At 49.3% G+C, this 144,179-nt stretch overlaps 2 protein-coding genes across 4 annotated transcripts in view; both read left to right on the top strand.

Annotated features, from left to right (window-relative positions):
- Ndg (Nidogen) overlaps positions 1-8,856 on the top strand; it is a 21,429-nt gene extending 12,573 nt beyond the window's left edge. Inside the window, exons 5-21 of one of the 3 annotated variants that reach the window (XM_076318139.1) lie at positions 1-15; positions 611-844; positions 1,199-1,724; positions 2,020-2,186; positions 2,325-2,453; positions 2,525-2,617; positions 3,462-3,644; positions 4,471-4,608; positions 5,083-5,208; positions 5,356-5,478; positions 5,644-5,987; positions 6,538-6,874; positions 7,153-7,381; positions 7,459-7,634; positions 7,776-7,884; positions 8,223-8,341; positions 8,469-8,856. The exon at positions 1-15 is cut by the window's left edge and continues 132 nt beyond it. In XM_076318139.1, the coding sequence (XP_076174254.1) occupies positions 1-15; positions 611-844; positions 1,199-1,724; positions 2,020-2,186; positions 2,325-2,453; positions 2,525-2,617; positions 3,462-3,644; positions 4,471-4,608; positions 5,083-5,208; positions 5,356-5,478; positions 5,644-5,987; positions 6,538-6,874; positions 7,153-7,381; positions 7,459-7,634; positions 7,776-7,884; positions 8,223-8,341; positions 8,469-8,596 (3,176 nt within the window). In that variant the 3' untranslated portion in view covers positions 8,597-8,856. The remainder of the gene's footprint in view (positions 16-610; positions 845-1,198; positions 1,725-2,019; positions 2,187-2,324; positions 2,454-2,524; positions 2,618-3,461; positions 3,645-4,470; positions 4,609-5,082; positions 5,209-5,355; positions 5,479-5,643; positions 5,988-6,537; positions 6,875-7,152; positions 7,382-7,458; positions 7,635-7,775; positions 7,885-8,222; positions 8,342-8,468) is intronic. The other 2 variants (XM_076318140.1, XM_076318142.1) reach the window with 2 other exon arrangements.
- A 15,895-nt stretch (positions 8,857-24,751) lies between these two features.
- Positions 24,752-141,296, top strand: Neto (Neuropilin and tolloid-like). The gene is made up of 9 exons (XM_076318414.1): positions 24,752-25,010; positions 97,402-97,865; positions 98,749-98,986; positions 120,300-120,560; positions 123,370-123,527; positions 124,675-124,924; positions 127,695-127,810; positions 138,328-138,465; positions 139,952-141,296. Exons 1-9 carry the CDS (start codon positions 24,866-24,868, stop codon positions 140,966-140,968), a joined length of 2,787 nt encoding a protein of 928 aa, XP_076174529.1. The 5' UTR covers positions 24,752-24,865; the 3' UTR covers positions 140,969-141,296.
- Positions 141,297-144,179: the final 2,883 nt, after the last annotated feature.

Below are 144,179 nucleotides of genomic sequence, written 5' to 3'. Positions count from 1 at the left end.
CCTGTCAACCGAACGGTAAGAAACGAGACACCCGAAAGACGTAACTTTTTTTAATTACCCGAGGATTTATTCGTGTTCGTCCATGATCGGACACAGAAATCCTTGCAAGGGATCTCTCGGTGCTCGGAGCGACTGTAACCCCCGTTCGAGACTCGCGTCGCGAAATAGACGCGCGTTCTCCGATCTATTCATAGACGACGAGAAGTAGCCGTCTGCTCCTTCGATGACCTCGTAAAAGACCAAAGGCACGAGTCTCCCTCGCACGGACGACGTGGATCCGTATAAATGTTACGAGCTCCTCGTAAACAGGGTAATCTCTGGACGAAAGCAGTCCGTTTCGATACTTCGGAATTTAGATCGTTTGTACGTCTCACGAATATCCGAATATCGTAGCGTCTTTTAGTTAAAAATACCAGTTGGGATCATTTTTGACCCAAAGGTCGTTTCGTGTATCCGAACAGTAGGCCATAGTGAACCTTTCTTTAGCCATATTTGCTCGAGGATGTTCACTCGACGTATATATTTACAACGTTCTTGTCCCTCGATTGGAAACGTCTTCTGTGGGTAACTTTCAATTGAAAAGTTTCGACGGATTGTAAAATATGCGCAGACGTGCCTCTTCGAGTGATTGGACGCATTTCGGGAAAGATCAACGAGGTCGAGTTCCCGTCGCGGGACCTTCAGTGTTACGTGCAAACGAAAGACGGAAGGACTTATACGGCTCTGTCCAGGGTGCTCGATGAAATCGGTGCCAGTTTCCAGCTGTTGGGTAATCTGGGAGGCGTGATCGGCTGGATGTTCGCGAAACCTATCGGCGAAACGAAGAACGGATACGAGCTGACAGGTACTAGTTATTCGTTTGTAATTAATAAATCCTCTTCTCCGGCGTACGAGCTCGCAATTCGAAACTCTATAACAAAGCCAGGGAGGACAGAGTTGAATCTTCTAGATCGTTTACCAGCTGAACAATTTTCTTCCAAGATCCAAAATCCTACACAATGGTTCAGATCTTGTTACTCAATGTTACTCCAAGATTCAAAGTCCCTATAGAACACTTTGGATCTTGGGAAGAAATTGTTTTTAAGCCTTGACGTTGTCCTTTGCCAATAGCTCGATAGGAGTACTCGAATAATCACCCGTTCAAAGACAACTCGCGTAACACGGTCAGTTGCAATAATTTCATCAACGATTCGTCCAGGGGGTCTGTTCAACCACACGGCGGAGCTGACGTTCCCCGCGAGGGAAGAAAAAGTGATCATACGAAGCCAGTACCTCGGTTTGGACATCTTCGGGCAGCTGAAGATGGAGGCGGAGATAGAGGGTACACTACCCGTGTTGGCGAGGGACACCAGGGTCGATTACGGGGACTTCGATGAACTTTACACCAGAGCCCAACCCGGCGTGATACGAGCTCGGAGCGAGAGGACCTGCAAGCTGAACGAGGCTTCCGGTGAACGGCTTCTGAACTTCGTCCTGGACCAGACGTTCACCTATCAGGAGTGTCCATATCTGACGGTCGATCCGGAGGACGACACAACGCGGCTCAAGTACTTCAGAGGCGTAACGACTTACGAGGCCACCGAAGGGATCATACGTTTCGCAGTCAACACGAAAGTTGCGCCTCTGGAGGAGGAGGATCCTTGCATTCAGGGGAGAGAGACATGCACCGATCACAGCAGTTGCGTCGTAGACGGCGACGACTTCAAATGCGTTTGCAATCCTGGGTAAGGTTCTCGAGTATTGAAAAACTTTAATACTTTTCATCTATCGGGCAACTGGAAGGATAGGTGTATCCTAATGGATAGTTTCGAACGGAGCAACTCTTTGTTCAGTATCGTATTGAGTATCATCATTAATTTCGATAGTGATCTATCAAAGTTACTTTTGTAACGATGTCGATGTAAATAATTGTACAATATCTATACCTCGCGCGGTACAGTTTCTCATAGAGTTCAATCGTTCAGAGACTGGAGCTTCGTTCGATCGTCACACTCTAATCGCTCTACAACTGTCGCGCAGATATCAATATTTATACGAAGAAGACGGCAGCGCGATCTGCGTGGACGTGAACGAGTGCACCGCTGGCAACCATATGTGCTCACCTGACGCGCAGTGCATCAACCAGGAGGGCAGTCACACCTGTCAGTGCAGATCGGGTTTCTCCGGTGACGGTCGCGTCTGCGATAGTAAGTTCGTCGAAGAAGCTCGACAAACACCATCGACGAAGTTACCATACCTTGGTAACCAACGTCGACTCGGTCGATAACGATCGACAATCGCTCTGTTTTGCCGATAAATGTGTTCATTCTCTGTTGGCAATGTAGGACTGCCCTCGTGCGAGGATACGCGTTGCAGCGATTACCAACAGTGCGCGATGATCGAGGGCGAGCCAAGATGTATCTGTATGCCAGGTTTCGAGGAGACGGAGAGGGGTTGCTACCCCGTGCAACGGGGTGAGGAAATTGACGAATTTTATCGGTAATCGTTTCTCGAACGAAAATTACCCAAGGAGTATTTTTCGCAGGTTCCTGCGATACCGAGGATAATTGCTCGCCCAATGGCGTCTGCAGTGTCGTCGAGGACAAGCACGTCTGCGTCTGCGCGCAAGGTTTCGTCGGTAAGGTTGCTCGATGATTATCACCTCGCGTGTAATTGCGTTTATTTTTTTAAATCCCTACTTTGGTAACTCGCAAAAGGGAATTATCGTTAACGAACCACTTCACGATAGAAAAATATGTATCAACCATCGTGACACACTTTGGGTCTTGTAAAAATATAGGGGGACCAACTTTTTTCCATATTCTTCGATATAAATAATGCACCTCTCGTTCAAAAGAAATCCATCCCCCGTTCTCACGTCTATCACCCGTACAAAATTTATTACATCCACAATGGTTACTCCGTACGTATCGGTCGCCCTGAACGATGAAAATCTACGATCCCGTGGTAAGAAATAATTGCACTCGACATCGAGATCCCCGCGAAATAATAGTCTGGCAAGGAATTGACCCGCGATCGACCCACGTACCCAAACCACCGTGGTACGTTAGAAAGCAATCTCTGAACACCTTGTTGACTGAAAACCGGTCGTTTCGATCGACGGTTTAACCAGCCAGAAACAATTAAACTCTTCCTAGGAGCCTAGCAGTTAATATCGCCCGGGGTCGCGAACTTTATAAGTAACAAGTTTCACGGTGCCGCGTCGGGTCTTCGTTCGATAGCGGGAAGTTGGAAAGGTACTCCGTGGAAGCAATTCGCGTACACGCCCCGCGTTCGAATTGAATTACAATGGCGGTGGTGGTGGCTATGGTGGTCGTCGGGAGGGGGATTCACCGAGAATCTCGCAGGAAAACCAACGTTTCGAGGTTTCGCGGATCCGCCGACTCCCTACCCTCCCACCGATCCGTTTCACGTGTGTTTTCGTAATCAGCTTCCGTTCCAATGATCGCGATCGTTTCCAGGCGATGGTTACACGTGCACCCGGGAACCGGACGTGACCGTGACCACAACGGACGAACCACCGCCGCAACCGCAGTGCTTGGAGGCGATGTGCTGGTGCCCGGACGGTTGGGAATATCAGAACGACGAATGCGTGCGCCAGAAAGAGGAGGAGAAACACAAAATCGACGACTACGCTCGGGACTGTAAGTATCGAGAAGGTAACCCCGAGAATCACTCGTACCACGAACGACCAATTTAATCGTGCCGAGGTTTCGTTTCGAATTCGTTTCGAATTGGTTCACGTTTTGCCAGAAACCGTCCCTCACCACCCCCTCTAGTTCGTTACTCTTGCCATTCACTTGGGAAAACAGTAAAGAGCCATCGACCTGCACGAGAATTTTTGATCACGAAACTGGAAGTTTTGCAGAAGCTAGCCAATTATTTCCCCCCCTTCTGTCCCGTTTAATCGAATCTTCGATCCTTTGAGAACGCCGAACTTCCCGTATTTTTGAGACAACCGGCCGTGGACTCGATCCATTCGAACTATCCCGAAGTTTGCAATTTCGTTCGTCAAAGCGTAGCCGACTCGGTCGTGCTCCGATGCCCCTGGTATTTTGTAAAATTATTAATTACTTCGCGGGGGAAGGGAAGGATTAAAACTTTCGGAACGACGTTAGTGTACTTTCGAAAGTAATTTTCCTTCTTTGAGAATAATCGTTCCACGGCCCTCGAGTGCGTTGCGAAATCGTAAGCTGTATTTTCGTTGGTATCTCGATTTCGATTTGTTTCTCTCTCCTCGGAAATAAGTTTTCTCGATTCCTTTACGAAACTTTGGAGAAAGCACTCGGTGGTTGGTAATCCTTCGTTGGTTTTCAAAGGATCGACGCGTCCGCATGACGACTAATCGCACGTAGAATACGATTCGAGTATCTCGTGATGAGCATGGAGTCGCGATAGGCGAACCGAGCATCGTTACGGACGTTCTCGCTAACCGCTTGCGACCGAAACGGTTTGCATCGTGCGTTCTAGTATCGGCACGACCGCTCCCGGAATGCCTCGAAGACGACTGCGTGTGTCCCTGGGGATACGATTACGACCGCACGGAGGAGATTTGCGTGCCTCGGCCTGGATACAACCACGAAACCATGGGTCCATCAGGAGTTGACTGTACGACACACCGCCGCTTTCGCTTCCCGCTAATTCGCCCAATTAACAAATTTAATCGCGGCACGAGCGTCACGGCTTCGCGCACACTTTAATTAAGTTTCGCAACACTCGTATTCGATTTCTCCCCCGCCGCGCGCGATTCAATTCGCTCGCCCGACGCATCGACTGTCCCGAAGTCATCGTGCTCGCCGCGTTCCCGATCCGATTCTCAAAGATCGAGATTCTCGCGAACCGATGTGGACGGTTCCCGCGTTCGAATAACGGGGACAGTCGACGCGTTTCGTGAACGCAACTTACGTCTATCCAACGGAAGACGCGCTCCTCTCCCAATGATCGGTCGCAAATTGACGCGAGACGCGAGAAAAAAAAGAAAAAGAAAAAAAACAAAGAAAAAGAAAAGAATTTGTTGAAACGCGACGCGGCCCGGCCCGGCGTCCAAGCGGTGTTATCATAATTGCGCACGCTTGTGTCCAGTATCGTGCAACGTGATGAACAGGTGTCATCCCTACGCCCAGTGTATCTACGTGACGAATACCGCCGACTACGAGTGCATCTGCAACTCCGGTTACGAGGGTGACGGTATAGAGTGCACGAGAACAGGTACGTAGGTACCGCGATACACGCTTATATCCCACCGTTCCGCGAGCGTTTTCGCTTACCGTGCTCGCTCGCCTGGATATTACTATCCACGAAGGTACGTTCGATTGAACATTAACAATGAAACACGGTTCCGTTGTTCTGGCACAGAGGTGTCCTGTTTGGACGTGGACATCTGCGACCCGAACGCGTCCTGCCAGTACGAGGAGCCTGTGGCCAAGTGCGTCTGCAATCCAGGATTCAAGGGACACGGAACCACTTGCAAGCCTATCGGTCATGTCACGCTATGCATTTTTTTTTTCTATTTCTTTTCTCCTTTTCTCTCAATTTTATACCTCGTTCGTCGAAACTTTCTCGAATGTTCCATCGTAGTGATCGATATTAGCGTCAGAGTATCGACGACGATCGTTTCGTAACGTACGATTTCTGGACCCGTAGACGAGTGCAGCAGTAACAACGATTGCCTGGAGAACGAGAGGTGCGCGTACAATCCGACCAGTTCCCGTTACGAGTGCGTCTGCAATCCCGAATACAGCATGGTGGACGGTCGCTGCGTGGTGTCCGATTGCTCGACGAATCCGTCGCAGTGTCACGTGAACGCACGGTGCGTCTCCTCCGGGGGTTGGGGTTACAACTGCGTCTGCATCGAGGGCTACAACGGAGACGGGGTCCATCAGTGCGTCGAGGACCACATCGGGTGCAACGTGCTGAACAACTGCGGATGGAACGCGGTCTGCGGGTACAACCAAACGACCGCGAACTTTGGATGCATCTGTCAACCGGTACGTTCGTCGAATTTAGAGGAGGTTGATTTAGTCGATTGCCACGAAAAGAAAAGAAACTTGTCAATGTCCCGTACCCCTGTCGAACCCCCTGAGCAAACGTTCGAAGTTGAAGATAAAACTAAGAACAGATTTCTGAATATTAAGGCGTACCTTGTACGTATCTCGAAAAATACCAATGGTAGAATAGAGAGAGTCGTAAAGTCTTTCAAGAACACATGCTAGGGAATTTGAGGTAAATTTCATTACGAAAACAGTTGGAACCAGTCAGTTTGGCTGGTTGGTGAATCGAGTGTTAAAGAGGAGTAGAATAGTAGAATAATTGTCTCGGTGTTTATTTCGATGCTTTGTTCAGAGACGTGATTATTGAACAATATGCAATCGCGAAGTAGAAAGTGGAAAAGGACGTTCCCTGTACAGCCACAGCCTAGCTTCGCGACAGTGGAAACGGACAGTGGTCAGACATTGTCTCTCGGTTTACGGCTAAGTTCTCGATTGTCGTTGACAAGAAGAAGGTCTCCGTACGAGCGTGACACCGTGGAATTTTCAGGGTTTTTACGGTGACGGGTTCACGTGTTTGCCCCAATCGTCGTGCAAACACGACTCGACCCTGTGCTCACCGGATGCAACCTGCGTGACGGCCGGGGAGAACCAGTTCGCTTGCGTATGCAACGAGGGTTACATCGGGGACGGGGCCGATTGCAAACCACAGCCGAGACACGAGTCGAACTTCCTCCTGGTGAACCAAGGAATGGCCACGCTCAGGATACCGTTCGCGCCGACGCAAGAGGCACCGGGTAGCCCGATCTACATCGCGTACAAACAAATGGCGATCGCGATCGACATCGATTGTCTGAACGGGAAGGCCTACTCGAGCGACATCACCGGTAGGTAATTCCATCGAGTTTTAAAAACTTGGACAAACGTTGTGGGTGAAAAGATGAATTTTCATCCCCCTCTGGTAGCATCATCGAAAGTAGCTGTGGATAAATCGGTGGCGGTAGTTTAGAGGAAATTGTTGTTTTTCTCTCTTCGAATCACTTGAGAAGAGATCTTTGAGCGATTCATCCTCGTACGAACCCCAAATAACTATTGTACTCGTGCGTGGTCTATGGATATGTATATTTATTATAAATTACAGTGATTACAAAATTTACTTGCGCAGGTAATCAGATAACCGTGTTAAGTTACAACGGATCGATGGCGGAGACGTTCCTGACGAAAGTGAGCAGCCCCGAGGGACTAACCATCGACTGGGTATCCAGAAATATTTTCTGGACCGATTCCGGGAAGATGACGGTGGAGGTGGCCAACCTCGAGACGAAGAAACGCAAGGTCCTCGTTTCGGACGGTCTGGTAAATCCTAGAGGGATAGCGGTTCACCCGTACAGGGGGTAAGTTTTCGAGGAACGTTCCATTGGGAAATTAAAAATGGACGAAATTCGAAACGGGGGTACGGTAATTTTTTCAGGAAGATATTCTGGTCGGATTGGAACCGCGCCTCCCCGAAATTGGAGTGGGCCAACGAGGACGGGACAGGTCGCGCAACCTTCCTTCAAGGGGATTACGTGAAGCTACCGAATTCATTAAGTATCGATTGGGCGACGAATGAGCTGTGCTGGGCGGACGCCGGGACGTTCACGATAAGTAAATACGAACCTCCCATGAAATTTCTCGGCTAATAGACGCCTCCACCCCTCGCCCGCGTAATTCGATAATCCTCCGCCCGTACGTCTATATATATATATACATATTTTCTTTTTTTTTGACTCTTCCTAATCGTTGCAGATTGCATGGAGATCGATAGCAGGGAAATTAACGTGGTCACCAACGCCCTCACTTATCCGTTCGGCTTGGCGATCTCGCAGCAGAATTACTATTGGACCGATTGGAAAACGTGAGTGGTCGATTGATCGATAAAAATCGCGTTGATTCGTTTCGCGAGTGATGGACGAATGGACGTTTCTCTTTATCGTGGACGATTGCTAACGATCTTCGAGAAGAATTTTTTCAAGATCGTAATTTTTATTCGTCCACCACTTGCGAACAGAATCGCATTGGTCGAGTTAAACGGTGGTCCACCCTGTGTACGTTCGTTCTCGTTGGCCACGTTCGTTGCCCGATGTTTGCAAACCTCGATGGAACGCACGGTACAATTAACGGGGTGGTCACCGGGATCGAACGAAACGCGGAAACGGGGTAGATATTTTCAACTCGTTATTCATCGGCCCGCAGACACAAAATCGAGGTCGCGATGAAGAGCACCGGAGACAGGAAGCCGGCCATATCGATACCACCGGGCGGAAGCGGTAAATTATACGGAATAGTCGTCGTTCCTGAGTCATGTCCAAGAGGTAAATCAAATTTTACGTGTTCGTTCCCCTTCCGTAAAATTACGTGCTCGTGACCCCTTCGAAGTGTCGAAAATGGCGGTTGGAGACCGCGTGACCGATGATTCGATCGTCGATTGTTCGTTCACAGTGACCAATGTCTGTCAATACGAGAACGGAAGGTGCAACAAGGACCAATTGTGTCTGCCGGACGGTCAAGGTGGCAGGACTTGCGTGTGCGCGGACGACGCGTCGGGACCTTGCACCGATTCTCATTAAACGACGCTTTTCGTCGTCGAGATCGAGGAGCGAGGACCACGCGAGGATCCGCTTCGAGCAGCGGAGAGGAATACGATCCGGCGGTCATCCGTTGGATCGCGTGTAAATTATAATATTATTCATGGTACGATTAGTTCTTCGTCGTCGATGTTTTCGAGTAACACACTTTTTGTATCTAATGTAACCGACCGCAGCGCGAAGCTGGCTGTACGGTGGCTGCGGCCGAATGGCGCGTTATTTAATAAAAATCTAAGAAACGACCCGAACAATCTTCACCCTCGTTGTCTGCTTCCGGCGTGTGCAACCTCTGCGTTTAGAAGACACGGTAATGTTCTCTGTGAGTTCAGATTCGATCCCTCGAGAAATCGTTTACGATACATATGTTTCTCGCGCCCCATAGAATGATTATTCGACGAACGTACGAAATGTTTCATTTAACGAGGGAAAGGACGACAATCGCCCCAGCGACATCTGTTCCTTTTATCGAGAACGCGAACTAGTTTACACTTTCCAACGTGTACCGATCGAGCACGATGGTTCTCGAGCGCGCGAGGTGGTGTCATCTACGCTCCACGTGGGAACTACGTACCCGAGCGAGCAGAGAACAGCGGAAGCGCGATGAAGAAGAAGAAGAAGAAGAGGAAGAGACGCGGAGCGTAATGTCACGAGCGATTTAGCAACGTTTAAGCAACGTTTGATCGGTGACACGGCAGCGGAAAATTGTCGCGAATAGGTGGCGATAACGAACGAGGTTGGAGGCGGGAGAGGCATCGGGTTCGGCTTTCGAGCAACGGGAGTTCTTTGTTCCCGCGAATAAATAAACTTCCGACGTAATAATGCGAAACTCGGGCTGGAAAGGGTGGCCAATTACCGCGTTCATTATCGCCGCAACAACCGCCCCCGTTTCATTTTCCCTCCTAGATGGTATTACGTTAATAAGCAACTACTCGGAAGCCTAATAAGAAGAGCGCGCGCGGTATAAAAATACAATTTCCCCTCGCCTACGATCAATTATCTTTTTCACGATGGCGGTCGAAGGAAGGAAGAACCGGAAGCGGATAGAAAGATGGGGGGTGAATTCGGAAGAAGGTGAAGGGCGGTGGGGTGATACAAGGGGTTGGAAAATGCCATCCGCATCGTAGTCGCGAGGAGTTCATCGGTGAGGACAATCCCAGCGAAGACAATTGAATCTCCCCTTCCGCGCGATCCCTTTGAACGTTTAATTGGCTGACCGCAAAATCAGACCGGTCGCCGCAGCTCGACGATGCAGTCGAAGGACACGGAAGGGAAGCGAGATAAGACGACCAGTCGAGAAACCGACCAAGGACGTCGAACCTGAGGTTCGGGAACAAGGAGCTCTTTCGGCCAATGTGTCTCCGAGGACTCTTCGAAGGTCCGGTTAAGATTCGGGGAACAGGGAGGGGATAATCAAATTTCTTCCCCTTTTGTCGTACGACTGATAAATTTTCGTCCTTTCGGAAAATTAGATCGGAAGGATTTATTTGAAATTAAAGCTTCGATTCTTTATCGAGGATCCGTTGTTATTGTCAGTACAGTGCTGGTCGTGGAAATTGCATCGCGTCTTAAGAAGCGTTCGTCGAATGTATGGGTATATTGGAACTTTCTGTTTTCTTTAATCATTTATACGATTGCGTATTAATTAGAGACCTTAACCTCAGAAATCTACCTCACGCGTTGTTATTGTACGTTTTGTCTTTCTAATTATTCGCCTTGTCCTCTTGCTTCGTTAGTTTTTAACATCGACGTTCAACCCTGCTTCCGAGTATGTAAATATTGTAAGATAACGAACGTTGCTCCGTTCGCAGTGCTACGACGGAAGTTTACTTCCTGGAAGTTGTACGAGTTTTTAACTCGAATCGATTGACTCGAGCCGATACGAGATAAAACGGGCCCCGCTTTAATATCACTGGCCTGCCTTATAAAACTCTATGACTATACGACGAAGAAGCACACAAGACGACCGAAGAAGTTATTTGGAAGACAAACACGCCATGGAAGCCAATATCGGCAAACGACGGATATTGTTCCGATGAATTTCGACGCAAACTTAGCGATACTTCTCTCTTTGGCCAGGCTGTTATTTAAACTGGATTTTTCGACATGCGTCCGTCGCTTTTAATCGAGGGTTTGAACGACCATTTCTTGAAATCTGAACGTCTGCCACGTAGGGTAAACGTATCGAGTAATTGACCTTGACACGGTGACCGATACTTTCCATATTTTGTGACGAGTAATAAGTTTTAGAGATAGTTTTACGACAGACGAACACATAGTCATAATAGATTTATAGGAATTTCTATGTACTGTCATTAGACACACAATTGACCAAGCAACTTGTTATTAACAAAAGCGAAATGTGTATACGAATATCAATAAAAAGTAAATAAGAGTAGCAATGGAAATATACTTTAGCAAACATTTGTCGTCAATTTCGAGACTTTGGTATCAGGAGTACATGGTACTCGAGAAGGTATGCTTATTCTGTGGATTTTTTGAAATGACGTCATTCAATTATTGGTGAAGTGGTTACACGTATCGATTATCGACTCACAAATGTTATTCACGATGACTTTTCTATCTAGAAAAGTAATTCATTGAATTTCGACTGTTTCAAGTAAAAAGAACAACTTCTACGCGTATTGTGTACATTACGAGAATTAAATAATATATCTAATAGACAATTAATACTTTCCATGCTTTAAAACTTTAAGAAACATGATTTTACTTCGAATCTCGATCAAAATTAATTTCTGAAGGCTAATTAATTATTTATAATGCATAAATGAGATACATATTCTAACATAAATGTTCGAAACATGCGTAAATGTTAATAACAATCGCGTGGATAAACAAAAATTCACCGAAACCGTTCCTCTACGTAAATTTCGCCATATCTTCATATCAAATTAATTTCTGAAGGCTAATTAATTATTTATAATACATAAATGAGATGCATATTGTAACATAAATGTTTAGAATATGCGTAAAAGTTAATCACAATCGCGTGGATGAACAAAAATTCACCGAAACCGTTCCTCTTCGTAAATTTCGCAATATCTTGATGTTTATTTATCGTACTTATTGACAACCGTCATAGGACCATAGTTTAAACAATTGTTAACAATGTCCTACTATAAATAATGGCTTAAAATATCATTTCGTTGAAGTATTCTTTGTTCGCGATGAAAGTTTTCATTTAGGTTCAACCGAAATTGTCAAGGCTACACATATCGATTATCGACTCACAAGTATTCATCGCCATGATTTTTCTATCTAGAAACACGATTAATTGAATTTCGGCGCTTTTAAGTAAGAATACAACTTCTACGCGTATTGTGTAAATTATAAGAATTAAACAAATGTTAAATTAATGTACCAAATAGATAATTATTACTTTTCATGCTGTAAAACTTTACGAAACACGTTTTTACTTCGAATCATGATCAAAATCAATTTCTATAAGTTAAATAATCATTTCTAATGCACAAATAAGATGCACATTGTTCGATTAATATTGCGAACATGCGTAAATGTTAATAACAATCGCGTGGATGAACAAAAATTCACCGAAACCGTTCGCCTTCGCAGATTTTTCAATATCTGGATATTTATTTATCGTACTTATTAACAACCGTTGTAGGACTATAGTTTATACAATTATTAACAATGTCCTGGTATAAATAATGACTTAAAAGCCATGAATTTGTTGAAATATTCGGTTAGATCGAACAAAGACAATCGAAGTAATGGTAAGTGACCTTGTGGTGGGTATATAAGGAGCCCCCGGTTAACGGAATTTTCATTCTCCCGGGAGCCTCCGAGGCGGACGGACGACTTCATTTAGGGTACCTGGAAGGGGGAGGGCCCCCTCTTGGTAACCGGTACTGACCGTCGGTAGGCGGTGGTCAGTACTGGCGACCACTCTTTCAATCCTTCCTTTTTTTTTTAATTTTTTCTTTGTTTGATTTATTTTCTTCATTCTCTGATTTTAATTTGTACTTGTTTTCTCATGTTTATTTTTTTGTCACTGCTTCGTTTATTTTCTTTGTTACTGCACGACTGTATGTAATCACTGACCAACTTCATTTCTATTTTTTCCTTTATTCTATTCAGCTCCTTTAGATAGATGTATCGAAAAACGAAGAACGAAGAGGACTGATGTATTGCATCCTCCGCGGGACTGTTAATTCCAAGTATAGACTAAGTTAGTTTTAAGGCCACCATGTACGAATATCTGTGATCTGCCGAGCAATTATCCAATCTTTAGCTTATTTTTGCTCGCTTGCTCGTTTCTCAGTCCGGCCACCTCTGCTTGTTGCATAAGCAAGTGACCGGCCGTGGAGGTGGTCCGAACGGTCGATCGCCGTCTCTTCTGGTGCGTCCGCTTTGAGAGAGAACATGCTGCGAACACAGGGGCAGGTGTTCACACCGGTCCCTGCGGAAGCCCTTGTTCCATAAGACCCTCTCTTCGTCATCCTCCGTGAGTCAGGTCCACGCTCTGCGTGGCTCCTGGCTGCGGAGTTGGGAGAAACGGGGCACTCCTCGGAGTGGACGGCGTCGCGCATTTCCTTGAGAATCGGGCCCACTGAGGGGAAACGGGACCGAGCTAGTAGGAGCAACTCCACGGTTCGCGTCGCGTATCCCCCAATTTTGCCTCATTTTACCATAATGTAATTGCTCGGCAGAACTAAACCAGAAGATCGAAGGAACTTTGATTCCTTCCATCTCCATGGTTTAGTAATTTCGTTTGTGCTGCGTGTCGAGGGAGATCGATGGAACTTTGATTCCATCTATCTCTCTCCGGGTCTCCACTCGCAGCAACCTCCACGTGGTGAGACCTGGTAATCGGTATTACTCGCGATGAACAATAATTATTCGTCGCGGGTAGTACCGAGCTAATTGGCTGCGAATTTAGAATAGATAGTATGTAAGAAACAATTGAATACCTTTTATACAAAACATTGTTGTAACGCCTACAAAGAACTTAATACTTTAGTCATATTTAAGAATATGAATGTCAGTGGAATGCATTTCAATAAATACATTAAATATAATATGAGTTGTTCTTCTTCCCATACATTGCTTCCATTCCCTCCACCTGATCCTGAATACGAACTCAAAAGAGGAGATATGCAAGTTTCAACTTGCGAAATTTTTGGAAAATGACGTCATTTCCTAACACTTGTCTCCTGACACCAAAGTCTGAAATTCGGGGAAAAATTTTTAAAAATGTTCGGTTTTGGAACTCTTGGTACCAGGAGAACATGATGTGCAAGTAGGTGGCACGATTCCGTCGATCCTTAGAAATGACGCCATTTCCAAGTATTTCTGCGAGCCGGGAATTGTAAACAAGTTTCTGGACTTTTGCTAAAATTTTCGCCGATTTTCGAACTTTGGTATCAGGAAAACATGATGTGTAAGGAGGTGGCACGATTCTGTCGATTCTCAGAAATGACGTCATTTCCAAGAATTTCCTATGACGCAGGAATTTTAAACGAGCTTCTGGAGTTTCGCTAAAATTTTTGCTGATTTTCGAACTTTGGTATCAGGAGAACATGATGTACGAGGAGGTAGCACGACTCGGTCGATTCTTAGAAATGACGTCATTTCCAAGAATTTCTCTTGACGCAGGAATTTTAAACGAGTTTCTGGAGTTTCCCTAAAATTTTTGCTGATTTTCGAACTTTGGTATCAGGAGAACATGATGTGCGAGGAGGTGGCACGATTCCGTCGATTCTTAGAAATGACGTCATTTCCAAGAATTTCTCTTGAGGCGGGAATTTTAAACGAGTTTCTGGAGTTTCGCTAAAATTTTTGCTGATTTTCGAACTTTGGTATCAGGAGAACATGATGTGCGAGGAGGTGGCACGACTCGGTCGATTCTTAGAAATGACGTCATTTCCAAGAATTTCTCTTGACGCAGGAATTTTGAACGAGTTTCTGGAGTTTCCTTAAAATTTTTGCTGATTTTCGAACTTTGGTATCAGGAGAACATGATGTACGAGGAGGTGGCACGATTCGGTCGATTCTTAGAAATGACGTCAATTCCAAGAATTTCTCCTGAAGCGGGAATTTTGAACGAGTTTCTGGAGTTTCGCTAAAATTTTCGCCGATTTTCGAACTTTGGTATCAGGAAAACATGATGTATGAGGAGGTATTCGTACTCCGCGGATTCTTGTTAATTTCGTCATTTCCAGGAACGTCCACAAATTGAAATTTTGCAGCAACTTTTAACGAACTACCCAAGACTTTCGCAAATTAAAATTAAAACTAATTTTATATTTTGACAGGAAAGAGGTAAGGGAAAGTGTTCGCTAAATAATTGAGACTGATTTTGTTCAATTTTAACTAACTTTATTTCTATTCAATCATGATGGTTCATACATTCTTATACCCTACGAATATTAAATAAGTTACAGTGTTCAATCAAATCTTATATATTAAGTATCTAATTATGGTTTACATCTGATAAGCCGGTATTAGCCGCAACAAATAACAATGATACTTTGCGAGTAATACCGATTACCAGGTTTCACCATAGAGAGGTGCTACGGGTAATGACCCATAGGGAGATTGATGGAATTAAATTTCCATCGATCTCCCTTTAGATGCATTATTATCGAGATAACTAAACCGAGGAATTCAAAGGAACGTTGATTCCTTCATCGAGATGGGGGAATCAAAGTTTCTTCCTTCTCCGACTCTAGTTCTGCCAAGTAATTACCATATCGAACGAAACTGGGAAAAATTGGGAAATGCGAGACGTGGACGGTGAAGTTGTTCCTACTAGATCGATTCTGTTTCCTTGCAATGAGCCCGATTTAGCAGTGCAATGATTTTTGACGAAGTTGCAGTCGTTCCACGAATTCTTTACAATTTCTGGTCATCCGACTATCCGAGATACAATCGAGATTGACACGCTATCGTTCAAAGTGCCGTAACTTCGTTAATACTTAACGGAAGCTTTCGAAACCTGCAACAAATTGAAGGGAAAACCTTGTACTTTTTCACAGTTTAGCTCGATATTACCATGACTAGCGACAAACGAACGAAATCCTTTATTGAATAGGGGCCTGTCGAATTACAAAAGATGTCGATGTTCGACACGGCGGCGTGTCTCGAAATCATGAGTCTATCGATGTATTGTTAACACCGTCGGAAACTACGTTTATTTACCTTTAAAATGAGCTAACTCTTGTCGCGGATCGATGATTTTTGACGAAGACAGAATCATTTTACGAAACCTCTACATTTGCAGAGTACAATTCTATTTGGTAATTGTCCGATTGTATTTCTTTCGCGTTACGAGTGTTTCTTTTATTCCTTGGCCACTCTACTTTGTCTCGGTTGGAACGCGACGCACACATCGGTCGGCAGCGTGTTACGTGCGAAGAGAAAAAGTTCGAGTCGCAATTTGAACGCAGAAGGAATCCGCGGGACGTCCGTCGCCGTCTGGAACAAGCTGCAGCTGCACGTCGTCGACAAGAACCGCTGGACGCCGTCTGGTAATCCCGTAACGAAGCACAGATAATCCAACGTCGAAGAGGAATTTACACTCATCCCGGGATTCCCCTCGTCGAGTCTTCTCGCTTCAACGTTGCGGAAATCTTTGCGCGCGATAAGCCGTGAGCGTCACGGCCGACCAAAGACGCATCGTTTCGCGAGCAAACCTGTCTCCTTGATTGTGACAGAGAAACGGACGTCCCGTGATCCGGGACGTAATTTTCCAGTCCCTGATACACAGACGTAATTTCGTTCCCGATGTTCATCCGTCCCGTCGATTCGCTCGGGAAGAATTGAATCGATGTTTCGTTCGCGGAAGAACTGTTCGCGAAGCGAGGGAAATTAGTCCGCGGTAATTGAACCGCTCACGATTCTTGATTAACCCCGGATAGATCGCGACTCGTGTACACTTAACGCGTTCTCTCTATGAATAAATTTCCGGTTCCTCCAACTTGTACAGATTAAGAGCGATAAGAGTCTCGCGCGCTGATTTCGCTCGTTGGTCCGACGAAACCACGAGAACTTTCCAGCGAATCTCTCGTAGCTCGGATCCTCGGTTTACGACCGCTGCGGTATAATAAATTAATCGACCTCCAATTTCACGGAAACATAATTTCCTACTCCGGGATACCTGTCGTGTTTCTCCGATCGTAAATGGAGGGTTACATTGATATTTCTTGGCCGTGGAACAGCCTTTGATTAACTCGGCGCAAACGTGGCTCGCCTCTACTTAAAATGTCCGCTCGACGAGTAAATTTTCGTTCCCGGAAACTCGTGGAGTACGCGAATGAATCTCGTGCTCTTCGCGCGTTGATTTCGAGCGCCTCGGGACCAGAATGGCCGGCCTGACCATGAGAACTTTCCACCGAAACTTCAAGAGCGTCCCGGTTTACGGTGCCACGGTGTATTAATCGACTTCTAAGCCCTAGAAAACCTAATTAAACGCAAATTAATTCAGGTACGAATACAAGCGCCTCGAGCGCATTATTGCGTTCACGAACGAAGACTAACATCGACCTGTCTCGTTCGAAGAGTCCTTGATTAACTCCGCCCAAACTCGATTTACCTTTACTTGAAAAATTCGACTTAATTTTCGTTCCTCCCGGAACCAAATATATATATATACATAAAAGATTGCACGAATCGTATACGGCGCCAGGACAAATTAATCAACTTCCAATTCCCGGGAAACATAAATTCCAAGTCCGGGGAAGATAATTCGCTACTCGAGGATATATAATAGAAACGGATAGTTACATCGACGTATCTGCTTCGAAGAGGCGTTGATTGGCCCCGTCGCGTGTAGCCCGCTCGTAGAATTCGAGCCGAGTGACTTTTCGTTCGCTCGACTTTCGATTCCACGGTAGAGTAACGAAAGAAATCTTGGCCTCGCGTTGATTTGGAACGCCTCGGGAGGGAAACGTTACCGGTCCGACCGCGAGAACTTTCCATCGTAACTCCAAGAGCCGGTGGATCTCTCGGTTTACCGATTGCTACGGTAAATTAATCAACTTCCAATTCCTCAGGGGTGTTCGCGAATTCGTACGATTAACTCGCGCCGCGCGCTACGAATCTCGATTCGCTCGACGTTGTTCCTTCGTATTGGTGGACGGAGTTTCGAGGAGGGAGTTCGGAAGAGGGAGGGGATGGAAGCCAGGTCCGAGAGCAACCGGCGAACCGGTTCGACGGTTATCTCGCTCGCGAGAAACTTCGAGCGGAACGAGCTGCGCGCGAGGCTTTCGCCGGTTTGCAAAGCGGGACGCGCGCTGGCTCGGCGTACACGCGGAAGATCAAAGTACGCTTGTAATGGAAGTCTCGAGAAAATTGAAGGAAAAGTATCCCGCGCGGCGTGAATGTTGCGCGAACGAACCCGTGGGGCCGAGGAGGGCCAGAGGCGCGACTGGTGCTCGGACGATGCGTTTTTCCGAGCGTGCGAGAGGCGGCCCGCGCTCCGCAATTTGCAATTTGCAAAAGAGCCGGCGCTTTTGTCGATCGGAGCTCGGTGAATGGCCCCACGAATTGGAAAATGTCGGTTAGACGTCTGCCAGTGACGGGTGCTCGATCAGACGGCTGCACCCTGCTCTTTTCAACGAGAGAATACCGACTTTCCCGCCCGCTATCAGCTACGGAACGAATTAACTTCCGTTGGCCCCGTTTCAGGAGCATCTTGAGGATCGACGACGTTCCCGAAACACGATCGAAATCGAGAGTCAACGATCCGACCACGCTGCAACGAAACTTTCGACGTTGACCCAACGACGCCCACGAGGAACTCGAATAGTTCCATTCGACGTAGCCGCAACTATCGGTAGATTCCGATACGTTCAAGTATACCGGTGTAGGTTTCCAGCGGGATGTCGCGGAATGGGTGAGAAAATAGAAAAAAGAAGGGGATGGTTTCAATCTGGGCCTGCTAAGGGCCTCGTGGATAAGGGAACCTAACAGGCCCTACCTCGTACGCTAGAACACTGAGAGAAAATCTCTCTGGTGGCGAGTGTGTTAGATACCGCACGCTTCGCATGAACCTCGATGGACGAAGAAAAACAGTAATTCGTAAAATTGATCGTATGTATAGAACAGGAGATATTTTCACGTTCTTGGAAAATATTCCATGGAAATTGAAGTAAATTTATTTGTAAAAACAATTGAAAGCAGTTCCTTCCGGCCGGTGAATCTAACGTTAAGTGGAAAGTACCGAGCATGGGCAGACGTTGGTTCGAATTTGTAAGTGTAATTCTCCCAAATTACGTTTTCCAGGACGAATTCTACCCGAGGATGTAACGCGAACGATTCAATCGTGACGTTAAATTCTAATTGGCGTAACGTTTACCCTTTCTTTCCGAGTGGTTCGCATTCGAAGATCGTAAACAATGTTTCTCTAAAGCCTCGGTGGAGCACGATCGTCGCAAAGACGTTATAATTATTATTATCGGTATTCCTGTTTCCTTACTTTCGGTAACGGTAGCGTTATTGTCGAGAGTCTCTCGCGTAGTTTCTCGTACCGAGTCTCGTTACGTAACACGTATTCGATGTAGCATCCCCTCGTACTTGTTCAGTTAATGATTACTATTATCATAACGAAGCGTCGCCCGTATACCGCCGGTAGCCTATTTAGCCGACTCCAAAATCCACACACCGAGGGTGTTGAGCTCGACACTGTAGCGTTGTAGCTGCGCCGACGCGGGCGCCGATACGCTATCTCTATCGCGAATTAACGCGATAGAGCCTCGTTGAAAATCGAGGTGCGCTCGTGGGGAGAACTCGTCACACCGGTGACGTCATTTATCGACAAAACCGTAACGATCGAATATTCGATGGTTCACGCGCGACAATTCGAAATCGAGACTTCGCAAGGTGACTTCGAGCCACGTGAAGATCGTCGTCGATGTTGGAAAATTCTCGAGAAGCTGAAGAATGCCAGAAATCGAGCTCGTTCGACGTCTCGGGAGTCGCTGCGAAAGACACTCGACTCTGCGCGGAGATCCATGACTCGTTCCTCGCGTTTAACGATGTTTCGAGAAATTTGAAGCACCGCGCGTGGTTTCGTTCGATTCGAATTTCACGACGTTGGAAAGCAACGAGCCGTCGCAGACGTTTGCACGCAAGTCACGACGATGGTTGCTCGTGTACATTAGACGAGTGCCGGGACGTTCCAAGTTTAATTACCTCGCGAAAGACTCGAGACCGTGGCGCGCCTTTGATCGTTCAATCGCGAACGTACGATCGCATCTGGCGAACGAATGCGCCGGGTAAGAAAGACAGAGAGTCACCATTCGTTCCGATGCGTCTTCGAAGAGAAGCAACGATGCTCCGTCGAAGAATAGTTACGCGTCGTCTCGTTTACGTTTACGGTGTCTCGAGTTCACGAGGTTACGCGAAATCTCGATTCTGCGCCGCTGTTTGCTCGCTCGAGGGGTAACCATTGTCGTCGGGACGACAGAGGGTTCGCGAACACCTTGCAACGTTTTCGATCGTCCCCGTTGACGGACCACGGTCTCCCGCCCCCATCGAACGCACCACCGAGTCGTAAATCGGTTTCGAGTTCCACGATGCGGTATTATTTGGGCATCGATCACCGGAGTTCGCTGGATTATCGGAATCCCTAGACAGAGGGGTTAATCCTCTGCATATTTGAGGATCGAACGAACTTGCCGGGGAGGACCGAAACCCGACCGGGTTATCGCGCTCTTTAAGATCGCGCGATTTAAATGCGGGTTGCGGTTGTTGTTTTCGAGTCGAAGCGAATCGAGTTTCCAGCCGAGGGCTGCGAATATCTCCACCGTGTCGATTTAAATATTCCAAGTGTTGTAACTGGTCGATGGTACGAGAGAGAGAAAAAATTCAATTTTTAATCCAACGATACTCGAGCTACGAATATTTCCATGGGGTCTCGTGTTCCTTTGCGTGAACGAAAATTTCGATATTCCAGGTATCGTTCCGACCAGTCGTCGGTGTAAGAAAGAAAATTTTTAATCCAACCGATGCTACCGAACCATTCAGAGAAGGTCGCAAAGTTCAAAGAAACCACCCTGGTAAGACAGAGCCGTTTCAAGATTTCGGGACACTTTGTCCTCGTATCGTGGCGCGCGATTTTTACGCAAACAAAAGAAAAGTATTCGCGGTGGGTATCGGTGGAGAACCATCCACCTCGTGGTACGAATGTAAACGAGATTACGAACCGTCGTACCGAAAGGAAATAAGAAGCGAGTCGGTCCGACCGCCGACGCGCTGACAATTACGCGATAATGATCGGGCAACGCAATTACGTGCGCGTAGGTCATCAAGAATTTTCCGCGAAACACGCGTGACTCGCGTAACGAGAAGAGCCAAGTTTCGAAACGAATTAGTCGGCGTGTCGCGTGGCAAATCGCGTTAAGCTTCGAGACACCGTAGACGAAAAGTTCGGGCGCGTATTTAGGCGGAAAGAACGCCGGAATCGAGTTCGCTTGCGTAGAACAGTACGAAGAGGGAAGAAAGATTGCACAGCAAGTTTCTCGACACGGAGGAACGTCTCGTTGTCGAGAATACAAGATAAAATTATTTACACGATACTTCCAAGAACATATTCTTCATAGATATTCATCCCGTGTAAAATAGACACCTTGTACACGTTCGCTATTTCCGTTCGAGGAATTTTCCATTTCCAATTTCTCGACGACCCCGAAACAACTTCCCCTGATCCGTACACCGAGCCTAAAACGGTTAAGGTTACTTCCTATCGATGGTTACGTTCGAAGCATCTTCTTCTGTACAGAGTGAAGCTTCCAACTGGAACGACGCAATTTTGTCGAAATAAAATTTCTTTAACCGTGACTTCGAGAGACGATCGATCATTCGCAAAAGTTTTCCTCGTAGATCGACAGGGGTGTTTGGATACTCGTTGACGGGAAAAAATACAGAGCTGCGCGCAAAGAAGTCGAACATCTTTGGTTCTTGGGAATCGTGTCCTTCGAAACGTTCGATCCTTCCACTGCACATAAAAAAAAAATGTTCTCCGTAGTGCACGTACTCCAGTTTGGCTCGATTCGCGCTCCGTTCCGGGTTAATTGCCGCGAGAGGGTACGCGTCCGTCGCGCGATTGTCTCGCGACTGTGGGTCGCGTTGAAACGACGCACACGATTCCGTATTATTATTGGTAAGAAAGTGGTCCGAGTCGGTCCCGAAGACCCGGTTAAGAGGAGCGGACGCGACCGAGCGAGCCGCGTCTCCTCCGCGTGCTCGCGCGCCGAGTTAACGCGCGGGAGGGGCGAGCGAAGAAGAGTCGCGCTAGTCAGTCGGCGGTGAGACTCCGCGTGCGACGCGTCGTTGCCGTGGCTCGTTCCTCCCCCATTTCTACCCGGAGCGAGACGCGCGATTTTTCGAGTCCTCTCGCGCCACGTGTGACCGCGACCGTACGAGAGAGAAAGTAAAAGAAAAGGAGGAAACCGAAAAAGAAATTGGAGAAGCAAAGAAAAATTAGGGGAAAAGTGATCGTGAAATTCTCTCGCCTGTGCCCGACCGTGTCCCGAAATCGCGTACCAAGGGGGACGGTGCGATAACCACGGTTCTTCGTTAGGCAGCCCCGTCGATCGGTTCGCGAGTCGCGGGAACGTTTCGAGCCGCGATAACACGGTAGATTGATTTCGTTGTACCGTGGACGTTAGGCCTCCGCGTTACATTTTAGTCGATCGGTTCGGTCGGAGCAGAGACCGATGCACGGCCGCGACAGAAATATCCGTGAAAAATCTCGGCAGCCGGCCAAGCGGCCTCGAGAGATCGCTATAGTCCGGGGGACGGATTTGATAAGATAATTCCACGAGGGGAGCACGGGTGAACCGTTTCGGGGTCGTCGGGGCAACCGAGTTTCAACGATCGAATTATTTTCGATTCTCTTCTCTTTTTTCACCGTTTTCCGGTCATCGGGAACCCCCTCCCTTATCCCGGATCTTCTTTTCGCGGAGGAATTCCTACCGTTTCAATTCGCCCGCGTTATCGTGTTAGCACCCGTGGAAGCTTTTAGCTCCATTGTCGCGTTTTATGAAAAGCGTGCAATAAGAGAGAGAGAGAGAGAGAGCGAAGAAGGGGGAAGAGAGCTTAATCTTCGAATAGTGCAAAACGCCGAGAGAAAGGGTGGAAGTTCGCTGGGAAATTACTTCGAATTAATTAAAACCTCTCTAATCGAGCGTGGAGTTAAATTCGAAAGCACCTTCTATTTAATCTCGAAAGTTTGCGCGGTTCGCCTTGTTAATTCGTGTGCATTAAGCGTCGTTTCGCGCGTAGCGCGAGGCCATCGCGAACGGATTCCTTTTGTGGTTCCTCGACGCGACGGGACGAAATCGTGGTCGGACGAACGGTCCACGGGGGTTGAAATCGACCTATGGAATCGAGGGGAAAAATATCGCGCCGCTGGCTGGCCAGAGTCGCGGGCAACGAGTTCTGCGAAGTGGTTCTTGGCGTGGTCATGCATATTCAGTTTGTCGGGGGTTGAAACAACCGAATGAAAGTTTGTACGCGCGGAAAAGCGGTGCTGCGATTTTCACCGCGATGCCGTGCTCTGTCGACGCCCGAAAGTTAAACGACGGTCTTTCCTTTCGGCCGAATTAACGATTTTTAACGGGGAACTCGCCGTTTCGAAAATTTCCACGAGATACGCGTCGATTATTTTCCTCGTTCGTTGTTACGAGCCGAGTTACCCTCGATCGCGTTCCGGTATCGTCGCTCGACGAAAACTGTCATCGAAAGAGTTCTCGAAAAAAAGAAAAGAAAAGAAAAAGAAAAACGAAACACACGGAACATGGAATCCTCGACCAAATCGATTAACGAAGTTAATTGCACCGAAGGAACGGGGATTCGCCTTTCAGAGTCTCGCGGAGTGACGGCGACGAAGAGATAACCCGTGAAAAGGACAGGCTTATCGGTTTTCAATTTGGTCGGAGCTCTAACACTTTTCTTCCCATCCGGCGCGAGGAATATCCGATCGCCGAACGATATACACTGCTGCACAAAAGTCTTAGCTTCGGAAATTTTTCGCCAAGAGGGAAAATTATGCGTTGGCCGAAAACTACGAGGAAACCTTTCGCGATACCAGAAGTGTGTACGCGGTGAAACAATTACGAACGCGCGATATATATATATTTTGTCGGTGCAATGTTCGTGAAATACACCGTCGTGCCTTTTGTTTTCGTATATCTTCGTTGACTGTGGAAAATATCGTTCTCGGGGCTGTTTCCACGGTGAATTTAATTCGATCTCTCGATGGCCTCGTGTACCGCAATTATACTAATTTGGTACGCGGGAATTGTGTACTTTCCCGAAAAGGACCCATCGTGTCGACGAACATACATTTCCATCGAGTTTTCGTCGTCGGAGTGCACGTGTGCGTATATTCCCCGTAGACCGACGAGGGTGCAATTATTCGAAGATGTTTTCTCGACGCGATGCGATCGTACAAAAATGGAACGCTTCGTTCCACCGAATTGGTTCTCGTTTCGAACCGTGATCGACGATCGTGCAATCTTTACGCGCGAGTTTGCCGCGAAATCGACGGGTTTGATATCGCGAAACAATCGTGGTCGAATTCGATCTTAAAGTTTCGCAAAGCTTGTAAAATATCGGGGCTTGTACCGAAAAAAAGACCAGCGCTCCGAGACTTTTGAACAGCAGTGTACCTCGACCCCTTCGACCGATCGAATTTCAGCCCCCGTTCGTCCCCGTGCCCAACTTTGTTTATTCATTCTCATCGAATTCGGACTCCGACGCGGTAAATCACTCCCTCTCGTTCTTCTCCCTCTCCCTCTCCCCCTCTTTCTCTCTCTCTCTCTCATTCTCTCTGCACACGACCCGTGATCGCTGGCTCCACGAAAATATTCGAATCGCGACAATACCCGATCCGATCGAATCGTCAACAGAGGGATTGGCGGAGGCGTAACGTCCCCGGCGAGCAAATCCTCGGACGATCGAGCGCCTCTGTGCGCGCACGCGGCCCTGGCTGCCCCCGATTATTTCCACGAATACCCCCGCAATGATATTTCAGCGCGGCGGATGAAATCCCGAAGCGGACGCCCCGACGACGCTGGAAGAGAGTGCCCGGAGAGTGTACGCGCGAGTGGGAGCGAGGACCGGTAGCGTTCGAGTGCGGTACCGATTTTGTGCGCGCGCGCGCCTGCGTGCGGGATTGTGCGTAACCCTTGGTGTGTGACCGCGTGTGAGAGTCCAGGAGCAACGACGAGAAACCGATACGTGGAAGCTGGGAGGAACGTTAAATGAATGTTGTTGCAAGGGGCGGCTGTGATCGTGAGAGTAGAATCGGTGCACGGCGGGATCGGCCGATTTCAATTCATAAATGTGCGAGAGAAGGAGCCCACAATGGTGGCTCGGCTCCCGCAACAAGTTCTGCTGCTGCTCGTACTCGGTGAGTGGAACACACGGGAGAATCTCTATACAGGCTGGTGCAACGGTACGTCGACGGTTGCGCGGATGTCGCCTTTTTATCCGGAGACGGTGGCGATTGAGAGTACGTCGTGTCGGAAACGTGTTTCGAACTTAACGAGAACCTTTCACCGTTTCTGGGAATCTTTGAACGATCTCCGGAAAGAAAGTCGTTCCCTTCTCCTCGAAGGGACAAAGTATTTGTTAATATTGGATATTCGATATCGGTTCTCCGAGAAAGTTACTTGTACACGAACGGTAGGAATAATTGTCTTTTAAACAGAGATCGATTTCGTCTTCGAAGAGAATTCGAAACGTTGGTGGAATAACCCGCAATTGGTCCCTAGAGCGCAATTCCATTGGTATTTTCCTCTCCTCGACGAGGAAATATATTCGTTGATATTAATAGGTCGCCGATTCTCCGGAAAAAGTGAGCTCCACGCGAGCGGTGAGTTTGTTTTGAAGCGTTCTGTATATTTTATATTTAGGCGGCGACCGTGCCGGTCTAGTGCGGCTTCCCCGCGCATTTCTGCAAAATATAACACCAACCCCTCCGACTGTTACGCCCGATCGTTCTTTCGTCGGGGTCCTCGCTCTCTCTGCGCGGTTCGCGGCGAACCGGTGCCACTGCTACCTGTTACGCGTCAGAGATACCGGAAGTCGACGAGCAAAACGTAGCGGTGAGACTTGGACGGTTTTGCTTACGAATTTTCCGACCGAGTTAATTGGGCGGAGCTTCGAGTCGCGTTCGAGACGGTCCCGAGACTCGAACACGCGCAAAGATCTCCAAAGTATACTTTTATCGTCTCGGATCTTTCGCGTCTCTCAACTTGGGAAATTTTCACTCTTCGCGTTCGACTTGAAGTTTCCCTCCGACGAAAAAGAAAGGTTTACCTACCCCCGTGAAAAATCGATTCACGTCGTTTTCGAGGGTGTTACGATGGAACGCTCCTCCAGGGGAGGTAATTTTTATACCTCGAGAATTATCAATTTTACAAGCTTTTCACCGCTCGATGGTTTTACATCGCGGGTTCAAAAAAATGGAACAAAAGTCCGAATTTAATCGTCGGTTCTCGCCGATCGCGTAGAATTGTTCGCGATTTTGATCGATCGATATATCGATCGTCGATTTCGACAATCGGAGTTTCCAACGGGAAGTTTGTCCGATCCGGTTAATTGTCAAGCCTGTCGATCGAAGTTCCGTCAATGGAGTCTCTGTTGTCGCTTCTGATTTCTGTCAATTCCGATCATTATCGATCGGGCGTTCGCGCGTCAACAAAAAAATCCCATGCCAATCAATTTCTCCGTCAATAGGGCGGCGTGTCAAGCGGCGCGCATAATCGAGACGTTTCGGGCGATCAATTACATTGTCCCGCGTCGGGAGGTTCGATTGCGCTTTCAGGGCCTGGGCTGAGATTCGAACAATTTGCATTGTTCCCGGTGAAGCAAAGTGTAAACTACCGGGACGCTTTTAATGACGCGGATTCCAGTCCCCCCTGAAGGAGGGGAGGGACGCTGACGGGGAATTCGTCTCGCTTTTAAAGCGAAACGACAGAAATTGGTCGAAGTCCACCGGACGGAAACTTTGACCATCGCAGCGTGTGCGTTTCAATGCCTACGACCGTGATTTCGAAACCAAAGTTTAAACAAAGGCGGAAAAAAAAATAGAAAAAAAAAAATGGTTTAATCCTATAGCGGGCTACTCTCGTCCACGCGAAGAGTAGCGCATTTTATTTCGCTCGAATCGGCTGCTCGAGGGCACCGTCGTCGGTTCTTTTAAGTTAATCCGCCCCCAAAATGGGGCACCGGAGCGCGAAGTGAAGTTTAATTAAGCAGGATTATTCAAATAGAAGCGAATAAAGTTCCGTTAAAGAACATCGCGAGAGGCTACCGTAGCCGTGGACGTTGTTAAATATAAACACGCGATCAGAACTTTTGTTCACTTCCCGAGAATGCTCGAATACGATAATAGAGACTGATAGAGACGGGGTACGGAACTCGGAGAGTGTAACGAATTATTATAATCCCGATCTAGGAATGTGCGCGACCAGCCGCAAAATATTCGAGTCGGAGAAGGAAAAAAATTTGAATCCCGGTAACGATGTCTGTCCTTCGGTGACCCCGTTTTTTTCTCTTCGATGCAACGGGGGTGCAAAAATGCGCGCGAAGCTTTTTCCCCCGAAAATGACGCGTCAAGTTTCTTTCTCGATGAAAATCGGCGCTGATTCGGTGTTCGATATTCGCGTCCACTTCGCGGGAATGAAATTCCCGTTAACCTTCCGCGATTTAAACTATCGTTAAGCTTCATCGAAAGAATTGTACGAGCAAGTTACGAATAAATACGAATCGCGAGGTACGAGTCGAGAACGAAGCTCGAGACGACTCGACGATGAATTTCTTCGATGTTCGAAGATCCTCGTCGATGGAACGTTGTAACGCTGAAATAACGAAAGGAAACGCGAGTTCGACGAAGCTCTTGTTTCCGGAGAAGCTTGTTCCGAGCCGAGGAACGAGACCGCGAGTACAAATTGAATTCGACGATCGGTGGTCGCGCGACGAGAAATTTCGGGGGAGCCTCGACTCGTCTGGGAAGCGGATGAGGGGTTGGTTCCCCGACTTACAGCGTATTTCATCCCCCGAGTTCCGTCTAAGCTGCATCAAAGCGTCGCGGGACGCTCGATCTGCCAGGCGAAACAATTTTTACTCCCTAGAGGGAACGAGGCTCTTCCTGCCGTGCCCCATCTCCGAAATCGATTACTTTTTATCATCGGAGCGACTCCGTCCCCCGATTCTTCTTTACGCCGATAACTTCCCCATAATTTAACACCACTTTGCATTGGAATTCGGGTTAGCGAAACAACGAGAGTCAAGCTTCGAGGAAGGGGGCTCGAGGGGGTTTGCTGGTTCGCGTCGACATTTTTACGGAGTTCCCTCTCACTTGTGAAATTTTACGACACTTTGCATCGGAATTCGGATTAGCGAAACAACGAGCGTTAATGTTGCAGAGGGGCTGCCGAGGGGGTCGTTTTCTTTCCGTCTAGTTTGGAGCAACTCGACATTTTTGCTACGGAGGCCCTATCCCTCGTGAGATTGGACACTACTTTGCATTGGAAATCTAGTTAACGAAATAACGTGCGTCAACGTTGAACAGAGGGGGTCGTTCTTGCCTCGTTTCCGGGCACGTGGACTTTATCGTGACCCCCTCCCTCGTGAGATCGGACACTACTTTGCATTGGAAATCTAGTTAACGAAATAACGTGTGTTAACGTTGAACAGGGGGGGTCGTTCTTGCCTAGTTTCGGGGCACGTGGACTTTGTCGCGACGGAGACCCCCTCCCTCGTGATATCGGACACTAATTTGCATTGGAAATCTAGTTAACGAAATAACATGCGTCAACGTTGAACAGAGGGGGTCGTTCTTGCCTCGTTTCGGGGCACGTGGACTTTATCGCGACGGAGACCCCCTTCCTCGTAAGATCGTACACTACTTTGCATCGGAATTCGAGTTGGCGAAATAACAACCGCCAACGAAGACGAATCGGGGACCCGAGAGGACGTTTCGTTCGCCGAGGATTCGGGGCACGTTGCCTTTTCTTCCCAGTGCAGCCCCCCAACGCACCCTCCATCGTTGAGTTTCGTCGTCCAAGCAGTTTTCCCAATGTCCACGGAACAATGGCGAACGGACGGCGAGCGGAAACGCCGTGAGGAACGCGGAAAACTGCATTCCTGGCGAACTTGTTCGCTATCGCGATAAAACGTGGCCGACTTGTTTGCATACCGCCTAATTTGCCGAACGAGCCGAGCTCCGTTTCGCCCCCGGGGGGTTTCAGCTTCCGGAGAATTCCTTGCGTCGCGACTACGGAATCTGTCGCCTCGGTTCACGGCCCCCGGGACTTCGTTTCTCGGCCTCGGGGCCAATTTCACGATCCTGGACGTTTATCGGTGGCCGTCTCGGCTCGCCGCGTGCACGCCGATACGCCTCGATATCGGGGCTCTAAGCAAACCGCTAATTACACCGCTGATTCGCAAAGGAACGCCGCACGCAGACCCACGGTAATCGGATTTCATCCGTCTGCGAGACCCCCCATCCCGCGCGTGTTCCTCGAGACGGTCTCGATCGAATTGATCCCCACGGGTCGACGAACGCCAATGTTTTTCCAATCTATGGTGCCCTTTCCCGATTCACGATTAATTGTTTCAACGACGAAGAAAAACTCGTGACGAAACGCGGATCGATCGAGAAACCGAGTGGAAATATTATATTTCGTATCGATATTGCACCCGTAACGAGAATGGGGAAAAAAGAGGAAATATTAAGTAAGAGGAATTACACGTTAATACTTCCAGACGCGACGAACTAGTTTTCGTTTAATTTATTCTCCGCTGGAGACCACGGAGAAGTTTCCTCGATCGTTTGCATATTCCTTGAAAATTTAGAACACTTTCCAAAATGTTTGCGAACGACGATTACACAGAAAGGGGAAAAAAATACTAGAATCGCCCTTAACCATGGACCGATTTCACAGGGGGACACGGGTTCGCGAGAAGGTGCGCGATGTATTAAAGAAAATCGACGCCGTGGAAGGTGTTCTTACAAAATCTTGATCGACGTTCGCATGGACGAAGAGGGCCGTAGGAAATCGGGGTCGCGCAATTATGCGAGCGATCTAAAATGTCCATTCCTCGGCCGCAGTCGCGTTTGATCGATTACCGCGCTCTTCGGCTCGATGGCTGTGACCGGATCGGAAATTTCGCGGGGATTGGAAGCCGCAATTTCAATGTCGGGACCTTTCGCGGAGCGAAAATTACCGTCAGAAGCCACCAGGGATCTCGTCGAGTGTCGCATCGATCGCTGGATAGCGAGAACAGAGGACCCGATCCCGGTTTCGTCCAAGCGTGGATACACAGGCGATTACCTCGTAGGGCTATTGTCCTTTGTGGCGCGAGCTTTGAACTCGCGATGAGACTCGTCGCGGACAGAAGTCAATCCTCTTGAAATCGCCTCGATGATTTTCGGACGAGATTCGTGCCCCGACGGCCCGAATTCGAGCATCGAATTTCTCGATTTTCATCGCCGCCGCGGGGACCTCGTCCCGTCATCCGTCTCTTCGCGTCTCTGTCGAGATTTTCGCGCACAAACACGTTTAAAACCCTCTTTCAGCCGGCCCCCGGTAAGCACATTATCGGCTTACTGCTTCGTTACGGCTCGACATTTCCATCCAACGAACAGAGCGCGGTCCTCTTTGTTTCCGTGGCGCTCAGGAAGCCAGGGAAACGTTCGATCCCCAACCCACCCCCCGACACCCTCTACTCGTGTTCGACACCGCGGAAACCACATACGCGACGTTTCGAAAATTCTTGTCGAACTTTCATCCTCGAGCACCTTGCCTCTTGCCGGCAGAGTTCCCGCGAATGCTTCGTCGAAGAGAAAAGATTAACCGACTTGGCAAAAAAAATTGAATTTCGACTCGAGACGTTTCGGTTTACGGAGCGTAACTCGTGTTACAGAGTCGATCGACTTTTCCTCCGGCTTGGTTTTCCCATCTCTCGACGACGATGAAACGTTCGCGAGACGAACGAATAGCGTTTAATAAAATACGTCCCGCGTCTTCTCGTTCGATGTATCGTTTAATACCTGGCGACTCGTTCTACTTGCGAATGCTTCGTTCGGGTAGAAAAATTCCAGGACTTTCTGAAAAATTGAATCTCGAGCCACTTTGGTTCGCGGAGCGAAACTCGTGTTCCAGAGTCGAGCTGGGTAGAGAGTCACATGGTGAAAATGGAACGATCGATCGTACTTGGAACAATGTTGAGGAATACTTTGTACAGCGACACCATTGGATGACTCGACAGGGGACACTGGTAAGACCCGGTAACGCAATCATCGATGTGGCCACGATCTTGCGCCGTAACGGGGGAAAGAGCCGATCTCGGTCGATAGCGATGACGTCCTCTTTGAAGTACTTCCCTGTGGAAGCCACAATCTTCTTCCAGTGATCCTCCTACTTCCGAAAGTACTCTTTAAAGTCGGCTAGCCAACAGCTGTCTCGTCGCGTTCCGTTTTGCGGCCTCCGCGTCCTCGAATCTTTCTCCTTTTAAAGAGTCTTTCAATTTGGGGAACAGCCAGAAGTCGCAAAGAGTCGCAGAGTTGTTTCTGATCGATTCCAAGTTATCCCGGCCGACATCGTTTTGATCTTTCGTCGGCGGTAGCGAAAGAAACTTTGCTGCCGCGCGACTCGTCGTCGAATCTCGGGGCGAAATTTCGGTAACAATGGTACGATGAGTTGCTTCTAGAAGGGTTACGGTAACTTTCAGAATCTTAAATAGTAAGAACACCTTATTCGAATAAATTGAGTTCTTTTTGGAAAGAAATTTGTTCTCTTGTATTTCATATTTTCGCGATTCGATAAAGTTCTAACGGACTTGTACATTTTTCTTTCACCAATGTCCATATAGTATACCGTAAAACTTGGACCGTTAAAGTCTGGAATAAACTGTAGAGGGAAACTTATATCACAGAGTCGATTGACTTTCCCTCCGGCTTGATTTTCGCATCCCTCGCGGATGACACGATGAAAGCGTCCTGGAAACGGGCGAACCACGCTTAATAAAATACGTTCCGCGCTCGTTTGATCTATAATTTAATATCTCGCAACTATTTTGCGTTTCGAAAATTCTTGTCGAACTTCGTCCGGGAACTTCCTCAAGTATTTAATATTTCGTTCGCAGTTCAGCTTTCGTGCGAATGCTTCGTTATTCGCCGGATAAAAAGAGATTCTGGTCGATACCGAGATGGTAAAGTTCATAGAGCGAGACTTCCCACGACGAAACAAACGGCGAGTGTTATCGAAGCTGTGGACGACCATGGGGATAAGGTTAATTCCGTGCAAAACGGAATCAAAGTGTTCCTCGACGCCTTGGCTCTCCTTCGCGCGGTACTTTCCCCGACTGGGCAAGGAAGGGTCTTATCCCTGCTGGAATTGTGTTCAACTCCGCTAACAAATATTACCCGAAAGTAAACTTCCTCGCAACTGCGGTAGACTGCAGTCCAGGGCTCTCCGTACTCGTCATCGATTATTAAAAAATGGTACGTCTACTAATACCGAGTCAACTTCCTCCGGTGTTAATGGCTACCAACCTGGAAACTTTCACAGTTAACGATCTTCCAAAGAATAAGATTACGAGGATAAAAATCCTAGAATACCCCAAAGTAGGCAAGAAAAGAAATTTTCGGTCAGAGTGAACCGCTATTCGCACGTTACAAAATTCGTTCGCGAATATCTCGTATTTTTTATTCGGTACCGAATGGATCCTTGTTCGCCAACACCAAGACTATCTTTGTTCTTCTACCTGTACCAACCTCCTCGTGTTTTATCTCATCGTCGACTCTCCGGAGAAATCTACGTTTCCCATTAAATATTTTCCGGCGTGAAAATCGTATATTCGCTAGTTCACGATTGTCTGTCCAACTTCGGCACGTTGGGAGCAACTTGGCGCGAAAAGGCCGTGCAAGAAACTTGCTAAAATTTCGGATTACAGACTGGTTGCTTATCGTTGCGTCTAGCACGGGCTCGAAGTGTCCTGTTCGCTCGGTGCGCGTTGATCCCCGGGCTTAACATACGAGACGACGTCGCGAAGTCGGGGACAACTTCTGAAGTTGGAAATGTAAAATTGCAACCCCTCCGAAGAAGGAGGTAGGTAGGTAGGTAGGTAGAGAACTGGCGCAGGTTTATAGATACCTCCAATGGCGACAGGATTTCCCTCGACTCAGGCAGTGTCTGAAAATCGCGAGAACCGTGACGGATAGACGAATTCGAAGCTTCATCGTGGGTGTTCGTTCACGGGTGACGTTGCTATCGACGTCGATTCACGTCCGCGACGTGACGCCCATTTTCTCGCGGAGGGGGGACGCGACGACAGCGTCGCATTTTTCCCATGACACCCGGGGCCTTGCCTCGTCGTCGTCGTCGCCGTCGTCGTCGAGCTCAGCCCTCCCAGCGACGCCAAGCATTTCAATATAGCGCGAAAGTGAATCTCGCCGCACAAAGGAGCGGTTCAACACGGTCTACGGCGGTAGTAACGCATTTATGACGGACTTTGTAGCGCGATGAAATAAGGGGGCAACGAGGCCGGTATACGAAAAACAACGCAATATCGCCGCGGACGGGATATCCGCGTTACGTAATCGTTCCTCAGGGTCAGTTCCCGACCTCGCTGCGCGCGATGCGGGGCATCGAAATGATTTAATTAACGTCCACTTCCAAGGGTGTTCCAACCTTGGTTGTAGCGTTAACGCGTTAACTGCTGCACCGAATGCTTTCGTTCCCGCAGCCACCGGTTTATCGACAACGTTCGGGCTACGGAATTTTAAAGCTCGACCATTTTTTAGCCGCGCATTCCTGGGGATAATAAACGCGATCGAAGCACGGTTTATTAATACCCTACCGATCAATTTTAACGACCACGGTCGTGTGTCTCCATAGAATTTTCGAGCGATCGCAACTATCGCGAGCTTCGAAGTTTCGTTGCTTTCCTCTTTTCGGAAACCGAGTCGACTCGATTACGTAAGTGTACAGTTTTCACGGAACGATTACGACTTTCACGAGGCAACCGATGAGAAATTGCTCGACTTTTCCAAAACCGTCGAAGCTAACTACCCCCGTAATACGTTCACGGTCCACCGTCAACCGCCACGATTAAACCGAAGGCATCTCGAAAGCTGCGAAACGTGGATATATCGCGAGGGACAATAATGCGCCTCGTCCGGGAAAAGAATGTAGAATATTTATTCCTACGAACATCGATAAAATTTTCCGCACGTTCGAGCGGTATTCGCGCTTATAAGCGCGGACCGTGACCTCGTCGAGCCACGGCATTCAAATACGTACAAAGCTATGCAAAAATCTAATGGGTGTTTGAAAGTGTGGCCTCCGTGGAAACTTGCGGTTAAATTGGTCAGAATAAAGGTACCGGGCTAAAAGTGTGAATTACGGGGAAACTTAGAGCGGTAACCGGGGAAACTTTTGCGTAATCGGCTTGGCGGCCGACATATTAAACACGATACCGTTCGATTCTTCTTGGCTGAACCCTTTTAAGCCGATACCGAGACAGCGATGAACCTTATCCCTGCTGGAGTTGCGTTCAACTTCGGTAGCGAAAATTGTGCAAAAGTAAAAAAGCATATCTTGGGTACAGTGGGATTAAAATTCAATCACCCTCCGTCGTGTCCAGGTGCGAAACATACGCAACCCTTTCGTAAAGTTTCGGTGCGTTGTAAGAAATGTCCACGGTCCGTCCAGGCGATATCGTCTCGAAGATAGATTCGAATTATCGCGAAGACCAGACACGGGAATTCGATGGAATTACGAGGCGAGCGGGTAATCAGCGAGTTCGCAAATTTAATATCGCGGGGAAAAGCTTGATAAAGTTGGTTATCAGCGTTAGCCGAAGGTGAAACTCACTCCCACACCGGGGAGGCGCAAAAGTTCCTCGAGGTTTATTAAAGGCAGCATTATCGTGCGGACAATGTGCAGTCCTAATTGGCAATAAATATCCGCGTCGGGTGCACGAGATGATTTACGTACTATCTAGCTCCCATTGCGTGGGATTCCACTGCGATAAAATCAGCTGGTCTCTAATTGGCGAAAAATTCGTTGCGTCGAACGTTGGCCCTCGACGATATTCAAAGGATCGAATTTTACGGGGCGGTTCCGCGGCGCGTGGACTATTTTCGAAAATTTCACTCCAAAACGGTGTTCCTTGATACCGATACAGCGCGAAAATGCATTCCTCGCAATGTAAACTCTTCCGCGAGGCAGTAATCCGTTCAAATAAACAATTACGCGCAACACGGTGCATTCTATGAAACATTGTTTACCTTGGGATAGCGAGAGTAATATAAAACCAAACAATACGGCCCGGGTATCGAAACGGAAAATGTTAAAAATTCATCGCAAACATATTCGAACACCGCGGGAAATACAATCGCGCCTCCATTTAATAATAAACTGTTGTTGCTCGTATCGGTTGCCCGAGTACACAATAGAAGCACGCGTTTACATAGATCTCGAGTAGATATCAAGATGGTCGTTGATTTGGGGGGAATTGCGAACTATTTTTAAATAAAATCGTTCCATCCTCGAGGAGGATAGTCACTCGCAGGAATGAAGGTTGAGAGTTTCCACGAAATTTAGCACGTCTCACGCGTAACGGATACGTGTTTGCAAAACCGTCGCGGAAATTTCAAGATGGCTGTCGTTCGTTTCGAGAGAGTATTCTTTCTAAATAAAATCGTTGACACCATAGCGTCTTTCGATTCGTGAAAAATAATTACTTACAGGTCGTTCAAGATCCTTTTCCCAATCGACATCGTACGTTTCTGCCGTTTCAGGTTGTTCGACGGAACGCAGTGTTCAATGTACGACCATCGCACGTTTGTACGTTCCTAGCGGAAATTCCAAGATGGCAGTCATTCGTCTCCAGGGAGGCGTGTATTTTTCCAAGTGAAATCGTTGAGAACGACTCGCAGCAGCGAGAGTCCTTCGAGGATTCGGTGTTCCAGAAACGGAGTACGCGTATCGGGGGAGAAAGGTTTCCGAAAGCGGGGAATATTAGCGGGATAGGGGATAGGAACAATTTTCGTCGGGATATATCATCGAGCCGCCCATATTTCCGTACAGGGATCCGGGCACAGTGGTTCTGCGGCGTCGGCAAGTAGATAAAGTCCCGACGATTAATAGGCAGCCATCGCTTTCTCGGGGTTTTTTTTTTTTTTTTTATCCGGGAATCGAGTTATCTCTCCGCGCTCGAAAATTCTGCTCCAACGTGCTCGCCGAGCGATCGTCGCGTGCCAAAGCCTCGCGAATAAATAGTAAACAGAAGCGTTCTCTGTCTCGGTTAATTCGTTGTGGAATCTCGGGGCAAGAATTTCCCCCGAAACCACGGGAGGAAAATCGACACCGCGCGGAAAGAATCGCGCGGATTTATGGTCGGAAATCGTGCTCTAAGAGGATTCCAAAGACGTAGAGGTGGGGATAGACTTTGGTTCGCGAGTATCCCTCGCCACGGACGAGCGTCGAAAACACCTCGATCGATGAATTCGGAAATAAGTGGCGAGCGGATCCAATAACGATGCAGATTTCCGCTCGGCGTTGTACGGTGGGCTCCGGGATAAATCGTAGCTTCGAAGCGAAGAAACGAGACATCCAAGAGGGGCCTCCCTCGTTCGATAAGCGACGGACGAAACTCACCGAAAGAAATTCCGTCGGCGCGAAACGCGGCTACGCTGGAAATTCGGTTAACCGAATTTACAGCCGCGCCGGCATCAATGAAGACAGACTTCGATTAATTGCACCGAGAGGCGTTCATCGGTGAAATTGGATTCCGCGTCCGGGGCCGTAGGAACGCGTCGTTTCCACTCGCCTGTACCCTAGCCACGCGATAAGTATGCCAACGATAGAATCCCTCGACGGCCGTCCTCGCTACTTCGCGCGTTTCTCGCAATTACGTATTTACAACGCGCGAAACCCGCTGCCTCGACGTGTGTACTGGCTTCCATTCCTGACGGGACGATGTCAAATTCCTGCTGCAAAAATGATCCAAGAGTGAACGTCCTTCGACCGTTAGAAACTGAAGTCTAGAATCTCCTGTACCGGTTGTAGATGATTCGAAAGTGAGAGTTGTTTCTAGTCGAAACGGTATCGATGGCTACTAGAGGGTGTCTTTAGTTGGTGACGATCGGTTCAATTGAGGTTGAAAACATATCTAGGTAGCCACGAGTACAGGGTGAACGCTTCCTTCGATATTTAGCTCCTATTCCAGTGACAAAAATGACCCAAGAGGAAAGATCCTTGCATCTACCGGAGACTGGAGTCCAGGATCCTCTTCAGTCGTACTGGACGATTCGGACACGACTCTGGTTGTTCCGAGTTAGAGCTCAGAGGTGACCAGTGAGAACGATTCTCTGTTCGAGACCGTCGTATCGACAAGGTCGAAGACACACTGGCAGCCGTGTATACCTACGGTGGAACGCGGGACTCTCCGTTCAATGGCGCCGAACGCTCGGCCCCGAACTCTCCCGAGTTTCCAGGGGAAGGAAAATCGGTATTTGTCGCCGTTTAAGAGTAGCAAGCTTTGCAAACGATGTAAACCGCGAACTGGAACGTGCACGCACGCGGGTGGACGAAGTCCAGGTTTTTTCTCCGCCTCGTATTTTCCAACCGACTCGTTCCGTTCGTTGTGAAATCTTTCGAGCCGTTGTCGAAAAAACGAACGAATTTGGACAAGCCGTGGCCGACGGGGGATGGTTACGCGAACCTCTCTTTAATTCGAAATCGTAAAAATTTTACGAGAGCGAACGACCGGCGTGGATTATACCGGGGGGTTGGTTGGCCGTGAAGCTTCGCAGGCACGTCGTGCTCGTTCGAGGAAATTAGAAACGGGCGGTAGGGGTCTGTAAATAATTCCATCCCGAGTCGCGTAAACGTTTATGAATTGGGTCAGCGTGGACGTAGATAATCTCTAAACTTCGCCCGAGGTTCCTTCGTCGGACCGCGGGAACAAAGGAACTTTTATTATTAACTGTAATTAGCGCGGTACACCGTGTCCGCGTGTACGCGCTTCCAGGCCGTTCTTCGGGTTACTTCGCGTTGTTCGAGCTGCGAAATATTTCACGACTACCGAATGGAAGATTTCGGACCCCCCGCGGTTCGTTAGAATCTTTTCGTTCGTCGTGGATCTTCGTACCACGCCGAAGCCTCGCGGCTGTTTCGCAAGGTAATATAAATCACGGCTGGAACGCGCCAACTTTCCCGGACAGTGGTATCGCGACTTTGAATAGACGGAGATACAGAGGGCGAGAAATGGGGCGGCTTGGGGGTGAAACGTCGCCCGTGGGAAAGTGACGAAGACGTCGCGAGGAAGAAACGGGGCGACTCGCGAGCGGGGAAAGTGGGAAACCGTGTGCACCGGCTCGGGAGTGCTCGGGACGCGTTTGAAGCGCGTAAACGGGCCTCGAGGAGAGGATTTAAACTCGCCGCGGGGTAATTCGAAAGAAATACGGCGCCTGGACCGCGCCTGGATCTTTGCGGGTCCTCGAGCAGTCGCGGGCGTACAAGAGAGGCAGGAAGTGGATTTCCCGTGGCGGCGGACGCGTTGAAAAATGGGGCACTTGTAAACATCCTTGGGGTGGCGCCAGGGCCGACCGTCACCGTGAAATATTATTCGCGTAATCGATGAAACATTTTCGCGCTGCATCGTGCGCCACGGTGGTGTCCCATTTAACGCGGCCATCTCGAGCGCTTTCTCGACGATACGGAGAAACAACGGGGGTGGAAAATCTTCGAACCGATTGAAACATTCTCGCGGTCGTCTTTCTCGTGGTTTCAAGGTCGTGGCCGATCCTTGGAAGAAGAACGCGTTTTTAGAGACGATACACCGTAAGTTTCGAGTACGGGGTAGATCCAACTCGAGTGTCTCGAGCATCTCTCGACGATACGGAGAAACACGAGGGGATGGTTTCTCCGGAGCGATGGTAACATTTATCTCGAGCTTACCTTTTTCGAGAATTTAAGATCGTCGATGATTCCTCGAGCGAGACTACGTATTTTTATATATATACGCGTAACACGACCTATGGATACAGGGTGTCCCACTTAACCCGAGAGAACGTCAAGTAGCTCTCGACGATACGTAGAAATACCAGGGGAGGGAAACGTCGGGATCGATGGAGATTTCTCTCGAACTCGCCCTCGTTGAGATTTTATGGTCGACGATGTTAAGCGACGTTACATATTTTTATACGTACCGCAGCGTGACCTTCCAAGGACCTGAAATTATATTCGAGATCGGGTAAAAACGTTCGCCACTCCGCTCACTCGTATCGTGGCGTCCCCCTTGACCCACCGATCGTTCTTTTTCTCGCAATACTTGCTCCTACGATTCTATACGCGCTGGCAACCACCCTCCGTTCGACGAGGGGGTGCCCCCTCCCACCCCTGATCGTTGCTCGGCGCGTTGTGCGCAAATTTCGTCGAAGCTCGCGCGAAACGGAATTAACAGGGACGATAAAATTTATTAAGACACACGGGGGTGTATCGACGCGCACGGTGGAAAATATCGGAGGGTGCGCGGACGTTTCCGGCGACGCAGCAGTCCGCTTCCGTTCGGCAGCTTCCGGTCGGAGCGACGAATCCGTAAACGCTCGAACGGGAACTTCTGTTCGCGCTTTATTGTTGTCGCGCATGGTCGAACTCGCAACGAAGCGCGCTATCGAATTTCGCGAGCCACGAAATTCCACTTGGTCGCCTTCTGGTGAATATCACCGCCGGAAACATCGTTCGGGAACTCGAAGACGAGTCGAGTCGAGTCGCGCGATTCGACTTTTCGTCCCTGGTCCGCCGTAACGCGCGTCACGATTAAAGTTCCCCGGTGAAACGTGCGCGTATCGAGCTTAATAAAATACGTCTGGACTATAATTTAATATCTCGCATCCAGTGCAGGTTTCCACGCGAACAACGGTAATACCGTAACGCACAATTCGAACGGAGGAAGCCGGATAACGTAAAATAAATTTCAACGATCGTCCGCGTTATTTAGTAGTTTACCGATCCCGATAAAATTATTCGGAATTGGAATCCGCGGACGGAGTTTCCTCTTCGTTTATTTTTCGCTTTCTCTATTTTCCTTTTTTTCTTTTTTTGGAGCTAGCCGGTGCGCGCTCTGATTGCTCGCGATAACGCGATATCTTCGGGAAACGCATGGCGCGATTCGATCGCAAATTAACAGCTTCCCGAATCGACGGTGGCTCGACGTTCTCGGAGCGGATACAGAGCGGGAAAAAATGGTTCCATCGTTTTTTCGAAGACATAAAACAAGTTCCCCTTCCGTGTTCCCGTTGTCCACTATCGGAACGAAGTAACTCGCAGCTTGCGTGCACCGGCTGTGGATCGTTGGCTCTTTTCCTTTTTTTTTTTTTCTTTTTTTTTCTACCGCTCGCGATCGTCTTGTCCCCTTCTCTCGAACTCGATGGCGAATCGAGCGATTTCGGTGGTCCCTCCCTTCGCCCCTTCGCTAACGGGGCAGGCGTTTTCGCGAAATTGATATTGCTCCTCGGAATTGGCTCTCGTAGGAGAACACCCACGCCGGAGACTCGCGCGGAGAAATTCATAGGGATTGTTCGTTGGTCGATTCGGTCGACGTTATCGAATTATTTCGTGTCCCCGATCGTTGCGGTCCGACTGGTTGTTTGCGCGCGCGACAACCATCTGGAGTCTCGGTGGATCCTTTTGTCGTCTTCGTTTTCGATATTGCGCAGGAATTTTGCGGTCGTTCCGGCAACTACGAGCGATAACTCTTTTCCATCCCGGTGCGTTTCTCGAGTCCCTTCCAACCTCGAGATATACAGCGTTTCTCTAATAAAATCCATTACAATTGATACGTCTCGGAACACTTGTGCATTTCGAATTAAAATTAACAATCCTCTTCCAACCTCGATACACGTATCACGATGGATAACTCTTTTCGATCCTGGTGTGTTTCTCGAGTTCTTTCCGAGCTTGAATTATACAGTTTCTCTGTGATAAAATTTATAAGTGGAGACAAGTCTCGGAACCACCATGTATTGAATGAAAATTGACAGTTCTTTTTTAAATTTTGATACACATTCGACGGTGAAGAGTAAATCGAAATGGGGGTTAAAATTGGACGTTAGTCGAGATAGCAAAAATTTCTATCGGTATGACAAATTACCCGTGCAAGTGGCGAGAGACACCGGTGCAACTTTATTCAACTGTAATTACTCACCTGTACAGGACACCGCCGTAAAACGTAATAATATTATCTCGTGCGTCGCGACTGGAAGGTTTCACGGCGACAAGGATAGTTTCGCGTTACGGAAACTTTCCTCGCAAAGCCCTTGGACCGTTGGTATTGTATCGCGTTAGGTATATACGCGGTAAAAGCGTCTACCTAAATTCCACGAGGGAACAACGGCCCAAGTACCGTGCACAATTGCGTATTAATCGAGATTTAATTTTTATCGTACTTACCGGGTCCCCGAAAGCTCGAAGGAAAGTTTCGTCCAATAGAACCGCTATTGGTGGAACGAAATGATTTTCCGATTCGCGGCAAGATGGAACGGTTATTTCTCATTCGTCCGTGAGCGGCCAGCTACTCGAAACGTAAGAATTTAATCGATTACAGGGAATAACTGCATTATTGCATTCCTGCGGATTTCGCAGCACGATCGCCCGCAACAGCGGAACACAATCATTTCGGTGCAACGCTATTGTCTGAATTGTTTCTATCGATTCCGTCAGTCAGCACCGGACGAACAACGGCCTCGACGAAACCATCTGTAAACCGTGAAACGGTTCTCCACGCGCCACGGTAAAAATTTGTAATTTTCGAGCCCGAAAAGCGCGTATATACATATATATTTCACTAAACGCATCGAGATTTAATCGAGTGAATAATAGCAATCAAAGCCTTGGAGAAAATAAAGTTCAATTTTCCTAGGCCCCTTGTACGATTACTTATCATTCGTTGGTTCTCTCTTCTGTTTTCTTATTTTCTGTCCCCTCTGTACCCGTTATGCAGAGCCGAAAGAGGGGGCTTCGACGGTCGTCCGTTTATTGTTTCAACCGTCATCGATAGGACGAAAGCGAGTAGAAACGGAATGCGAACTTCCGTGGCTCCCGGAGAGAAAGTTCCTCGTCTCTGATTCGGATATTTGCTAATTTTGTTTTTCCTCGCGTCGACGAACCACTGCCCCCTTCTGGAAGACAAAGTAGCCGAGTATTCGAGAACCGAGAGAAAAGTTGGATATCGGGGACCGTAACGATCGAAATAAAATTTCCTCGAACGAAGAACAGAGAAACGTACAAACCGAGTGCTCAACTGTACTTCCACGCATCGACTTCTTGTATCCGAATTTCTTCTACCCGTTTTCTCTTTACCCGATCCTGCGTTATCATTTTCCTCCTCGGTGGACACAATCTTGGCACAATAAAGACGTATCATCGTAACGCGTAACGATTACTCAACCTCGCCAGAGATGGCTGTACGACCGTGTACCTTCGACGCGAATAATTCTCGCGTATTATTTGCATTCCGCCGCGGCAGAAGGCAAGCTCGATCTCTCGGTTTTTTTCACGTCGGGAGACGCTGGTTACGACGCGCGTAATTCACCGAGCAGCTCCGCGAAACGGTCGCTCGCGTAACCGCGTCGTCGCGCATTGTTTTTCTCGATTTCTCGGTCGATTTCCGTGTTCGGTGAGTCGCATCCTCGTTGGAATCGGCTTAAAATACTCGGGCGGCGGTCCGGTCTCGAAGCAACGGAGCGAAGGGCTCGACGATTCGGTCCGCGAGCGGAGCGTACGGGTACACGCGCCGAAACCGCTCGTACGCGACTTAATGATATTAATACATCAACCTACATTCACCGGCGCGCGGCCGTCGCCGGTCGGCACGGGCGTAGAAGGGAAAGAGACGAAGGTTACGGTGTGCGTTTTGTTAATAAACCGCTCGACGCCGCGTGCCTCTCGAATTGACCCAATTCCGTGACTTCTGGCAGCCGATTCCGCGGCGTTCGCGCGGGGGAAGATGTACGGGGCTCACCGCTCCGGCCCCCGCCATTCTAACGACAAAACATCCAGGCGACGTCCTGGCGGTCCCGTCGCTTTTAAGGGAACGTCTGTTTCCGGCCGTGTCCTTTTTTCCGCCCCGCTGCCAACTTCAGAGCCAAGAATCGGCCGCCCGGTGCATCGAGACGCATTCCCATGCAAATACACCTGACTCCTACGGAGAACACCACCGCGGTGTACTTTACGATCGTATCTGACCGCGTACGGTCTCTACCCGTCACGGTGAAGGAGACTTTTTTTTTTCTTTTTTTTTTTTTTTTATCCGGAAGAAAAATCGATCCCGACGAGACACGCGTTTCCGTACGAAAGAGCCCACATTGTCGGTTATTTTTAAAAATTATCGAGTCGGGAGTAAATTAAATTTCGCGCGTGCACGCGGGGTCGGGCGTAACTGCGCGATTCGGGTTTCCACGGCGGTCCGATATGAAAACGGATGGAATTTTATTCAATTTTATCGCGTCGACCGCGACCTGTCCGGGGGCGACTTTTAATTTTGAAAAATCGACGAAACGATGTCGTTTTAATAGGAACGCGACATATTTCGCAAAAATTTCCGCCCGTGTCCGCTCCAAATTATCGCTCGAATTATCCGGCCGATTTTCGTTAAAATTGCGAGCTTTTTTCGGGAATTTTTCGATCCAAGTGTCCCGCCGTGTATTGTTCGCGTCGCGCGAAATTAAATCGCGCGTTTCGAGAAACTGTGCGCGGTTGTTGCTCGGTTAGCCGGCTCGAGTCGAAAATTCGAATTTGTTTACTCGTTGTTGGGGTGACGAGTTCCACGAGGAAATTTTCGTCCGTTCCAGAGTTTCTTTCCCGACGGATCACCGGCGGGGAGGATTCTCGAGAAATTTTCGAAACACCGTGAAACGAGTCGTCGGGAACGAAGCGAACCGAGACGGTCTCTCTCGGACGTAACTCATCCGGGAAGAAAGGGCGAAGGTTCCAGCCACACGGAGTAACTGGAGTTGCGGGTTTGAAAATAATAAGAGAGATGACCGAGAGAAATGGCGGGCGAGAGGGGAGCAGGACCAGGTAACGCGACGCGGGAGAAAACTGGAGAAAATATTCGTCGGCTCTCGGGTTGCTGAACGCGGAGGTGAACAGAGGAACGGAAGAGGATAAAGTGGCAGTTACTTTACGAGGAGACGGTTAATACGTACCATACGCGAGCGACCGATGCTATTAAACAGCGTTCCACAGGAAATTAATAACCTTCGAGTTGACGTACCGTTGGAAAAAATATTACGGACTTTGAGGGCGCGTCGTGCACTTACCGAATCGAATGAAAGATAATTGATCAACGTGGATCGAAGCATGAATCTCGTCGGAGATAATAATTTCTGCTGTTCGTAATGCCCGCGACCGGACGTTGATCGCTCGATTCGCGAGCAATTAACTCAGTACCGTAATACTCAAAACTGTTCGCATCGACAAATAATGTATATCCATCGAGAGGTCTCCGGACGACAATTTTTATACTTTCGTATTTCTACACTTTGTACGAAAATTGGGTAAACGGGACGTAACAACTATTATCTCGACGTGGAATCTGTTATACCGGAAGAAGGTACTTTCGATTGTTATTTTATTGCGACGCGATTCCTCTTTAGGACAAAACGGTATCGGAATGCAGACAGCGTTGTAAACGAGGTGTTGGATAGTTTAACGTGTTGCGTTTCGGATGTTCGGTCCGTATCGACACCGGCACATATGCCAGTTACTCTACACTTAGTTTCCACCGCAATCAGTGGGACGAATTCGGAACAGTTCTGTCTCTCGTGTTTTCGAATCATCGGGTACGGGAGCGCGGACGGACCCCGGGGAATCGAGTAAGCTTGCCCCTGGGTTGTTTTTACCGGAATTTAACTAAATTTCACCGGGTGTACGACTTTTAGCACCGACGTATACGGTCTGTTCCCTGGTGCACGGTACGCGCTCGCAATCGATACGACCAAGTGCGGAAAATCGTCGCGCTAAACGCATGAAAAATGCCGCCCGTTAAGGTGATTGAATTTCGACAGAATCCAGCCGATCGTCCGACGCCGGGGCGTTGATCCATCTTGTCAAAAGTGAAATCCATCTTTCGGACACGAGCGACCGAAACGGGGTAAGCAGAGCCCCCATTACCATCGGGAAACGTTTTTGCGCGCCTAGCTCGGTGCTCGTTCAACGTGGCTCGTTTGTCAGGGAGCAAGTTTTGACAGTTCCAGTCATTTCGATGTACACGATGACGCGGGTAAATTCCTCGAAGGCGGAAACCGAGAAGTTCCCGTGGCAACTAGACGGGGCGAAGAAGAAGTCGAGTGTTGCCTCGCGAACCTTCGTCGTTCGAACGTGTTTCGTACTTAAATATTTGGTCTTAAATAATCTTAATAGTACTTAAATAATCGGTCGGTTAACGTACTTGGGAAAATCGGTACTGCGCCGGTACAAGGACACTGCAGATTCGAGAGGCATCGCGCCGATCGATGATCGTAAATTAGGGGGCGTAGACCCGGAAACCTTCTCCGTTTTCCTTTTCGATATTTTCCGGCCTTTTCCCGACCGTAACACCGTTCTCGTGACTCCCCTATCGTAAAGTCCGCGTTTACTAAACATCCAATTCTCTGTACTCTCCCAATTTCGGTTCTTACCGGGTCCTCCGGCAATTAGGAGTGACGAGAGCTTAGCTCGTAAGCGAAGAGACAAACTCCGCTCGGATCCTCGACAACCATCCGCCTTCGTGTTTGTCTCTCCGCAAGTTTTCGCTTAAATTGTATTTTGTCGAGTTGGAAACCCTTGTGGTTGTACCTTGCTTACAATTTCACGCTTGCTCGCAGCGTTCGAAAAACTCGATCGATAGGTACGCAAGATCGGTGGATCCCTTGTAGACGTTGTCGCGTTCTTTGAGCGATATTTTTCGTACGCGAGGAAAAGTACTTTCCGTACGACGGTCGCGCAAGATTAATCGCGTTCGACGCGAGACATCGAGGAAACGAAGGAAACGTTTAAAGAACGAAACGGGAAGAAACGAAGTCGACCGAGGGGGGGCCTCCATCCGAGTCGATGGATCGTAACGAGTCGAGGTGCGACCAAGTTGCAACTTCGAGAGGACCGTATTTCACGGGGAGACACGTTCGTTGGCCCCGAACGAATAAAAATACTTGATCGATGCAACGGAGTGCGCTTTCGACACCGCGAGAGACCTTAAGACTGGCTGGAATTGAGCATTAATCGACTGCCCGGGTCTCAAAGGCAAACCCGGGGTCTCGTTTTCGTTTGCCGATTAAACACGGCCACGAGCCACGAGAGCCCTATCGTTATTTTTCCACGTATCGGTAAAATTGTCGGAAATATCGAGTCGACGAATTTTAATGGATTTTCGTCGAGTGAACAACTATCCATCGATCGACGGGTAGGTCACTCTGATCGCTCTTCGTCGATGCAGTATTTTAAGGCTACCACGGCTCGAAGATTTTCAAGTTTTCAAGATGAAAGGACTCCAAGAGTCACAGTGCTCTCCGCCGTTGAGAAATTAAAGGAACTTTGAGATTCGATCGGTTCTCGGGAAAGTTAAAATTCTCGACGTGTCGCTCTTACGTGGGAAGGATGGATCGACTTTCGTTATAATGTACTCTTGTGGAAGAGTGGCGAACGATATTGAGGGCGATTTTTCAAATAAAAAAATACCTTACGCGGCACACCTTTGGTGCACGCTGCTTACTCGTAGCAGCCTGCGACCTCGTGGGATCGTTGCTCGAGATCAACGCGGAATATTTCACTATCGTTCCTTGAAATGTGCATTACGTTCGAAATCGAGCAAGTACCGGAATCAACGTCGAGGATTGCCAGGGCAGCTTTCTCAATTTTGTTCGGTTATAACGTAAATATGTTCGGAACACTCGACTCTGTCCACGGTGTGGCAGAAATTTACCATTCGGTTCGCGTAGCGGCACGTGAACGATTCTTACGATTACCCGGCCAAAGGTGATCAGAGATATTGCGCAGTGAACCCGTCGATTGGAGTTTCGGTGGTGATCGAAACAATAAACGAAGTCTCCGCGCTGAATTGGACGCTGTTCGAAAAGCTCGGACGTCGAGTTTGTCTTCGGCATCGAATATTCGTGGGAACGATCGAGCATCGTTCGCGGCCGGTCGTTGAATTTTTAACGATATTTTAACGTATAATCGCGCCGAGAGCCGCGAGGAACAATAGCAATTAACATAACAATCCATTATCGAATATCGGGCAAATTCGCGGCGCGTATCGATCCGTCGACACTTTCTCCGCGCTTTCGGCTCGAATCTGCTCTCCGCCCGATTGCGCGAATTTACGATCCGGCGATAAAAGGACCGTTGAAAAACTCGCGTGCCCGCGTTTACGCAACGCGCAACGAATCGTTATTGCGCGGGAACATAATTAAATTCCCATAGTTCGCATCCAGCGGGCCGTGAAGCCAGTTCCAGGTCGTTCGTTTGGCGCCATGCCTTTCTCGTTCGTCCGTAGTTTCTTACGATTTAACGGTGATTTATGCCCAATTTCCTCGCTCGAGCGCGACACGGTAACGTTGGTTTGTATTTCACGAGGAACGATAAAATAAATAAAAAGAGCAAAGACAATACGGTAACAAGTTCATCGAGTGTAGCGCAGCAGCTCGCGTTAAATCGAATAAAGGGGTATCGGACGTGCTTTCAGCCTCGGCGCGGTGTGGCCGAAATTAAACGCTCGTGCGCAACAAAGACTTTAACAACCGGCAAATTGCTTTATTTCCGACAACCTCGTGAATCGAGGACTTTTTGTCGAACCGTCGGTCATCGCGACTCCAAAAATTTCGAAACAATCGCTACCCACTCCACCCACCCACTCGGGGGGATACAGAACCGAATTTTCGTCGAGATTTCGCCTCTCTGTCTATCGCTCGAGTCCGATCGTATCGATCTCGAGAGATTCGCGCGAATCGCGCTTCGCGTGTTACGTTACACGGATCGGTGTATTCGGTTAAACGGAAATTGTCAAGATTCCACCAGCACGTTACCGTTAACGGTTATTTCCGCGGAGAAGCCACGAAGCGTTCTCGCGCGGGTAACTTCGGGTACCGAGATAATGGGAGAGACGAACGAGCGAGCCGTCCATCTAATTTCGTTATAATTTAGCGTGACAATATTTTCTTGGGTAGACCGTGAGATCCCATTCGTTCGGCCACGAGCAGGAAATCCTGGCGCGGGAGAGTGCTCCTCGCGGGGCGCGTAAAGTGTACACGACGCGCGTATAATAGCCCCGGTGGACTCGCGATTCCGCTGCTCGTGTAAAATATCAAGGAATTCCGTCGCCAGATTCCGTACGGATTACTTACGGCCCGCTGGCTCCGAAACGCGTGCCAGTCGCGCCTCGACGGGGACCATTGTTCGCGCGGCTTTCGAAAGACAATGCTCGGGGGTCGTATCGTTCTCGGACTAAATAACTGTTATCGCGCGGTTTCGAGCGCGAAAGGCGCCGACACGTTTCACAAAAACGCGCACGTTGAACGAAACACGCGACGACACGCCGCGATCGCGCGCTTCGAATACCCGCGTGGACGAAATCGAATCGATGGTAACGCGCGGCTATTCGATTCGCTCGGCTCGATTCATTTACACAGCGGACTCGTTGCAGTCGACTGCTGCCGGTTTCATGCGCGAAAACCTCCCCGCGAACGCGCCTCTGGACACACATCTCTTGGAAAAATCCAATAACCACGCCTACGAAACCGCGCGTCCCTTTTCATAGTCATCGACTGCTACCGCGCGACAAAATATCGCGAATTCTCGCGCGCGCTTAGAAATCCAAAGATTCGGTTTCTTTTCTTTTCGTGGCTTGGTTATCGTGTTCAGAAGAGTCACGGAGCTACCATTGTACGTCTCGCGTGGATCTTGGTACCCTGTAACCGGTTCGAGGCGGTTGGAACGGACCGACGATGTTTAGACACTCCCACGCGAGTGGAAGCAGCGAGTAATGAACAGACGCGCCGGCCAAATTAGATTTATTTTCCGCGAAACCAATTTTGAACAAACCTTCCCTAAGTGAGAATCGCGAGTGTGCGACCTGGACCGTACACCTGAGACATTTACCGTAACGTTAAATTTCCCGTAAGGCTTATCGCACCTGTAGTCCTTTCGCACCAAACTCTCCCCACGTTCCAACGAAACCCGTGACATTGTATACAAGAGCACCACACATCGAACAAAGTCAGTCATTGTACCAATCACGCTCTGCACCGAACATCTGCGACTCCGTTTTTCGTTGTACGTACAACTCATCGACTATGTATATATATTCCGAACGCACCGCGGCCTCCGTTTCTAAGAATACTATAAAACATCGATATTCTAGTCTGAATATCTATGACGCGTTACACCGAGCGACAGTATATATCTAATCCTAAGAAACTACGATTTTCTCGTAAACTGTTTACTTCGATTCGTCTGTCGGCGATTATAAGTATACACACTGTACAATCTCCTTATTTTTTTACAATTTGAAGAAGTTTCCTCGCGACGAGCGATTCTTCAGATTCGTGACCGCGGTGTCTGACCAAGGACGGGTCGACTCTACCGATACGTATTCGAACGATCCTTTCACGGTTTGTAGCGTCCGAACGTCGACAAATGGCGGTTCAAGGTCACCGTCCCGCAATCTTTTCACCGCCTCGATACCCCGTGCTCCGTATTCTCTCTCCAGGTGCGCGTCGTTCCTCGAAAAGATTCGCGGGAATCTTGAGAACGGTGTCGATCGTATCCAGACTTTCCACTTTGTGGCTAGAGTTTCCCTCGATTTTCAGCTGCACGGTCGCACGCTCGTCCGCTTCCTAGACGATGCTCCTTTTTGGCGTAGCGCCCTGTAACGTCTCACTCGCGATCAAACATTTACCAGCTCGCGGTCAGACGCTTTACTGCCACCTTCGCGCTCAACCACTTCTCCGTTACGCGTCCGCTATTTTTATAGTCGGACACTCGATGAACGCGAGAACCTCGATCGACTGTTTTATCGTTTCCGTCGCGCGTCGGACGCTTTACCGGCACTTTCCATCGTCAGACGTCTCGTCGAGCTGCCCGTTGACGGACACTCGAGCCCCGAAACCGCTCTCTTATCGCTCTGTCCGTGCCACTCGCTCGAAGGTCGAGCGTTTATTTTGTATTCGCGCGTCCCTGGGTCGATTAAAGGCGAACGGCGCGCAAAGATGCTGCGAAAAAAGTGTAAAGGTACTCGTGACGGCACAAAGGGTGCCACGAGCGTGGACGTATAATCGGATCACGCTCGTAATCAGGAATCGGGCGCCGATCGATCTCCGCTCGGATAGGGCTCGCGAGGAACGCCGTTTCCGCTCGACGGGACGAAGCTGCTCGGGATCGAGGGAGACGGCCACTCGTGGGCCCTCGAAATCCTCTCAGTGGTGCCCAAAACTGATCGTTGATTCGACCGCGAAATTAAATCCATGTACGAAAACTACAGTGTCACGATTCGCGAAAGAGTGCTACTGAATCCTCCTTGCGAACGCATCGGAGAAATTTCACTGGTCTCTCGTATTTACAAGATACTTTCTCGAGGCACGAGTTCCAAGGAGAATGCACAATACTTTTTCGTCGGAATCTCGCGCGAGACTCGCCGATTCGGGTCGACAGGTTTTATCGCTCAGCTGTGCAAAACGAGGAGTATTTGCATCCGAATCGTCCGTGTGCAAAGGCACCGAGGTAATTTCTGCGACGTATTATTTTCCTCCGCGTGCTAAGAGAGCTAGAAATTTGCGAGGAATGTTACTTTCTTGGCCAAGTTGCGCGCCACTGTTCCTCGAGGGACCGGGCGTACGTGAGCGGGATAAGGGATCGGTCCGGTTTAGGGTACACCGCGCGAGCCGCGGCCAATCGGCCCGTGAGATCTCATTAGCCGAAAAACGCAACGCGGAATCGGCAAGGAATGCGAGACGAGAGAGCGACCGACGCCATCGTGGCCGCGTCGAGGTGAATCTCGAAGCTCGCGACACGGTGGCGGGTCCACGCCTTTGTTCGCACCTTGGAGGACACCTGGCCCTTCTTGTCCGAAGTTGGGGATCGGACGACTCGAGAACAATTACACCGGACGATCCCCGACGTGGCTTTCGAGGTTCACCGAGGAACTTGGCGAGCTCTTCGCGAACTTCCAAGATGCCACCGGAGGCTGCGGTCTCGGAAAACTGCTAGATGCCGAGCCATACTTCCACTTCTAGGTCCGCCGACTTGTTTCGCGAGCGCTACCCCTTCCGTTGGCCGTGCTGGTCGAGAACTCGTTTATTCCCACCGGGGTCACGTATTTTCGATGCAGTCGATGCCAGCCACGCGATAAACTAGACGGTTAGGTTCCCACCGATCGTGGCTCGGAGGGGCGAAACACGTTCCTGCATCCCCCCAGGAATTTTCTTTCCCTCCTTCCTACCTTATTTCCATCCGTGGTCTTCTACCTTCGTCCCCCTCGATGCGTAAACGAAACTCGCGCGTCACATTGTTCGGAAGATTAACGACGAGAGACTCGACGAGCGCTCTTGTTTTCAAATTTCGCGCTCGAAATCCCCCGGTTACGAGGATCATCGAAGTTCGAGTGCTCCGAGCCGAGCGTCGAGTACGGTCGCGGAAGTAGGGTCTCGATCGAACCGAAGTCGCGTCGCGGGAAAAAAATCCAACGCAGTTTCGCCGCTTTGAGTCCCTTGAAATTGCGAAACCAATCCCGAGATTCTGTCACGATTGTATACCCTACTTCCAAGGTCCCTGGGGCTTTTTACCCCGGCAGCAACCTGGACTTTTATCGCCCTGTGGATACACTCGCAAAATACTCGGAAACTGGTGGAACTTTCCTTCCAGGGTTTCGTTCCGCGTGCATTCAGTTTGCACCGTTACGGCCATTATTAAAATTGCATCTCCCGGTCATCGATGGGCGGGGATGAACGGAGCGATGCATCGACGACGCGTCGAAACGTAAACAATCGATTCCCGTCCACAATTTTTACGCGATACGGTCCGTGTTTCCCGCAACGGGAGTAACGCACCGCGGTAATTTTTCGTCGCGCGGGGGGTTTCATTTTTCAAGCGGGCCGCGCCATCCGGGGAGCACGGGTCAATTAAAATTGAAATTGGCGCAGTGACGCGCCATTAAAAGAAAAACCACGCGGAATATTATGGCCGCGGCACGGCGATAACTCGTCGATGCTGGTGCATCGGGCGAACCGGTTATCCGCGTTCTCGGCAACGCGGTTTTATCGAGCGACGGAACGCACGGCTCGCGCGTACGTTAAACGCGACCGACCAAGCGATACGCCCGGATAGATGCATAGATGCTGCCGCAGACGTTCGTGTTGATCCACCGAGTCGCGAATAAACATCGGCTGTCGCGATATCGCTCCCTGGGTATATCGTTGCCCGGATATCGTCCCAGAGCAGCTCGGAAGTCGCGCGCGATCCGGATTACGGACAGAATGGACGTTGACGGGGCGTCGAAGCAGTTTCCGCTATCTCGTTGCACGCGCGGAACGCTTGTCATTAGTCACGGATTTGCGCGACGCGTACAAATTCACCGATGGACGTTCGTAGCTACGAAGAGGAACGAAAGTTCTTTTTTTTTCCTTTCTTGTTTTCTTTCGACGATTGCAAGAGACGAGTGTTTTTCCGCGACGACGATCCCCGCGGTAACTTCGAGTTTACAAGCGGATACAGGACGGAGGAGATCCGACTTGGAGCAGCTCGTACGAGAAGCTTCCGCAGACCACGATCGATGACTCGATTCGCCGAGAAGTCGATCTCTGAAAGGAGTTACGGATCGTACCTGGTCGGACGTTTCGGTCGTCGGTGACCGAATCTGTCCACGTTCCCCTCGCGCACTCGAATCGTCTCCCATTGGTTATCTCGAACGAAGCCCCCTGTACAAAAACTGTGAGCTAAAAAATATTGACGATCTTGAAGAAACTGGGAAAAAGAGGGGAATTGGAAAAAAATGTTCCCTTCGTAACCGTTCGAACTGTGTCCATCGTTTTTGGCCTCGTTACGGGGGCTGGCTTCTGCCGGGATATTCTCCACGGAAAATGATAAATGTGTCCCAAGGGACGATGCCACTTTCGGTGTAGTTTCCCCGTGTGTATCGCAGATCCGTTCTAAATAAAAAAAGAACCGCGAAATTGCCACTATTTTGTCATTAATGCCCGAGTAAAGTCTCGGATTACCAGAGTCCCCTCGTTACCGACAACCGGGAGTAACTTTGTCAATGAAGCTTTAATACAACGAAATCGCGTCGGCTTTCCGGTGCACAGCTGCTTTTTGGAAATTACTCGCCACTCGGCGGTCAAAGTTACCGAATTCCAACCGAAGTTGAAACTCGTCTACGAGCGGTAACAGCGCCCCCGACAATTTCCGCGAGCAAATATCACGTTGTCTCGCGCGACGTTTTCCCCGAGGCGCGCTGCGAATTAAGAGCAAACGGTGGCGGGAAAGAAGGCAAACAAATTCGATGGAGCATCTCGCTGGAAAGCTGCCCGAAACAACTGCCGCGGAACACGCCGCGGTCTTTATTTACACGCGCGAGCCCCGAGCGCGCTCCCGAACTCGAAGAAAGCCGCGAGAGAACCTTCGCCGCTCGAGACGAAGCTATTGTAAGAGTTTCCACGGGGTTTCGGGTGGGGAACGGTCGAGCGCAACAACTTTAATTTGCTTATACGCCAGCCTCGACCGCGACTCCGCTCCTCCATTATCCGGGGACTGATAACAGAGAAGTTTCGAGAGAGTAGCCACCGGTTTAAGCCAACTGGTTGCGAGATTTTTCCGTGTCGCGATCAAGTTCGAACGAGAACGAGCCATCGAGGAAAATTTCAGTTCGCGAGAAAAACGTCCTCGTGAATTTTCCAGGGAAACACCACCGTGGAATTTTCTACGGAAGTGGATTATCAAAAAAGTGGACGCAGTCGCAGGTCCTCGCGCGATCGAACGACAAAGATTCGTTTCCCCGTGACCCGTTGTATCTCGTTGGCATTGTTTTAATTCGAGAAAGCTGGTGGTACGGGAGGCTGGGCATTTCGCGTCGAGCGTTATCCGCAAACGTCCTCTCTGGCCCCGATCTTAAATCCTTTCCGCTCGGCTACGTTTGCCCAAGTAGGTTAGTCAGATAAGACGAGAGACGTCTACACAGGGACGTGGACGCCGGGGCCAAAGTCATCTTGCCCACGGTAGTCCGGGATATAACCTTTCAACGGTGAACAGCGTTCTAATCTGCCTGTAAACACGGCTGAGGTCCTCTTAAGCGCGGTACGCGCGACGTCGCCGTCCCGGCGCGGAAGTAGGGCCGAAAATTTGCAAAATGGCCGCCGTCCCCGGATTAGTAGGAGCCACGCGATCCCGTGAACCTTGGCTCTCGAGTGCTCCGCAGGCCCGCGACCGCCTCGCTTACATCCGCACGCGCGGATAAAACGTGTCGCAGGGGACACGAGACGACGCTACCGCTCCGATAAGGGTGTCTCGAATGCACTCGCGCGAAACTCGCCGAGCCGCGCGAAATAATTCCCCCGTGGAAGGGATTAAACGTCTGTGGACGACCGGAGATATTTTTCCAAAGCGTGTTTCCGTTCTCTCGCGCGCAGAATGCGAAAATTCCCATCGAATAGCTCTTTCGATTTTCGAAATCGAATTTTTCCCGCGCGAACCGGTGCAACGGAGAACGCTGCAATTCGAGCTCGAAGTGTTTAGTCTACGAGTACACTCGCGAGGAGGAAAACCTTTCGATCGAGAGAGACGCGAAAATAATCGACCAATGGACACGCAACGCGTTGGACGATGTTCAATTTTGTACCGGAACAATCTACGCACATTACGCCCGATAAACACCGCAATGCAACACCTAGACCGCTCTAGCCGCGCGATTCGGTTACGACTACGTGTGTTGCGTTTGCGATCGGGGTTACAATAACTGCGGCTACGTAATCCGGTGTCAATGTGACAATTGCCACGTTATTCGGCCGCGAAACAGTCTTTGGGAATTGGCGGACAGTGAGAACCGTTTACGGGGGGCTCTGTGTTTTTCACGCGAAACAGCAATTTCGTAATGGGAACTGATTGAACCGTGCGCTCGAGAATGTACACCTACAGTGTGCGCACAATGACGGATATCGAGTTTTAGTATAAATACATCGTAACGGTTCGAAGACTGTTCGTTAGGATATCTGCCATAGGCTTCGAAAAGTGAAGAAAATTTGCAATTTAGGATCGCGCTGATGGAAGATGTATCTGAAAAATTTTCTACAATAAATATCGAAAAATAAATATAATTTCGAAAAATTACCTCCAAGAAGAAAAAATCGAATCCATAGACACGTAGGGTGATTTGCACCGACAAGGGCAAAATACTTGGAATACCGTTGTGGAAAATCATCCTACTTTTGTACAGATGACCGTTTCGAAATTTACAACGCGCAGCATCGTTTTCGAGTTAAACTATTTACGTCAGACCGCACGGGCTAGTTTTCGCAACGGTTGAACGTGAAGTTCTACATCTGGAAAGCGACGAGGATTAATTTCACTCGATCGGTGGACGAGGAATTTTCAGTCGGGCGTCGGTGCGAAATCTTTTTTCCTTTTAGCTGGGGGGACGGGAAGAGGAAACGGTGCAAGGAGAAATTTGAATTCCACATCGGGCTCGAGAAGACGTACAATTTAATTCAAAGCCCGTGTACGAAGTTGTAAATGTAATATTACGCACAAATCCCGACCGCTCCCGTGCACGGCGGGTACGTTGCAAATTTCTCGTTCATCTTCCCACTTTTCCGTCGCGTTATGCAGATATATTTCGAAACACTCGAACAATCGTCGACGCGCCCGAAGAACCCGAGTCCTTCCGCGAGGTGCACTCGAAGCTTCGCTCCGATCTAAAAATTATCGCGCATAAATCGAACGAGACCCACAAGTGTCTATCGTCTATCGGCCCGTTTCCATGAATATTTCAGGAAGTCCCGTCGACGAGGCTGACACCGTGCAAATTTCCTCGTGGACTCGCGCATGGTAACCCTCTCGTATATCTCGCGAACGAAATCGTCTCCGAGCTCGTCGCGACCGACGTTCGATCGAGCGTGGCGAGTTTCTCGGGTCCCTTTCGACCCATCGCTTCCTCGAATATATTCCTCTCCGCGCGAAAAGTTATCACGCTCGAACGATCCTGTATCTCTACCGCCATTTAACGTCGTATCGCCAAGTGAAAATCACGAATTCCAATCGGGACATTTTTCAACGAAACTTTCGAGCGTGTAAATTCAACGGAAGATATTACAATACACCCGGACTGTATTTCTATATTCTTCTCGTTTTATTACAAAGTTGAATAATACGAGCTCCAACCGGGAAGCTCGAGTGTACGGTGAAACGAAAGCTATTGTAATAGACGCGATGCTCCTGTATTTCTACGGTGCTCCGATTGTGTTACAAAAAGAGACCGGAATCTAGCTATTGTAACACATTCGACGGCTCCTGTATTTCTTCAATTCTGTTGATCTATCGCGCACTTAAAGGCGCTAGTTTCAACACAATCGGGATACTTTTTACCCAAAGGCTGTCGTTAATTCGATCTTTCAGAGACACGATTCACGAGATACTCCGATCTGAATATTTCGCATCGTAGTCACGTTACTCGTCCTTATCTAGCTACTGTCCAACCATTAATTATTTAAAATATAGTAAACGATTCCGCGTGCAACCAGAAATTTCCACTGTACATCCCAAAGGTCTCGACTGGTTTAGGATAGGAAAGTTTCGAGTTGAAAATCGAGGCTGATCGTCGCACGCGAGACGAGACGAGACGAGACGAGACGAGGTATCGTTCGTCGCGCGAGTAAAAAGAAAAAAAGTGTGAAATCCTCGGCATCCATCGTTCCCACGGTTGACCGTCGAATTATTCGGGGTTCGTCTGGTTGTCTGGGTGAGCGTTTCGTCGAATCGAGAGCGCGCGCCGCCGCGGCGCATTCTGCTCGTCCTCCGGTTGGAATTCAATGGGGGTTGACGGGGGATGGGGACCGGCGTCTGTCGCGTTTTCTTGTTCGATTTTCATCGGGGCCACGTTGTTCGCCGTCCGAACGTAGGAATTGTAGCCGAGCAGCTGCGGAAACGAAGCCGGTTCGCGGCTCCAAATTGCTAATTATCAAAACGCGGCGGCCATTATTAACGAACTGTTCGCACGGCACTCGTTCCGCTTCGGTATCGATCGCGCGCGCGCGAATTTTATACAGAAACGCGATCAAAGCCGAGCGTAGAAATTGGGCGCGGGTATTCGGCGCCCGTACGCCCCGCGAGTGAATAGCAGAAACAGAGAACACCCTGCACACCGAGCAACCGGGCCCGCTATCCGGTTAATCATAATTTCTGTACAGTCGCCGCGGAATTAACGAGAAACGCGACGCCCGGGTTGTGCGCACGAACGGGCGCACTTTGTTACCAGACGAAACCACCGCTACAATTTCGGCACGCGTTTTAATTGACGATTCATCGAGTCGCCAAGAATCACGCGTTGCAACGGAGATCGTGGCGAGCGGGTTCGAAGAAACTTGCGTACCTCGGATGCGGATCTCTCGAAGGGAAGCAAATGTTGCCTCGATAAAAGGAAACTCGAACCGATGTCGTTGAAGCGTAGGTATGGACCTTTGCTCGTAAAGCGATGAAAGATTCGATCGAGTCCTTGGAAATCCGCTGTTCGTTAAAAATGACATTTCTAGGAGAAATTGTCTTCTTCGCCGATAGGTTTCTTCTTTCCGCGTTGAGTCGATTGACGTAAACCGTGTCGCAAGTAACGCGAATAGTTGTAGCTTCGCGCAAAGACTTGGCGAAACGCATACTTTGCCTTCTTAACTCGAACAAAGTTCAATTGCTTGTAAATATTTTGCGTATGGAAGAGTTTCCACCTTCTGGTGAATAAAAACAATAGAAGAAGATATCGACGACCTTGAGAACGAAACAAACGACGTCGGTTGAAAATTCCTTTTTCCACGGAATTCTTCGCGCGGAACCGGTTCAAATGGTGACACATTTTTTCGCGTCGGCCGAGAACAAAGATTCGGACGGCCTCTTTCCGTGGAGACGCTTTACGTAAAAATAGCTTAGAAGCAGCGGTACGGTGTTCGGTCAGCGTGCCGCGACACAGATCCTGAGCGTCGAAGACGCAAAGAGATTTCTATCGTGCTTCGAACCTAGTCGAGGTTTTGCTATTGTTTCGACCGGCGAGGTCCTTCGATTCTTGTTTAGTCGGCGCTCGAGCGCGATATCGATTCGACGATAGGTGGAATTAACAAAGAGTACGACGCTCTTGAAACTAAAAGCAATCGTGTCCGAAAGCGTGTGTTAAGCGACGAGTTGTACATTGGTCCAACACGGTGACGCGTCGTGCAAATACGAGGAGATCGAACAGTGGGGCAACATCGGAAAGTGTACCGATAGGGAAAACACGATGGAGGTGGCGTGCAGCGAGCCAACTTTCCAGATACGATACGCGCGATTCAGGTGACGTCGATACGGTGGATGTTGTGCACTCCGGTGCATCGGCACGTACGTATCGTCAGATTTGCGTACCCGAGGCGTTACTCGATCCCCCTTGCGTCGAGCAACGAACTTTCGAAGCAACGTAATCGAACACCCTGACGAAAATCTTAACCATCCGGCGGGGAAACCTTCCCTGGTGAGGAAGTTCGAGCGCAACCTCGAAGCTGCTCGAGCAAAATAAAATCAAAGGGAACGGGTAATTCCCTTCTCTCCTCTTTACGCCAAGTTTCGTCTCGGCAATTTCTGGCCCGCCGGTGAAATATCGCGAGATTCGCGCCCGTAATTAACTTCTCGATTACGCCTTTTGAATTAACGAAGGTCATCTGTATTCGAGCAAGGAGAAAAATTCGCGGAAAGCATCGAACCGCGTCCCTCGGTCTTCCGAGAGAAACTTTCTTCCGCGAACTTGCCACGGGGCTCGCGATCCCTTAAGCTTCGTTCCCTCCGGCGGGCACGACGGACGGAAAATATTACGAAACATTGTTTTAGACGCGTGCGCTGCGCGCACACCGTGGAAGCGACGCTCGCTCCGGATGCGTCTTGAATTCTGGTTAGTTGGAATTAACCATAAATCAGGGCGTCTTGTCGAGCTCGCGGTCCCATTTCGCGTAAGGGAGTCGCGCGTGCCCCGAAAAGCTTCAGCCGCGTTACGGTGGGTGCTCCAGGGACGGAAGATATTACGAAACGTCGTTTCGGACGCGTGCGTGCCTCCCGGAGGGAGATACTCGCGTCTTGAATTTTGAACGGGTGCGTATCACGAGAAATCAACTACGAATCGACTATAAATCAACGTCCCGTCGAGCCACCGAGCTCGTTTCGCGTAACCAGTGTCCGCGAACGAAACGCGATAATTAATTTTCAACGCTAGGCGCGAGAACGATGCGACGAGCACGCGGAGCGGACGCGAAGACCGACGCGACGCGGAGCGTAAAATGACAGTAACGAGCGGGAACGACAAAGGGAACACTGGGTTTCCCGCGGAAGTTCGTCGGGACTATCGCGGACCGGCTTGTGCGTTTTGAAAAAAAAAAAAAAAAGAAAAAAGGAAAAAAAAATAGCGAAGGCGTCCCATAGTCCATTAATCGCGCTTAAAAACTCTTCTCCGCGGGTGGTAACAAAGGAGCTTTATCGCATCAGCTTGAAACATTCCTGTCGCTATTACCGCGCGGAAACTTTTGACGCGAAACAGTGGTCGGATGGATAACGCGTCGTTAAAAACAACAAGCCCCCTTTTAATTCCTAGCCGGCTACATCCACTTTAATACGGCGAACCGAGTTCGCCGCAATTTCTATGTTCGCGGCAGCCCGAGCGAAGTGTCCGACTCGGTGCGACGAAATTCCTTTTAAAACCTACCTCTCTTCCTCCCGGCGGCAGGACACAGGGATCTGTCTAGTTTGAAAGGAAAAGGGGTCGACTTTGGATCGATCCCGGCAAAAATGTACTGGGGACGATTCTCTGCACAGACACCGAATTTTCAAGCTCACGAACATCGTCGCGACACTCCGCGCAACGGTGCTCCGCCAAAATCGATTATTTCTACTCGAAAAAATTCTCACAGCTCGGTGAAATACGACCAAATATACCCACCGAGTTTGGAACTAATACTCCCGGTGGTTCTCCCTCGGAAAAATCTCAAATACCGCCCGATTCTTAAAGCTCCGCGCTCGATTCGAGCGATCATCGCGACACTGTACGCAACGGTGCTCCGCCAAAATCGATTATTTCTACTCGAAAAAATTCACACATCTCCGAGAAACACGACCGAATGTACCCACCGAGTTTCGAGCTGATATACACGGCGGTTCTCTCCGAGAAAAATCTCAAATACCGCACCGATTCTCGGAGTTTCACGTTGGTGCGGTTCGTCGCGCGTCTGACCATCGCGCACCGTTTCCACTCCCATCGGTCGTACGCTCGACCACGTTATTATCCGTTGTAACCGGTTCCAGGGTAGATAGCGAGATCGACGGAAAACAGTGGGCAGGAAATTTTGAATTCCATCACGGACGGTAACGTCGCGCATCGATCATCCGTCGTCCAGCGCCATCGCCTGTTCGCGACGCGCGCGATAACGCAACGACGCGAAAGATTGAAACGCATTCTCGGGGCGGTGCGGGGCCAGGGGCCGGAGATGACGCGGCTCGCACGTTTCAACGTAACTGCAGAAACTGTTGGAACGCGGCTCGGCGTGCAGCTTGTTCGTTAATTAACGGGGCACGGGAGCACGCGTTGCACCGCCGAAACTCCGAACGAAACTTCGCGTATTCTCCCAAGACACGTTACGCGTCTCGTTGGTATTGTTCCCCCGATAAGGCGGCCCCGGTTTTAACGTCGCGAAGCCATGAGGAACAGCTGCCGCGGCAACTGCGGGAATTTACGATATCGCGTAAAAAAAAAAAAAGGAAAATAAAAAAAAAAGGAAAAAAAAATATATTGTCACCGACGCGCGTCGAGCCGAATGCAAAGCGACCGACGGTGGGAGGGCACGGGATCCCGCCTCATCGAAAACGTTTATTGCCTCACGTACGCAACAAATTCTATTTTAATAGGGACTGTCGGCCCGTTGACAGCTTCCCGCGTTTTCCCTTATTCCCTCCGACCCGTCGTTAACCCGATTTACACCCGTAAAGCGGTAAACTGGGTACAAAGAGGTGGCTGCAACGCGTATCTGGGAATCTCTGAAAATCGTTTTTCCGTTTCGGCAATTTTTTTCTCGTATTGAATTAACCGGAGATTCGAAAGAAGGAGACGCTCGACGCCTAGAAAGGAAAACAAATTCCATTCCGTCGTCGCAACGGTGGAAGGTCCTACCTTAACGCTCGTCCCTTGGTAGATTCGATGTAACAACTCCGAGCACGGTGGATCGGCTTGTTCGGTATTCAAACAGTGGCTGGAAGGTTCAAGAATCGCGGAACACGAGGCTCGGCGCGTTTCGAGAGCGATCCCGAGTTCTCGGAAGGCGCAATCCGGGAGAAAGTGGTCGGGGCGGGTGTTCGTCGGCTTCATCGCGCATTCAGCTCCGAGGGGTAGTATATTTCGTCGACATCGGTCGTAACTCGCTCCATTCGTTCTTCACTTTTCGCTAGGACAGCCGTCCTCGTCCCGTCGCGTTCCGAAGCGAGCTACGTTGGTACATAATGCATGTCTCGTTAGATGGGCCGGCTGCGCGCGACGAATAAGAGCACGGTACGCGAGCTTAAACACGGTTAGGCGAAACGGTGCGTCCAAGTATCGCGCGACGCGAGTCCTTGGATACCATTGCACCTGGTGAACCGACACCCGCGGAATATTCCGAGGAGATTCGGTTTCTGCAATTTCCAAATTCCAGCTTCAACGCCCGATAATTTCTTACCCGACGTTTCCCTATTCCGTGGAGGAAATTACACTTTCGCTGTATCGCACCGAGTTACGGTACGCTTCGAAGTTACGAAAACTTCGTATTTGCGAGAAGTGTGATCGATAGGGGTGATTGTTAAAAATAATTAACAGGAAAGTGTACGATAACTGTACGACCACGCAAGGGTGGTGAAAAGTAACGCGTGTTCTCTCGACGCGTCGACGATCCTCGAAATGCAACTCGGCGTAAAATCAAACGAGAAGAAGGTTTCTCGGGTCGGAGACCTTTGAGTAATCCGAAGCTTATCTCGTCCTCGTACGTTTCTTGCGGTATTTCCTTGTTCATCGATCACGCGAGATTAATTTGACGCGCGACACGTGTCGATTATTACCTCCGACGAGACATCCGAGCCGTACCGGGCAAGATTTGGTCCGATCGATCCGAAATTGACACGAAACGCACCTTCTCCCTCGTATTCTCCAACGAGGGTCGCTCGAGTCAATTTCTAAGGAGCACCGAATAAAGGATACCTAGAGACCCGACGACAGAGTTTAGGGATTATTCGGAGTGGATTTCACCGCGTTGAAGCTACGCCTACATGGTAATCAGTAGCGAACGGAACGATAATAGGCCCGCGAGAATGCCACCTGATTGATGGATGGGAACACGCACGTGTTACCTGCCGGTGGTGCCATTGCGATGCGTCGAGGGGTTGGGGGGGAGGCTTAATGCACGTGCAGTCAAGGTGCGCGAGTAATTAATCGCCGGAAGCGGTACTTTCGCTGCCACGGAGTGAGTGGATCGTTCGTCGTCGCGATTGGAAAGAATAGATTGCAGCGGGTGCCATTTTTTGCCGCGACCTCGTTCGGTGCATCGAGAGGATACAACCTTGGAGAAGAAAACGAACGTCTGATGTAAATGGTCCGTGCACACCCTTCGAAGGTATTGTAGTGTCACAATTTTAGGACAGTTTCGAGAGAATGTATGGTTTTAAGGCCTGTGCCTGGAAGAGGGTGGTGAAAGATTTGCCACGAACGAGGGTGCAAGAGACACGCGAAAGATTGCACAGAGTTGTATCATAGTCGCGTTATTTACCGTTTTCCAGCTGTCGTCCAAGTATCGATTGTTCGTAATTAATAAATGATTCTCCACAGTGTCGAGAAATCAGAAAGTTACCACGATCTTTTGGAACGATTACACAGATCGAGTGCGTTCGATTTCTTTGGGTTTGACGGTTGTGATTGACCGAAATTGGAATTTTTGAGAAGTGGAGCGTCGATATCGTTGCACCGTCGATTCGTCTAAGAACGACAAGCTCTTTAAGAAAGTTTCCCCAAGTTTCGTTGAAAAGAAAGCCGAAAGTTTAAGGTACCGAGACGTTTCACTGCGGAATAACGTCCGTAGCTCTAGGACCTCCTTAAGAGAAACTAATAATCCGCCGCGTACAGATTAAAGGGGAACGTAATACGACTGCGGAGCTGGAGGTTTCGACTGTGATAAATAACCGTGTATGGAACAACCGTTGGAAACGAACAAGAGGGACGATTCGCGAGAGAAGTTCAACGAACCCGGGTTGACGTTTCGAAAGGACGAGATGGTAAGGATCGGGGAATTAAAGTCGAAGAGCGCGGGAGAGTAAAAAGTGTACTGTTCTTTTCACCGGTAGTGTCTCTCCTTGCGTAACGTCTACCAGCGTGTATCGGGGAAGCATATTATTCAAATGCGTTACAATTCCCGCGGTAAGTTTCAATTTCGTCCAAGTTTTATGTCCTCGGTGATTTCGTTACGGTCGGGCGAATTCATTTTCCCGGCGGTTACCCGTGCCCCTTTAATTTTAAAAGATTTTTCCTTGTACCGGCGAAGACCAAGGAGAGCGCGCGACTGGGAAAGCCCGGTGGCTCGTAAAACCGAGCGACAGAAAGGAGGCGGTGTAATGCGTGTGGTTTATTTAATAACCACGACCCCAACATCCAGCGGTCGGGCGTTCTATCATTCGTCCACGGTTTACTTCTGACTTTTCGCTAAATGTACGGGGAAACGTAGCGAGAGTGTCTCGTCTCTTTGCGCGCGATATTTTTCATTGAATAAAGCGCAGCGATTCCGTTTCGCTGTAGGCGATTCGCGCGAAACTTTAGACGGTCGGAGAAATTGATAAACGTACGTGTAATTCGTTTCCCCGCGATACCGACGGTTGCTAGTGTTTCGTTTGAACGTTCTTGAAAAACGGTAAGCTCGTGGAAAATAACGATCGTTTCCTCGCGAACGAGATACACGGTGATTCTTCGCCGTTGGTTATCGAATTTAATATCTCGGGCGATCGCGAAACGACGCCTCCACGATCCTCGGATCGGAAACGGAAAATCGAATCGCGTTTCGCGACGTCGCGACCATCCTCTCCAGAATCTTTAATTTCCTTCGATCCACGGCTACCGACGATTTCTCACCAGACGGGACCAAATGGACGACTTCGCGTACGGTGAAACGTAAAACCGACTTCTCGTTCGTTTCGCTATCCGTTGCCGGCTATTACGTATTCAACCGTCCATTACAGATTTCTCATTGTTCTGGCAAACGAGACGCCCGTAAATACATCGCCGTGCAACGCCTCTACCGCTAATAATTTCGTATTTGCGTTTCCCGGATGTGCAACAGCCCGACACACGCCATGGATACATCGCGGGCAATTACGTGTGGCGAATGTACGCTCGGAAATTATTCCGCGACACGCGCGCGCCGAAACGCGCTGCGTTGTGTTTGCGCGCGGACCACCGATCGCTTTGTTAAAAAAAAAACTTTTTCAATCGTTCGGTTCCACCAACGGCGAAAGTCCCCGGACCGATCGAAACCACCAAGCTGGAGGAACTCTACTTCGAATCGACATATCACTGTTACGACCAACTTTCTCTTATTTCGAAGACGAACATTTCTCGGACAAATTCGATTACTTCTAATCGAAAAGGCGAATCGTTTACTCGGTACGCTTCCTTCGTACGCTCCAAAACTTGGGGCTATATTTGCGTTTCTATTCTCGTAATCTGTATCAAATACGTAATCGCGTATTTTAATTCGCGCAGAGTTAACATTTCGCACTACTATTTTCCATTACTCGAGGCAGTAGCTCCCTCTATGTAATAATTACGTTAACATTGCTCGTGATTTTCAAGGAAAAAACCATCCCGAAATCCAATCGCTGTTTGTCAAATAACGGGTTCCGGTAGCTGTTGACGACATCCTCTCGAGGAGCGTCAACCAAGACGTCGTTACGAGACCGGTGTCCACTATTTTCCGCGCTTTGGTTACACCGTAATTCCTTCCGGTTACCTCTTCCGGTGGCCGGCGCGAACCGGTTCAATATTTGTCCCATTATTACATTGCCGTTTACGCGCCGCGGTTTCTGCCGCAATCAGCCTGATGGATATCCGGGTATCGTTAACCCGGTACAGGATTACGAAGGGGGTCCCTTAATCAGAGCTGAAACACAGGCAAACACCGAGAGTTTTTTCGCGGCTGCATGGCTCGTCTTTATGCAAACGAGCGAACCACCACCGGTCGCCATGGGAACAGCAAAGAGATATCGGCACGCTTCTTTTCCGCTTCGTCTCGCGCGAGCCATCGACGTAAATGCGAATCGAACGAACCGGCAGCTGGTCGATACCGTACCTTGCCACCGAAACGTCAACATCCCGAAACCGCTCGAAATCTCCTACCTGGAACGCTATTGCCCTCGTCCGTGATTTTGGACGGACACGTGGAGTATGACATCCATCGCGACATCCGTAAAATCGACCAGTAAGTGAGTACTCGCCTCGAATTGCGAAATTATCGACGCACGATAGGACGAATTCGCGCAGAACAAAAGTATACGCACTCGAAGGTTGAAAGGCTCGTTAACGAGAATCAACGTCTTCTATATTTGTCACTGTATACCCGCGAGAGTGTAATTAATAAATCGACGAGGTTCTCCCGAGAAAAATGAGTCCAAACACGACTATCTTCGGAGTACTTTTTTTTTACAAAAATAAAAGTGCTGCTTGGACTTATTTTCATCGGGAAGAGTCTCTCCGAGCCGTCGATAATACTCCGGTGAAGATGCAACGAGAAAGAAAATGTTCCAAAAAGTGTGAAAGTTTCGGTACGTTAATCGAGGTGGGGACGCGACGTTTTAACGAGGAGTTACTGCGTCGAGCGACTGTATCGTTAGCTCATTGTACACCGAACGCACACGTGTCACAATCGTTGACCTACCGAGCTGATCTTATTTCGTCGAGCCGAACAATAGGAACCAATCGACTGGAATAATACACACCGATCGAAACATCCTTGCGTAGAGGGATGGACGATCTCGCGATAATCGTAAAAAATGCCCATTTACACGCACTGTCCGCCATGTCGAGCGACTATATCGTTAAATTATCACAGCGTTGAACCCGCGTAGCAATTAACCCACGCGACCTGCTCTTATTTCGAAATAATGCAAACGCATAGAAACATCTCCGAGTGGAGGTATCGACGATCTCGCGCTAAAGGTAAAAAATGCCAATTTAGACGCACTGTCCACCATGTCGAGCGACTATATTATTAGATCATCACAGCGTTGACCGTGCGTAGCAATTATTAACCCACGCGACTTATTTCTTATTTCGAAATAATGCAAACGCATAGAAACATCTCCGAGTGGACGTATCGACGATCTCGCGCTAAAGGTAAAAAATGACGGTTCAGATATATTGTCCGGTTCACGTCGGTTCATCGCTTAGAAACGTTGCGGACAAGCTTGTCGCGTTAGAATCACAGCGATGGTGATCGTGCGCACGATGACCGTGATAACGTCACCGGGACGGACGCGCATTAGTCGGGACTTGCATCCGATTAACGCGAGCCGGTGTCGGACGCTAACTGGCTGCCGCATCAATGCGACACGCAATTCCCTCCGGAGGCAATGGAGGCTCCTTCGCGCACAGATTGCATCTCAATTTGAGGGACCGAGACGAGACGAGACTCGTAATCGAGTCCGTCCTTACACGGCCCTTAACGATCACTTTGTACGATTATCGGTGTTAATTACATCTCCTGGCCGGAGTCTCTTCTTTCGGGCATGGTAAAATACTCGCGCAAGGTGTATCGGTCAATGCATTCGCGAAGAACCGTCCCGTTTCGAGCGAAACCAATTCGACGAGAGCGGATTGAAAAGCTCGCGATACAAAGGAGCTGCCACTTACGCGAGTAATTTCGTTACGCGAGATTAGCCCGACTCGGATATCTTCCCAAAGTCTTTCGTTCGTGCACCGAACCGATATCCGTTCTTTGAATTTCATCGAGCGGGGTGCAACGACTGTTTAAAGAAAAATAGAGGAAAGATCTCGCAGCGATCGAATACCTGTATCGAGACGAAGCAAATTCGCGAGGACACGACAAACACTTCGGGAACATCTTGTCCTTCGTACACAATGGTCGAAAAGTGGGCAGCTAGATTGAAACGTTGAGAGACGGAATCAAAGATGACCCTCGCATTCGGAGAGACGGAATCGAAGATGACCCTTGCAGAGGAAGACCCGCAACGACGGCCACCATCGAAGGAACTATTGATTTTCTCCGGGACTTGGACACTGTCGATCCAACTACGCCGAACAGTGGAGACTTTGGGCATCTCCCTTGAAAGGGTTCGAAATATTTTTCAAGAATATCGAGAATAAATTCTTGCCGCGCTCGTTTCGTCCGCGTCCCCTCGCGTATCACAAATTTATGCCGAGCACTCGCGTCGCGGCGCGCGATCGATGAATCGAACCGAGACGACCGTCCTATCGATTATGCGCGAACTAACAGGTGAACCGATCGGAATCGAGACCGAACCATCGAGTACCGCGCGAGAAGAGCCCAATCGACCCCGAGTTTCACCCTTCCGAGACACTCTCTCGATTTCGGAACGACTACAGACGAAACAATAGCACGTGTAACGCACGAGAAGAAAATTTAAATTTCTCGAAGAATGGAAGGTCCGCCGACCGCGTTACGTTTTACCAAATTTATTATACACCGGTACAGCGTAACCGCAATATTTCCAGCAGAGTATCACCGTTTCTCGTCCGCGCGCGTATTTCCTTAAGCGCGATCCGCATCCAGCCATTGTGTTCCATTTCACGGTGTACGAATACGTTTTTTGAACAAGGGCTCCGTTACTTTATCAGGCCCTCGAAGGGTCTCGCGACGCGGGGAAGATGAAGAACCATCGTTTCGGAACGAGGATTCTCGTTACCGGTTCATAAACTGTAACGCATGTATCGTCGAGCTCTCGGGCGATGCGCACGGCGAAGGCCAATCTCGTTCGATCGGTTCGTACGCGAGTCATTAAACTGTTCATATTGAGTCCGAATACACGAGGAACGTGCTCTTCGTTCAACGATGTTTGCCATTATTAACGGCAATCAGCGGACCGAGTTTACGAAGGCGATCGTTCCGGCGTGAAATGCGCATTTCGCGGGACAAACTTCATTTTGCGCACGCGGGGAGCTGGCCGCCCGGCCGAATTCGGGAATAATGAAATAGTGGAGTGGAAATTGGTCTCGCGAATTCATCAAAAAGTTCATTATAAACCACGGTCAATTTCTGCACGTTTGATAACATTTTTCCATTTCGTCTCTTCGTCGCGGGGAAAATTAACCGCTCGTTCGAACGCGCTCGGAGGAAAATTCCAAGCTCGGGGATTCGGTCGCGATTTCGGCTGCTCGGAAATTCCCAACCGCGTCGAATCTCACCGTGAGATCGAAAAGGGACCACGCGTCTCTGTACGAGCATCGCGACGTTTACCGCCGGTATTTTTCGCGGCAGCTTGCCCGGCCGCTTACCATTGTCGTTCGAATCGGTTTGGCGAACGACCTGCCGAGTTTTCCGCGTGCAAGAATTTCCACCGATTCGAACCAATTACGAAACCGTCCGCGAACGTTTCGAGTAACGGGGAAGAAATTGACGAGAACGTCGTCGACGCATCCTCCGCGTGGAAAAATGTCCATCGAGCGAAAGAACGAGCACTATCGCGAAACGCAGTACACCGTTTCGTTCGATAGTTGTTTTCTCCGTTGCTTCGATACGTCGCGAAAATACGAAGAGCGCGAGAGGACGGGGAGAGAGCGCGCGAGAAGAATAGGGACACCGAGGGAGCGTGAGTCGAACAAAAGAGGGTTCGGAACAGGTGTCGAGCGAGTACCACGAGTAGTAAAAATCTTGCAAAAGAGAGCATACCTCGATCCAAGTCAGCGATCGTCGGAAGTATGAATAAATCGTCGTCGTTAATGGAGGCTTTAGCGTCTGTCGCGACGAAACCCACTTCGTCTCGAAACACGATCCCCCGGCGACGTGTTCTTCGCGCAACGTTTTCCGGTCTACGCGCGGATGCTGTTGGGAAAGTTCTGCCGCACTTCGGTTGTCTCGTTCTACTTTTCGCGCGGCTTGCGCCGGTAAATTTCGATGCACGGAGCCAGTGACTCTTTGCGTAGGCCCGAGTGGTAATTACGATCGTCGAAAGGTTAAATTCTCGCTTCGAATCCTGGAATTCGTATACCGATCTTTCCTTTACCACTTCGAGAGTATTCGTCTTCTTGTATTTGTCATTTCAGCTTGCAAGTGAACGCGTGGTAAATTTTTCAAAATTTACTGTTCGCGGGGGAGAAATATCTTGGACGAGAAGCGTGATCTTTCAGTTAGTTCGAAAAGACGAGGAAAATATCGTCGATGGACGTCATCCATGGGGTTTCTCCCAGATCGATCATCCCTGTGTCGCGGTACAGGTGGCGACGAGACCGTTCGAAGGGTCTCGTCAATTTTTGCGCGTTTCTTTCCACTCGTTGCAATATTCGTAACAATCGAGTTAACTCGCGTAAGATTGCCGCGAAGAACAAGGACAATGGGCCCGGAATGGGGGACGAACCGGGGCCAAATCGACGGACATTAACGCGGCAAACCGTCGGCTATTTTAACCTAATGCCGCCCGATAAAAGTGGCAGACTCCTTTTGTTCCGCCTCTCTTCTTCTCACCATTGTACCGACCGCCGACAATTTACACGGATCCAGCGAAGTCGCGGAATAATAACCAGGATGAATGTTAGTTTTAAGGTCGATAAGGGAGAACGCGAGGACAGGAGAGTAGACGTCGAGGTTTCGCGGCTGGGTAATTCGTAGCAATTTCCAACGATTTAGCATCGGCGCGCTTTCGCACGGGCGAGGATTAATCGGACGGATCTGCCTGAAAAACGCGGCGATGAAACGAAGGAGACGATCCTCCTGTCCCTCGGCGCCGTAAAAACCCGGAAGATTCTTTTTTGGTACTCCCCCGTGAAAAATTTCCCGACTTATCTCCTCGAAGAAACGCCGCACCGGGACTGGAAGAAGCCGGGGACGATTTACCGCGCGACGAATTTAAGAAAAGTATGTTCATCGCGGGAAATTGCCGGTAACCATTTTTTCAATTTTTTGCACGATACTGGGAGAGTCCGGTAGAACGTGTACGAGCGTAGGACGAATTATCGGTGACCGGGTAAAACGAGGGAAGGTTCTTTTGGAAAATTAAAAGAGTCGCGAGAAACGAAACTCGTCGGTCGCATCGGTCCGGTGAAACTCCCTTTGATTGTCCACCGGAGGTAACGAGTACCACTTTAACCATCGAAATCTTCTTAAACGATAATCGTGCCCTTTCGACTGACCGTTGTCCGGTCGAAGGGCGCCGCGCTGTTTTTTTGTTTTTTTCGTTGGCTCCGTTCCATTTCGTTGGAGAAAAATATACCCACTGAAAATTTCGTCGGGCGGAAATACGAATCAATTAACCGAAACTGGATGGAAACGTGTAACTCGTCGATTACACGGTTAATTCGGTGACAATTTGGATCAGCGCGCTGTGATCGATTTTCACGGGCCATTACGGGACCCCGGGAAATAACGAAAAACATTTATTCCGCGCAAAGATCCCATTCAGCCACGCGCTGCTCGCTGGAAATTTGATAAATCCGGCAGAATTTTGAATTTCGTGCGCGGTCCGCAGCGTTTCAGCGCGACACGCCGAACCGGGCGGATCGAAGCGAGCGAAACGTTCGTAGATAGAGAGAGAGAGAGAGAAAGAAAAAGGAAAAAAAAAGACTTCGTATTATATTCGTATTTTCATAACGGGTCCGCGCGGGAATTTCGTTCCGGCCAATTGATAAAATTTCTCGACGAGCAAAAACTTTCTACGCCCTCTCCCTCTCTCTCTTTCCGTCTCTCTCTCTCCCTCTCACCGAACGAAAGCTTTCGGTGTGGTATAATTCGTTTGGGCGCACAATGCCGCGTTGTTCGTTACGAGATGAAAGCGACCAGGTCCAGCCTCGATTAGCCGCGGCGCTCGCATACTTGTTACGTAGTTGCATAATTCGTTTCAATTGTTCCGCTCCCGCTGCTCGATGGTACGTAGTCCTCGTCGCGTCACGAGAATATCTCCGGAGATAATCGACGAGTCGTCCGAGACTACCCCTCGCTTCGAATTAATACAGCGAAGGTCGCGTTTTATCGTTACGATTCATCAAAATTATACGGCTTTCGTACGGGACAGAGCGACGGATACTCGTTACGTTTAACGACACGCTTAAATAAAATACCGGCGCAATAACTAAGTCGCGATGTCGAGTTCAACAGTGTCGTTACGCGCGCGATGCATAATTGAAATTCGAGCTGTTCGGGGTCCAATTGCGATGGATGGTTCGTCGTGTATAAATTCGATCTGTTCGGAGTATAATTGTGTTCTAGGTAAACTGCGGCGTCTAGTATTGCAGTATTGTGGCCGTCGATGATCGAGTTTCGACGTTAACGTGTGCGTCGAGAGCTCGGTAAGATACTCGTAAGAGGCGAAAGAGGCTAACTCGCTTTCCCTTGCAATTTCGTGATTCGAACCGAGCGCCACGATCGCGACCGGCACGTACGCGATCTTCTATTCTCCAGGAAGCACAAGTGTTCCTATTATTCGAACAATGTTCGAACTGTTGGAAACGAGCGCCCGAGGTGCTCGTCGAGGCACGGCCCGGCCCGGCGGCTCGAGGGACGTACGTTCGATCGTAAATTATCGATCGCGCGTACATCGGATAAATTGGTGCATTCGCGCGTGCGATACTACGATCGAGCGCGAATGCTTCCACAACGGGCGCTTTCCTACGCGCGCGAACTTTGAGCCGCGCGGTGTCGGCGTACCGCAAAGCCGAAAATTTACACGCGCGAAACTCACCGGTCGTTGGCCAGACCCAGAACAGGAAATCGTAAACCCGGGATTTCCTGTCGAGACCGCCCGATCACCGCCCCGACCGAGTCCAACGACGAAATTTCCACGATGATTCCAACAGGACGATTCACGACTTTTCGAAAATAACTCTGCATACAAATCGAACGAACACGATCGAAAAGCACGCGATTCGTTTCGTGAAATATCGGACGATAGATCAAAGATTCGGTCACGATTCGAACGTGTTTTCGAAACTTGGAAAATAATTACACGTAGAAAGCGAATAAACCGAATCGAAAGGTCCGCTATTCCTTTCGAGAAGATATTGGACCGTCGATCACCGAGACCGATTCGATAATCGCGTTCGACTTTCCGCGGGCGATCGTTCGAGGGAACGTTCGATAAGAAAAACGCTCCGTGACCAGGACGCGGAAGCTTCGATCGAGCGTAAAGGGCAAGAGACGAGCCCCCGTCCAAGATGGAACGGCTTTAGGGCCCTCGACCGGAAGTCCACACCGAGCGTCCCGGTCATAAAAATAGAGTTGTCGCTGCTGGCGTCGTAATATTTCATGTCTGCGAAGGAAAGGAGGGGAAAAGAGAGAAAAAAAAAGAAGAGAACGTCGAAAAGAGGAAATCTCGCGCGATCTAGAACAGTAGGGAGCAGGATGTACGAGCGGCGCGGGTCGAGCATCGGTCCCCGGTACCGTCGACCTTTCGATTTCCTACATTCGATTCGGGCTCCCACCTTCTTTTGTGTTCCGTATTTCAAGGAGTGCCACGCCACCGGTAATCCACCTTTCTATTTCACCTAGCGATCCACTTCGCCGTGATGCGGTGTCATAATCAATCGACGTAGAAAATGGAATCGGTCGTGGCGGTCGACGATCAATTTTCCCCGTGAAAATTTTCAATTTCGATAACTTCGTCCCGCGCCTCGATTCCAACTCGGCCGGTGTATTTCCCGCGCGAACACCCCCCTCGCCTTTTACGTATCGCGTTTACCAGCGTCTGACGCGTAACGATCCCCATCTACTTACACAGCAGGCTAAATCCAATATTGAAACAGGCTCGATTCGCTTAACGCGGATTGTCGCGTATTCGTAACGTTTCGAGACGCGTACGTCCTACTCCTATTCCTCCTCCTCGCCACGAGTGTGTTTACACTCGTCGTATATTTATTTCTTTTCTCAAACACGCGACAACGTTTCTCCCGTGGATCGGGATCGACCTGTGAAACGCAAGAGGCGGACACGAGTTCTTCAATTTCCGCGCGATTCTGAACGAACGATCGGTAAATTCTCCGAGGTAACGAGCCGTTCGTAGTCACGACGCGTTGTTTTCGCGGGCATAAATTCATTTCAGTCCGCTCGACGCGACACCGGCAGTTTCTGAATAATTCGGGATCGCAGCGCGAGTGTTTTCAATGGCCAATCAGGGACACGAGCGCGATGGAATTATTTTAAACGTTCGAATTACTTCGCCCGGCGATTTTCAACTTTTTCATTAATTTCGAGCGCCCTGGTCCGCTACCGTGTTCGATTCGCACGGGAAAATTTCAGACACCACGAGAAGAGGGTGTAACGAAACCACCGCGGAGAGAGGGATTTAGTTTCTCCCGAGACCTGTACGAAATTACGGGAAACTCGATGTTACCAATAATTTTCTAACAAGACACCGTGCGAGCCTTTAAGTGCCGCGCATCGTTCACGGTTGTTGAATGCGTTTGAACCGAAGCTTCGAGTAGGCTCCTGGAATCGATGATACTGGGTTTTCCCGTCACGAGTGCATCCCCCGAGCTTTCCCAGACTCGAACGAACGATGAATCGTTACCGTTCTGTAACCACGGACCTCTCGAGACCCAGCGAGACGTTGGACACCAGGAATCCCTTTATATCGAAAACGCGTATCGCGCTCCCAGGAAACGCGTAATTTCTCCTTGAGAAATTAATTTTCCGGCCTGAGAGCCCACTAGAAGACTCGTTCGCGTAATCGACGCGAAGTCGAGACCACAACCGAGGATACGACTCTCGATAATTTAAGATCGACCGTTCCTTTCTCGAGCTTCGAAGCTAACCGAACGAACACTTCCGAGCGTACGATTTTCAACGGTTCGAGCATTGTTCGAATAATAGCGATACTCGAGATTCACGAACGATCGTGTGCTCGCAATCACGGTTCGACGGATCGATACACCGGTCAGCGTTTTCACTCTGGAGAATTTTTTACCGAACGCTCGAAAAACTAGAGAAATTACCTCGGGAAGAAGCACGCTGGAACTTGGGCACGATTGCGAGAAACTTGTAACTCGGTTGTTTCAGTTACAATAATTTACTCCAGCGGGTTTCTCGGGTATTTCTCGGCCCGTTCTCGCTGCTGTACTGTTTCTCTCGCAACAGGTACATCGGGTGTTTTTGTATTTCTTCTCTTTTCGTAGAAGATCAAAAGTTCTACGGAACATCTTTTGACATCCGTCTACATCTTTTAGCTTCGCGCGAAGACCGCGAAACGCTTCACCTTTTCGACTCGAAGTTCAATTATTTCTAAACGTTCATCGAAGGACTCTGAACCGTTCGACGAGCGAACAAATATTGTTGGAATACACGACATTGAACCGTGCAGTACTCGAGAAGTCAAGGAATGGTGGACGAGCTCGATACCGGCTTTCCTATTTTTTCCGTTGCACAACCATACTCCGCTGCACGACTGTATTATATTTATCTAAAAATAAACGTCCTATTTACATTTTCTCTTGTGCTGAACAATTCCATAATCCCACAAATATAAATCGAGACATTTGCCGCGCGAAACCACCGGTAAGAGAAGACACGCTCATCGATTGTCCCCTTAATCAACGACTCGGTCTTCGCAGCCAAATTCGACACTCGTCTCGGTGCTCGTCAACATCTCTCCAAAACCACGGGGAATTCCTCGTTCGTGGAAACGAAGGGAATTCCCGATCGCGTACTAACGAGCTTCTTCTCGCCCCGAATAACCTCCTCGCGCTTAAAAATCGTACGAGGCGTCTATTCGAGATAAAACCGTGTCTATTCGAAACTACGCGCGACTCGTTCGCGTTACCAATTAGAAGGGGCGGTGAATTTTTGGCTCGCTTAGGAAAACGAACCGTGATATTGCCAGAGACCCGTTTAATCGAATAACTCCGTGTCCCCCTCTCCTCTTACGTTCGGGTGTGTTCGCTTCGCGAGAATTAACAAGTTTCCATCTGCGGTGGCTCCCCACCTGTAGTTTCGAGCTGCCGCTGTCAATTTCTATTCCCGCGAGCGAAGGAGTAAAACTCCATCGCGATAACCCAGCGCGACGAGAATCGATTATGGCGAAGAACGAGGGAGCAATAACCAACTCGGCCGATTCTTCCCGCTGGAAGGAGCGGGGAACCAATTTCCATGAATTTAGCAAACATATTCAAGCAGGAAGTCCTGCAGGTGCGAGCAAACTTGCTCATCCATCTCTGAGAGGATTATCCGGCTTACCGACCGGCGTACGTCTTTTTTCGTCGTTTTACGGGTCGAAACTTTATCGAGACGTACGTATACCTCGATAATGCCCGATTCCATTATACCTCGGCCACGGAGCGTTTTCGCGATTCAACCGCAACACCCTTCCCTTTTCGTAGTCATCGTCCCCTACCTACCCCCTCTCGTGCGTTCCTTGCGCCAAATACGGGACCGTTTTTCTTCCAGGGACCCCTATTCGACATTATTCGCCCGCGGATCGTTCCCACGACATTTGCGTAAGTCTTAACCGTTGAAACGAGATTCATAAAGCGGGCCGCTTTTATGGTAAGCGGACGCGTCTTTGCGAGTTCGTTTCCACCGTTCCGCTCCTCCGCGTCGTCCCTTGTCCCCGCGGTACCTATCCTCGCGTCGTTCCGTGATCGCGTCTCGAGAAACTTTCGAGCTTTACGAGGATTTTATTTGTTCCCCGAGAGTTCTTCCCCTCGGTGAGGGGTAGAACGAAGCACCGCTCTTGCTTGCATTCGCGGGTTCCCGAAAGTCGGTTAATACTATTGGCTCGGATGACGGTAATTCACCGTTTTCTCGACGCAGTGAACTCGATGATGTTAGCTAGGGTGGACGATGGGGTTATATATTCGCTTATCGAGGACGAAGGAATTCAAGTCGAGGACCAGAGAGTATTTGCTTACCCGCAGGGGGTAAGGGCTTGTAATTTCGATGAACCGAGCAGCGAATAAATTCGTGCCGGAGGAAATTATTAAAATTTTTTGGATACGCGCGCGCCACGGAGACCGGAAGAATTTCAATGCACGGTGAAAAAGGCAAATTGAAATTTCACCATCGTCCCGTATTGTTGTCACGCTCGCTTCCGTGTGATATTTACGAGCGATTGCGTCCCTAGGTAAATCGATGAAACGGTCCATCGGTGAGACGATCTTCGTCGAAGCGATCGAACGATTTCTGATAGATCTCGGAGCAGAGATTCGAGCTTCAGGAGAATATTTCTCGAGCCGAGTCGATCGGGCTGTAAGTAGCTGGTATCTTCCGGGATAATAGACTCGCGAAGAACCTCGCGAAGTATCGAGCGAGATAAGAACTTCCTTCGTAGACCCCGCAGAGATCTCTGCTTTATTGCGGGACACGGTGCGGCAATTCGACAGCGGTGGTGGTCCTCGACGACCCTCGCGAATCGAGGCTCGGCTTCACGGTCTTAAAACCAAGGGAACTCGGGTTTCTTGGACAGCTGCGCACCTCGTGTAACGTTGTCCCGGCCGAGAGTCATCGTCGAGGTGAATTCCAAAAGTTCCGGAACAATACCTAGGTTTTAGAAGCGAAAGTTAACGCGTCCCCAAGAATTACTTTTTATCTCGGTGAAACATAATACCGAACTCGGAGAAAACTCGGCGAACGACAGAGCTCGTAGAGAAGTCACAGAGAAGGGTAGAACTCGTGCGGAACTCACAGAGAAGGGTAGAAAGAGCAGCGCTGGTAGAGAACAACAGAGAGGGCAGAGTTCATCGTAGAGAACTCGCAGAGAGAACAGAGCTCGTAGAGAACTCATAGAGAGAGCAGAGCTCATAAAGAACTCACAGAGAAGGGTAGAACTCGTATGGAACTCACGGGGAAGGATAAAAAGGCTAGAGCTCGTATAGAACTCGCAGAGAACTCACAGAGAGAGCAGAGCTCGTAGAGAACTCACAGAGAGAGCAGAGCTCATAAAGAATTCACAGAGAAGGGCAGAACTCGTACAGAACTCACAGAAAGGATATAATTCGTGGAAAACTCGCAGAGAAGAGTAGAACTCGTACAGAATTCACAGAAAAAGGATAGAACTCGTAGAAAATTTATAGAGAACGGTCGAGCTAAGGTCTACTTCGATGTATTCCACACATTCCCGACAGCTCTGGGAACGACGATGCCGCAAGGTTAAGATGCCATAACTCCATCGATGGTTCGAGCGATATCGGATCGGTCGTTTCTTCGTCACATTTCCCTCATTCTTGTCCCGGTCGGAGCGGTTCGGCGAACGCGCCTAATGATCGTATTTGAGTGCGCGCATTAGGCGTGCATTAGTACGTTTGGCACGATCGCAAAACGCGGCTCGCTATAAATAATCCCGGCTACTACCCAAAACACGACCATAATAACCGCGCGACATTACCATAATTCTGATAAGCGAACAGTGACGCCTGCAATTGATGTAATTGTTTGCGCGTTATTACGCGGCCGTCAGTTGCGGCGGGCGTTGAAAAGAACTCGCGCAGCGTTCACGATTCAGCAAAAATCTCGCTCGAGAGACGACCGGCTCGGCTCGTTTTAACGAATTACGCGCGAAAACTTCGCGTACCCGTAAACGAAGAAATTAAATCCTATCTCTTGTAACTCGTCGATTGTCCATCTTCGCGCGTCTCTTCGAAATTATCGTACTTCGTAAAATTGAAGACCACCGTCGAAAGATTCTCATGATCCCTTTGTCGCATACTCGTTCTAAACGACGATGAATCTCCCGCGCGTGGAGACTACGAAATACCAAACCACATAAAAATCGTATTGCATCGAACTACGAACCGATTCGGAGCACCCTGTACCGATTTTCGGAGCACCCTGTACGTTGCAGCTCGATCGCATCGATGATGACTCCTCGTTTGAAAAATATCCTCCGTTTTTACACGGTAGGTAGCTGCGACGAAATTAGTATATTCGTTTGCATCGTGTATATACATATACACGGCCGTGAGGTGACTGGAAATCAGCCGGACGCGTCGAGCTCGTTCCGAAATTCGCCACACGTACACGGCTTCGACGTTTTCTCTTGTTCGATTCGTACGAGCGAGTAATAATCCCGCTTTGGCGCGGACCACGAATCCGGGATGGTCAACCGTGGTCTCGTCGAGCGGAGAGACACGCGCGCGCGAAGAAAACGATCTCGATTTTATACGAACAGGTGCCGCGAGCGATAAATTTCCACCGTCTACCGTATTGAAAATTACTCCGCCCAAGGACGTAATCGCGGCCTCTCCGCAACGAATAGGACATTTTTCTTCTCGTGGCTCGTCGCGCGATTCTTTTCCACGAAAACGAAGAAACGCGAACCGTTCGTATAAAAATATTTCTCCGCGTGTGTCGTCGAGTCGCGTCGCGACGCGATCTGGGGGATCGGTTCGAATAAGCGCGAAATAAAATACGTAATGCGAAATATCGTTGGGAGGCACGGATGGTCGTCGGGCGCGTTGACGCGAAATTTACATCGGTATAAAAGCGCGCGTATCGATCGACGATGTTTATTTATCGGAACGCCTCAACCGGCGCGGATTTCATTCCCGCGAGCAAATGGGAATGAAATCGCGCGCGTTTTATCGTAACCGTTTCGCCAAACTCGACTTTCACTCCCATAAATTTCCCGGCTGTATAACTTTACGAGGAAACGATGACGCGGTTTTTCGTTCCCCCGTGCCCGCGATATACGAGAAAACCGCGGGAACTCGAACCTTCGTTCGAGGAGCGAAACGGAGGATCGATTTCGTTTCGAGTCGAGTCTCTTTGTACATTATTGTTTCGTTGTAAGTAATAGTTCGTGGTTCGTTGTAAACACACCGGCGAATCAGAAAGTTCGCTCGAGTCTTTGGTGGCATTCACAACTGATCTTACATTGCGACGATCTTTAAATTTAGTTGATCAGTCCCTGAAACGATATACCGATTTCATTTTCTATTTCCAATGATTTATTCTGTAATAATAAATCTACGGGTGGATTTCTAATTGTCCACTGTTCTAAAAACTACGTCCGGAACCGGTTCTCCAAATCCTTAAAACTACGTGTCCTTTTTCTTTAATTTTAATCAAAAATTAACTTATTTTTCTTACGTTTCTTAACTTACTTTCCACGCGTCGAATACATCGAACTGTTTCTATACAGATTTGATACTGCTCTGTTAAATTGGGAATAGTTCTTCCCAAGTTCAACTTTTCGAGAATATCAATCTTCCTTTCTATCGTTAATAAGATACTTCTCCGGCCTATTACAATTTAACAATAACTTAACTATAATAACACACGAAATTGCAAGAACAATTGCAACGGTAAAATTCGATACAATTTTAAAAAAATTTAAGTAACCTTTTCTTCAAAGAAGACAACATTTTTCCCCTGTATCACTGTTCAGTCGAAGCCTCTTAAACTCTCCGGTCCTTTATGGTTTGATGCCATTATGTGCAGATTCTCTCGCTAGCAGTCTGTCGCACTCGTCGCAGCAAAGAACAACACTGCAAAATAGAACGATTCCTTGTAAATCGTTCTCCAAAGTGAACGACCTACGACAGAACAATACCGTACAAGAGAAAGGAGCAAATATTCGTCTAACCGCGACGATTAATTAATACGAAGCAGTCTTGTGTCCCGTTTCCATTCCCCTTTGATCTCCGAGGAGTTAATTCGGCGCGAGGCAACCATTTGCATAATACTGGAGAACCGGTCGTACGCGTTATGGAATTGTAACGCATCGCGCCCCAGACCGTGAAAAGAAGACGCGGTGGAACCGTAAAATACGAATCTCCATTTCCCTCTCACCGACATTTCCCGAGAGTTGTAAACCGTTGGATTCGGTCGCAACGTCGTGGTCGTCGCGCGCCGATTTTTCCACCGTGGTACGCGGACAACGCGCTTGGAAATCGTCCGCGACGAACCAGTCTCGAAATGAAACAACGAACAAAGAATACTTGACGATCGATCGTCGATAAATTTTTCAAAATCGTTCGACGCGCACTCGATCCCTCCTCGGAGATGAACGCGGAGATGAAACGAAAGAAGAATTGAAACCGTCGTTTCGCTTCGCGAACGTTTCGATTTTGTTAATTGTTTCGATTAACGCGGCTGTCCCGTCGGATTGCGCGGGAATTTCCACCGTGGAGTACTCGTGGTCCGTTTCGCGAGAATTATACGTAAAAACGATCGTCGCTAATCGAGATCGCGCGTCCTTAAACGGTCGAAACGCGAACATCGCTCGAAACTCGGGTTGTCAAGGAATTGAAGGAGTTCAACCGGTAAATAAAATCCTGGGTAAATGGGACGAAAACGCGTCGAGGGTCTATTTTTTTTTTTTTTTCTTTTTTTGTGTGCCGTTTGTTCTTTTTTCCCCCCTATTTTCGGTATTGTTCACGGTGGAAAATGCACGCCACTCGTCGGGCGGTATTCGGCACTGTTAAACGCTCGTGACGCGAGTAGGACCGTGGACGACTTTACTTTTAATCACGAATTTCATCGCGCGCCGGATGGAACGAGGTGGGGAAGAAATAATGACACTCGGATGTTTTCACTCCCGTAGGGAAAAGCCGTTCCGCGGAGAAAGGGCGGAATAAACTCGGTGTTAACTGGGGAACACTTCCAACGTCACCTGGATCTACGCCTCGGGACAAGAAAGTCGGCCGTTGCACACTCGGTGCTCCGCCGCGAGAACTTACCTCTTTTAAAAGGAGCAGTTTAAGTTTCAAGCGTTTCCACGGTGAAACGGAGAGTTTGTTCGCACACTGGCGTTACGCGCTCGGCTCCGTCGCGCTTTCTCGATCCCTACCCGACCGCTCCGGCTTTAAACGGCCCGAGAATTTCGTCGGTTTTACGCCTACCCTTGCGTAACACGTTTCGATTCCGTGAACCATCGCGATGGAATTTCTCCCGCGCTACAAGAAATCGAAGTTACCGGAGAATCTGAAAAAAAAGAAAAAAAAACTGAACAAGCGAGTCGTCGGTCCCGCGAACGCGAGAATAAAGTAACCGTGAACGAGTGCGCGCCCAGAGGAGTAGAAAATCTTCGAGAGCGGAAAGAACAACCGCAAGCTTCTGTATTACGGTTAGTTGGCCACGGTTACGTTTTCAACGGTCGGGCCTCTATCGCTGGTGAAATTTTTCGTGGATTTTAAAGTACTCGCGAATTCCTCGCTCCGTGAGATCCAGTTTCGCGAACTTACGTAAAATAAGAGCACGAGGGGAGGGAAAGAGAAGAAGAAAAATAAAAAGAAAAAAAAAAGAAACACGAAGAAAGCGAGGGGCGATAAGTTATGTACCGAGCGCCTACGCGCCCGCGAAGGTGGATCCAAATTTAACGCGAAAGGAACTATTCCTCTCGGCGTGTGTTTCGATCGCGTGAAAAACGTTGCAACGACGAGAACGGAACGGAACGCGAGATTTCTGGTATATTTGGAACGCGCGCATACCGAGTATTGTCAACGATCGCGGCCGCGGGCGTGCGCGAGTCCGAACTTACTTTTCACCCGAAAATCGCGTGGAAATCCCGCTCTTGGTTGTCAAAGGTGACAAACTTGCCCTAAATTCTTCTCGTGGCTCGAATCTCGCGGATCTGCTCGCGCCTCGTCGTGTTTACGAGCACGAAACCGACGATGGAAATTAATAAATTACGAGAAACCGCGACACAGCACATTTCCGTGCATTATACGAGGGAGAACCGGAAGACGCTGGTGGCTGTACCTCGTGCTCGTCGAACGGAGAAGCTTGGGCGGGACGATGGTAATTTGCTCGCGTGTTTAAAGTTTCAAGGAATTCGCGCGCGGACCTCGTCGCATCTTCAACCGTTCGTGAATTTATTCGTGGTAGGTGCCATTGCTCTCGAGAAGTTCTGAAAAGTGATTAAAAATGGTCCCATAGGAGAAATCGCATCGACGACAAGAATACGACTTTTAAAACGATAATCGAGGATATATCGATCATGAATAAAATTGCTCTGAAAGAGATCTAAAAAATAAGAGAACGAATCCCATTGAAAAAATCGTATCGACGATAAGAATAGTTCCTCGGAACGATAGTCGAGAAAGAAGAAAATTGTTAAGTGGAACATTTTCTTTGCGAGCCGTACGGACTGTTTCACAGCCGACACGTAATAAACAATACGATGAAATTTAATCAAACTCCATCCATTTTCGTATCGGACCACAATGAGAACCCGACTCGTGCCAACAGAGCTACGCTCGCGCTGCGCGCACGCGAGGAATTTAATTCCTCGACCACACCTGCTTAGTTACTAAATAATCTGCAATGTGTTTCCTCTGTGTAATAACGGGGGAAAAATGAAATGGATTCGTTAAGCGGTCCGTTCGAATAAATTCCCAGAGGGTGTGCTTTTTCGCGGTGAGAAGGGTTGTACCGAGAGTAAATGGAAAAATGTCACCGGAATCGAGACGACTCCAGTGCTCTGGTACGGTTCTAGTATGGAATGTGGAATTTTTGTTCCGATCTGGTACGATTCGCGATTCTTGTCGAGCGACGTCTTTCCAGATCCTCTTTTGGTAGCCGCGTGGTATCTGAAATGGAAATCTGACGAGAGAAAATGGAAAGTGGCCAGTGTCGGGTAATTTTCAGCTGGCCGGATGCGAAAGATCGTTTCCGCGGCCCGACGAGAAAATTCCGACCAACGATGGAACCGATACGCGACCAAACGCGAACACGGTCGCGGAACACTGCATAAAATTTGCTCGGCGACGAGGACGCGTCGTTGCGCGAAAATTTTGTTTGCCCGTCGAATATCGTTCGATTGTCAATACGGAAAGGGAAACCGTCGGTCGAGTAAATTTATCGTCGTGTCAACCGACGCTTTGTATACGGGGAACTGTTTACTCGCTAAATAACAGACGCAACAGCGCAACTCGCGAAACGTTGGCATTGTTACGGCCCTTTTCGATGGATCGCGAGATGATTCGAGACGCGCGCTAAACACGTAACCGGGTTGCACCGAGTACTCGCAAACAACCACGGAGTCCATTAAATTTACGCGCGAGATATTAAGAGCATGGTTGCCAACTATGCACCTCGCGTCATCCGTGCTGCGCTTACCTCCGCAGACCTCGTCCACGTTTCTCCGCTCTCTTTCGCCCTCTCCCCCGCCACGAAGACGAATTCATTATCGCGAAAACCCCGTACTCGATTAAGCGAATCTCGATTCCCGTAGTTCCCGCGCGTTGCTCTCTTGTTTCCCGAGAAGCGTTCCACGATTTAATAGACGCGTTCCGCGAGTCGTTGTAAATCTTGGAAAACTGCGATCTCTGGTACACGGGCTCCCGAGTTTCGAAGTTCGCCGAGTGTTGCGTCGTTCGTGCGCCCGTCTGGCTGTCGCGTGTACGGAAAGTTCGAAGAAACGTAGAAATATCGGTGAATACGAGTACATTGTATCGGCTCTCTTGTATTCGTATTACGTTCGCTGAATTTATTCGTACCTCGATTCTCCGCCGCGTACTTCCCGCGCGATAATGGGAATCGAATACTCGAATACTTCTCGCGAATGATTTTCTATATTATTAACCTTCTCTTCGAAAGCGCGAGTACACCGAAGTTACGAGAACGTTACCCGCTCGAAGAGAGGGACGATTTTTCGCTATTTTCCACCGCGATAACGGCGATAAAATATTCCACTCTTTCTCGCGAACAATTTTCTAAATTATTAACCTCGATTCTGAATGCTCGAGGACGAATACGTATACACACCGTGGGTATAAGATATTCGCGCGGAGGTGTTTACATTCCGGTATGTATTCGAGGAGAAGAGCGATGACGCGAACACAGAGGTCTAAGAATACTGCCAGAAAGTATACACGGGAGCTGAAAAGTGTAACGGGATCGAGAGAGTCTCGATCGGAGAGTATTGATCAAATACTCGAAGTTAGCCGACATCGAGATCTCTTCCCCTGAAATTATTCCAATCGTGTACCGCGAAAACTATGGGTCCACGTATTTCGATAAAACTGTACAGGCCTCGATCCGAGACACTTGGAGCCAGCTGCTCTACCCTGGCCAGAGAACGTTGGTTCCGGTCTAATCACCCAAGTTGAGCTGCGTTGGGCAGTTAAGGGTTAGCGCTTATCGCTGGAGAGGTAATTATCTAGGAACTCGGTTTGCTGTTGGCAAATCGGTGTTTCTGAGCCCGCCTAAAACTGTGAATCCACGAATAAACGACTATAGCGCGGTCGATCGATACGACTCTTTCCGGCCGAGTTACGACTCGCGGAAGTCTTTATCGAACAAACAGGGAAACCTTTAGGGACACTGTTCTCGAAATTCCACGAGGGAATTTGCATCCGGTTCGCAACTTTGCTCGGAGAGAGATAGAGAGAGCCGTAGTTAACCTAACCGCGTCTCTACGAAGAAACGCGGGTTCTTTTCCGCAAGGCGAGTCGACGAATCGTTAAGCAACAATCGTGCGGCGTGCTCGTTACAGAAAACCGTTCCGTGAGACGGCGCTCGTCGACCTTCGCGCAATTAATGTCTCCCCGCTAATGGTTTTACGCCATTGTGAGCTCCGTTTCGAGAAATCCACGGAATTTCCATTATAAATCGTCCGTCGCGGTACCGTGGGCCGGGCGAGAGTCAGCGAAAAAGATAGATGGTGCCACGAAAGACGGTGGCTGGAGTTTCACCCGAGATTCGACCGGAAGAGATCTAATGTTACGATCCTCTCCTTCGATGGGTACTGGCTTCGAGCCCGCTGCCCCGAGCGGAAATGTCCTCCCACAGGAGCTCGTCCTGGAAACTGGTGCCGATTTCCGACTCCGAGTTCTCCAATCCTTACGTGCCGCCCGTGAAACCGTGAAACCGTGAAACCGTGAAGCCGTAAACCGTCCCCGAATCCCGCCGAAAAGGGAATAATGTATCGCGCCGGTAATCCGGATATCGCGAAACAGATTGCCGCGTTCAGTGCTCGAGTTACTGATTTTTCTCTCTCTCTCTCTCTCTCTCTCTCTCTCTCTCTCTCTCTCTCTCTCTCTCTCTCTCTCTCTCTCTCTCTCTCTCTCTCTTCTCTCGCCTAACAAGAAATTTGTCCCGAAGGTCCGCACGGGTTCCTAACCCGCCACGAGGTTTACGAGCGGATTAACGCGTGCGTGCACTCGATGCACGGCAACTTAATCGACGACGATAATCGTAAACTTGGATTCTCGGATGGTTTACGAAACTTCTGCCGTTAAAGGTTCCAAATTTTACTACTTTTGTTCATTATGCCACGTTTTCTCTTCTTTTGACACGACTGTCCACCAATTGAACGCAAATTTCTCCATTTGTTTTGTATTCAAATTGGTCAATGAGACGTCGAACCGACGAGAGAAGATAGAAAATATGTACGCGAAGTGTCATTCCGCGTCGAGTTTTCAAATAGTAAAAATACACCAGCAAGAAAATACATCGTTGAGAACGATACGCGTTTCTATTTTTATGTTCAATGTTCTCGATAATCTTAAACAATTCTTGTAGAAGCGTGGTCGAGAAGCTTCGATATCAATGCTAGAAAAGAACAATTGACTCCGAAAGGAAGCCGATCGAACTTGTATTCCTGGAAACAAGAACGCGTACCGAGATTGACCGAGGGGAATCTTAATTTTCGGAAATTTCGCAGCGAGTGCAACGTTAACGTCTCGTTCCCTTAGAATATCCCGAACCCTCCCACTAAATGCGGTATAAATATCTCCGGCAACCCTTGCCTGGCCGGATCAGGAAAGAAGCCAATCTCCCGGTTAGCGTTCAATTATTAAACCGAATTGGAGAACGAGCACGCGTAACGGGAAGTAGTCGTGCGCGTTACGAGGGTGTTTCTCGAGCCTTAGTAGGGTAGTATACCATCGGACCGTTTCCGCTTTTATCGACTCGCGAATAACTAAAACCTGTGCATTAAGCGTTCCAACGGAGTACAGTCGTTAGGAGGTACTGCACACCGTAGCCCAGGGGCCCTGTAATCTCGCGGAGTTCTGTGTCCGGAACAGAGCTTCTTATTGGGGCTGAGTTATTCGAGCGACTTTTACCCGAGGAAAAAGCACGCGAAATATTTCTCGATAGGAACCGCTCGTACCGGGGGGAAAAAAGCCCGTATTCGACGGGAAAATGTTTCATCAGTGTCAGCCGCAAGATTCTGAGAAGTTGGGAAATCAGGAGAAGAATACCTCGACGATAAATCTGTCCAGGGCCGTTTCTCGCCGCGGTGTTTTCGTTGTATCGTGGATTCGGTTACAAATCCGACGGAGATTTATTTCGATCGCCGAACGGTCGTGACTGTGCTTATGAAAAAAAAAAGAAAGAAAAGAAAGGAAGAAAAGAGCGGAAACCGAGCCTAAAAGATTCGATAACCACCGAGCGAAACGAAAAACACTGAACAAGGGAGAGCCATTTGGAAATCGAGAAAGCCTGCACCCAGAAATGGAGATACACGGCTGGATTGATAGTTCGCGGTGCGTTCAGTTCGGATAGAATCGTTTCGATCGACGAGATCGAATTTTCCAACGAACGAACGACACGTGATATCGCGATCAATCGAAAATGTGTACCTTCGAGAACCCCGCGTTACCGCTAAGACGTTTCCGCGGACGTTTCACGAGGACTCGCAACGTATCGAATTCTTTTCGATTCGTCTCCGAACGAGGACGGCATCCGGTGGTATCTCAAGACGAAGAATGGACCACGTTCTTGGCATACTGGGCTCGATCCACGAAGGAATTTCACGGTGACCGTACCGAAACTCCAACAACGATAGTTTACGATCGATTACGCCAACAGGGGACGAACTATGGAAGTATCGAAGTGTTCTTTGCTAGGAAACTTCGCAAACAGACTAGAATCCGAGGGAAAACGCACGTTGGCGTAACCGAGCAGCTCGCTCCAAGTGTTTGGGAATTTTACAACGCTGCAAACTTCCGCGTCCAACTAATTTGCAATAGTCGCGCGACGATGTAAAAGTTACGCGGCTACTCCTGGTTGACAGTAACTTTTTCCAAACCCTCTCCCGCGAAGACACGAAACCTTCGAAGCGTCTCCCGAAGTTTCTTCGAGTAGCTTTCTCCGCGTCTCGAGAGAACAATCGCGGTTACGCGCGAGGTATCGATTCCCGCTCACTGCCATTTTCGCAAACAGATACCTAGGAACGAACTCACGGGAGGACCTTCGATGCATGCACTTCGACCGGAAGGAAGGAAACGAGACTTCGAAGGGGAGAGCCAGACCCCGTTAACGACGAATCTCGTCCTACGGATTTACGACGCGAGTCGCAAAGTTTTCGGTTTCCCGCCCCCCGTGTATCAACTTTGTTGCTGCAGCGGGAGTATCGGTTCGAGTGTTCCCTATGCAGTGAGTACACGGTTCGTTTTTAGGTTAGAACCAACGACACTCAACGCAGGGTGAGTTTTGTAACGATACTCGATACTCGAAAGATTATTTCTTCCAACGAATATTCGATCGAGTCGGATATCGAAAATTTCCGAAAAATATTTTCTCCTCTGATGAATACTTAGAGAGTGTCGTCGAACGATCTACTTAGCGTTCCACTTGCGCGAAAATTGACTAGAATGCGTGGAAAAATGATTTCAATCGCTTACCGATATTTTCACGAACCAGAGTAAAATTTGTATCTCGGTCGTAAGAACAACGAACCGTAAACCTCGCCGAGGCTCCCCGTGATTTACGACGAGAATCAAGTTCTCAGTTTCCGCGTGCGCACACGTGCACCTCCTGTCCGTGTATCAACCTCCTTCGAGGACGTGTTCCGCTTACATCCTATCGTCCTTTCGTTCGCAACGATACGTTTTGGCGGGACAAAGTCGCGCGAGGGAGAGAGAAGAGATTCGCCGAAGCTTTTCGGTAAATTCGACGAACCAAAAAAAAAAAAAAAAAACAAAAAAATAGAAAACCTATCCCGCGTCCTGGGACGAAAAATCTGATTGAAATTCCAACGCGCGATACGGCGAGGTTTTCGTGCAATAATGGACGCTGGTAATTAATAACTGCCGGAGAAACCGCACTCCGAAAGAAAATTAATTTCACCTATCGCCAGCTACGACGGAATAAAATTTCAGACACCGAGAAACATAAATCAGACCTTCCTCGCGGGTTTTAACGAAGGGTCAAGCCCGTAGAATCTATTCTTTCGTCTTCGGGGGCCGGTTTCGCGCCCCGTCGTATTTTATCCGCTCGAATGTAGATAAAATTCCATAATTCATCGGTAAACAGAAAAGTTTTTGTTTACAGTCGCTGCACGATGGACTTTACGAGCCGGCGTGTCCGGAATCGCGAATATTGTTCCCGCCCGACCGATTTATCGTTTCTCCAACTTCTCGCGGGTCAGGGGGTTCATGACAAATCAGACGAACGTTACTCTGGTAACTGTGTGCACGGTTTTCGGTAAAGTCCAATCAACGACGACTAATGCAGTGACGCTAATTTTCGCTGCGCTGGCTCGGCATGGGATAATTTAACGAGAAAATCGCGAACAAATAGAGAGCTGCGATACGGTAAATTTCCAACCGCGTACGGCGCTATACCGCGAAACAACTCACCTTTCGAGTCACCGACATTGTCCGAAATAATATCCAATTATTTCCCATTTAAATGATCTCGTCGACCCCCGAGACGGTGCGAACGTAATCGTCGCGTAGACGACAGTTTTCCAAAAATTGTACGAGTATTTCCCGAGCACAGATTTGTCCAGATTCGAGGTAGAACTTTTTTTTTTCTTTTTTTTTTTCACAACCGTAACTACGATCCTGGATCGAATCAGGAAAATTGCATTAATTCGATACGAACCGAAACGATTCGAATTAATTTCCCGTAACAGCTATTCGAAAGTAACAGTGGCAGTTCCCCGATTAAAATTCGCGACCTTTATCGAAACTGTATTACTTACGAGACGACACGATACGTGAGCTTTTCGTTTAATTCACGACGTCGCAAATTCGACTCTAGTTTCAACAAAGAGGGTGAACATTCCACGGGTCTTGTACTCTCGCAGCAGTGTTAATACTCGTATAGATCGCGGCCCGTGCACGGTACTTCGTCTACAATACGATTGAATAAGGGTGAGTCGTGAGCTTTCACTCCTTTTGCGAAGAAAATTTCGAGGCATGCACGCTGCACGGGAACGAAGAAAATGGAATTCTTCGTGGGCTCCCCGTGCCCGTGGACGTGTACGAGTATACAGTCTGTCGCAAAAATTCACGCGCGTTTCGTAAATTACAACACTTATCGAACATTTTCACTATCCGGTGAAAATTAAACGATCTGTCCGTTAAAGTTGGAACATCGAACAAAATTAGCCGCGAGCAAACGTCAGCGAGAGAGTAACGTTCAAATGTTTGCGTTAAAAAGTACGAAAGTTAATTCTACTAATAATCGCGTACACGAGAATACCGTGGTGTTGTGTGGACATAATTTGTAATCGTGTTCGATAGAAACGAAATTACCATTAGGAAAGAAATTTTATTCCCGTTTCCTGTTATTTTCGGCAACAATTTTCTTCGCGTCTACGTGTCCGGTAACCTTTGCTCGTTTCGACAGCATTCTGGCATGTGTTCACAGACTTGTGCAATCGACTGTACGCGTAGTAGCTTACTTGCGTGCGGTGGTCGACGCCCGTGTGCGCAAAAGTCGAGCAACGCAGCCGGAAAAATTCGGCTGGCTGGTAAGAGAATTTTCGCAGCAATAAGAGAATATTCGAAATAATAAAATCGAAGACGATCGATAACCTATCGCCCGTTCGCGGCTGAGATATTTGTCCAGATCGCGTAAAAATGTTACTCACTTCCGGTTCCACGATCGAATTTGGCGCTCCTGTCGCTCGAACGTATCCAAGGTTCTGCGTACCGATTCGAGGTTTCACGATCACGTGGTTCCATTCACGATTGAACCGTTTCGATGCTCGATGCTCGCGTTTTTCTGAAATAATAAAACAACATCGTCCAGAGAAGCTGAAATATTCATTGCCAGGAAAGTCGATAAAACATTGTTTACATTCGAGTGGTTTATACATTTATACCCACAGGGCTGTTGACGTGTCAATATCTGTAGCAATTTACAAAAAAAAAACAACACTGTATTTACGATCGAAGTCGATTCCCAGACAGCGAGAGAATGAAAATTGTCGATAATCGCGATTCGTATTTACTCGTACGCTCCGGATATTGGGTAGCCCGAAGGGCTGACTTTTTTTTTACTTTCCGTAAACAAAGTAACTGGAAATAAAACCGTAAATAAAATTGTCGATTTTTCGAGCACCGATTTCTTTCACGAACAATTTCCACCGGTGGTTCCTCGGTAATTTCATTTCGTCGGGCGGCATAAATCTACACCAATTTCTCGGAGACGGAAGTTGCCGAAGTTTTCAATTTCTGCAACGGTTCTCGAGACGTCGTGGCGTAAGTTTTAATCGTCGTTCGCATCGCCGCGAGTACGGGACGAGATTCCCGCGGAAATCGTCCAACGGGCGCGAAATGATCGTCGAGCGATGAAGCACGATCGTACGTAAATCTCGGTGAAACTGTATCGCCGGTATTCATCGCGGAGGATCTTGTACCAGGCAGCCCCGTAAACGTGGGGGATAGCTCGACCTTACGAGAGATTCCTGGCGCGGAAGTTTTTCGATTTATCATCGAGCGTTCGCCGCGACGTGTTCGCGTAGCTTCGGGAACGCGGGCAACTTCCACGAGCGAATAGATTCCACGATGTTGGAGGGATTAAAAGTTCAAAGAAGAAAGTTGCCGCCACGGTTCGACGAGCGAGCGCATCCACCGAGACACTCGTTGCTTACGAAAAAATCACCAACCCGGAGGGAAACTTTCGAAATTCGTGAAATTTTTCCGAGAGCTACGAAAAGGAAGGTAGCGCGCACGCGACCGTTTCGAACAATTCCGAATTCTTCGCAACGAAGATGTCCACGGGATTTCGCAATTACGAGAGAAAAAAATAATCAACCAGGGAGAAAAGTTTCGAAATTCGTGAAAATTTTCCGAGACACGACGGAGATTAGAAAGAACCCGCGAACTTTCGAACGATACGAATTCCTCGAAACGAGATCGCGAAATTGTACGAAACGATGTTCGCACGAATTCGTTGTTAAAAGGATTCCACCATTATGTGAAACTCTCCGTTTAATACGGCTGATTGTGTAAATACGCGCAAATTAAATTATTGTATACACGCCCATTGTTATAATAATCTCGTGTTTGACAATATTTACCCGAAGAGTTTCCGGTTTCAATAGGAACTTAATTAGCAACGATCATTACGAACGATTACGAGTCGCGTTGTAACGCCCGGGAACATAATACCTTCAATTAGCGCGATTTCTAGTTCGTTGTTCAACCAACTTTCCAATTAGTAAGCCATTAATACAAATTTTACGGCGAAAGTTCTTCGGTGAGTATCGACTTCTCCGTATAAACATTCCCGCTACTTAACGCTTCGAATCGAAGTTCCGTAACTTCTGTAACACGAGAATCGATATGTACATTTGAAACTGGAACTCACCGTGTCTCTCTCTCACTCTCTCTCTCTCTCTCTCTCTCTCTCTCCATCGAAGGACCAACTTTCTCCAAGTGCGATATCGAACCCCTACCGATCGGACAAATATCGAGTAATATTTCGATCGAGAAAAGGTGTCGAATAATACAAGTACTACGTAGTAATTCAATCAACGTTGCTTGAAAATGAACGAAACATTGCTCCGTACGGTGTTCCCGAACACCAGGGGGAAATCGTACGATCTGTGCTCGACCGAGGTTCGAAACTGACTGTAGGTCGATGAAGTACACTTGTACAAATACGTCGGTATGGTTCGGGGAACGAACGCTTCGACTTTGAGGCGAGTACAATTAGTAAACACGGTTATAGCGAACGCGGTAGTAGACCGCTTTACAGGTGTTCCTCGAAAAAGAAACAAACACGAATACAAACTCGACCGCTGCGCGAAGAATTTATTCCATTGGTTCGCGATAACATCCCGCGAATATTTACAATCTCGAGACACTGGTCACCCAGTACACCAATACAGAGTACGTTACTTTAACGTAGAAGCTGAAAAGACAATTTCTGAAGAATCGACGAGGTCTGGAGACCCGATTCGCGATCCCTGTTCCACAGGGCAAGTTCTCGAACTCCGCGTTGCAGTTCGTTGCACCGTGCACCATGCACCAGATCCATTCGATCGCGATAACATCCCACGAATATTTTAATCTCGAGACACTGATCACCCAGTACACCTGTACAGAGTACGTTACTTTAACGTAGAAGCTGAAAAGGCAATTTCTGAAGAATCGACGAGGTCTGGAGACCCGATTCGCGATCCCTGCTCCACAGGGCAAGTTCTTAAATTCCGCGTTGCAGTTCGTTGCACCGTGGACGAGATCCATTCGATCGCGAAAAAGCTATCTCCGCGGCGGTTGTTCGTAAGCCTAGGTGGCTTCGCAGTCCCAAAAATTCCCAGCGTTTCGAAGCGTGTACGCGCTCGGGAGCGCGTTATCCGGGATCCGATCCAGGCGGAGGATATTCGCGCATATTCGCGAGCGCATAAAGGGTTCCGAGTCGTTCCCTCGCGTGGAGTTCGCTCGAGTTCGCCCGCAACGCGGCGGTATCTGGCAGATTAGCGGCAACTTTTCTCCTCTAACTTCGAGTGGAGGCTCGAGCAACGAAAGAACCGGCTTGCACGATTTATTTCGCACAGTGGCACCGTGCACGACGAGTGGAAGAAACCGAACGTCCGATTCCCGGCCACGCTCGTTACGTTAAAGCGGTAGGTGCGTGTACCGTTAATTGGATTAAGGAGCACGCGCGGCTAATTAAGGGTACGGGGACGCGAGTCGGCCACGAGCTGACGGTTGCTCAGCCGCGAGAAAACGAATCGGCGGTAAATTAAACGACGGAAAAGGGAAAAAGAAGCGGTCTGCCGGGAACGGGACCAGACCGTTCCGCGAACCGCTGTCCCGTGGGAAATTATAAATAGAGGTAATACTCGGGCCTGAGTCGCGCAACGGGGCTGGCATCGCGGCAGCTAATATAAATAGTTGAACCCGCCGCGCAATTTGTACATCGAAGTGATCTTCGCGGGCTCTTCGAGGCCTTCCCCCCACGGACCTATCGCGGGTCACCGATCCTCGAAACCCGATTCGTTCGTCAAAATCTCCGATACCATACGGCAAATATTTTTCCTCCATTTTACCGTACGAGGCTTCAAAGGGTCGTATACCTCGTTCGGGCAGTGCGCCGTCCAATATCACTTTATACGTACAAAGGGATTTAAATAGAGTTTGTGTCTACGACGAGTTCGCGAATATCGTGCTATTACGTTTCACCGTGCAAAGCCTTTGATAACGTTTTCGACAGTATTGTAAAAAGGGTCGAGAGATCCACGCTCGGGGGAGGAGACTCCTCTTAGCCGGAACGTTTCTTTCGACCACCTGCGAGAAGACGAAACCGACGAGGTGAACGGACCGTGAGTAAGTTCTCCGAATCGTGATTCGAGATTTTCCACTCCTCGAAGAAGAACGGAATTATTTCTCGTGTTAGTTATGCACCGAACGGCTGTGTAACTTATACACAGAGGTCTCGTAGTTCGCGTTGGTCGATCGGTCGCCCACCGGGTAGCCTCGCGAACGTTTGCCCGTGCCAGGGATGATAAAAACCTCGGGAGAACGGCGAGATGATAGATCCGCTGCCAGAGAAAAAGTTACACGGGGAAGAAAGATGCGAAAAGTATGTAGGAACGAGTGCAGGGATCGGAAAAGGGGGCCATCCCGAACGAAGAAACCCGAGGGTCCCGATGGAAAAAGAAACAAAGTCGTAAACAACGCGGTAAAATCTTCCAGCACCGGAAAAAGGAGGATAATACGTCCCGTTCTTTTTCGCGGTGCTGGAGATGGAACCGGAAGGAATCTCTGAACCGAGGCGTTGAACGTTGGAGCGGAACCAGAACGGAGAGGAAAGGGTGTGCAAGGTGTCTTGCACGGGCAAAGATCGGATTTACTCGGCCAGGGTGGATTGAGACGGATCTTTGCCACGGATTCTGACCCTGGAGACGCTGCTAACACCGTCCAAACCTGGGTTTACGGTTTCCCGGTGTGTGCTGATTTTTGAGGATCGAGTCTAAAAGTTGCTCCATTGCCGCGAAACTTTTAATCTTTTCGCGACAACGCTTCCAGCCTCTCGGTAGGACAGAGTCTTCGTAGTTGGTAATGAAGCGACTAGTCCACAAATGACGCTCGATTATTTTTTACGTGACAAATGAAGAAAGAGCGTTTTGAACGTTTACCTGTTATGCTATCGACGTTCGAAGATGCTAGCTGCTGCCATCTACGGAGATTCTACCGTACCTCGATACACGTCCATTAACTCCGGGCCTAAGTCCCAGCACTCGACTACCCCCCACTTTACACAAGTTGAGTAGCAAAAATATCGTCCATCTTGAACACGTTAACCAGAGTTCGTTTAATGGTAAAATAGAATCCTCTCCAAGATCATCGTTTCACGAGATATCCAAATCACGTCGATGTTCTCTTTAAATCGAACACTATATTTTTCTTGTATCACCGTGGCGTGGTCGTCGCCGAGAGAATTTCAGAACGGTGTACAAACTATCGTAAAAATGGCGATACAGTTTTCAGTTACCCGGCCACGATGTAAATCCAAGCTTCGAACGTAAATAAAGAGATTTTTATCGTTTTTTCGAGCGCGGGCGACCTTTGTCGTTAGTTCCCGCGGCAAGAGTGGTTTTTCGATCCGATTTTTTTATCCCGTCCCGATCAGTCGGCGCACCATATGCTCGCGCAACCAATTCCACTATAGGTGGAATTAACAGAGGACTTTGTGCACACCGCCGAAATCCAAGGGCACAGCGGTAGACAGGGAGCGGTATTACGTTGAATCGTTCCACGATCCCTTTAGCCTCCGGACCGCCTCGGAGTCCCCCGAACCTTTTTCCACCGTAAGCCTCGAAATTCGTCCCCGTTATTGAGAAATTAAACGGGAGATATCCGCTCAACGGGGACGAGTCTCGATGCGAGAAGCCGCGGAGTAGGGCAATTTTCTACCAGTCGAGTTACGTTCGAGGAAGCTGCTCGAATCGAGAGATCGCGCTTCGATGTTCGCGATAGGTATCGTTGAAGATTGTCGAGTCTTCGCTCGATCGACTGTTCGTTGACGCGCACCGAAGGAAAGGGTACGTTTACGAAACAAAGTGTCCAGCGAAGAACGCGTGTACAGAGACAGGCGTACGTACGTTTCGCGATGGAAAGAAAACGCATCGTCGAGTAACAATTGGAGACATTTTCGACGAAGCTTTGTACTCTCGCACAATTCAAACCGATCGGAGAACCAGCTCCTCGATGACTGAAAGAACCGAGTAAATTCGACTTCGATCCGCGTCGTCCTCCCGATGTCCCTTTCTCGCAAATTTCCACGTGCAATTTCTTCTCGGACGGTTCGAAAACCGTCGAAAAAGTTCGAAGAGGAAACGGTCTAACCGGCGTTGAAGTTTGCTAATAAAATTTGCGAGTTCCGCGAGACACGATTAAGCAACGTGTCCGGTTTAAGCGGCCATCGTTACTCAATTTGCGCGCGGTTCCGCGCGAAAAGAGTGCGTTCGCGAACGATGCAAATTAGTGGACGGTCGACGAAAGGAAATGACGCGCGCTCGATTAAACGAGACTGGACCGTTTCGACGCAAACGAGGCTCACTGGAGGGGAATGACGAATTTTGTTTCTCGTCGCGCACCCACCCCTTTGAAATTATCGTCTCCTTCGAACGGGAAAGGAGATAAGAAATCTCGAGGAACCTTTACGAAAGAGAATAGTCGTGAAATTTGACGATTATCGGAAACAAGTTGTACGATTTCACTTTTTTCAACGGGTGAAATACAGCCGGTTTCCTCGTGGAACGAGAGGGTGGATTGTACACACAGCCACGCGGTACGCCTCGCAAAGGGAATTCGATAGGGGTTAATTCGGATAAAAAATTCAGGGAACTCCGTAAAAGCGGCACGTACGATGGTAGGTATCCGTAGGTCGTTTCATCGTTCCCGGTCGTTACGATACCGTAATTTCGACGCGCGATAACGAGCTCGAGTATCGCGCCGTACGTCTCTCTACACGTGGACGTCCTCTCCGCCTCTTCGAGGAAACCGGGCGTACGAATCAACCACGAAATTCGTTCGCGTACCAAATCCGATTTCGTTTGTCCGTCGAGCGACGTCAAACTCAAATTGTCCACCGGTTGACAAGCGACCGTTGGGAAAAAAATTGGAGAAAATGGGAATCGGTCGGTTCGGAGCGAAGGCTAACCGTTGCTGAACGAGGTCAGCGAACCGAATTCGCAGCTTCCGATCACTCGCGGACCGTTCTCTTTCCGTCTCTTTCTCGGAGAGAAAGAGAGAATTCGATAACCGCGAACCGTTTTCCAACGAATTATTTCGGAAGTCTCTCGCACGTTTTCGGTGACGATCGTCGAAGAACCGTCCATGATGATCGCGAAATCTCGCGAATTCAATTTCCAAGGGATCACCGCACGGATCGACGCGCGTTAATAAGAACAGAGAGGATAACTTTCAGCGTGGATCGATCATTGTTTCGTCGCACCGCAAATTAATTTCACAGGGTACACCGTCACGGGCGATAAAACACTATCGCAGTTTCGGCCACGTCGAACCAGAGCGTTCACTTTTCGAAACCCTGTGAAAACCTCGCCGCTGGGTAAACCGTATTCAAACACGCTATTACCGCGAAATCGACCCCATTCGTTTATACGAAACTTTTAACTCCCGTCGTTTTACCGGGCGGACAAATATGAATTGTAAGTGGCGACGACCGCGGGGTGAAATCCGGGGGAAAAAGAACTCTATCGAGAGACGAACGAGACGATCCCATCGGGGTACCGTGACGCGGCGAAAAAACTGGATTACAACGTCGGGAATACTTCTTCGTCGACGAAGCCCGTTTCGAATGGGAATATCCTTTACCGAAAAACTTACCATTATCGTGGATGAGTTACAACGGGGGGGGAAAAAAAAAACTTACCCGGTAATAAATTTCATCTCGCTTCCACGTTCCTGCGTACCACTTCTGGGAGACGAATTATACATATCGTTTCGTCGAAAATTCAAATCGATCGGTGAAATTGTTCCCGCAACACGTGGTTAGAGAATTTAAATAATATTTCCTCTCGATCCGAACGCTCGGTATCGAATCGCGATATTTAAGATAATTTCAAAGGTAAACGCGATCTCAGCAGAGGTATCGGTGTAATCCCGGTTCTCTCGATTAATACCGGTCCGTGCGAATTGAAAGCACCTTGTAAAATCGTGCCACACCACGAACGATCCAGTAACCCGAAACGTTTCCACCGTTGATGTTTCAGTCACTGGGACGGCCGCGGAAGCCACACGCGAGACGAAGGAATCACTCTGGACGACGTACGACGCTCGAAGGACCGGTCGATCTTTCCCTTGGTCGTCCACCAGCACGGAGCGTGCCGCGGCAGTGACCAGATCTATCGGGAAGTCGCGTCAGACGAGTTCCTGGCACGTGGAGAACACGAGCTCGAGGGAACAACGGGTCGGTTTCGAGACGCTCGAGCTGGTCAGCGAGAGTCCCGAGATCGAGGCGGAGATCGAGATGCAGGGCATCGAGACGTTGTCGGGTAAAGAGAGTGACGCCGAGCTGGAAGTGAAAATCTCGTGCGAAAATTCGACGGTGTCCTCGAGGAGAACGCCAGACACCAGGCAGAAGATGAATCTATCCGCTGGCCGGACGTTTATCCAATCGACGATCGACCGATCGAGATCCAGTGAGGACCGTCTCTACTCCGATAGTTTTGACAACGTAAGTCGTACCGCGTGTCGCGACACTGTTCTACGATTGGACGACCAACGTTTCTTTGCATCCGTACGTCGCCCGGAGCGTCGTTCAACGCGAATACACCATCTCGAAATTCGTTTTCGCGATCGTTGCTACCAGAAGCGACTCCTCTCGAGCTTTCGAGATTCCAAACTCGAGCCAAAGAAACCGTATTCACAGATACGATAACGGAATAGATACTCGCGATAGATACTCTCGATAATTTCACGGAGGACGACCATAATTTAACAGCATCGTTGCACCGGTTGCCCGGAACGTTTCTGTCCTCGTTGGACGCTCTCCGTCGCGTAAAAAAAGCGCGCACGATCGACGAAATTGCACCGCGTCGTGTTTGGAATTTTTTTCACCCGTTCGTGGCGGTTACTCCAGAATCGAAACACGAACGGATCGATCGAGTCCTCGAATCCTCGATACCCGAGATTCGACTACGGGGGATAGGCAACGGGGTGCGGAAGAAGCGACCGAGTGATTCACAACGTCGCACGGTAACGTAATAATAGTCGCGATAGATTTTCCACGATCCCAATAATTTCGTAGAAGGGCGATAACTATAATTTAACGGTATCGCGACACCGGTTGCCTCGAGCGTCGTTGGGCTCTCATTTAATTAACGACCCGACACCTGTGTATCGGTAGGATTATTGCTCATCGATCGTATAAATTCTCGATAGGGTCGCACCGAAGTTAATACGATGGGGAACGGTTCCGCTTCGATGTAACACCCCCTGTGAATTTTTCCCCGTAACGGGACAATCCCCCCGCGGTATCCACGGTAAAAGTCCAACGGAACGAATTCGACGTACACGAATCGAACGTAAATTATCACACGGCTTTCGACTATGCGCAGATAGTGGCGTCGAACGAAAACCGGTTACCCAACAAGACGATCCAGCCGAGAAAAACCGGCGACCTCGCCACCACGCCGACACCGTACATCCTGGGCGACGTCGTGCACCGTCAGATGAGACACGTCCCGGACGTTTGCGAGAAGTTCAGCGTCGGGGACGAGGCCAAGCAGGAATTTTACAGCCCGAACTATCCGGACAACTATCCGAACCTCACCGAGTGCGTCAGAGTTCTGGAAGGTGAGCGAATCGCGCGATACTCGAGACACTTTGGACAAAATCTCACCTGAACCCTTTCGTCGCGATCGCTCTCCCTCGCGAGACCCGTCAACGCGATATCGAACGTTAACGAACGAATCGAGATTGAAAACGTAGCTATAATTCCGAGTTTATTATTCGCATCCAGCTGGTGAAAAATCACACGATCGATAAATTCTACTTCGTTGCTTCGAAATCGGTATCGACGTGTTCGTGCGGTGTCAATTACGTTCGATACCTTCGTGACAATTAAATCGGGATGTTGGAGCACGTAGACGAAAACTATCGATCCTTCTAGATTCTAATCATCTAGGTCCCAGATAAGAGTCCAGAAAGAATCGAAAGTTACAAGTTATCGACGCGTTGCCCCCGAAACTACTCGCAATGTATACTTTTGGCGCGGCGCCCGGTTCAACGTGGATGTTGCACGAAGATCGTCGCAGCGAAAGGGTTAAACGCGATAAGTCGTCGAAACGTTCGATCGTTTCCAGGAATGTGAAAAATCGCATGGAAACGAAACGATTCCCCGGTTCTTCGTACCGTAGGTAACGAAGTACCAATTCCAATGACCGGTTCTTCGAAAGAGAACCCCCTCCAGGTTCCAAGTGCGCAGCGAATTACAGGGTAGGAAGATATTATATCGCGGGAGGCAAATCCCTTATGGAAACGAATTTTCGCTTATCCGTTCAACTCGTGGAATTAATTCGTACGCAAGAGGGGGAAGGAATAGTGGATCGGGCGCATCGAATTTCGCGGTTGATATTCCAGTCGCTTCGTATGTACAAGTTCGTCGTAACTTCCCGGCTGGAAACTCGGTCGAACTTTGGAAAAGGGGGATAGGGAGCGGTCGTGGTGATTGATACACCCTGGTGGTTACCGTTCGGTCTCGACGAGGATCGAGCAGCCGGTAAATCCTCTCGGTCGTCGATACGATGCATTCGTGCGCGTCAACGGGCCGAAAGAAACGCATAAGTTTCCCTAGCGTTCCTCCCCTCTGTACCACAGTCGCGAACGAACAGCCTCCAGCGACAGAATTTATAATAAACGAGCCAAGGGCCCGTACGAGCGCGGAGAATTAATAATCGACGGCCACCGTGTCTCGTCTCGTAGCCGATTGCGCGATAAAGGTAGGAGGTGGGCGGGAGCATTACGATTCGCGAGGAGCGAACAACCGTCTCTGTGCTCTCGTTCGACGGGGTTTGCCTACGGCGTGGAAACCTTCTCTCCCTTTTTACGCGCTTCCGGAATTCCCGACGGCGCGCGAGAAGAGTAATTGCATAAAACGCCGCCGATCGGGCACACGGCCCGATAAATCATGACACTCTCCTACGCTCGAGCTGACCGTGGCTCCCGCCAACGAGATGCTTCGATAACGAATCGATAAATCTAGGACGTGGATCGTTCTCGAACGTCGCGCCGAGAATCGTCCGAAAAAGTACTCTCGTGCCCCTGCTCGTCGACGGTGCGCCTTTTTCGATAAAAATCCTCTCGTATCGGTAATATATCTAAAACAAAAAAAAAACAAAAAAATGAAAAATACGCAAGGTCGTCCCGTTTGGAACGATGTATTTTCATCCGAGGTTATTCCAGGGAACAGCTCTCTGCGTTAAGTAGCGGCTGTACAGAGAGAGTGTACACATCGAGATCGTTCAATTAAAATAAACCTCGCTACGTAGGCAGCCGAGGGTCGCGAAAGCTCTCGCTCTTCCGAAGCTCGGTGCTTTGTTCCGCGAAACCATAAACCGGGATTCTTCCGTAAGAATGATTAGGTGCCGTAGACTTCCGTGAATCCCCGGAGAACGTATCGCGAAGGATCTTGGCCCTTTCTTCCGCTTTCGTCCTCCGTGTCGCGTCCTCCCTGAATACAGGGGGACTGCGTTGAAGCAAAGTTTAAATTCACGCGGTAGAATTTCATTCGGACGTTAAACGTAACGTTAACGTGCATCGTACAGATACACGTACACGCGATCGTATCGAATGTATCTAGTTTCCGTTGCGAAACGCGCAGAGAGATCTACGGGAAATTATTTTCCTTGTCTCTGCTTCGGGGAAACAAAAGAAGAAAAGAACGGTGAAGGTGGTTCTCGATGAAACGATCGCGTATCTCGTATATACGTTCGTAATATTTTCATTTCGTGGCCGTTTCAACGAACCGTGGGCTAAGCAGCGATATACACATCGAGAACGTTCAATTAAAATAAACCTCGCGGTAGCGAGGCTGGCGAAGTCTCTCGCTCGCCCGAAACTCGACGTTTCGTTTGCGGAACCAAAAATTGGGATTCTTGTTTAAGAATGTGTGTTTGCTAAAAAATTGCGAAAAACGCTGTACACCGCGTGCAACTTGAACCAGACCGTAGGTCTCTCGACAATTAGGTGCAGCTAGTTGACTCTCGAGAATTCCTGGGAAACGTACGCTGGAAAGGAAGCCAGAATATTCCCCTCCCTCCCTCCCTCCCTTCCCTTACCGGCGTTCTTCCGTGTAGCACCCCCGAATACAAGGAGCAACGTTAAACCGAACTTCCGTCCTATACGGTGGAATTTTATTCGGACGTTAAACAGTATGAAAGCGTTCATCGCGTAGTCGTTGCGAGTGGTACGAAGCAGCGTTCCGAAAATTAGTACCGTACTTTAATCGGCTGCCATTTTTACACGCGACGCGGTCGTTTGTTATTTTACAGTCGCGGAACAGCCACGTGTGAGATTCATCGCGGAACGTTACACCGAAATACAGTTACGACAAACGTTGTTAACGGTGAACTGGTGAACTTTATGAAAAAAAATCGTAACTGGCGTTTCTCGTGTCGATCTCCGGTGACTTCGTCGACGAGCGAATCGGTCCACGGTACGATTCGCGAACGACCGTGCGAAGTGACATTTTGGCGCGAAATTCAAGAGTTCGGAGTTGTCGTTGACCCGTATTTCGAAGCCGACGGTAGAAATTCGTTAACGATCGCCGGTGTACGTTATCGCGATACGCCGCGCGAAGTCTCTTATCGCGCAAAATGGTCGAGCTTGGGAAACGTGTTCCAAAGGACGCGTTTCCGAGCCGTTTCGCATCGAAAAGAGGTGACACCGACTGGCAACCCTGATCACCCGACCCGACGTCCCTCGATTTCTTTCTTCGGGGTTTCTCAAAGAGCAGGGTCGGTTCGCCCGCAACTCTCGAGCAATTAAAGTAGAATTTAGGCCTTCGGAAACGCGCAAAATGGCTGTCCAAATATTTCAAAGAACATCCGTGTTTCGCTTCGGAACTTCGCTAAATAATAAATGTATCCGAATGGGGGGTGTTTCGTTTCCGTTGAAAGTTACTTGAAAACGAAACGCGGGACTACTCGAGACACCTTGCGCTTCCATTACCCTCTATTTCTGCCTATGCATCTCTCCGTATCGCTCCGATGCAACCAGTTCTCGTATTCGTGGCGCGAGGGTAAAAAAAAGAAAGAAAAAAAAAGAAAACCATTGAAATATTGGTTGCTCGCTGCGTACGGATGCAAGGAGTAGGAAGAAGTCAGTGGCGTTCCTCTTTCGAGAACGGTTCGAACGGTTTTTTTAGCCGCTGTATAGGCCTCGTAACGCGTCGGATTGGGCAAACGAGGGCAGCAGGGTCGTGTTCGAAATTGAGTCAGGGTCGACGAGCCACGGGACCGTGTACACCGAATCTTCTTCTGATGTACCAAAATAGTATCCCACGGTGATTGCTGGTCCTCGGCCGAGTTTTGGAAGCGATAGGCTCGACGCAGACGCGTCTCGTCCGTTAGAGCATCTCGTGAAACACGTAGCGCGGAAACGTTGCACGTCGGATGCACCGGTCGGATGCAACGAATCGGTGGGAAAACGATGGAACGTGTACGTCGCGGCCACTCGTCGCCGCGGGAAGAGGGACTACGATTTCTCCTCGATAGAGCCGAAGTGGCGCGATTTAATATAAATATCGCGACGCAGCGTCGTAAACCGGGACGATATTGGATGTCGCGGTTGAATAAATTCGAACCGAATCCCTTGTAAATCATACGCAGCCGGTATCGATGCGATCCGGCGTACCTTATTTCCTTTCCGAGCGCCTCGCTCGGGTTACGGAGTGGTATTGCCTCCGATTTGCATGGCGAAGTTCGTCCGTGGACTACCAGACAGAGAGAGAGAAACAGAGAGAAGGAGAGAGAGGGAGAGAGAGGACCAAGGGAGAACACAGCCGGTTAAACCGTCGCAACGTGCGCTGAATACGCTCAAGGATGTACTTCGCCGATAATATTCTTTTCGCCCGTTCCCGTGACCACGGACAACCGATAAGGAGGCGAGGAACAGCAATTGGTTCGCCACCGATAAGAAAGTGTGCTCTCGGGCACCCCCCGAATCGACCGCTTAATGTCCCGTATAAAGAGGACCGGTTACCGTGTTACGCGAACGAGAAACCGCGATCAAATTCGAGCGTCGGCTGTACACGTCGACGAATACGTTCCGACGATCTTTCCAAAGCGATCGATCCGGCCATCGGTGAAAGCTCCGCCCACGGAGAACCTTTTTCCACGGAAAATATATCGCGGGTACGTTTCGTTTCTTCTCGCGTCGGGGGTGCGACCAACGCGAGAGTTCGACGACCTTTCGTCGAATCGAGAGTAAAATCGAGGTTCGAGACTCGATTCGCCGACTCGGAAATTCGAGCGGGAAAAATTCGAATATTCCGAGTAAACGTTTCTCGTCCAAGACTCGTTCGATCCAGCCACGAGGTATACGCAAGAGTTGCACAATACCGGCACGTTAAGAGTGCACTTCTTCGCGCGGTGCGCAACAAGGACGTAGTTAAAAGCGCATCTCGGGGCGACGAACAACGGACGATAACTACCGCAGTTAAACCGGACCGGTCTGTCAGTGCATCACACCCGCCATTACATCCAGCGAGGTGATTATGGCATATTAAGCGCCCCATGTGAATTACGTCATCCAATTATCCGGCCGTCAATATGGGCCCGGTTAGAGATTAAGGAAGTTTCGCCCCTGAACGCGATCGACGTAAACCCCTGCGTACCGAATTGTTCCAAATTACGCAAATTGTCCGCTGTTAAGAACTCCCGCGTGTTCCGCCCCTCGAACTCGCTCCTCCGCGCTCGTACTCGTTTTGAAATTCGAGCGCAGTTCCTGTACCCGCATTGTCGCCTCTCGAGCATCGTTTCCACGTCGCCTTTTGTCCCTCGTTTCTGACGATTTCTTAACCCGGCGACAGGAACTCGTTAAACTCGTCCGCCGAAACTTTGTTCTCGCCCCGACACCGGGACGAGATCGTCGAAACTTTTCGAGGATCATCGAGCGCCGCTAAAGGTCACTGTTCCAATAACGTTCCCAGCGGTGCTCCGGCAAACGACGAAAGACCAGACCCGATCCAACTTTAATTGAAACGATTCGAAGTTACGCCGTATGCAAAGACGAAACCGAGACGATCCGGTCTGCGTTGATACAACGGTGATAACGTTCAGTTATCGGGACCTGGACACTTACCGTGAGAAGGCTCGTCAATTTCGAAGAACACGAGCGATTCGCGAGGCGGATCGTTTCTTTCGGTTAACTTTAAAAGCGTTCTTTCGTTCGATCGCGCCTGAGACATTGTAACGATGATAATTTACTTACAGATGTCGTGAGTAAGTTCGAGTAGAGGCTAAACACATCTTTCGTTTTGCGACACGGTCAACGAGAAAGGAAGTATCTAACGCTAGTAAGCGATCAGAGGCGAGAAACGTCTTCGAGTTGTACACCGAAAATACATTAGACGCTTTATTTTTAAAGTCACCGCAAAGTGTCCAGCCCTTCCGTGTTTACGGATAGGGAAATAAATTATTCGACACCATGTGGAAAAGTTAACCTATCACGTAGCAAAGCTAACTTATTCAGCCACCGAGTAATATCGGTAAAAATTCGCCTCGCGAGAAAATCTTTCGGGCAAGAGTGTACTCCGACTGTGTAACACGTAGAAAAGAGACTAAGGAAAAAGAGGAGCGTTCTAATTCCACTTGAATTATAGAACAGTAATGCGAGGACGGATGGGTCGGAAAAGGCACGAGGAACGCACGGGGTTTTAAGCACGATGTAACGAATAAATAAGTAACAAAAAATAAACCGTTCGAAACTCGACGCTCGGAATTTCATCCGCGTCTTGAATTTTTCGAAAGCTCGAGGGACCTCGTCCCTAAAGTTCCCATAAGGTAAACACGGACTTCTCGACGGAACGTTTCAAGGTGGGTGGATCGACCGAGTCAATCGCGAGTCACCTTTGCAGGGTAGTTTTCTAAATTCGGCGATACTCGCAGAGTAGTCCGCCCAGCTTGCAGTACGAGAAGAAGAAGAACTTCTGCCACGAGGAAGAACTCCTGACACGTTCGAGACGTTGTTTTATAATACGGCTGTTGAAAAACAGGAAGAGCTCCTAGGATTCCGAGTCTCGGGTGGAATCCAAAGGCTCCTTGGCAATAATTACAAAGAATGCGAGTATCGCGGACAATGTGCGCAAAAATTCTCGATGTCGTAGCGAGAGATACGCGTCTGCGCTGTAAGAAGCCATTTTACGGGATTCGGCTCGAATCCTCGGCGTTGAGGAGACCTTCTACGAACTCGTAATTAGCAGGTCGCGAGAGATGGGAACGAAAGGTAATCCAAATTCGAGCGAACTTCGAGAAAAGGAATTTTTGACTGTCAGTGGATCGAACGTTGCTCTCGAGAGTGCACTCTTAAGGCTCCGTTTTCCAAAGAACCGATCGTCCTCCCGAACCTGCTCGTCGCAAGGAAGTCGTCAAATGGGACGAAAAGAAATTGCGCGATAAACAAAATTTGTCCCCCCGTTGCACTCGCCTCCTGTTTAAATTTATCGAACGCTGCACGCTCGGCGACCACTCACCGCGCTGTGCATTCGCGACCGAAGTTTCGAGTTCGCGCGTGTGTCGTCCGTGTGCTCCGGAAAACACACGCACGGTCACGAAACGCCACCCACCCTCCCATTTCCTCCCCAATTCCACGGAGATCGGGGAACTTGGCTCCCAGAAAATCCATTAACGCTATCGAACACTTTGGAGTTTGCTTCGTTAACGCGACTATCGACGGTTAAAAAGACTTTCAATTTGGAAGAAACCGCCGGGGACAAAAGTTGGCGGGTTATCGCGGTTGGGGTATCTCGACGCAACCACCACCCCCGTCCCCTCGAGAGCCGGGCGAACATCTTGGGAACGTCGTTTAAATAAAATTCTCGGTCGAGCTGCGGAAGTCTCGCGTTTGAAAAGATTCGCAAGTTCTGAAACGGGGATTGCGTTCTACCCGGAGCGAACCGCGATAACGCGAACCCTCCCCCTGCCCCGCGTCCGACTCGGTGAGATCACTGGACCGTGAACTACAGATTCTACCGGGGTTCCCCGTTCTGCCCCCGGTTCGGCAAGTTTCCACGAAACGTTGAAAACTGGAACAGAAGAGCGAACCGAATGGATCGACGCGGGGCCTGTACAACCGAGAAACTATGGTTTCTTTCTCTACGGAAACGTTACCGATCCGTCGAGTACACGGCCAAGTTGCCCTTCCTCGAGTTACCAGCCCTCCTTGAACTCCCCTCCGCGCCGATCCGCGGAGAGATCCTAATTGCACGAACGGAACCTTTTTAATTGCTCGCTCGCGAGCACGATAACGCCGTTACAGAGGTATCATTATGAAATGTGGGACAGTTTTAAGCAGCCGTAGCCACTCGGGCGCGTTAATGAGATCACAGTCGGTTGGAGACTGGATAAGCATTCGTCGAATGAAACGCGATCGAGCTCCTCCTCCTCCCTCCCTTCCTCCCTGTCAGCTTCGTCCCTCCTCTATCCGAGCTGGGATTCCACTTCGGTACGGTAACGAAGAAAACGGAACCCGTTGGAACGGCAGTTCGTTAAACGGGTGCGCTTCATCTCCCACGAGGATCCGGTAGGGGGGTTAGGTGGGGTAACGAGACGAATGGCCGCAACTTCTTTCTAATTACTCGCGCGCGATCGACTTCCACGATCGGCGAGGAACGATCAAGGACGCGGGAGACACCGTGCTCGGTCGCGATAATGGACGATGTAGTTTATAATGCCGACGCAGTTTACCGACGACAGAGCTCGTGAGTTATTAGCCTAATCCGCGAGATTGCCGTCGACGTTGCCCCGCCAATCGGTGGCCTCGATACGCTGAATGAGCGACCGGCCTGCGTTCGTGATTCCGTGGATCGTGACGCACGCCCCTGGTACACCAGCTTCGAGACACGTTCGCAACGATACCTCCAAGGAGCACCACGATTCTCGAACGATAAACGTTCCCAACGAAACGTGTCCTCTCGACAGCTTTGGAGCTTTCGTTGTTCCGTACAACATTTTCGAGAGTTTCTTTCGAATCGATCGTCGATCGATACAGTATTTTCTTCGAGCTCGTTTAATCCTTTGCGGACGAGCGCCGCATATATGCGTTTTACGCAAATCATCAAATTGGCCGAAGAACTCGTATATGCGTTTGGCGAAAACAGTTGATAGAGCCGGGAAACGCATATGTGTCCCACCTAAATGCATGTCGATGGCCGAGGTTAAGCAGAAATATGCGCTGGCAATTTTAAATGACTATCGCGGCAGGAGCTCGGCACCACGGTACGGTTCACTTTGAACCGTCCCGTCCGCAAAGGGTTAACGTAGGATCGTGGTACTCGTTGCGACGTCTTAGAGGATCACGATTGGTCGTAACGCGTGTGTAATTACGTGTGTTACGCGTGTGTTCGATATGGACGAGTCACTGTACAAAGTTGCGACAAAACGTGACGGTTCTTTTTCGAACAGAAAACACCAATTCAGCTCGTCCTCCAACGATCAACGCGTCTGGATCCAACAGATAGTATATTTTACCACAATTGGTTTCGCGCAACGAACACCTAGGCGATCTTCGTCTTTTTCGTTACATTTCCCTCACCGTGAACGAGTACGCGTGTACGAGAGTGAGGTACGTAAAACCCTGAGGACACTTTTAAAATTCCAAAGTGTATTTAAACTTTGGCTTGTCCGCGCGAAAATTACCCCCGGCGGCGTGGACGGAAAACTTATCAAGGTCGCCGTACGTGAAAGGTTAACGAAGCTGTTGTCGTCGAGGCGCAAAGTAATTACAGAAAACGGACACTTTAACGGTGACCGGGGCTAATTCCGCGAAGAAACCCTCAGGCGGTTACCCGATCTTCGGGAGTGTTGAAATTTAACTATTTAATATTTAACTTGGACAAGTTGGAAATCTTCCCTCGGAATATTTATTCGCTTCGGGAGGGGTTCGATCCGATTCGTTTATTTAATCGACACGTACGTAAAGTATTCCTTTGCTTATCTTTGGAAAAATAGAAGAAGAAAATCGAAAGGACCTTGGACGAGCCTATACATTAGAAATTTTTCGAATGTAAAATATCAATTTGGTAAATACTCACCCTGTAGACTTCCGTGTACGAATACAGTACTTCGACTAGAGTATTATTTTCCTCGCTCTTCGTCCGCGTAAATTAATTACGCGTGCGAGGACTCGCAACACCGCGTTCTCGTGGATCACGTGACAGTTGCTTCATAGCGTTGCAATTATGCCACATTCCGTGCGTATGCGCACCGGTGCCAAGATAGCTGCTTCCGATCGGTTGTTCTGGATGGCTCGTTGACTCTCGACTACGGTCGCACGAACGTGAATCGCGATCGAAACGTTAGCGTCCTTTGCACGGTCTTGTACGCTTCTCGAGAAAGGAACCTCGAGGTTATTGGTTGTTATTCGTCGGGAAGCAGTGACGCGGCAGGTAGGTTCTAAGAAAACCTCGATGACTCGAGACAGGGTGCTGGTATCGCGCATGTACACAAACGAGTTTAGCGGCGAGAATCGAGCGACGTTGGATGTTCCACTCGTTGGAAATTCTCCGGTCGAGATTTTTTCCAAGTGCTCTCCGTTTCGGAGCGATTATTTCTACGCTTTCGAGTACAATTGAAAGGAAAACTCGGCAAGTTCGGTCGCTCGAAGTGAAATTAAAGTTGAAATTTCGTTCGGTGGACGAGACCGGTCGGTCGATTGTTTCCATTATTTTATCCCGATTCTTGGAATCGTTCCGAGCGCAAGACTTCCCCCGTGAGACGTCGAAATGATGGGAAACTTTGGGGAGCCAATTTGGAGCCGGCGTAACTACGTTATTCGAAATCGAGGACAGCAGCGCGCGGAACGAAAGTCAAAGAAAACGGGGCTCCACCGAAACGAGCAAAGTTACGAGGGAACTCGTTCGTTAAGGTCGATCCAGAAGGTTCGACCGTGACACGAGTGTCGACCCCTAGGTTCGGTAGGTCCGCGGGACTTTTTCGCAGACGACGCGGCTTCGCGAGGCTCTTCTTTCCTCGTCGCTTGCCGCCGTCTCGTTACCTGCAGCCACCAATTCACCGCCTCAGCCGGCGGCCGCAATTTAAAGCGTGTCGTCGCTCGCCGAATTTCTTACCGCTGCCAAGTTTCGCGTTTCACGCTTAGGGGACGAGGACTCGCAATAAAAACTTTTTCCTCCTCTTTTACTCCCGCTAATTACATCCAACCCCTTTCGCGTCTCATTTTTAATTCTTGCAAATACTCTGTTCATCGATGCGCCAAGTATCGGTGATATTTACGAGATTCTCGTAGCGGAGGTGTCTCCGCCGGTTCGGTGTTTCTACAATTTCGTCGCGGATTTATAGCGCGGTGAAGTACCAGAATCCATCCAGTGGAGGATTAACGAGTGTTTAGAACCCCGGTCTGGTGTACGGTGTACCAGCTCCCTTGTCATTACGCGAATTGTCGCTATTGGCCGTTGTCGATCATTTCTCGTCGATGGATCGAAGCGGGGAGAAGTGCAGCGTCCTTCTCGCGAAGGGTAGTTCGATTTCTCGTCGACTAACGTAGGAACGTTTTCGTCGCGGTACACGGAGGGTTAAATGCGTCGTTTGCAATAAATAGATCAACTCGAACGGTCGAGAACAGTTTCGTTGGGCTTCGGTAAACGCGTTAGCAACTCCCCGCGATCGAAAGTCTCTGGACGTCGTCCGGCGATTCGTTCGATTAATCGACTAACGAGGTTTCGCGCGCCATCGGAACCCTCCCGAGTCGCTGGATAAAGAATTCTGACCGGATACTCGAGCGAAGGACCGATACTCGCTGCGCTCGAGGACAATTCACGAGGATCGGGGACCGTCGAAGAAAAAAATTGCGACAGAGAACCTCGGGAGGAAAGGCTCTTCGGAGTCGTCGCAGACAGAAGGAAGTCGTGGCTCGGTTCCAAAGTGGACGAGCAAATCAAGTTATCAACCACTCAGGAAGTAAGGGGCCATCAAAGAACCGTTTAATGCGATCCCACGTAAATCAAGGGCGACCGCCCCTCTGCCGTCTCCGTGTTTCGTGGAACATCGAAATACTCTAAGGCCGAGAGTCTCTGCAAGGGAAGCCATTAATTGCGGCAAGGCACTGCGCTTGTCCTTGAACCGAAATACCGTTAAAGACCACCCACGATGTGCCTACCCCATCGATCAGTTTCCGATGGAAAAAGTTGCCGGGATCGTCGAGGGTTCCGTTATCGAAACGAGTACCGAATCACCGAAGAAAACCTTTCCAACTCGCGACACTGACGCTCGAATATATATTATCCTGGACGGTAATAATCGTAGCGACGATTCTCATCCGTTATTGCATTTCCCAATTCACCGAGCATCGTAATTTTCGCGCCTCTTTCCATCCTATTTCCCGTAATGTCTCGGTAATGTTCTCTCGGTTATCGATAAAAGTCGGATTCGCGATCCAGGAGGCATCCTCGTCGCTTTGGATCGCTTCTCGTCCTCTTCTGGAGAAGTTCCCCACCCGTGCTTCGCATAATGATAATCGGTGGTCCCATTAAGCACGGTACAACGGTACTCGGAGTCTTTCCAGGGTTCTTCCGCCGCGACACGGGCTTTAAAGTCCGTTCTAACAACGTTTTCGATCAGCGCGACGGCCAGGAATTACGCGCGACTTAACGACCAGCCGAATTACTTCGGGCCCCGCGTCCGAATCGGTAAATTCATTCGTGGCAGTTAGTCCTGATAAAGTTCGCGCCGGTTAATCCCTTCTTGCGGCACGGTCGTTCTCTCCCATTGTCCTCCTCGCGCGTCCATGACGAGTGGCGTCGTCGTACCGCCAACTCCGATGAATCACCGCGCGGAAAGCGGAAATTTCTACGCGCGAGAGCGAGCGAGCGAGCGTTTAAACCGGCACAACGAGATCCATCGACGCGGATTCCGCGTCTGAGGTTCCAGGTGCTCGCGAAACTCGTTTTACAAGGGTTCACCGACCGAACGTGTGAAATTCGTGTCTCGAATCGCGAACTGTCGAGCGTTCGAGCGGATGGACGGTGATAAATTTACGAAATCGTCGGCTACGATCATTTTTTTCTTCTTTTTTTGCTCGAAGAGAAGCATTTTCGCGACAACGATTCGAGAAAGAAAATTTCTTGGACCGAATCCAGGAAAACCGTGGGAAAAGTCGATCCGTTCGAGTCCTCCCGAAAGGCTTCCATCCAGTTCGATCGAACGCTCTGGAGTGCCGGTCCCAAAGTACAGATAAAGTGGAACGCCCCGATGCGTAAAAACCCTCACCGTGGAACCGTCTCGACAAACGGTCTAGCCCTCGTGGACTCTTAACGACGTATATCTGAAAATGGCCAGGCTTTCATGGTGGATCATGCGCGTTCACGGTCATCCCTGTCGGAGAGCTCGTTAAACGGTCTTGGTCGACGAGATACGACTCGACGCGAATGTAAAAGGAACCGGGGGGACCACCTCTTTTCCGGATTCGTAGCGGTCGTAAGACTACCTAATACCTCGTAAAATATGGTTACAGTCCCCCGAGACCCGTGCAAAATACAGGATTATCCGAAAAAGAGGTTGAAGGATTTAGGACCGGACAGTGCTTACAAAACTCGCGTTCGTTCGTTGGTAAAGGTGTAACGAAGTCGAGCAAACGATTCGAAATCCCGGGACCAAGTTCCCCTATTTCATCGTGCCGAGTCGAACGTGTACTCGACGAGTAGACGCCTAGAATACCGTACCGAGTCGAGCGTATACTCGATGAGTAGTCGCGCCAAGTACCGTGTCGAGTCGAGCGTATACTCGACGAGTGGACAGCTAGAGTACCCTGTCCTCGAATTGCTCGCACCTTCTCGTCGAAGAACGGTACAAGAGCGGGTATCTAGGACCCCGAGGAAGATAATTTCAAGACCTCGGTTGAACTCGTCGCTCGAATTTCGAAACTGTCAGCCGAGAATTTCGTTCAAGAAGTCAACCGAAACACCCTACGGCCACTCTCTCGATGTAAATTTTCTACTGGCTCCGTTGCGCGCAGTCTGCGCCACTTGAGAAATTCTATTCACCCGACCTGAGTCAATAGTTCCCTCCGTCTGTCCGATTTGTAGGAAATATTGAAACGATTTCGTCCGAACGCAACGTTAAAATTGAAACGGTAAAATTTAGATCGCAATTATCGACAAGAGGATCGATTCGCTCGAGTCTTAAAGTTCCAAGGCGAGTTGATCTTAAAACTAAAGCTCTTTTTAAAATTACTCCTATCGTCGACGACGATTTTGCCGAAATGTTCGCTGACAATTACATTAATGGAGAATTAATTTACCCCCTTCTTAATTCCGAACATATGTACGCGGTTTGGGTATAAATAGAAATACACCGGCGGCGGTTCGTCAAAATGTTAAATACTAAACAGAGTGTACGGTTAAACGTATCGATCGTACCCGTCGATTGTATCGCGAGCCAACGACTCTAAACGTCCCGTCGATTATAAAGTAGACCTTTGTTCACCGTCAAATTGAAACAAATGGGATACGGGGCTAATAAGCGATGAAATTTGCGTTCGGATAGTCGCGTTTTATCGCGTAACGGGAAGCACCTTCCACGAGAACCGTGTCGCACGATTTCATCGTCTCTAATGAAAATCGTAACGATGCTTCGCTACCTTCGCGTCGAACGATTTTCTCCCCCGATATTTACGAGGCTTTTAACCTCGAATCGCCGCCGAATAAAATTTAACGAACGCGCGTAATGCTCAATTAAACAAGCCCCGACGGGCCCTGGCCTCGACGTTTCGGTTCTTCCGCGGGCATTAATCATACCGCGCAAGAAACGATTCCCCGAAGCGGGCAAACCATTATTATCGTTGACCATTTATCGATCCGATGGTCGTTATACATTGTACAAGTTTAATGGCACGCCTGGATCGGACATCGTAAATCATCCGTGCGGCGAAAAAATAAGTTGGAAACAAGTTACAACGCCGGCTACGAAACACTTTCGCGATGGCTGGGGGAGAATTAAGTACAGGGGTCGGAGGGGAGGGAGAGGGAAAATTCTTGCGTTCTTTCCCCCGTTTCCTGGAAATAAAACTTCGCGACAGAAGTTCGCTCGTTCTACGTGCGAACGAATGGAAATTTATTTACAACGGTGGACTTATGTTCACCGAAACGTCACCGTAACTACGTCGTTCGGTGGACGTGTCTCCGATCGTGATTCCATTTAAATAAACAAGGAAAATGTATTCCTCGGTCAGAAAGCGGAGCCATAATTCTGTTAGGAATCGGAAAGGAGGGCAGGTAGCGACGTCCGTAAACCTCGCGGCGTTCTATCGTTCTATAAAAGATTAAGTCGACGTTAGTTCCGCGTCATAAACTCGGCGTTAGTCTCGGCCCGTCGTGTCCCTTTTTACCGCGGCTCTTCCTTCTAGATAAAGGAAAACGGGATGCGGAAGGTACCGTCGCGACCCGGTGCACGCAATTAACGTCGTCGCCAATCGGGGTCCCTTCCTCGAATAAATTCTCAAACGATCGCGTTGATTCTGGACCGCCGCAAATAACGGAGCGGACGGACGAAAAAGAACGATCGTTTTCATCGAACGATCTCGGAGGGTAACCCTTTAAAGCAACGCCTCGAGCCATCGTTTAAACAATACCGTGCGAAATTTACTCCCGATACAACGTTTCACTTTCGCCGCGAGCTTGGAAAAAAAAATCCCTCTCGGTTGTATTCCGCGTGCGCGCCGTATTCGCAAACACCTTGTTTGCTTTCGTTTCATAAGGGTTGCGCGCGCAGGCGATTCCCCGCTACCCCTCGTTACACCCACCGTACGGAAAATTTTTGCTAATATTGCCCAGCGGCACGCAGTTACAAGCAATAAACATTCAACGGGGATGAGAACCCGGAACCCACGCAGCTACAACACCGTTCCAACGGAGTTTCTAGAACAGAGGGGCGGTTGCCTCAACTTCCAGAGACCACGCGAGGCACACCCTTATTCGGCGAAGCGCTATGGAAAATTCGATTACCTACCCCGGGGGAAATGTCGATCGTTATTGCGGGGTACCACGAATTTCACGAGCTGGAAATATACTTCGCGAAGTACACTTACGTGTTTTCGGTTTTTTTTTTTTTTTTTTCCATCGAACCCCATTTTCTCGGGAAAGAACTGTCCCCGAACGCGTGCTCTTCGACGCGAGGGTCTCTCGTCAAATATCTCGACAACGTCTCGATTTAAACGGGTCCAGTTTCTTTTAATACCCTCGAACGATCTTGGTAAGTTCCAGCCTGGAAAAACTTGTTTTCCAGCGCGTTGAATTTAAGTTACGTTTCTTCCAATTTCTCCGAAGCGATACTTTGCACGTCAGTTCTGGAGCGAGGCCAATTGTCTCCCTAAGCGCGTACGTCCGATGGTATTCAGAGTTCCCCGTGACGGAAGATACGTTCGTCTCGACCCTACCGTACCCGCGAAATTAGTCGAAGGTATCTCCCAGCGATAACCAATGCCGGTTATTCGAACCTCGGGCACGTTCGAGCTTCGATATTTTTTCACGGAGCAACACTTCCTCCCCGGAGGAAGGATATCTTTTTTACGCGCGTCGGTACTCTTGGGCCGCCCTTCCGAAAAGATGGCTAATCAATGCCGGACGAGCCACGGGAGTCGCCAGTCGTCGATAAACTGTTTCACTGGTCGTTCAGCGGTGGAAAACTCTGTCCACGTTCGCGGAAAAATCACCCTCGAATTCACGCGGTATGGCAGATAGAAGAGAGCGGGTGTCGACGCCATTGGGACGATAGAACCCTGCCTTAACCTGTCGTTGATTTTGGGTACCCCGCCGATTTGGAAAGTATCGGAAAGCTTTCATACGTTTCGAGAATTTTCCCAAACGTTACGCGTACGTGAAAAATTTGTCACGCTGTTTGATTTAAAATGAAGGTAAAACCCCTACTCGTCGATTGTTTCTCGCACTCGATATTTCGTTCTTCGCGTCGTATCGAATAATTGTCCACAGCGGAGAATAAGATTCCACGGTGTCGCGAACGATTCGTTTATTTCTTTCCGTCAAAATCCACGGCTCGAGCAGTCTGTCGCATAGCGTGAGACGCGAAACGAGCGCAGGGAGCGCTGCTGAAAATTCGATGGTCTTATTAAAGGACGTCGTTACCGCGCGCGAACTACGAAGACCGATAGTCGACGGAAAGTGGTGCAATTGGTAGATGGATGAGCCTCGCGGGAGGTTTCCCAGCAGAGTGGAAACCGTAGCACGCTAATATCGCGCGAACTCTCTCCTCTTTCGGATCTGTTGTTCGGTAGGTATTCGTTCCTTGTGTAAGCACCGGGCGCGGAAGTTCACGGGTAGACATCGACGAGAAACGGGAGCGTGAATTCGGAATAGATATTATCCGCTCTCGCTTGAAATTTCTGACTTTGCAGTTCCCTGCGTAAACGTTCCTCGCTCCGCGATAATACCCTCCTCGCCGGCCCGGTTGTTTCTTCCGCAATGTCTCACCGCGTCGCTTGCAACTCGCCGTCGCGAGAAACTCCGCGACGATGATCGCGAGACTGCACGCCGGTGAAGTCGGTGGACTTGTAAATGAGTATTGTAGAGGGGCGAGTTACCCATTGTGTGGCTGAACCTGACAGATGTTCCAGACGGTGAGACGGTTTATCTACGGCAAAAATAACCCAAGGACCCTAGCAACTGCCGAACAACGAAGTCTAAGTCCTCCGTATCCATCTTCGACGATCGAGAAACGATAGGTGCGGTTATTCTCGGTAGAACTGTTCCAGTAACGATTAGTGAGCGCTACATTTTTATTGTTCGCGATAAATGAGATTACGAGCGACCAGCGCTCCGGTACGCAGCTCTTGGACACATAGTCGGAATTATTCCCAACCAGACGTTCGGTTTTACACGGCTTGGTCGTTCAGATCCGGGGACGTGCTCCACGCGCTTTTGTCAAGAGCAAACTAAAACCCACCTGACCGTCTAACGTTCCTCCACAATACGCGAATCAAGAACGTGTACGCGGGGCGAGGGAAAATCGCGGAAACCCTTCGAGAGTGGTTCTTAATTTCGCGGCGATTACAGGTACCAGACGGATGACGCTACAATCGGAAGCTAACGAGGCGCAAAAGGGCGAAAAGAAGACGCTCCGAATCCGTTGAAAAACGCGATCGACCGTTCCAAGACTGGAATGCCAGTATTTCCATACGAAAGCGGGCAGCGAGATTGCCGACGCTTTGGAGTTTCCTCTCGCCACCCCTTGCCCGTACCCGCGAGGAAATGGTCGAGACGGAGGGCTTCGTTTCTCCTTTTTTCCACCGGCTCGTTCTCTTCTTTACCGTCGCTTTTTCCACGGTCCGCTTCGAAAAACGCGGTTTTACTAAACGAGGAGCTCTCCGAGCGTCTTGAAGCCCTCCATTCAAATGGCGTTCGTGGAAACCGGGAGGTTCCCTCGCCCGAGAGAAACGTGCAACGACGTCCTCGATCGAGAGGGGTAGTCCTGCGACGACCATCGACGGTACACCACCACCGCCGCCCTCTCCCTCGGGATCTCGCGCGTATTCGAAATGTTTCGTTCGTTCGTTCGACGACGATCTTCCAGGGTTTCTCTCGGAGCTCGTCGAAAATATCGTCTTCCGGACGAATCGAACTCTTCGAACGAATCTGGACGATTTCGTACGGAAGGTGTGCGTAAATTCGCTCGTTTCGGCGCGCGTTTCTTCCTTAATTCGTGCACTCTCCGAGGCGCGAGACGAGAACGAAACCGATCCCGGACGATGGCCAGAATTTCATTCACAACCCGGCGCAAAATACCTGCCAGCGACGATACACTGAACATAATAGCGTCCTCGTGGCCGCGAAATTCCCGTCTCTGTACCCTAATGGTCGCTAATAACGCTACCGGACGTAATTTATCGCGAGTCACCTAAACAATTCGGGTCTGTGCGGTCCGTGGGAGCATCAGCCGGTCCATCGACGAGAATCTTCATTTCGCGGCGACAGAGATTACTCGTGGGTGTTGTTGGCGCGATTTTAATCGCTACCGAAATAGTCGGTCTATTTCTCGCGCGGCGTTTAATCGCCGTGAGCTCCCAAGAACAAACAACCGCCGCGATCCTCGACGATGGAATTTACGGTCAATATTTTCACCGGCCGATCGGGAGCAACGCGCGCCCGATCTTTGCATCGGCAGCGCGCGAACGGGATACTTTGTTCGCAAACACTGAATTATTTACGACGCGGGTAGCTCGCGCAACTTTTCATCGATTCGCAGCCGTTGAAAAAGTTCCGCGATACATTTCGTTGCGAGTGCTCGAAAACGATGGTTTTAACGGACACGGTAGACGGATCGTGCCTTTGCCAGCCGCTTCGCGAAACGCAAGGCGAACGAAAGTTGCCGCGTTCGGTTCCGTGCGTTCGCGTTTCGAAGCGACCGATCGCGTCTCTCCATTGTCGGTTGTTCGATTTATCGACGAATCGATCCGTTAACGCGTTAATCTCGTTACTTGTACGCTTGAAAAGTAGGGTTCGGAGATCACCGAACAACCGTGAACGATTTTTCGAAAAGCCAAAGGTTTTCACGATCGCGTCTCTCCGCGGTCGGTTGTTCGATTTACCGACGAATCCGTTAACGCGTTAATCTCGTTACTTGTACGCTTGAAAAGTAGCGTTAAGATATCACCGAACAACTGTGAACGATTTTTCGAAAAGCCAAAGGTTTTCACGATCGCGTCTCTCCACGGTCGGTTGTTCGATTTACCGACGAATCCGTTAACGCGTTAATCTCGTTACTTGTACGCTTGGAAAGTAGCGTTAGGAGATCACCGAACAACCGTGAACGATTTTTCGAAAAGCCAAAGGTTTCCACGATCGCGTCGACCGATCGTAAACACCGCGGATCGAAAAATCTGTACGCAGTTACGTAACGCGAGTGGAAAAATACAAAAATGGAAATATACGCGGGAGAAAGATAACGGTTCACGGTTATCGAGGGCAAAAACGTAGCTCGACGCGTAACCTCGGACTAAACCTGGGTCGTTGAAGCGTTACGGGAATGTTCCGTATTTTCGGTGCGTAAGCGCGTTAAGTGCGTTCGATTTCAACGCACCGATCCCCTGTCGTTCCCGATTGCGTGCAAACGATTCTAAACAAGGCCAGACACCGCGCGGAACGTCTATCGGTCGTTCGACCGGCCGTAAACTCCCTTCACGGATTATCCATTAATTCCGTGCGAGATTGTCCCGAAAAATGTCACGCGCGTACACGCGTGGAGTGCCGCAAAGGCGACCGCGCCGCTGGGAAGATAAAGTGAATTCTAACGATCGGATCGCGCTGAATAATTCGTGGATAATCTTCGTACGTGCGGAGAAACCGGGGGCCCGTTTGCATCCCAAGTGCCTCATTACAGATTGCATCGCGTATCGTTGGGATTTACGCGCGCCACGGGGGGTGCCAAGCCACTCTTACCGACACCGTGATTTTTGCAAATCGCTCCTTCGTATCCCGCCATACGCCCCCAAGGTTACGCAACGGACGAGGGAACACCGATTTCGTGTTGTCGAACCAGAGAAACGAGATCGAACGGGGGACGTTCCGTCTCTCCTAATCCTTCGAACGTCATTTTTTATCGCGCGGGTTGCACGATTTTTCGAATTTTTTTCCGGACGAACCGTTGTGATTTTTCGATTTCAAATTTTCCACTCGTATAAACTATTGGAATTCGTCGAAGTTGCAGAACAAAGAAGATTCTTCCGTGCGGAAGTAAATGGGAAAAAAATTTCTACTTTGGAATCGCATTTCGAAAACTCGAAAGAGATTTAAAACGATCGATCCCCGTTCTCCCGTAGCTGTACCGATATCTTGTATTTCCTCTTCGACTTGCTCGCGGAGAAGAAAAATTAACATCGTCGTCGTTTTCCGTCCAGCGTCGCGCTGTACCGAAAATACGGTTCCAATTTGAGAAATGGAATAATGTTTGTCCCCGCTCGACGAATAAAAATGTACGGGGAAAATCAGCCGCGCGAGCTACACACGCCGAGAGGCGCGTAGTCCGACGAGAGGCGTCCCAAAAAAAAAAGAAAAAAAGAAAAAAAAAACGAGGAACTGGCCGACGACTACGACGAACAACCTGGCGGTACGCCAGAGGCAACTTTCGAGGCTAACGACATCGGAATATTTGTCGTGTAATCCGACCAATCCCGAGCACATTCTTGCATAGAGATTCGAGCGATGCGTGCCCCACGCGAGGGATCGTTTCTAGGAAATACGAGCCGAGAATGTCGAACAGAAGCCTACCGATCTCGCTACGAGAGCATGATCTTGCACGTAGGGTACACGTAGCTCTCTGTGCGAAAACGTCAGCTACGAGACGAATGTACGACCGACTGCGAGTGGAAAGTGTTCAATACAGAGCGAACCGTATCCAACGGATGTTTACAGTTTACAGTATGACCGTTTCGAGAGTGTGCACGAATCACTGGGAACGCGTTTGGAATCTTTTAAACCGCGACGGACGAAAATGGCGGTCGATAGAGTTTCGTAGAGTGCGGAGGAGTCATGGTCCTAGACGCGTGGGTTGTAATGCGAGAGTCTCGTTTTAAAATATATTCCACGTTATTATTATCAAAGCAGAGTATCGTCGTAACTTACCCGAATACCTAACGTTCCTCCGAGTCGTGATTCTTTCGCGATCTTTCGGTTTTCCAAGAGTCGAGGTAATCGTACGATTACCTCGCGATCGGACGAAAAGATCGTCTTCTTTTTCTAAACGGACGAATCGAAGACTTCGTATTCGACGATCCTCGGCGTGAGCACTGCGATTAGAAAGCTCAAGATTCGTCGCGGGTGAACGACGAGCGTTCACGTGCGACAGCCTCGGTGACGAGAATCGTTCGGAGCGTTCCGCTTCACCAGCAGCCAGCCTCTAACGCCGCGATTCCCCCTCTCTCGTTTCAGCTGACAAAGGTATGCTGTTGAAGCTCGACTTTCGAGACGAGTTCAAGCTCGAGGAGAGCCCTGACTGCCGTTACGATTTCCTCGAGGTACGTGACGGCCAGCACGGCTACTCCAATCTTCTCGGCAACTTCTGCGGCACGAATTTCCCCCCAGAGATCACGTCGAAGACGAGATACCTCTGGCTACGATTCCACAGCGACGATAGCATCGAGGCCAAGGGATTCAAGGCCGTATGGAGCATGATACCGAGACCTACCTATCGTAAGTCCACGAAATTACGGATCGTTCGTCCGCGTACGTCACCTTCTCGAACCGATGGATACGTACGCGACGTCGATTTATTAAGAAAATTCGCGACGCCGCGCGATTCGACGAACAACGACCATACGACGTCGCGGCGGAGACGATCGCGCGGAATTTACAAGAATATCGCCCACGGGATACGTAACTCGTAACGTTTCTCCTTGCGAATCGTGAGCGAGCTTCGTGACAGTTTCGACGAATAAATTGCTCGAAAATTATTTTTCAAATCGTATTGCCAAGTTTCGCGGAGATTTTATATCGCGCGACGAAACTTTACCGAGAAACGTTTACCTCTCCGCTCGATAATTGCACAGAGCGATAAGGACCGTTTCTGTACTCGAGAGAACCCGTCGAACGTCTTTTTAATTTCTTACGCGACTTTTACGCTCGCGGAGATAACACGGTGAACTCGAGTCGAGCTTAAAAATACAGCGTTCTTTGAAAAAACTCGTCGTCTCGATATCTCGGAGAATATAAGACGCAAAATACTCACAAAGACGTTCACCGGACGAGCTCCCTCGAGTGGAACGCGTTCGATCGAATCGAGGTGTAACGAGATATTTCGAATAACCGATAGTTCGTGGAACGAGGGAAACGAAATTACGTAGTTACAGCGTGATTCGAGGTAACGATCGGAAAAACACGATCGGGGAAGTTTCGTTAAAATTGCAACGCGGTTCCCGCGGTACTCCGCGAGTGCTCGGTGAACGCTCGTGGTCGAACAACGAAGATTCTCGACCCGGTTAATTTATACGGATTTGGTAACTCGAACGGGGGAATACCCGTGGAAATTCCTCTATGTCGTATCCAATGTGCGCGCGATACGAGACGAGCGCGAGCATCGTTAACGAAATCTCGCGGTTCGGTTTCCGTTTCGTTGGTGGGAACGGTTAACGAGTTTCGTAGATATCGTACATAAGTCCGTCGTTAGGCGCAAAAGTTTTACGATCGCGGTACGTCTAAGAGGAAAAGAATAACGACCGCGATCGTTATTAAAATTTCACCGTGGGCAACTGTATCGCGAATACTTGGTGGTCCTCGTCGCGTACTCCGCTCGAGAAGTTACGAGACACCGGGGGAATGGATGATCCGAGTGGCGTGCAAGCGGGAACGGAAGCCAAAATTAATTCATAGTCACCGGCAAGAACGGGGCAAAGGCTATGAATACACGGTATCCACCCGCGGCAAGAGTCATCGAGCCGCTCGACGGATCTACTCCGCGACGAGGCGGCGAGGCGGCGCCACGTCTTACGGATCGTCCCGCGACTCGTTAATTGTTTCACTCGCGTGATATATTCGATCGTTATTTCCTCGGATAAACGCGCGATGAGACGATAACCGTCAACCGTTTGATTTACGACCGGCCGTACGAAAATAACCGGATGTCGACCGTCCGGAACACCCGCGAACTGTTCACCCTTTTCCGCGAGATCGACTCGAGCGGGTAATTGGTCCGGAATCTTTCTCGTAACGACGCGAGGTTGGCGGATTCCATCCGTCGAATTGCATCGTACACGAGTACCGGGTCCCACGGTCGGAAAAATAACGGAAATTTCCGCGAAACGGGGTAAAGATCGTCCGGTTCGTTCGCCGAAAACAAGAGAGTAGCGATTCTCGGATCAGAATTCCCATCCGGACATTAGCCCCAACGGCGGCTCGCATTGGGAAGTTTCCAATCCGCTCGAGATCCTCACGGCTCTCTGGATTATTCGCGAGACGTTTTCCTTGTTTTTCTTTCCACCGCGAGCGATGATGGATCGAAGCTACGAGCGACGTTAAAAATAACCGAAAAACGGTGTCTCGTGCCTTCTCGTCGATTCTCTAGCACACTCTACGGTGTACCGTCGTCCCGTTGACGCGAACTCGAGATCGCCGAGGGAGTTGCGTAACTCGCGTCGACGATTCATTTTCGCGAGACGGTTCCGGAAGAAATGTACAACGTTGCGCCGGGCCCGTTTTCTTTCAACGGTCGAACGATTAAAGTGTCGTACGCAACTACGGCGATGGTTCCGCGTCGACGAGACCAACGGGAGCACTTTACGGCTCGTGTCGCGACAGCGAGCGCGTGAAATTCCACGGCACGCGGGACGTAAACTACGGCGACTTCCTGCGCGTAATAACGCGACACCGTCTATATACGCGGGTTTCGTTTCGTCACGGTCTCCAGCAACGGCACCGATACCTCGCGACGATATTCATCCGTCGTTTCGTACGCCTCGTTATTCCGTCGCGTTTCCGCTTACCCGGTCACGAATACTGTTGCTCTTAACGCGCTCCAAAACGCGGGGCTTTCGTTCGAGTACTCGTCTCGTGCTCGTCGCGGACGATGAAACGACGGTTACCAGACAAAAGGTAAGCGAAGGGAAATGAATCGGACGCGGGTCGAATCTGTTTTCGCGGTTGATTAATTTCCTGCGCTTTTATTGTGCGGCCGCACGATCCCGGGAACTTTGCAACGGCAATTCGAAAACCCCTGCGAACGAGAAATGAATTATACCGCGGACAATGGGCGGACACACTTTTTTTTCTTTTTTTCTTTCTTTGTTTCTGTTTCTTTCCGCGGATCCTCTTCTCCGCATTCCCGTGGCCACCGAGAGAGCTCGCGGGTAATTCGAGGCGCGGTCCATTGACTCTACGCGCGGAATATCGAGCTCGTTCCGTGTCCGTGGGAAATGAAACACGCGCGCGCACGTTTCGATGAATGGGGTAAATACCGTTGACGGTCCGTTCGTGAAAAGAGTAATGCTGTAATAGGTGTGATTTGCAGCGGGGTTACCGCCTGAACCTGAACCCTGCGTGCAAGAGGTGTCCGGCATGGAGGCGGTAATCAACAGCGACGACGTCCTGGACAGGAAGAAACTCGCCGAGAAGGAGGGTATCCCTTTGGATTGCATGTGGAACATCACGGTCAAGGAAGGATGGAAGGTGAGAGAGCAAAGTGTACAGCTCGTCGGTTTAAGAATGACCCGCGTGGGCGTGGTCTTTGCGCAGGGCCTCGCGAGACTCTTGCGCTACCCCCACTGATTCGTTGATGTCCCACCTTCGATCGCGCGCATCTTCCTTATCGGCCGAGATACCTGTACGAGTCTATCGCGCGACAACTCGCGAAAAAGCATTGGCGTAGTCATTCGAAATATGAAATATCAAAGGTTCTTTCGCGATACAATTTCCGTACTACTCTGTGTCTTCCCGCGTACCAAGGACAAAGACCAATAAGTACAACGCGTGTGAAAATACCAGAGCCGATGAACTAAAGTGGGAATGTAAACACTCGTTGACCTTCTTCTCGCGACCAGACGGTAGAGAAAATCTTCGCGCGTGCATCCAGCTCCGATTTTGTACTTTTACGTATACCTACGCGAAATCACGAACTATCGATAGATCGATCGTAGATGAAATCGTGCCAGTTCCACCGATTAGGTAGTAGAGCGGCTCGAGCGACGTCCGTGTTGAAAAAAAGAAACCACGCCGGCGGAACGAACGCGGAGTAAACGCGAAACGCAGAAACGAGAGGCAACGTTCGGCCGATGTAGCGAGATTTATCCCAGCAATGGCCTCGAGGGGATAAATATTTGTGCACCCGGTATACCGGGAAAAGCCACCGCGCGGTTTCACCTGAACGTTTACACTGTATCATCTTCTATGGCACGGCACTCAATGTCGCGCAACAGAGCATCTCGTCCGACGAGGCGCGCTCGGTCCCTTCTATTCGCGTTGGTAGACACCACCGTAGAGAACGCTCCGGGATTTCGACGATTAACGTTGAAAAAACGAGAACACGTAACGCGGCGCGCACTTCGAATCGAAAATCGTTCAAAGAGCCGGGCTGCCCTCCTTTCGACCGCGTTCGTTCTCCCGCGAACAAAAATCGCGACTGGCGTTAAAGTGCCGCCCGATTGTGACGTTTCGTCTACCCTACCTCGGACCTGCCCCGATCCCCTTCTTCTAAAGAAAAAAAGAAAAAAGAAAAAAACGCACCTCCCTAATTGGTACGGATCCTTTGAACCAGCCGACGTTAAGCGTCGAAAAAGAGCCCTCTGGCGTTCACCGCGGAAACACGTACAACTTTCAGATTCAGCTGACGTTCTCGGATCCCTTCAAGCTGCAACGACCGAACGAGTGTGACGCCAACTTCGTGGACATATTCAAAGAACGCACTGACATGTCCTCGAGAGAGAAGAATTTCTGCGGCAGCATCGCCGACACCGTTGTGATCCAGACCAATAACGCTTTTGTCAGGTTTTACGCAGAACCGAAAGCGTTGAACAGCAGCTTCGAGGCCGTCATGACAGCGCTCAGGGACAGAGATCAGGGTGACAAACGTGAGTCCGCGGACACCGGGCCGATTAATTGTTCCAGCTCGCGGTAGCTTTCGTTCGAGTCCGTTCCCATCGTCGAGGGTATTCCTGTTTCGTTGAAAATTGTAACCGCTCGGTAAATCGCGAATACATACGCGGGAACGCGTTCGCGTCGATCGATACGGTCGTCGTTGTCGTTGTTTCTTTGCCTACGGGTATCGTTCGAAATTGGCCGGTACTCGAATACCGGGGACTCGTTAGCGAGTTTCGAGCACTTTGCTCGACAACTTTTCACGGTCGATGCGATTCTAATTCGTCGAATCGCGAACCGGTGGGGGTCACGGTCTCGTTACGGTGGCCGACAACGCGATCCCGTCGATCGAGAACAAGCCGTATCCAAGGACACTGTGCGCGCCCACTTTCGCGATTCGGTGTACAATTACGTTAATTAACAGCGACGAAACGTGGAAACGAAGGAAGCTTAACCGTAGCGATCGAGACACGCGCTAGTGCCAAGGCGGAACCAAAAGTGGATAATTCGACTATACTTTTCAACGATCCGATCCGCGCGATAATAGGCCACGCACCTGTAATTGGCGCTCGTTCGCGGCCGGCCACCAACGAGAAACTTTAATTTCCATTAGATGGCACGCTACGGGAATATCGCTACGAGAGTCTTTGTTCACGGCTCACCTGTAATTTCGATGTTAAGTTTCATTAAAGTTAACGCCAGCGTGCCGCGTTCGAACGAAACCGTTTCGTGCCCGGGGATGGAGAGATACGGTCTAATGGAAATCTACTAAATTAACGAGAACTTTCGCGTGTTTTTACCTTAATGGAAAAAAAAGAAGGGAATAGAAAAAACCGGAGAAAAAAACTGGGCCTCGGCAATTAGACGATTGCCGGCAACAAATCGCCCGGATCGGGACGAAGAGTCGTTGTTATTTTCAACGAGGCTCGAATGACTCGTTAACGTAGAAAGAAACGTTAACAACGCGAAGTTTCGTTTTTCGATGCAACTCGAAACAACTGACGTTTCGTTAGATAAGTTTTGCGTTCGATGAGAAACCGAGCCGTTAAGTTCGTCGTTTTTATTTTCCCAAAGATTCCTACCACATGTTCGACGAACGCGTGCAAAGTTTCGCGCAGATCGTTCGACTCGTTCGTAAATTTACGATTGTTCAAAGTTGAAGCGTGACGGTATATTTTTTACAATGGAAAAAACGAGGAAACTTATCGAACGACCTAACCCAGTATTTCCTTAAAATGGAGTCTCGTCGGGCAAAGGGTGGAGCACAAAGCGCGGGGAATCGATTTTGTAACGAACACGCGACCGCACCGTGGAACCGTAACGTCGATCTCGACCGATTGGTAAATGGGATTTCGTTGGAGGTATTCGCCGCGGAACGTGCTCGAAAACAAAATATCAAACCGTGGAATTCGAATCCGCGATCCACGCGCCTTGGAACAACCACGCGGATAGATAAAGAGGAGCACTCTCGCGGTTACGGCGCGTTTCTCACGGTTCTTCGAGCGTTCTTTAAAAGCCGACGTGGCCGTCGAATAGCTCGGTTAAACCGATCGATCGATACGATCGAACGGCCACGATCCGATACGGCTTCGCTCGAAGCGCTCGGAGCCGATAATTGCAACGATATCGACCAGAAGAGATAATCTGCTTAACCGGTTTCATTTCGGTTCATACCGAGTGGAATAATCGGTCGCGAAAGGATTCGAATTCTATATTAATGGCGGACGGAGCTCCGACTGAATGGTAAATCGGGGTAAGCCTCGACGATGGTGCGGTTACGCGTACGGAATTCGTCCTTCTATCTCAGCGCGGGAAGAATTCCCGGCTCTCCGCAGCTGCCACCCCGGCCCCCGCGGAACTGATATCTTACCAGTGACTTGCCCGCGAACCTGAGAAATCCCCTCGTTTTCGTGCCGCCCCTGGTGGTAAAATTTTCAATGAAAATCTTACCGCGAGTCGTACATTCGCGTCGCGCCAACGACGACTCGGTGCGCTATCGTTGCGTACCGTGGTCCTTCGAAGAATAAAATAATACACGATACGTGAACGAAAATGGACACGATGTAACACGCAAATACTGAAAGATTTCCGATGGTGGTCGTTCGATACGGTAAGGGAAGGACAAAGAGGGATAAAGTAATATACGAGATCGAAAAAGTAGATACGATACGAATGCGAAAAGATTTCCGATCTCCCGCTTGTTCGATCGTCCGGAACGACCCTCCGCGCCGCGAGACATCGTACAAACGATAACTTCAAGTACTATTATTAATATTTATCGAACGGTGGCCCTTGGATGGTACAAGAGACAATACAACGTAACGAGAACCGAGGCAAACGGTAGCACGTGCACAAAAAAAGAGAACAAGAGCAACGCTCGGTAGAATGTGGAAAAATAAAGTACGAAACGTAGCATACGTGCCGGGAAATAGAAGTACGATATAATTGAAACAAATAATGAACGAATATTGCAAAAGATTTCCTAGCGGTTCTATCGATCGATGCCACCCCCCCGCCCGAGACGAACTTTGATATTTTTATTTTACCGCGAGCTATCGTTCCCCCGTTCTTCTCGTGACGCCCCTCGCTGAACAAAGAACACCCCACGGCGATAAAAGATCGCGACGTAACTCTCAATTCGCGCACGAGAATGTTTAACCGCGTTCGCCACCCCTCGGCTGGCTACCGGAACTGAACAGATGATTTGGAATTACGAGCGTGTAACGTTTTTATTCGTTCGTTCCCCCCGTTTCTTTTTTCCAGCTTGCCGCGACGACGAGTACTATTGCGAGGACGCGACCTGCATCGCCGCGGATTTACAGTGCAACGGAAGGGTCAATTGCCGTTTCCGGTGGGACGAGGAAGACCTGGTCTGCAACGTGAGTGAACGGACGTTATATCGAGACTAAATTCAATACCGGAGCAACGCTCGTTAAATGTTTCCCGATTTCCGGGCCTCTGGATCATTTTCCTCGCGTACCTTCCGACACCTTCTCCTCGCTTCGTTCACGCAGTCACGATGCAACTCTTTCTCGCATTATCGGAGAACGAACCCGATCGGTTAATTCCCCGTGCGGGCTGCACCGTGCAGAGTACCGTGGCAAAATCGGTTCTACGGTAGGTAACGGTCGAACGAATTCTTCTTTTTTTTTCAGCCATTTCTATGGATATTGTACAGAAATGGTTTTCGAGCTGCTTGTTTTACAACGTGGCTCGACTGTGCCCACTAGCCGATTCAACTTTTCGAAAAATCCAAGCAACGAACGCGCCACGGGGAATCAACTAGCCCGTACAGCGGCTTGTACACCGCGGCTCGTATTTTCAATAAAAATACCGATCGTTGCGTTTCCGTTACTTTTAATTCCGAACGTGTCAACGCACCGCGATATTAAATTCATTCGAACGGTGTATAATTTCCATTGAAAAAACACGATTCGAGACCATCGACGATCGTCGAGTGGATCGAATGCCGCGCGAAAGGAACACCGTGCACCGATCAAGTTCACCGAACGTACGACGAACGAACGTAAGTAGACGCGACTGCTTACGGATAAATTGATCCGAGAGACTCGGAGTGAGCGTCGCGTGTTTCGAAACTCTCGCTGGAATTTTGAAGGATCGTTCGGCAACTGCCGAAGAGGACCTGTAGCTAAAGAAAAGGCGATATGGAACTTAAACGAGGCAGTTTCGTTTACCTCGTAATTGTCGGGACTGAGAAACGCAACAGATCCGAAACGAAGCCGTGACACGGAAACGGTAATCCGTTCGAGGACTCCGAGGAGAAAATACCTCTATGTAAAATTAAAGGAGCGAACAAATGGATAACCGTGGTTGTGTGTCTAGCAGGCAACGCGGTGCTGTTTCACGGTCGATTTTCTTACGAAAACGTCGTCATTTCCTGGCCGAAATTATCCCGGTTTCTCGTTTCTTAGCTCCGAACCAGGAACCACCGTATATGCAAGGACCGCAAGAATGGCACGTCGCCTAGACTTAATCGCTTTCCACCCTTTTGCGCCGCCTCCGCCTGCTCCGGGGGGCTAATTAATTTATTCGAGGGAAGTTCACCACTCCCACCCGTAGCCGAGCCACCGCCTCCGCTATATTTAATATGTACGTCGTAGCTTTGCCCGTGAGCCAGTTATAAGACGGGTCATCGCCTTCTCGTTAAATTTCCGCGATCCGGGTTTCCGTCACGCGGCATTCCATCCTGTAAAATACATTCGAGGAGGCGCGGCTCGTACCAACGTTGTCGGCACTTATCGTCGTTAAGCGTTCTCGACTCGAGGTAATACGTAACGGTGGATGGTTAGATTATTTTTCGTCGAAACACTCGTATCCGAACCGCGCGAACGAAATATTCGAATTACGGGACTTCTGCGACTCGATGCGACAATTTCGATGGTTCCTCGGGGCGTTCGTTATCCGCTTGTGTTTTCGTAGCAGGAGTGTGTACGCGGGACGAAATATTGTTTAAATTCAACACCGTTCGCGAGAATTTCATCGTGGCACGATGCACGGAACACGTTAACCCTCCAAGTCGTAATCGCGCTTCATCGAGAACCCGCAATTATCGTCGTGGTCGATACCCATTAATATTCCATGAATGCTTGATCGCGTTCGTTTCGAGAGCCGGCTTCTTTGTAACAAACCACCAGGATCCGGTGCAATCCACCCCTCCCCCTGCTCCTGTAACAGAGAACTTAATATCCTACAGCCTTTTCGTGCTCCTCCTCTATCCTATCTCCCGGTGGTTAATTAATTTATTCAAGGCTGCTTTTGCCGGCCCGGGGCCGGTCGTTCCGTTTTCTCTGACCTCCGACTCGCGGTTTCGTGATATCCGAATGCGTGTATCGTCCCCCACCGCTACACGGAAAGCTGTTTCCGGTTCCGGGAGGGCGCGAAATAGTATGCGCCGTTGGCACACCACCAGAAACAACCCGCCACCCGAAACGACACCGACGGCACCACGCCACCGACGGGTTATTAATCTAACGGCAATTAATGCCGAGCGATATGGTCTCGTTCGATTGCATCGTTGTTTCGGTATGCGCGCCGCACGCATCGATGGTAACCGGCGAGAATCGATGCGTCGATGGGGTCCCTTAACCCTCCGACTGCGTGGATTCGTAGTCACGGAGTCATTTCTGACTCGCAACGATATTTCATCCGAGTACCTAACCCGCGCTCGAGTTCTTCGTGGTCGATTTATCGCACTGCGTAAAGCGGATCGTTCCAACGCTCGATGGTTAATGACCGCATGGTTTTGTCGATGTACGCTGTTGTCTTTCCGATAGATACAGTGTCGAGTATTTTTTGCTAGATTTTTACAACAGAGTAGAAACGATTGGTTTCAATTGCCTCTGTAAAGAAATTTACTTCAAATTTCATGGTACACTTCTTCGAAGACGTTACGAGCTTTCGTTGGGTACGATCAATTTTAGAAATTACTCTTTTTCCACGTCTAAAAGTTTCTTCGATATACCCCAGAGGTATCAATGTATCGGAATTTTCCGGTAGTTTTGGTGTCGAACGATATCCAACGTTTTTAATAAGAAAGATCTCTAGGATACATCGTTCCTGAGTTGTCTCTTCTCAAGTTACGATCGGACGGTGGATTTTAGACGGTAGTTTCGAGCGATCCGTAGCGCATCGATGGTTTTCGGTTGGTAATTTAAATTCATGGAAAAGCGAAAGGATCGATAACTCCCGAGTAGGATTTATTTCCACACAGCACGTAGCGGGAAAAGAACGATGGACCGTTGTAATACGAATTTTCGATCGTCGAATGCTATCCACGGTAGAGATTGGCAATCGAAACTCGCTCGACGATTGGGAATCGTCGATAGTTTCTATAGTACTATCGATAATGTTCCACATCCGCGACACAGTTTACGCAGGTTTAATCGGTACGTAAAAGACATCGATTCGGCCTTGTTCCGGGCGTGCCCAAAGGGGTGAAACCGAATCGTCGATGTTGCCCCCGTGTTCCGATTTCGATTCGCAAACATTTCGATTGGTAATTTCCATGAGAAACGTTAATGCCGCGGTTCGTTTCCGCGTACCAGGGCCCGGTCAATTAACCACCGATTGTGTTTTCTCGTTGCTAGCGGGAAAGGAGATACTATCGACGGATCGAGTGGCTCGTTAAGGCCGAGTCGAAGAAACAGAAGCGACAAAGACGCGGTCAGGGGCCATCTTCCTTCCAAGTAAAACGCTCGGATTAAAAGAAGTAGCCGCGAATAAGGTCGGTCCCCGCTTTCCAGCAAAGGAAAAGTGGAGACCCTCCATTCGAACCGCGAGACTCGGAACTCTTTGCGGTCGGTTGTTCCGCAATATCCATCCGTAAGATCGCGGAGCTTCTTATCCACGGAAAACAGGCCGCGGGCTAAAGAGTCTCGAGAACTCTTTTCTAGCTGTGCGATTTATCAGGGACACAAGGCACAAAAAAAAAGAAAGCTTTCCCTTCAATCTGATCGCGCGAGCAACGTCGTCGTCGTCGTCGTCGTCGTCGACTACGACGGAGATCTCGTTCCATTTTGCTGGAAAACTCGAGCGTGGAAAGCTCGCGGTACAAACGGCTTCTTTCTTTCGCGCGTGAAAAAAGCCAGCGCTTTAAACGGTAATTTTTTTGGCACCGTCAGCGATTGCTTTTGACGGGACTGCTCGCGTTAAGGGCCCCGGTTTACGACACGGGCCAGAAAACGGTAATTCGTTCGCCAAACGCCGCTGCGATTTTCCCAGTCGACGCGGAACAATTGTTCGAATAACGTTCCACCGATCGTGGAACGCGTTCCATCGTAAAACTGAACGTCGTGACGTACGAGTATCGATCGTCGTTGGCCACGTCGCGCAACCGTGACCGCAATGTTTATGAAAATTCGTAAACGATCGCGCACGTGGCCGCGACGACCAGCGAGTTACCTATGACCGCGAACGATACGAGTTTCGGCGCGAGAGATCGAGCGGAGCGCAAAACGCGCGATTCCGCGTCTCGCAACTTTCGCGCGGATCGAACCTATCATAAAAACGAGATTGAAAACTGTGATCTGTAGATCCATCGAATGTACCCAACGTTTCCTTTTCGTGGAGTTTCGTAATTGGTACAATCTCCTCGAGATTTATTCCCTTCGATGGTCTTTACAGCATCAACTTTCGAATCACCGATTTTAATTTTAGTTGTTCGTCTTGGTCGCCAGCGATCGGTAATGGTCTCCAAGAGAGTTACTTCCTGATAGATTTCAAATTTCCGATGAAAATCTACCGACTCTCGTTCGAATCAGAGTTCGCGCAAAATTCGTTGTACTCGCATCGTCCGAGTTCGCGAAAATATGTAAAAACGAACCAACGTTGGTTCGCGCGTCAAGAGTGGCGCCTAACGAGAATATTAAGCGCACCGTGTGCAACTGTGCCATCGCGTACGATCGAAGAACGCGAAGAAACGGGGACATCGAACACCTCGATTACGCGCGATTGCGTAAACCGTACCGAGCGATACGAGATAAACGGGGACCGTTTTACCAGCCCGCGTTCGTGCATTTCTAATTTCACGCGTATCGAATCCCTCGAATGGAGAAATCGGGAATGGAAAATAGCCGATGCCCGTGTCTATCGAGGACCTCGTCGAGGTTCTCTCTTGTATAGGTCCCGTGTGAATTTATCTCGGCCGTCGCCGTGAAATCGATGTCACGGTCGCGAGCCAGTTCGCAGCTTTCCTCGGCCCTCGTAGAAGCGGTTTCGCGAACCTCCACCGTGACGGGGCAACGTAAAAAATGGCCCCCGACCACGCTTCCGTTCCTCGCCGAAGCTTTTGTAATCTTTTAAAGGGCGCGCGGGAAATTACGCGAACGACGAAGACATTTTTTACGGGATTGTTCAGGGTGGCTGAGAGATTTCGGGGAACGAGAGTACCGTGATACGTACGGACGCGATTTTAAATCGCCAGGATGTCGCGACGCGACCTGGCAACCGTGAAGCGCTAATAACCTGTTTACCGAAATATCGGAACGGGGAGAAATACGCTCGAGGGGAAGTGTCTTCGAATTAATGCGTTCCGTTGTCGCGGAAGCTTCTCGAGGGATCTTGCAGAGCGTCCGGGTGATCGAACGAGTGAACCAATGATCCACGAATCGACACCGGATGCGTCTAAAGTGCGTCGAAGCCTCGTTGGAATATTTCACTCGGAAAGATCAAAGTCTACGAGAAGATTGTATCAGCGTCTCGACTTCGATGGTTACCGACGTACTAATTAGAAAATTCGTAAGAAGCGACGCTCAAAGCCGTGGAACACTCGGCGAGAAACCCGGAGGTCGAAGACGGTGTACCGTGTTACTTGATTAAAATTAAGGAAATTAAAAGGAATTAAGGTGAAATTAATTAAAAACCAAACGTCCCGTAGTCGCGAAATGAACCGCTAGGTTCCGGGAACCTTCTCGTTTCCCATTGGTCGTCCAGCTTGCTACGGAAGTCGTTTACTATCCACCTGACCGTGTCTCGTGACTGCAATAAAGCACTGGCAAGATTGTACAACGCGATAGCGGTCCTATTCGCATGGGAACGCAGCCACGAAATTGACGACACGGACGGAACGCGGTACGAAATCGTAGAGGTGTACCGCCATACGAGCCGTTCTATCCAATTTTATTCCCGTCTAATGGAAACTGCAACTCCTACCACTTATCTCGTTTCGTGCTCGCCGGGTAAATATACTAATGGAAACCGGACGCGAGGAAAAAAGTCGCGAATAGAAAGAACGCTCGAAACATCCACCCCGAATGTATTCTAATATTGTATTATACAAAGCGATGCGCGCAATCGGATACGCCGAGGGATATCTCACTGGAACAAAATTATGCGTTTAAAGTTTCAATTGTTGCTGCAGACCTCGGGGCGAACGCCTCGATGAAACTCCTGCGCGAAGCGTAGCGTAAGATCGCTCGATGCGAGATAACGAACTCTCTTCTTTGAATATTTTATCGCGTCGTCGAACGCAAAGGAAATATTTCGGACGAGGTTGCACGATGATGCGTGGAACGTTTCGAAAATATCGGTGAGCGTTTCAACGATTGAAAAATTTTAACAAAGTGTATCTCGGGATTGGTAGTTGTCGAGACACGAGCAACGACGATGTATTCGTACTCGACCGGTTATCGGTGAGATACCGAGCGTACAATAGATTATTTCTACCAAAGGTATCCTTGGTTGAACAAACGCCGCTTCGAATGTGGACGATATCGAAGATGCATTCATCCACGGCGAAGGACGAAAATTTATCTCGAAGTAAACAAAAAGCACACCGAACCACCCCGTGGCAACAACACGGAAAACCTTCCATACTCTAACAAGTATTTAGGGCGCGTGTTTATCGGGTTTTCGTTTTTTTTCTTCTTTTTTATCCGGTTGGACCATTTCTTCGAAACACCCTGCGTCGAAACTGGTCGAGTTCGTTCAACCTCGGCTATCAATCTTCGCATTGCGGGTAACGCATCGTTACCATCGCGAGCGAGTCGTGCATATTCGTAACGAAATAAGCTGCCGCGTTGTATTTCCCTCGTTTTCGTTCGCGGTTTCCATTTATTTCCATCGTTCTCGTCGTCTCTCGCGGAGATATCGATTCCACCGTAATCCATTGCGTCGAGATTTCACAATAATTAAACCACAAGGGATGTTCTTTAATTATCAGTTCTTCCCGTAATATTTCTCTCGGGAGATACAGCGCGTAGAGCCCGCGAACATAACAAAATCCGTACAGTCGTTACTTTCCGTTAATGAGAACTTCTCCACCGATGATTTTATCCGGCGACTAATTATTTCTTTTCGCGAGCGTCGCCGAGAGATTCTCACTGGACTGTCATTAATTTCCACCGCCTCCTCGCAAATCTCTGTCTCGGCGTTGATCCGGGTCAAGGAATGGATGAATCCGCGTAAAAGCGAGGCAAAACCGATCCCCCTTCGTCTCGTCGAGGGAAGCTCGAGAAATTTTTCGAAAGAGAAAGATCGATAAGGCTCGCGATCCGGAGAGCACGGGAAACAAGATTTCTCTGTGTCGATTCTTTGTCAAGTGTCGCGCGTTTCGTTGCAGAAACTCGATAACGCTTCGAACGGGACAAAACGGCGCGTAATGTGGATTCCCCGCGAATTCGTGGAATTCCATTGGACCGCGCGTAAATTCAACGGCGCGACGATAAAAGATTCGTAACGAGGGACCGAACGTTTAGACCTCGAAAAATAAATGTACGCGCTCGTCCGGTCGACTTACCATTTCGCGCGCGTTAATTTCAACGACGAATCGCTCGATCGGGATCGCGTTTGTAATATTCCCGTGTTTTCGATGGAAATACGATATCGAAACGACTTTGAAGTTTCCTTAAACGACACTGTACACTGTCGAAGTTCGAATGCTCGCGTCGCGGCGCGTTACAACGAGTAGCACCGTGACGTCGCCGAACGTCGTTCGTCACGAGTCCGATGACGAAATCGTGTAAATATTTTCCGTGCTCGCGCGAGCTCGCAAGATCGTTCAAAGGATCGTTCCTGTTGATCTTTGCGGCGAAACGCGAGAGACAGGATGAAGGACACGCCGATATCGTACCCGTGTCCATTTCACTTATCCGACAGACAGTTTGATGTTCCCTTATCACCGCGTGTTCGTGGAAACGTCGATGGATATGAAGTTCCGTCGGTCCGCGATCGAAAGCTGAAAGCACCGGGACGGAAACTGACGTTGAACAGGCGTATCGTTTCCGGCGTGCCATTAATTTCGGTCAAAAGCGCGGACGGGTGGGACGCGGAAACAGAAATTCCGACAAATTGTTAATACCGCCACCTTCTGGAAACCGTGGAAAGGTGGACGATGGGAATTGAAAAAAAAAAAATTCATTCCTCGCGTACGAGCCGACCACGCCCGAACGAACCGATCGGAACGACCATGGACGACCTAATTAAGAACTCGAGAAACAAATTAATGCCTCGATGTGAAACCGAACGGAAATTAACAGCCTTCCTCCTCTCGGAGAGCCTCGAAATAATCCTCTCGCTATCCAAGAGAGAGAGAGAGATCGCGGACACCGTCCCTAAACTCCGATCGAAGTACCCGAATGCATCGTACCGGTCACGACCGATCACCTGAGCCCGGTCTGCTCGAAACGGAACGTGCCCCGTGGAAAATCTAGGCTCGGGTCGTGTCTCTCGCGAAAAACCTCGGGAAAAACGAAACGCGCGACGATGCACTCGAGTGCACCGGGAAAACCGAAGCAACGAACGAAATACGATAACGGGCTAATTACCGTGTCCTCGTGGTTAATAACCGCGTAGTCGACGCGATGTAAAGTGTCTGTAAATATTAAAAAAAAAAAAAAAAAGACCTTGTACGCGACGCAACGTCCCGGTATTCGCGGGGCTAGGTAAATATCGATGTAATCGAAACTATCGAGCGTTCGAGTCGAAAGAAATCCGTGGAATAGCGCAGTAACGCACGAAAAGTGTCCCGTAGCCTCGTTGCGTATGCAGTGGCCGTTCCAGATGTATTTTTGCACGGACTCTCGCAAACACGGCCAACGTCTGTCGAGAGTGTGCTCGCCCATATAAGCATAACAATAAACCTCTCGAGCTTACGGAAGCAGAAAGAGGCATTTCCAACCCCTCGACTGGAGCTTCTCGTTCCCTCTTTTGCCATCCTTTCGTATCCAGCACCCCCTCGTGCACGCACCGGCCCGGTTCAACTTCCCTCTGGAAAGTGTGTAACCGTCTAATGCACAGAAATCACATTCGCGAGACGTTCGAGAACGTTATCCGCGAGCACCGCCCTGGAACACGGGAACACGATAACGCCGTCTATATTGTTAATTGTGCCGACTCGCCGCCAAACGTGCTCATTATGCGCCCATTGTTCTTATTACTATTATCACGGCCCGGTGTTTCGAGTTTCGGACCAGCGGTAGAGAGTTTTTGATAAAATCCGAGGGAGATCATCGCAGTCCCGTATTCCTCCAATTACGCGACTTTGGAAGTTTTACATTGCGAGTGACACGAACGCCCGCAAAGGTTATCCTCGAAAGGATCTTTCACCTTTTACGAGTACAGGGTCGAAACATCGATAAAAACGATACGATTTTCCAATACTTCGCGAGCCTCGATCTTCGAAAACGTTTAGAAGACAAGAATGGAAAAACTTCGGAACGAACGCGATTTTAATTAAGAATGGAAAATAAAAATTCAATAACCGTTAAACGACCGAGGGAATAAGTATCACCGGGCCCGTAGTGTATAAACGTGGTATCGATTTTAAAAAAATATCCGACGCGCTTCGACCTCCGTTATTCCGTTCGAAATATCCGGAGCATGCCTTTCGTCCGGGCAACTATTCCGGTTATTTTTATTCCCGTTCGTAAAAGTTCTAGCCCCGGAGCGAGAGGATTTTAGAATTAAGCCCCGGACGAAATATGTCCACGGCACACTCCGCGTTCCCATCGTTTAGTTACAACGCGAGCAAATACTAAACGACGCGCCTATAAGACAAATGAAAAAGAAACGGTCCGAACGTTCTCGCGCTATGCCAGGAATCTCGTCCCCGAATTTTGATTTATTCGAGCGCGGGTACGGCTGGTGTTGTTGCAATAGGCCCCGCTCTGTAAATTTTCGCAGGGTATTTAATGTTGCGGCTTTGCAACCGGCAAACGCGAGGAACGATGTACACAAAGGGCGCGAAGATTCGGCTTGCTACGTTGTACGCAACTTCCTATATCGTGCCACGGCAACTGTTCCCGATGAATGTGTACTTTATCATCCATTGTCAACGCGAGCACGTATCCGCTCTCTATGAAAGTTCTGCACACGCGCGCCCGATGATTACCGAGTTACGAGCCACGGGTTCCTTTCGCGCCGCACCGTCACGCTTGTCTACGTATTTATTCGTTATTTATTTATTTGTTTTCGCCAACGGACCGGGTTTAAATCCGTCGACGCACAATAGAATATAATATCGATCGTCGCGAGGGACGCGTAATTATAGTATGGCCCGCAGTGTGCATACGTTACGCGTTCCGTACGAAAGGATTCCGCAGTTTGTACCGAACTCTGTCCATTAATTGATTGAAACGTTGCGCGTATACGCACGGCGATAGTGTATCGGGTGCTGTGACTACTCGCGGTGCTTTTTTTTTTCAAGCGATTCGATCACAATGGACGGTTGAACGTTCACAATTCCAAAAGTGCTCCCAGAGATCCGGAATTATTTTTGCTTTCCCGTACAATCCCTGGTACATTCAAAACGATACCGGATCGAGGGTAACGAGTTAGGGAACACTACTCTCGACGCGTACAGGGAAATTCCTGGAGAAGCAACGACGGAGCGATCATCGAGATCGGGTAAAGAATCCCCTTACCTCTGTTTGTCTTGCAGAAGAAGAAGTCACGACTGATCGACTCCCAGCACATCGTGATAATCCTCATCGTTTTCTCCCTGATCTTGTTCGGCATGAGTTTCGCCTTCGTTTTCAACTGCGTGCGGAAGCTCGTCCGAGATCATCGAATCATTCGGGTAAGTGAGCCCTCCTTGAACGGTCGCTCGACCTCGTAACCCTGTCGGTCCACTGGAAAATTGATACGACGCGAGATTAAAAGTTCCGATAAATATCTGCCGGTTATCGCGCGGCGTTCGAAGCAACGGGCATCCCTGGCGTTTACGATCGAACGATATTTCAGTGAATCGAAAACTTTACAGGCACGCTCGCCCCTCCGCCCGGTGGCGTGACATTCGATGATTCAGCGTCTTTATTGCCGGCTATTAAAGCCCCCGGTTACGATGGAAGTATTTATCCGTGAATTTCTCCGCCTCTGTGCGAAAATCTGGCCAGTGTTCCGCGCGATTCGGTACAACCGGCCGTTTTACGCGGCCATTAAAATTGTTAACTCCATCGCGATGGACCGTTAAACCGATCGAATGTCAAAACTGAAGAACGACGAATGGTGTTCCGAATATTCCTCGAAGACGCGTTTATCGACGCCACGATACGATACCGATGCGACGTGAAAGATAATCGTGTATACGTACACGTGTACGGAAAATTCACGAACAACCGAGTACTTTTTGCGCGCGCTACCTACGAGTCTAGCGATTCAACCCCTGGAATTTCAATCACGCGTCGAACCTACGAGATTTCGATTCGATACACGACGCGTATTTGTCACGTACGGCCATACGGGGCAGGCATTCACGCAACACGAAGAGAGAGAAAAAAAAAAGAAACCGATAACGTACAATAGGAAACGGGCCCACGGTTCGTTTCCCCCGTTCACGGTGGATAGCGAAGTGGCCGTATCCACTAGACATTAACAAACGAACGAAAATTAATTTCGAACCAACGACTCGCTCGAGCGAGCGATAATTGCTTAGGAGAAATTATCGCAGCCTCGTCGAACTTTACTCGTTAATGTTCCAACGAGTCCGTAATTGTATTTATTCTAGCGGTCCAGCCGACGTGCATATTTTTTCGACCTCAACGTGGAAACTTTGCCACGGGAAAAACGATCATCGTTCGCGTTTTCCAATTATCGTGTCATTGTTCTGTCGCGTCGAGAACCGTTTCGACCTGTACGAGAACCGACCGTGTAACGTATCGTAACGAGGCAATTTCTTTTTCGATAACGTTCGGTATCGAGTTCGGCAACGATCTTCCGTAATTTTAATTCCTCCGGCGACGGACGCGGTGCGCTCGTACCGTCCGTTGAAAATTCACAAAGAGCGTGTCACTCGCAGAGACTCTTGAAATATCCAACGGGGGAGTAATTCGTTAATTATATCGTCGAAAGATTACGCGGGACGCGACATCGAGTCGATACGAAGTTTCCGTGGAAAAACGAGGATCGCGATACGGCCGGGCCGCGTTAATGAAACCGTTCGAGAGTTCTGTCGATTCAATTACACCGCCGACAAAAATACTACCGAGTGACTTTCGACTGTCGCGCGTCGTTCGAGCTTCAATATTTGCCTGACTAATTGAAAGAATCCGTTTGTCTTCCCCCAGGAGCACATCAGGCAGTCCAGAGAAAATCGATTGGACGAACTCGGCCGTAAGGCAACACCCTGTCCGATCTCGTCTTCGAGGACAGACATCGGGGACCGCGGTAGCGATTCACCGAGTCTGGAAGTCGTCCCCAGTAAGGAACTTTTACCGCCCACTACCCTGATAGCGCAAGAATACACCAAGGACTTGGTATTGGAGATGGGCTACGGGACGAGGGACATGAACGACATACACCAGAGCAACAACGTCAGTAACGCGACCCAGGAGCGGTTGCAGGAATCCAACGAGGAACCGGAGATGAGGGACAATTCCTGTCAAACGCGGGAGAGCCTCTTCGAGAGCAGAATTCAGGAGAACGGGATGTCACCGGGTTTCACGACCTTCGGCGTACGCGGACCGAGCGTTTCGCAAAACGGGACCAATCATCTTCATCACCATCGCCATCATCACCTGCACCACCACCAGAGCCCGCTGCACTCGCGTCAGAGCTCCCAAACCTCTCAACAGAGCGCCCAGCAGTCTGCCGAGCAGAGTCCGGGCCAACAACCGAGTTCCCAATGTTCCGGTTGCAGTCCAGCGTCGAGGGGCAGAGACGGTAGCATGGGAGTCTGTCCGAAGCACAATCCTATTCCAGCACCGCCCGGATGGTCGAGCCACGAGCCGAGCTACCCACTGCCGATGCATCACGGTTCTCCGTACTCGGATCCGCCGGATTATCCGTCGTACCAGAGGTACCAAAGCCCGAAACCCAGCCGGGAGAACAGTGCCTATCGTCAATCCCCTAAGCTATTGAGGCAAGCGACCGTCGGCTCCGGCGAGAGGTACGCTTCCATTTACGGTTCCGGACACGGGTCCAGCAACACGTCGAGCACTCAGCACTCGGTAACGCCCAAGTGTCCTCAGCAAACCGCTCACGATCCGAGGTACAGAGCGGAGGCGGTGATAGAGGTCGATCAGAGGCGACCGTTCAGCATAGAGAGCACGAAGAGCGCTCCGGACGTGATCGCGACACACTGACGCCGGAGTCCTGGGGATTGGGAGCCCTACAAGAGACGCCATCCCCGTCGGACAGTCGCCGATCGTCAGCTGCCTGGCCAGAACGACGGGAACAAAGTGACCGTGGCCACCCAGAGCTCGTTGGACGACGACGCCTCGACCAGCTCGACCGTCGAGGCGAACTCCTCCTCCTGATCCACGTATAACGGCGCGATCGATCGCCCCGACCAATTGGACTTCTCGGATCGGGAGGATCGCGCGTCACCGGGTAAATTCGCGCGCGACATCCTAGCGATCGCTACCAGGGACTCCGAGACATCGCGATCCTTGGTTACGTTCGAGCGCGAGGACGTCCCCGGGCGAACGGAACTCGAGGAAACGAAACAAACGGAGCTTCGTACGGACGATATCGGTGAAATCGACGAAACGATACCGCACGACGCGACGGAGCCTCTCGTCGGGACGACGTTGCTCGACGATCTCGCGATACCACGCACGAGCGGACACGACGGAAAGGAACCGACGGACGAGGACGATGTCTCGGTTACCAAACCGTTGCGGACCGGTGTGGCTTTGAGGATCAACGATCTCCCGATTCTAAGGCCTCCGGAAGCCTTCAGGGCTCCCATCTTCCGGTGCAAAGCCCCGACGTTGGCGTGGCAGCACTGCGGTTGCCCCTCGCATTCCCATTTGCCACCGCGGAGATCGTCGGTGATCTGGAGTGCCTTGAAACGCTACAACCAGGAGCCCTTCTACCGAACCTGGCCCAACAGAACGGCCAGAAGGTTCGTTCGACCATCGAGGAGGACCGTGGGTACACAAAGCTCGCTGGACGGCTCGAGGTCGTCCCTTGGTGCTCTTCGTTGCGTCGTCAGATCGATCGATATGACCGAACGATCGATGGATCTCGAGATCGGAGCCACCATACCCTTTTAGTGATTACTACCGAACCGAAGTGTTTCTTTTGCGCATCGGACCGACCGGATCATGGACCGCCAAAAGGTCTCGCTAGCGGGGAAACGATATCAGCTGTATTATTCTTCAATTTCGGGGATCGTTATAGCTTCGATCGGATACCTTCCGTTCGCACGCGCTACTCGCTGCTAAATTGCGACACGTTTCGAATATTATTAACCTTATGGTTTTCACGGGGATTCCAAACGGTTGCCGATGGATTATCGGTGCACGCGATCGATCCTTGTTTCTAAACGATGATATTTCGTATTTACTTGGCTCACGGCCGAAATCGAACCATCGAAGAAACGACCCGCCGCGCGTGCACCCTCGCGATACGGAGTGTTTCGTTTATCCCGAAATCCGCGAACTCGAGACGTTTTTTTCACCCGCCGTGACACTTTCCTCGCGATATCTCTATGAATGGAAACCGACGTACGAGACGATAGTTCGAGAACGATAGAAAAGTTAAACCCACGTACGGATAATGTATTTATTTCGTAAAGTACTTGAAACGATTTTCGCTAAATTTCGGGGATCGATCGTGAAAAAGGATATTCCTTTCGAGACAAATGATCTCGATATTCTCGATCGCCAGTGAAACAACGAAAATGTCAAAATCGTGGTAAACGAAACGCACCGTGAGCTCGTACGTTTCCTTCGAAAAGAAACTTACGTATTTAGCAAAAATGCGTAATCTATTTTTTCCATCCGCGAGTGCAAAGGAAAATCATTAGCGCGATAACGCTTGTTTCACGCCATTTCGCATGTTTGCAAGTACGTCGTCGGAGTTGGTTGGAACGAATTACTTACCACAACCCTGACCGCTTCCACTGCATTCTCGTTAATTATAGCGTGGTTGAAACGGGCGAACAAAAGGCTCGTCACGTACGAGACCTTGCGGCGCAAAACACGCGTTCGAGGCACAGACACAGCGGTTAATGTTTCCCCAGGATGTTTTTGTCGCGAGCAGAGTCCAATCCTGAACGTAAACGTAAACATATCGGAAACCGGACGCGACTTCTTTGTCGATAATTGTGCTCGAGCGTCTGTAGATCGCGGATAAGGACACGCGTCGGTCGTAATCCGAACGATCGCGACTCACGTGTGTTTCTCGCGTTCTCCGCGGGAACAAGTGTGCGAAGTGTTCGGAAGATACTTTTGGGTAGAGGTGCGAGCTGTCGGGAGCGGTTAATTATTTTGGCCAACGAGTAAGTAGATTCCTTGTCCGATAAATCGTGAACTCGTTTCACGGACAATGAGATATTCAGGTCGATCCTATCGTTAGTCTAACCCATTTTTGTACACGAGGTATCGATTACGCGGCTCGATCGCCGGATACGTTAACGTATGAATAAGTACGATACTACGATATTAGGCGAACTATTTTTCCACGGTGTTTCCACTGATAGTCGAGAATGTAACAATGTTTGCGCGCACCCGGTCAGGCAAGTCGGAAGAATGCATTTATAGTAGGTAACGCGCTTCAGCTCGAGCATGTCCGATTCGAAGGTCGATCGTCGCGCCGCATCAACGTATGAACAATCGTCCGGACGAACGAACAACTTGTGTTATAACGGCCTCGCGAATTTTCCAAAGGGCGTCTCGAATTATTTCCCGGCCCCCAGGATCACGTAACAGCGTATTTCTCGACGTACGATGATCCAATCGATACGGTTTCGAAAAGAAAAAAGAAAAAGAAAAAAACAACGCGATCACACACGCGCAGTCACATTGCTTTCCGCTTCCGTGAGGTTTGTCGATCGATCGATCGAACGAACGAAAGATCGAGAAGAGATACACGCTTACGAGAAGAATCGAATATCCGCGGCTCGCGTGCCCGCGAACGGATGAGTAATTAAATTAGTCAATTAAATATTCGAACGATCGAACGGGAATAAAATCGGGTACGTATGAGAAGTGCAAACCACGTGCGTGTTAACTGTAACCGATATAAGCAAATACGTTGTAAAGCTGTCAGGAACTTAGCGATTAGTAATCGGAAATTTCTCGCTTCTGTACAGGTTACGCGTTAACGTATTATCCTATACGAAAAAAAATGTACAGAGTGTACACATTTGTATATAAACGACGCACGACCGTCTGTTAAAGTGATACGTCAAACGAATAATAAATATAGTACTTTTAAAATAACCCAGACTCTTCGTCCAACGCTCCTCCGACCGTCGTTTCGACGTCGTGTATTATTAATTCGACGAGAGCTTCGAAAAAATCGAGGCGACAGGAATTTAACCTTTCCGTCCATCCACATCACTTT

Source organism: Ptiloglossa arizonensis, chromosome 8 (assembly GCF_051014685.1).
Source record: "Ptiloglossa arizonensis isolate GNS036 chromosome 8, iyPtiAriz1_principal, whole genome shotgun sequence".
Taxonomy (NCBI): domain Eukaryota; kingdom Metazoa; phylum Arthropoda; class Insecta; order Hymenoptera; family Colletidae; genus Ptiloglossa; species Ptiloglossa arizonensis.
The sequence above is the reverse complement of the archived record's forward strand: the minus strand, read 5'-3'. Positions and strand labels throughout refer to the sequence as shown.

Coding starts and splice junctions, on each gene's coding strand:
- Neto (XM_076318414.1), top strand. CDS start 24,866: ATGTTGTTGCAAGGGGCGGCTGTGATCGTGAGAGTAGAATCGGTGCAC. Junction 123,528..124,674: donor CGGTCAAGGAAGGATGGAAG/GTGAGAGAGCAA, acceptor TACAACTTTCAG/ATTCAGCTGACGTTCTCGGA. Junction 124,925..127,694: donor CAGAGATCAGGGTGACAAAC/GTGAGTCCGCGG, acceptor TCTTTTTTCCAG/CTTGCCGCGACGACGAGTAC.